The 144,179-nt window shown below is 40.3% G+C and overlaps 1 protein-coding gene across 1 annotated transcript; it reads left to right on the top strand.

Annotated features, from left to right (window-relative positions):
- The first annotated feature begins 59,215 nt into the window (after positions 1-59,215).
- Positions 59,216-111,257, top strand: LOC147444579 (microtubule nucleation factor SSNA1-like). The gene is made up of 4 exons (XM_086528122.1): positions 59,216-59,282; positions 59,364-59,563; positions 111,096-111,187; positions 111,245-111,257. Exons 1-4 carry the CDS (start codon positions 59,216-59,218, stop codon positions 111,255-111,257), a joined length of 372 nt encoding a protein of 123 aa, XP_086384248.1.
- Positions 111,258-144,179: the final 32,922 nt, after the last annotated feature.

Raw genomic sequence — 144,179 nt, 5'->3', positions numbered from 1 at the left:
GTTCATGTGACAATGTGTTCTCCTTTTTCTTTCTCTTGAAGAAAGTTTCCTTTGAGTGGATCGCTATCTAAGCGCCTCTTGTCCCTGCCTCAAAACAAAATAAAAACATGGACATCAAATGAATCATCATAATTAATGAATGGAAGAATGATGGGATTTGGAGATGCCAAGATTTCACCAAGTCTTTCTGCTCCAAACATAAAAACAATGCGTTGTTAGTAAAAGAAAATTCGATCTACACAAATGTTAATTCTGATGCGTTGTGAAAAATGAAAAGCATATGGTGTAACTCTATTGTTCATGAGGAGAATAGAAGGCAATTAGGAAAGTTCCTCCATAGGGGCACCACTTTTATGAGAGCGGATTTTTTGAGATGGGGCTCAACTCAAGGCTCCCACCAGACAACCACTCCGTGAGACCCTACACACGCATATTTCTTAGGGGCACCACCCTCTTTTATGGAGAAAGAAGGAAACCAAAACAAACCATATACAACACACACACACTCACTATGTGCTTCAACACAAAATGCCCTTCAACCATTCAACACACACTCCTTAAGCAATCCCTTTGAATGCTGCACAAACTCACATGCAAAGATTGACCTTCACCATATTAGTGCTCATATACTTCTAAGAAAAGCAATCACAAAACCTCAAAACTCAAAACACCACAATATACAAATACTTGACAACTCCTTTCCTTTCCCAAAAGAAGAGACTACTTACACACATAAGGCGGCATGCATAGAGAGCTCTTCTCCATCTATGCAGCCCCAAGAATTACTTACACACAACATAAGGAGAGAAGCCAAGCAAATAGACACCATGGTGCACAAAAACTTTCTCAACAAACAAGCAACCCAATGAGCACAAAATATGAAAAGCTGCCAAGATAGGCTTACCAATTTTACATGCGTTTAGAGCAAAAGTGTGACGACGACACCCCAATTGCAAGATCAAACCATGAGATAGATCATTGAACTTGATATCCTTGCTCTCATATAGAATCTAAAATCCTTATTTAGGGATGAGTATGATAAGAGAAATGTTTGCAAGAGAATGGTAGCAATAGCATATTGATGCTCTCTCTATGGTGCCGCTTATGATAGCGAGCTTTGGAAATGGATAGGGGGACAAGAGGAGAGAGAGATTAGGGATACCCTAACCTTAGAGGAGCTTATTTGCAGCAATGGAGTAGGTGTGTGTATTTTTGTGCTTACCAAAGGGCCTTTTTATAGCTGTACAAGACCTTGGGTTAGGTTAAACTTGACTAGGGTAGGAATTAACCATAGTTAGGTTCCCTTTTGACCATTCCTTCAATTATGCAAATAAGGGACTTATTTTTTCATTAAAAATAGCCTTTTAGGTCGTGGAGGTTCCATAAGGGTTGATAATGTATGTGGGCCCCACCATGATGTCCCTCCAGTGGCCCCTGTAGAGTGTCCCCATCTTGTTTGTTGTGTCTTTGGAAGCATCTTGAGCCGACCCCTCCACATGCAAGTGGTTTTTAACTCCCCATTGGTATTTTAGAATGTTGAAGAAGTCAAGAAAACTTTTCACCTTTGTGGTTTACCTGATTGTAACTTTGACCTGGAGTAACAGTGTCCGCAGCACCTTGTTTTCACCATAACTTTCAGCCTGTAACTCAGAATTGGGTGTTGTAAAAGGCAAAGTTGACCTTCTCAAAGTGTTTAAGCTGATTTTGGAGTGTTCCTCAAGTATACCCACGAGCTAAGGCATTCAAGATGCATCCAAAACACCTTTTGAACAAAGTCTCCTTGTAGGGGCCCCTTTAGCATGCATCCAAGGTGTAGCATGCTTTTTCAAAAGAGAATCCACCTTAAACAAATGAGGTGGGCTCCAATAAAGTTTGATTTATTGGGGATATACATTATATTTAAGATTTGTTGACCAGCACAAGTAAATGATCCAAGACTTGGGTCACATAGTGGTGGGGAGAGGAAGGACTACAAGGTTAACCGTACCCTTGAGAGAAGATGGGTAAGATAAGTGCCCATAAATTATTTATTTACAAATTATGGGATGTAGATAGATATTTAAATTAGTAAAGGTAAGTAGTTAAAACAATATACAGTAAAAAAAGTAGGAGAGTAGAATTAAGTTTACTATTTACATTTAGCATGAAGAGAGAAATATGATGTAAATGCATAAAGATCTAAGAGGGGTAAGGTGTTTGTATGGAAAAAGGCTATTACGGAAAGAGAGAATGAACACTAGGTTAAAACTTTGATAAAAAATATATACATTTAAGTAGAAATGTAGTGCAAATGCACGGTTACCATTTAACACTACTCACTAGCTTAGCTACTTCCATGTCTGAAGAAGGATAGTTTTTCGAGTTGTTTTCCATGTTTTGGCCTACTTTAAGTCCCGCTTGATAAGCTTTCAAAGCTGCATTAATAGGCTCAAAAATTTTATCAACCAAAATGGATCCTCCATATTTCACGATTGTTTCCTTGATTTCACTTTCAGTTTCTTTCACCTTTTCCTGGAATAGGTTTTTTTGCTTTCTCCTCGATTTCAGCTCGTTGTTTTTGTTTTCTCATCTCATATCTTTTGCTTCTACTTATTTTGATCCTTTGAGAGGAGACTTTCATATTTTTCGAATCATCAGAGGAGTTGTGTTTCTTTTTCTTAGCCTGGGCTCTAGTGATTACCTTGATTGGAACAATTGGTTCACTCTCAGATGAGCTACTAGGTATCACTTGGACTACGTTTACTACTGTTTTACACTTGTTTAAAGGATTTTTAGGACAATCTTCCGGAAAGGGTCCTCCCTTTTTGCAACATTGTATGGAATAGGCTCCAACTCGCTTGAGGTTTTTTTCAAGCTCTGGACATTCATTTTTCCAATGATCATCTGCACCACAGTTGTGACAGTTTCCCATTCTTGGCTTAATCATGGGTCTTACCATGGGAGGTCTAACACCTTGATTAGCTACATAATACATTGTGCGAGCTTTGGTGGAGCATAAGTAACGGTTTCTTCCATTGGTGGTGGATGTGAATTATACCAATCTCCTACCATTATTGTAGATGGACTAGGCTCCACATAGGGTGTAATAGGCACTAATGCTTGTTCATCGATGACTCCTTCGGAGTGCATGTACTGTACATGCACTGCATTGTGTCCTAGATATGAAGGTTGCTAACCCAAAACAGGTTGAGGTATTTCCATACCCATCGGTGGTCTTTGAGCTTGCACCATATTAGGTTGATATCTGTACATGGGTTGTCCTTGTGGCCTCATAGACACGTGGTGAACATTCCCATCATACTTTGGTCGGAAGTAGCACTCGTGGGTCTCATGGTTGGTCCATTTATCCTTGATTGCACACCATTTTTGTGGCCTAATTGGTTGTCCTTGTTGAGGTATTCCTTGTCCTGGTCCCCTCATAGGTGCTTTTTGCATGTTGTTCATCATGTCGTTCATCCCTTTGAGAATATCTTCTATGGCTGAAAGTGGTGCTACAGTAGCCGTTTCCACTTGTGCTGGTTTAGTGGATGTTGTTTTCTCGTTTTGGTTATCCTTAGGGACATCTTCTTCATCGAAAATATCACAATTGTCTCCTAAGTCAATAGCATCTGACACAAACTCTTCTAGGGTTGTATGCTTTTTACTATAGAGTATAGCATGAAGTTCTTTGTTTAACAATCCCTCTAGAAACAAAGATACGAGTCATTCTTCTCTGTAGGTATCTCTATCCCTGGGTATCTGGCCACTTTGTTGTTTCATTCGAGTTGCATAATCCCTAACAGACTCACCATGTTTTTGTTTAAAGCTGTAGATTTGAGCTATTGTATTATGTTTGATCCCTGTTTTGGAACGAGCAGCTAAAAATCCTTGAACTAATGTGTTCAAGTCCATGATTGACCTTGGTGGAATGTTTCGAAACCATGTCAATGCTTTTCCTTCTAATGTCATTCCAAAACCCTCGAACTGAGTATGGAAATCGAATATACTTTCTGCTCTTAGCACTTGCTTAAAGCTTACTCAGTGGTCGTATGAATCCCCTGATCCACTGTATTTTTTGACCTATTTTTGAAAATCAGCTGGTCTGACGCGTCTGTTTGGTTCAACTCCCGATCTTCTAACAGTTGGTCCTGTTACGAGTCCTTCAAACCAGTCTGTTGGAAATAGTGACTCATGTAGCCCTGGACTGGCCTTAATGTCACCCGGTTTTCTTCGTGATGAGGTGGTTTCTGGTTTCTTAATATTACCCTCAGATGATCTCTCACGGTGTTCATCTCTTGGAATTGTTTCAGGTCCTTGTCCCAATATCCAATCCCTTATGGAATACCCTTGGTATTTGGTTTGCTCTACCTCTTCAGGAGTCATCATAACAAAGTTGTTGTTATAAGAATCCCTAAACAAGTAGGTTGGTAGGTATGTTGATCCCTTATCCTTGACCTTGAAGATATAGATGATCTTCATGGCCGTTAGTTGTTCTGATTTGGCATGCGAAGTCCACGGAAGACCTTTTATGTTTCTATCCTTCCAACAATAGACTTCGATCCTACGATTATCCGTACTAAGCCGTTTCAAAGGCTTCAAATCTACTTAATCGTATCCCTCAAATTCTAAAGTTGGTGGTTCTTCTTTTGCTGACATATCTGGGATTATGGTGTTTAGTTCTAACCCCCATTTGTCTATCACATTAGGGTTTTTGACTTGTACATATTGAGTTTCATTTCTGTCCATGTACATTTTTCCTTGTTTGTTTGCCATAATCTCTTCTTCGAACTCAATACCATGGTCATCAATGCTAATAGCATACTCATCGTTAAGATCCAGGTAAACCTGAGCTCCATGGTGATTAGTTTTATAAAAAGAGAGTTATGCTTATAGTGCATTGTCATTTCGATTTCCAAGTGAGACGAGTAAGAAGACATTTCAAATGTTGAATTTGAAAAAGTTTCTGAGACTTCTTTAAGAATAGTGTGTAAGGAATTGCCTTGATTCACGCTTTCTTCGGTGGATACTCTAGATCTAATGGAGGTTTCTCTGAGTATGCCTTGATTTTCTAGTACACGACTAGATCTAAGGTTCATATAGACTTATGAAGCCCTAGATAGAGTACTTACCTTTGGATTCGATTGCAACTTTCTATCAAGCTACCGATTCCTCGTCTGCAACTTGACTCTTGTACAAATTTGATCAGGTTAGCTATTCTTCTATAAAGACAGTAGAGTTTTTGCTAACTATCGTGATTGGTTTATGTGTATCACTTCAAATCTAGCTATGGGAGTCAGCAATTGACTTTCAGATTCGACTTTGGCAATTAATCAAAGGATTAATTTGTAACTTGGAAACTTAGTGAACATGTATCAATTTGGATCCGATTGAACCCAAAACTGCCCGGTGGCTTTGTATTATGCTGGTCTAACACTGTACAAGTTCAAAAGTCAAAACTGGTGTCCCTGGATAGCAGTAGTAAATAATCACGATTATTTACTTTGGCTAGTTTTTTGCACTTTTTGGCTTGGTTTGGCAAGTATACAACCTGTTAAAGTCCCTGGACAAGTTTCAACAAGTTTGGACAAAATCTGATCAAGTTTATCAACTGTTTTTTGTATGCAGAATCTGGCTTAAGTCTCACTTTTGTGATCCAAATTTCACCAAAATTGATTTGTGGGGTCTACTTGATATGCCTGACCTTGTGGTATATTTAAATTTGCAAAATTTTCAAGTTTTGAAGCAGATGTAAATAATTGTGATTATTTACTTCAGTTATATTTTTGAAAATTTTGTCCCAACTTTGACACAGACCTGTTAAGCACCTCAAGTTAAGGTCTCTAGCCAAGTTTCATCAAGTTTGGACAAGTTTTGATCAAATGGTTTCAATTTTCTATCCGCAAACTAACTTTGCAAATTTGGTCACAATTTTCAATTCAATGATCCAAATCTTACCAAATTTGGTTTGTAGGCTTATTACAACATGGTAAAACTAGTGGTATGCCAACTTGGTTAAAAAAGTTGAAAAATGGGTAGTAGTAAATAATCGCGATTATTTACAACTGACAACTTTTTGGTCAGCTGAGCATGTACACATGTTTATCACATCAATATAAGCCTATGAATCAAATTTCAACAAGTTTGGACAAATTTTTGCCCAATTTACACTGAGGATTCAGAAAGTCAGTACAAACTTTAGTTTTTACCCTTTTTGCCAATTTAGTGCTCCAATCTTTTGTACCTTTACAAAAATTGTTTGTACACATGGAATGAGTCAATGGTATGAACCTTGGTCAAATCTGAGCTAAAAGTTAATAATCGTGATTATTAACTTTAGGCTTGAAATGAACCAATTTTTGTAAAATTTTCAAGAACAGTCTCTTTATGGTCTATTTTAAGCCTATAAATTAAGTCAAAACTCAATTTGGCCTAAAATGTCAAGAAAAAGTAAATAATCTAAGTTTTGGCCAATTCTTGAAATTTTTACCTCGAAGTGTCCTTGAGCTTACTCACTAGTTCAGACAAATTTCAAGCTTACTCTCCAGTCGGATTGAGTGGTTTGGAGTCTTTTTGTGCTATTTCTAGCCATAGACCCTGAAATTCTGCAACTTCCAATAACAACTCACAATGAATCTTTCAAAGAGAGAAATGTTCTTAAATCCACCTAGGATCCTACTTACTCTCCTCTTAGATTCTCATGCAATGGGGTTGTGGAAAGTGTTCACAAACACTTGTTTTCTTGTCTTTTATGGTTTTTTGAGCATTGATCTTAAGACTTGTCTCATCTATCAATCATCCTCAAAATCCTAATTTATTTCTACAATCATACAATTTTAAAGGCACTCAGCAAGTACGATTACTTCCAAGATACCTCTGCACAGCAAAAGACAACAATCTTATGCTATGCGGTTTTTAAAAGAAAGTTTTGAACTCTAGGCGATCCTAGAGGAAGTTAGAGGATAACTTCACAACACGCTCATGTTTTTTCCTAGTTTAAGTCTCTTTGATCCCCGAGAGCGGCGCCAAATGTGGGACGCGTGTCTAACCTCACGATCCTATCTTATTGCAGTATTAGCGAGAACCATGATTAAATTGTCAATTAATGGGATGAAGCTGACTTGACTAGTGTATAGATTCTAGAAGAGGGTGTCAATCTCTTGAAAAACAACTAACAACTCGCATTTAACTCGAGCTACACTCAAGTGACAGAAATCACTAAAAACCAATCACTCATCGGCAAACAACTCACATCCGTTGTAGCATCAAATGACATCCAAACGTAACGAAACTTCTAGGAAACGTTTATAAGACCTAAGCACACATGCTTATGGTCTCAAATCCCACTTTAGGTCAAGTGCCAAAATCGTGATTATTAACAGCAGTGGATTTTTGACCTAGTCATTTTCGACCCAAAATGCATCTAAATGCTTAGCAATGATGTCCCAATACCACTATGCTTACTTTTTTATTTGAAAGTATAAATTCTTAGTTATGATGAAATTAGGCCGTGGGTTGGCGATGCCAAAAGCTACTAAATAGCGTGACGTGTTTACCTCAATGCGTGGAGCTCTTACGTGCGGTTGCAATGCAACAAACGCAATTGCAATGTGACAATCGGGGAGGGAGTAGGAAACACAAGAAGGAGAGGAGTGAGCGCCATTAGCTCATGCTATGTATTTCATTATCCAAAAACTTAATAATAACTTACAAAAATTGGCTTTTATACCTTAGCCATGGTTTTTGGTGGTCAAAACTAATAATCTAGGAGTTCTACCAAAGATGGGTTATAACAAGTTCATACAATCTGGAAGCTTGTAGCCCCGGCTCATCAATTACAAAGTTTATCTGAAAAAATAGGAGTTAAAATATTTTTGATTTATCAAAATAATAAGTGTTTTTACAATGAGAACTACCGAAAAATGGTATCCGTGGTATCGGTGTTAGCTTGTTGCTAACAGTTGAGTAACATTGATAGAGTAAAGAAATCTCAACTCCCAATCCACTACTGCTTTTCACTGCTCATCTGCCTCTTGGGTAATATTTTCTTTAAGTGCATCTTCTTTAGCTTTTAATAACGGGACCATGGGTACTTCATCAACTTCTGTTAATGGTACTTGGAAATCTTCTTTGCCACCTAGCCCTTTTCTGGCTGTGTTTCCATCTCAACAAAATAGATTGATTGAATATCAATATGGGGTTGTTGTTAAGTACTTGCTTCTTTATGTGTTTCTTGCTGTCCATCTTGCAGTAGTTGGTTGACTCTTTTCAGCTCGACTATTTCTTTTAGCAGCTCTTCTTCTCGTTGTACCCGCATTAATGCCATTAATGCCAGGTCTATGCGTTGTGATTGCTCCGGCTTTAGTTCTAGTGCGAGATCTATATTCTTTTTCTCTAGTGCTTTGTACACTTTGTCTGTACCTTTGATTGGTGCAACTGCAGGATTTTATCTAATCTATCGCAAAAAGGTTGCCTGATCGTTGATCCTTTGCTCTGAATATTGCAAGGAGGCATTTGCGATATCTAGCTGTACTTGAATCTTCTGAACTGACAAAGTTGTAGTCAAATGTTTTTTAGTAACCTCTGTCAGCTATTCATCTTTGGTTTTGCAAGCATCTGTCAACTTCATGGTGATAAGTTCTCCTAACTCCTCCATTTCCTTTTGCTGTTTGTCTCTTGCTAGCTAGTGTTGTTTGCAGATCAGTGATGACATTCAATCTGTCTTCTAACTCTCCTTGGAGAGTGTCAATCGCCATCTCCAATTCTTCAGCGTTTGTGTTGTGGCTAAATGCTGTTGATCGCAGTTTTTCTGTCATATCCTGCATTTGCTTTGCATATTCATTAACTTGCAGAATCACCTCATCATTGGTCTGCCAGTCTTCATTTCTTGCAAGTTGCCTAGAAGTTTTCGCAGTCTCTTGTGATTCCTAGATCAGTGATGACATTCAATCTGTCTTCTAACTCTCCTTGGAGAGTGTCATTCACCATCTCCAATTCTTTAGCCTTTGTGTTGCGTCTAAATGCTGCTGATCGTAGTTTTTTTGTCATATCCTGCATTTGCTTTGCATATTCATTAACTTGCAGAATCACCTCATCATTGGTCTGCTAGTCTTCATTTCTTGTGAGCTGCGTAGACGTTTTGGCAGTCTCTTGTGATTCCTTTAGTGGGGCTGTGGCGGCTGTTTGTGGTAGCGACCGGGTTGGTTCTTCCCCTGGAGGCTGTGCTTGGGCCTCTTCTGCTTTGTCTGCTTGAGGCTTCATGGATGCCTCATCCGTTTCATGCTCAATGGTGGTAGACGGGGTTTCCTCTATTTCGTTTTTTTTTTTGCTCATACCTGTTGACTCCTCTGGTGCAGGACATGCTACCCTTTCCGGCTCTGGTTCTTTTGCTTGAACTTGGTCAAAAGGAGTTGCTACCTGTTGTGCAGAATCTAATGTCTCTTTCAGTTCAGGCTCTTTTTCTTTAATGGGCTCTCCCTATGTGATTCTATCTGTTGGTGAAGGTGGTGGGCTTGGCATGGGGTGGTCGTGCTGTTCTGTAAATGGTGAGGATGGTCTGGGGGACATCCCACCTTCTTCGTGCTGGGCTTCACCTTGATGTGTTGCTTCATCTTGTCCTTGCTGCTCTTCCGCCTCTTTAGCTTTTTGTTCTACTTCTTGGGATTCTCTCAGCTTTAACGCCTCTTCCTCCTGATACATTGTTTCCAATAGATCCATTTGGATCTTCTGCTTCTCTCCGTGCAGGGTGCTTTGTTCTTAGGACTTTTACTTCTATAGGTACCCACTCAGCAGGTTCCTTTCCTTGAGCTTAGCGGCTTCGTTCATAAGAGTTCTTCTCCATTAGGAGAAATATGAACCTTGCATGGGCCTTGTAAGGAATCCCAATTTTTAGGGATTAAGGATAATGTTGTGTGGGGTTTAGGGGGCAAGGGCATTGAAGAAAGTAGTTTTGAGTAGGCTTTTCTAGACTTTTTTTTAGACAAATGTAGGATGTGGACCTAAAGGGTTACTTTCTCTCTCTATCTTTTTTTAAAGTGAAGGAAGCATAGGGGTGTGTCCACATCAGCAAAAACGTGGGTCACAAAGAGACAAAATTTGACTTTTTTTAAAAAAAAAATTCATTTTTACTTGTTTCTAACTTAAAACTCCCTCCCAACATATATACATATCCAAAAATCATTTTTTGACCCATTTTTTAACCCACAAGCTTAGAAAGTCCATTTTTTCAAAACTCTTTTTCCCCAAAAAGTAATAAACATTTTGTTCTCTCCTCCTCCTCCCTCCTCCCTCCTCTCTCTCTCCCTCTCCTCTCCCTCCCTGCCCCTACCTTCATCCTCCTCCCCAATCTCTCCCTCCCCCCCCTCCCTCCTTCTCTCCTCCCATCTTCCTCAACCTCTCTACCCTTCCCCCTCTATCTTTTCATCATCTGCTTCCTCACGCAACAGCTTCCATGGTGCTCACGGACATCACAAATGGTTTTCTTCCACCACCACGTACTCCGCACACCAAAAGCATACATATTCGCTTACCCACGGCATTTGCACCGAAAACCACTAGTGAAGGTGATCAAAGGTCATCACAGGAACGTCGCACCGCTTGTGAGACCAATGTTGACATTTGGGTGGATGGCCATTTGTACCCTTACGATCCTATAAGCCGCTTCCATCCACCATTCAATAGCCTTTCCACATTTCTTCAATTTCTTGGGAGGGGAGAAGCAGGCTTGTTAGGCTATTGCAAGCGGTTGTGTATGGGTGCAGGTGCTTCTTTGCATATGTGGATGCACGAATGTCAAGCTCTTCACCTCAAGACGACGGCATTACAAGACAGTGTTGCCTCTTTGGAGAGGGTAGTTAAAACTCTTGAACAACAAATGCAAGAAAAGGAGTCCCACATCCAGAATCTTACCAACACCATCACATACTTGAAAGAAACACCCCTTGGTGCAAGGGAACGCAAACACACGTATTCATCCATTGAAACTCTTGCACATTCGGGAGGAGCATGCAAACGACGAGTTACAGCCACAAGGTGATTTGGTCTTTACTTGCATGATGCATTCTTACTTCACACTATTTTCTAACATTTATGTTTATTTGTTGCTAGAAACTTCATCTAAGAGGCATGTGGTGGAACAAGCCAAGATGATCGAGTCAACCTTCTCACTAGTTGTCTCAATACGCAGGACGTGATTTCTATCTTACAATCACCTGGAGGTAAGCACATTAAGGATGCAGTCACCAAGGACCTTATGCGTAAATTGAGAAATGTGGTTAGTGATGATGATGTTCAATAAGCTTGTGATGAGGCTGGAATCAGCACCAAAGCCTATTAGGCTATTTTCCAACTCCTAAAGGATGCCCTCAAAGAACATGGCATTGTGGAAAACCTATTTCCCGTTCCTCACAAGGTCAAGCTCGCAAAGAAGGCCACAAACGAAGATGTGTTCTCCCGCATTGGGACATACCTACACATTGAGGACACAATGCCAACTTCCCTTTATGCTTCGTGCGCAACAAAGACAAGGGGAAAAGGTAAGAAACAATCCATAAGACCTTCGGAGAAGGGCTTTCCTTACACAATGTGGAACAATATTTTCGTGGATCTTAGAAGGCTTCAAGAAGCCATGCTTAGATTTTACGAGTTACCTGAAGAAGGTGACACACTTTAATTTTTTCTTTGGTATTATTCTTATCATAGACTCTGAAGTTTAAGGTCTTAGCACTATTTATTTTGTAGTGCTTGGCACAAAAGTCGCTTTTGTGCTGAAACTCGATGAGTGTCAAATAGTGAAAGGCCGAAGGTTAGAGAGGCTAAGTGTCACTCTAATGAACGAGGCCCTTCTGCAAACCAAGCGAATGGATTCAGTCAACGAGCCATCTCCCACCCCATCTTTTAGCATCCAATCAGAGAAAGACATTTGGTGGTTGGGTGCTATTGAGGTGCCCAAAGAGACCAATGGAGTACTTTCATGGATTTTTGAGAGAACTCCATGGATCACAGAAGTAATACACTCCCAAATTGCAGGTCAAAAGTTGGAGATTGAGGGTTTTGGTAGTTATGATGTGGAGTGGCACTTAGGTGGGGATTTGAAGACCATAAAGTGTTTGCTTGGCTGCAAACAAGGGGCTTCTTCAATCATGCCTTTTCCATTTTGTACTCGAGGGTACAAACCTAATGGGAAAAAATCACATAAGAGCAGTGCAAAGGCCAGTTCCATGCTTCCATGGCAAGGGCATGGAGAACAAGGGTTAGATTGTCGTGATGTCGGAGATAAAGGTAGAGAATGGGAAGCATCTATTCTGAGATGTCCCATGCTCAATGCCCCAGACCGTGATCAAAAGGACCATGCTTGGAATCCAATCTTTCAATTTCCTCTATCGAATGTACATTTTTGTACATTACACGCATTCATGCGCATTTTTGATAGGCTATTAAAGCTTCACATTGACTATGCTTTCACAATGAAACCGTTGGAAAAGTCCCAGGAAGCGATCGAAAGAGTGGAGGTACTCTCCATTGGCTATCACGGTGGAAATGTGTCTATTGTTGCTGCAAAGAACACAGGGCAGGCCCATGAAATTGCTCAACAAGTGTCAATGAGTGGACAAAAAGCTAGACACTTTTTGAAGAAATTTTCCCAAGGAAAGCCAAGTCGATATGATGCTCAAAACAGCTCCAACCAGCAGGCAGGTAACCTTTGGGAGCTTTGGAAGGAGTTATGCAAAGCTACTACTGACAATGATTCAAATGGCGAGCTTGCAAACAAGCACAAGAAAGTTTGGGCACATTTTTATAAAATGGTCAAGCTTATGGGCCTTAAAAGCACAATAGAAGAACAACGCCAATCATTTCAAGAAGCCTTGGCGGATCTTACCAAGGACTTCACCCTTTCTTGGGGTGAAAATAACATCACACATTACATGGTAAGTCATTTTACATGGTGTATTCATTACAAGGGATTGTTTTTATTTAATAATGTGGATCGTTTACTCATGTGAACAACATATCTTGTTTGCGCATAGTGCATTGTATGGATCTCTTGAAATTTTTAGCACTCAAGGCATGGAGAAGTCCCATTATCGAGCAAGGGGAGTGTACTTCAAAAATACTCGACATGGTGGTGGAATGGTGCAATCCAATTATTTGGAGGAGATGTTTTATTGGTTTTTTCGCACAACATTTTCTCGTAAGCTCACAATGGAGCGTGCGCGACAATCCAAGATTGCTATAGAAGTGCGGAAATGGAGTCGTCAAGAGCATAGCAACAAGTGGAAAATGTCGCAAGGTCCCACCAAGCATGCTGCATGGCGGCGATGCAGAGTGCAACAAGGATCAAAGTGGATACTGCGCGAGTCACTAAATGTGAACGCAGGGTCCAACTCTTAGCGACATGTTTATTTAAAAAATAATACTTTTTTTAAAAAATTAGTGTGAACAGGGCCCTTTTTAAATGGGCCCTTATAAATATTGGATGCTCTCATAAACCACTCATTTCTTAAGAACAGGTGAGCTCTTACCAACGAAATGGCCCGCACCAAACAAACCGCGAAAGAGCATCCGCTTGCCAACAAAAACACCCTCCAAGGATGTGAGAAGCCATCATGGCTTAAAGGCACAAGAAAAAGGCCACGAACGCTTGGCCGTTCCAGGAACTCATCTGGTAGTGGGCATGGTGGTAGGGCACGAGAATCATCGAGGACTGTTGAATCTCCACCTCCTCCATATATAACACCTAGAAGGAGAATGAAGCAACGTGCCCAGCACTGGAGAGAAGAAGAGGGCCAGCAACAACAGAGTCCGATAGGGAGCAGCCGTCGCACCACCAATCACAAGCAGGACCATCCAGGACTCGGGTGGTCCATACAGACATTGAATCAGAGAGTGAGCCACCATGGCTGTGACATAAAATACCGCGCACACACCGGCTGGCCGTTGGGGGGAAGACATTGTCTGGAGGCCAGGGAGCTCTCCCCACACGACAAGATCGGCAGCCAAGGGAAGAGGAAGAATCAGAAGAGGCTGCAGAACTACCCCCTAAGCATGTAAACAGGTGCAAGTCTAAGTTTTTCAAGAAGCCTAAACACCGCCCGCCAACAAATGTGCAAGTGCCCCCAAGACAACCGCAGCGGCGCCGAAAAATAGCAAGCGCATTTGCAGAAATCCACCACTACCAGAAGACGACGGAGCTTTTGATTCGATGCACCCCCTTTGCTCACAGTGTGAAGGGGGTGCTTCAAAGCTATGGAAATCAGTATAGAATGCAAGCAATAGCGCTAGAGTCTATTCAAGAAGCTGCAGAGGTCCACATCATTTCGGTGTTGGAAGATACCAACCTATGCGTCATACATGCAAAGCGAGTGACAATACAACCAAAAGATATGTAGCTTGCACGTCGATTGCGATGAGACTTCGAGCATTAGCCGAAGTTACCCCTCTTTTTGTATTTCACACCCTTATCTTTGTAATGATTTGACTTTCCAATGACAATATGATCAACAGTTGTGTCTACTGTGTCTATTATCTTTGTAATGAAATGACTTTGTAATTTCAAGTTCTGTATGTAATTTAAGTCAATTTCAGTAAATTTGTGCTTTTTAAGTACCCTTGGGGGTAGATAAGCCTATAAGGGGCAAAAAAAAGCCTGGCCACAAGGGCGCGCAAATGGCCCATCCATAACTAATGTAAGGGCCATTTGCGCGCCCTTGTGGCCAGGCTTTTTTTTTCCCCTTATAGGCTTATCTACCCCCAAGGGTACTTAAAAAGCACAAATTTACTAAAACCTATTGGTTTTGCAACATTATTTTACATGGATCCTTGTGGACACCCTTTTTTGGCCATTTCAAGCTTTGAATTCCCTATAGGATATCAAAAAAAATAACATATTGTGAAACCAAGTGTCTATGCAACATTAATTTGGATTTTTCATATGTCCAATGTAATTGGACTTTTTGGTGCAGGGGTGTACTAGGTAGAGCTAAAGCAGGTGATAGTGTGCTGGAAACTTCATTTCATAATTGATTGCACCTTTTCTAGTGTCCTTGAGTGTGAACATATGCTGGAATTGCCATAAAAAGAGTGCATCTAAATTAATGATGCAAAACCAATTCATTTCAATAAATTTGTGCTTTGTAAGTATCCTAGGGGGTAGATAAGCCTACCAAGGGCAAAATAAAGCCTGGCCACAAGGGCGCGAAAATGGCCCATCCAAAACTGATGGATGGGCCATTTGCGCGCCCTTGTGGCCCTTGGTAGGCTTATCTACCCCCTAGGGAACATAAAATACCTAAATTTACTGAAATTGACTGAAATTACATACAGAACTTGAAATTACAAAGTCACTAATCAAAACAATTTTCATATCACCAATTGAAACAATTTTCAAGATTGACAAATCACATTCAAAAGAATTTGCAAGATAGAGAGACAATTTAAAATATTTTTTATTACTTTCAAAACGGTGATTTTACATCATGTATCTGAGTTCATAATTTTTTTGACCATTTCCTGGCGCCTATTTTGCGCGTAAAGCAACTCCCCAGTCAAGAGGGACTGCGCTATGGCCTTTGGGTCAGTTGAGCCAATGGAAGCATGTATCCCTATCTGGGCAAGCACTTTACCACGAAAGCCAGTCACTACAACAAAAAAAGGTGTCATCGACGAAGATATCGACGCACTGCGTCGCTATGTGCGTCGATATCCGCGTCCCTGTGAACCTGTCGCTATTTGCGACGCAGATATAGACGCACATAGCGACGACCATAACAGAAAAAAAAATTCTTGGGCAGAGGACAAGTAGCCTGGCCTGTGCCCAATTAAAAGATGGACACAACGTAACCACAACCAGACTTCCTGCCCTTTGCCCAAGAAAGCGAGGAGCACTAAAATCAACCATGCTCCCGCGCGCAAAAATTTCGGCAGAGTTCCCTTTGTTTTTACATAAACTTTAAAAAAAAAACCATATCATGTATACGCCTCCTACATGCTGTCCATGTAGGATCTCACATGAGATTTAAGGCCAATGAAAGACAGGTACCGTACTAACTGAAAAGCATAACCATAACTTAAAAGCATAACCATAACGAACCATAACCATAACTTAGAATCATAACCATAACCATAAACAAAATTAACAATAACCATAAGCATAACCAGAAAGTTAAACATAACCATTAACAAAACCTGAACCATAACTATGTCTATACAAGAATAGGAGAAATAACCATGTCTATACAATGGCAATGGCAATAATCATAACCATAAGGGAAACAATAACTATCTGAACAATAACTGTCTGTACAAAAAAGAGATAGAGAAGCGTGTCTGTTTCTCACAAAGCATATATATGAAATCCGGTCCACTAATGACTGGGCGTCGCAACCTGCACATAGGACAACTCACAAAACTAGTATGGATATTACTTCACATATACTTACTTAATTAAATCAACTCACACATATTAACATCTCACCTTAAGCGATCAGCGAGACTGTAAGGCCTCCCAGTCTACGGGCTCTCCTGAAGCTTCAAGATCATTCAGTACTTCATAGATACCTCTGCGATATCCATCTGACTCCTCCGGGCGTGACGGAGCTCGATGCATCGCAAGATTCTGCGTTTATACAAAAATCAAAGTAATAAGAATACATGATTCATCGCGTTTTAAAAAACGCCATAGTTAAGATTGGATTAGAAACTCACAAACTCATAGCGAAAGGTGTCGAAGTCTCCGCTGCCAAGATGAGATGTCCCTCTGGTCATCTATCGTACCTGCGCGGCCTTACGCTGGTGTCTGAACTGCGTGTCCGCTGTCCGCTCATCCTCCCTGATCTGCAGCCACGTCTCGTGTGGGATGCCCAGAGGCTTCGACGAGCCGGTCCTGAAAGCCTTCCGAGCTGCATCTTGTCGATGTTTCACGGTGTCCTGTACAACACCCTTGATCCACCTCCTCGGAACAACGGAAGAACCCGGAGCAGGCTGGTACTCTCTCAGGATGGTCTCCACTATGTAATTGACTTTGTCCCCATCCTGATCACCCCAAGACGTCAGAAGGCTGGTCGAAAACTATAGCTCCGCGATCTGGCGAATCCGCTGTCGCATCTCAGTCCCGACTCTATCCATGTCAACAGAACCATGTGCCTGTACAGTATAGAGCTTGGAGGCACTAGGATCATGTGCCCCCCAAGGTGTCGGAGGTGTGCCAAGAGGTGTGTCGAGAGGTGTGCCTGGTTAGGATGGGGGTCGTGAGCGAGGAGGAGTCAAAGCATCTGTGGACCCTCCTCCACAGCAACCACCACCTCCACCTGACAATCGCCGAGATAGGCGAGTGCGCCTGTGCTGCGGAGATGAGGACGTACACGCCTCTGTCCCACCCCTAGGTGTCGAAGCGGCCGTGATGGGATAAGCAGGCGTCGTACCCATAGGCGTCCTCCCCCCCGTAGGTGTCCCCCCCCTAGGCGTCAGACCCTTCGGTGTGAAGCCCGGAGGCGTAGTACCCGTGCCTCTAGCTACCCAGTACTGAGAAGCCTCTTCCATCTGAGCAGGCGTCATCCGTGTAACGAAGCCCATGAATGCATCTGCACTCATGGAAGCGGGATCTGGAATCTGGTCTGCCATACTAAAGTCCTGCACAAAGAAAGTAAAATAAAGCGTCAGAACACAATTGTTTAAATTAACTTTAAGCTTAATTTTAAATCAACGTCTTCACACAAACACTTAGAGGCCTAGGCCTCAATGAGTGAGGCATCATTGATAAGATCTTGCACCGTATCATCGTCTATCTCTAATTGCAAACATAACTCTGCCCCAACTCGTTCTGGCAGATTATCTTCATCCATTGCATCTTCATCTACAAGTGTCAATTCTGGATCATCTGCATCATCCCTCGTATATCTGTCAGCTTCCTCTGCCATACCTTAATCCATCTCATCTAATGTCACAGTAGTATGGACGTCGTCTGACTGACTTTCCTCCAAGAGATCTTGCCCTTCAAATACTTGTTTATTTCTTGGAGCAACCTGAACCACAAACCACCATTGTCGCTCTCGAGGGTCCGGTACAAAGACCACTTGCTTGCAATGTTCGGGAAGAGCAAATGTGTCGCTCGCATCTGTCCAAATCTTTGTAGAATCTATTTGCACAAGTTTGTTTCCATCTTTGCGTACCGTTTCATTGCGACCAGAAGTAATCACCTTGAACCACTTCACATCCAACAAAAACATCTCAAATCGCCTGAAGCTTACTTTCAGGATATCTGACACCAGATCACAGTAATCCAGGTTGCTAGTGCTTTCATTCGTGTCTCTAGCACTGGCCCTGCTCTTTTGCATGAAACTAACCATTATCCCACTGTCAAACGTGTTTCTTCTGCTGTCAATTTTTTGTGTTCTGAAATGCTTTCCATGCGACCACAGTGCCATGTATGTATGATACTTCCAGTCACATCCAATAGCCAGCTCTTCCTCTTCTAGAGATATGGGTTCTCCGATCTGTCGAGATGCTCTCACTGTCTTGTCCAACCATGCCATTGTAGGGAATTCAGGTAGAGGAGCGAGATAGTCTGGCAAGGGTAAGCCTCTAGTCGTTCGACTTCGCCTGAAATCCTGTCGCTCCCTATTGCATCTCTCTTTCTCTTCTTCATACCCTTCAAGCCATTTTTGCATTCACGCTAAATTTAGTATACAAAACTTCATGATATTTTCTCGCATGGCCAGGTTCATTTTCTTCGGCACCCCTTGCCCTTGCGGGTCCTCTCCCACCAATCTTGCATCCTCCTGATCGCTCCACAGTCGAGGCATTTCTAGGTCAGAAATGGATAGAAATTTGGTCGTCAATACAAGAGACTCTTGCACCAGCCATCCTTCTACCATGCTCCCCTCTGGACGGGCTTTTTGGCGAACAAAACCCTTAAGTGTTTTCATGAACCGCTCTAGAAAGAACATCCAACGACTTTTGACTGTACCTGCCACTGCAACCTCATCTACTACATGGATGAGCAAGTGCATTTGGATAGTTAGGCAGCTCGTAGGTAGATACTTCTCAATCATGCAAACTGCCTCAATGGAGTTAGCCCTTGTGACTGCAATAGATTCCTCCCGTATCTCATTGGAAGAGATCCACCGCACTAGCTCTGAAATCTTGTATATGTAGGTTCGCACTTCCTCCGTTAAACACCCCTTGATCTCAATTGGAAGAATGAATTTCAAGAACTTATGCCAGTCGTGCGATTTCAATCCTGACAGTTGATCGTCACGGGTGAATGCTGTCTTGAGACATCGCATATATCCTGTTGGCATCCTGAACTCTGAAATCACCCTTTTCACTTGTCGCTCTTCGTTTTTTAGCAATACCCATGGCGCTCTTGGAAGTTTTGTTTGGCGAGCTGCATTGGTGAAAGGCCATAGCTCTGGAATCTTTCCAACTGACTGCAAATCATCTCGTGAAGCTCGATTGTCTTTCATTCCCATGATTGTCTTCCAGAGGAGCTCTCCCACATTCTTGAATATATGCATTGGATCCAGCAAATGGTTAATTAGTAGATCACCCCAGTATGACAACGTATGGAGAATGGACAAACGTTTCATTCCTGGAACACGTTGCCCCTCATGTTGCTCCCATCGCCGACGCCACTCTTGTACATGCATAGGACGACATTCGACGCGACCAAGCTGACTTTCGCGCAAGTGATGGCCATCTGAAGATAACGATGGTGGCCTTGATAAATTGTCTTTCGAAGAGAGGCAGAATAGCGCACATCCAAAGACTGCCCGCAAATTGGACATGCATTGTATCCCGAAGTTGTTAGCCCTTCATATATTAAAGCATGAATCAGGCCAAGGCAAAGAGATTGCAAATAGGGAGAATTTTGTAAATCAATAACCATTACCAGAAGCTTCTCTGTATCCTGGCCAATCATGCATAGTCCACATAAGAAGTCCATGGATCCTTGCATGCTGTTGTCCTACTGGTTCAACCGCATCTGCTATGTTGATCCCATGCCATAACTCCTGGAGCTCGTCAACTAGTGGAGCTCGATAAACATCCATGTTTTTTGCCTTGAACTTACCAAATACAATCAAGCTTAATATCAAATGACCCTTCTTGATGGCAAGCCATGGTGGGAGGTTGTAATTGATAAGGCACACAGGCCAAGTGCTCCATGACGAGCTTCTCAAGCCAAATGGATTGACTCCATCCATTGCCATGCAAACGCAAATTGCGTGGTTCACTCTTAAAATGTGGCCAGGTATCTTCAATGTGCCTCCAAGCCTTTGAATCAGCTGGCACCCTAAATGTTGCGTCAGTGGATCTATTCGTAGAATGCCACCGCATCAACTTTGCAATGGAACCACAACGAAACATGCTTTTTATCCTAGGAATAATAGGGAAATGCCGCAACACTTTAGCTGGCACTGTCTCGATAACTACATCTTGTTTGTAGCGCATTTCTCTGCACTTAGGACACGATAGACAATCTGCAAATTCATTGCGAAAAAGAATGCAATCATTTGGACATGCATGAATCTTGTTGTAGTCCAAGCCAACTGAGGTCAGAAGTTGCTTTGCGTATGGCGTGGAGGGGGGAATTTCATTGCCAGCTGGGAGAAGTTGCTCCCGCAATAACCTGTTTAAGCCACATTAAATTAAAAAGCTCTCCGAGCACATCACCGTTGCAATCGAAAAATCTCTTTTGTAAATTACGTACCTAAAAAAAGCAGTGACGCTTGCATCTGACCACCCGTACACTGACTGAAGATTCAAAAACGCCAGACAAGTACGAAGCACATACATTTTGGCGCCTTCATAGACTGGGTGACGTGCCAAATTCCTCAACATGTCTTCAAGAGATAGGCGCACGGCTTCTGGTCCTGCTTCGTTCGCGTTCTCCTCGCTTGTCTGGAAGAAGGCATCCAGCATCTCCTCCATGCCGTCGTCTTCTGTCTGTAAGCCCTTTTCTGCTTCCATCCGTGGCTCTATATTGGTCAGACCTTCACGCATAATCTTTTCTCTCTCTCTCTCTCTCTCTCTCTCTCTCTCTCTCTCTCTCTCTCTCTCTCTCTCTCTCTCTCAAATGTAGGTGCTATGTCGCAGAAATCAATGCCCGTTCCGTAGGAGTCGTATCGCAGATTCTGTATGGTTTCTCTAGCAAACTCTCCGTACTTGTGCACATGCTCATTACATATCCTACGCTTGCGCAGGATTTGATACTTGCAGAGCGTGCACGAGCATGCAATCTTTTCCTCCATGTTAGTTGATGACGTTGCCATCTACAATGATTATGAATGCTGTTTTAATATATATATATATATATATATATATATATATATATATACTCCTCACAATGTAAACTACCTCGCATTCTCTAGTCTTGCCCAATCTCCGTACACCTCGGTCCAGAGGTGTACGGAAATCAAGACAACCGGGTCAAAATCTCGTCTTTATTGGTTAAATCCTATATGAGTAGACACATACGTGCACTCCCAGGTGTACATGGCAATGCATGTAGCAGGCAAAACCCCTTTGCCTCTTTTAGTTCCATAGTTTATTCTCTGTCTACGTACCCTATCTCTCGTTCTTTCTCTCTCGATCTCGCTCTCGCTATCTCTCTTTCTCTCTCTCTGTGTCGATCTTGCTCTCGCTAGCTATCTCTCTTTCTCTCTCTATTTCCCTATTTTCCTATCTCTCTCTCTGTCTCGCTCTCCACTTCCCTATCTCTCTCTCTCTCTCTCTCTCTCTCTCTCTCTACTTACCTCTCTCTCTCTCACACACTCTCTACTTCCCTATCTCTCTACTGATCGAACGAGAGACTGAGCTAGGGAGATCTAGATGCCCATGACTACGGAGGACTACACAATATCGACAGAGGCTGCATCAGAGGATCTAGCTAGGTCACTTAGGCTCGACATGCAGCCCTTGGCAACAAGCCTTGCTTTGTACTTTGGCTGACTATCATGAGCGGTGATCTTATACCTGTAAACCCATTTACAGGGTAGAGCCTTTTTGCCCCGTGGTAATTTAACTAGCTTCCATGTCTGGTTTTTATGCAGAGCTGTCATCTCTGACTGCATGGCCAATTGCCAATTCCTGGAGTCCTTCATTTGCACTGCTTCCTTGTAACATGAAGGCTCATTGCAATCAGTCAACATGACATAGTTCATAGATGGAACAAACCTATCAAGAGGTCGCGTGACTCGTCCACATCTACGCACAATAGGCGGCTCAGGATCAACCACAACCTGTGGTTCCAATCTAGCCTGTCCTTGCTCCTCTTGAGCCCTGACATTTTGTCTTGCACGTGCAGGTCCATCTTCTTGGAAGACAACTCTTCTAATCTCCTCAACCCTCTCTAGTTTAGAATGATATTTGGATTCATTAAAGTGAACATCATTGCTGCGGACAACCTTTCTGGATTCGGGATCCCAAAGTTTGTACCCCATCTCACCAGAATTACCAGAGCCTAGAAAGATGCACTTTCTACTCTTTGGCTCAAGTTTGTTCCTAAATTCCTTTGGAACGTGAGTATATGCCTCACAGCCAAAGACTCTGAGATTCTTGTATGAGGGAATTTTGCCTGACCATACCATCTCTGGCACTGAATCCTTCTGCAAAACCTTGCTAGGAGATCTATTTACAAGATGAAAAACTGTTGATACAGCTTCAGCCCAAAACCCATTTGGCAGCTGTGCATTAGACAACATACTTCTGACCTTCTCTTGTATGGTCCTATTCATCCTCTCAGCAACACCATTTTGAGGAGGATTGTAAGGAGCAATAAGTTCACGTTTTATACCTTTTGACTCACGAAAGTTCTGAAAGGCCTTTGAAACATACTCTCCACCATTGTCAGTGCGTAAGCATTTAAGCTTCTTGCCACTCTGATTCTCCACAAGTGTCACAAACGTTTTGAAAACACTAAACGCTTCATCCTTGTGCTTGAGAAAGTAAACCCATACTTTCCTCGAGTAATCATCTATAAATGTCATAAAGTAAGAAGCTCCCCCTAGAGATAGGTTAGGCATAGGCCCACACAAATCACTATGAACAAGTGCCAACTGTGTATCTCTTCTACTGCTTCTATGCTTATGTGGCTGCTGTGTTTGCTTACCATACAGACAATGTTCACAGAATTCAAAATCATTAAATGAAAAGCCAGGAAAATAACCAGAATGAGACAAGATTTCCATTCCCTTCTTGGACATATGTCCTAACCGGCTATGCCACAAAGAAACGTTCGGCTGCTCGGTTACATTGATTACATTTTTAGAGACATTGGATACATAAATCATGTAAAGTCCTCCAGACTTTACTCCATGTGCTACTGTCATAGAACCCTTGGATATCTTCCACATGTTTTGTCCAAAAATGGTGACGTAGCCAACATCATCAAGTAAACCTGTGCTGATCAAGCTCTTTGTAATTGCGGGAACATGTCTCACATTCTTCATCGTGAAAGAAGAGCCATTCTGAAACTTCAATTGAACATCTCCAACACCTAAGATCTCACATGTCTGCCCATTGCCTAGCCGAACATGATCTTTAGTGGTCACATAAGAGGTAAACCACTCCTTGTTTGGAGACACATGAAGTGATGCCCCTGAGTCTATAATCCAGTCACTCAGTGCATTTCCATCAGATGCTGTAAGAAGAGCTGAGTCCATTGTATTCTTCAAGAAGTAGATGTCTCCTGACACTAGACTGTCATCCTCTGCAACAGTGTTTGTCACATTTATCTCTTGAATCTTCACTGAGGACTTGTTCTTCTCACCATGGTCTTCAGCTTTCTCTTTGCCTTTTTCTGCTTTCCATTCTTTGCAGTCTCTTTTCATGTGACCCTTCTTGCCACAATGGTAGCATTCTATGTCACTCTTGCCTTTAGCACTGCGGGACTTGCTACGAGACTGATTCCTCTTTCCACCTTTGTGCTTTTCTTTGGTCCTTCCCCTGACAACTAAGTCTGTTCCTTTGCCTTTGTCCATTGTCTTTCTATTGGTTTCTTCAGTAAGCAGACTTCATTCTACACCTGCTATGTTCAAACCATCTGGAGGTGCAGAATTACTCAAAGCTGTGCGAAAAGTGTCCCAACTTTCTGGCAATGTGATCAACAGGAACATAGCTCTAACAGGTTCATCAAACTTGACACCTTGAGCTGACAACTGAGTATAGATTGTGTTGAATTCATTCAGATGATTGGACATAGGTGTCCCTTCTTTCATCTTCAAGTCAACAAGCTTCTTAAGCCAGTATACCTATGAAGCTGCACTCTGCTTCTCATAAAGATCACTCAGCTTTAACCATGCTTGATAAGCCGACATCTCGTCTGCTACATTGAAGTAAACGCTTTCTGCCAAAGTCAGCATAATGGTAGAAAGTGCCAATTCATCCATTTCGCTCCATTCATCTTCGTCCATATCTTCTGGTTTTATCCCCTTGAGCTTTATAGGTTTTATCTGCTTCTTTTGTACCAACACGTGCCAAATCTGCTTCTTCCACAATGGGAAATTGGTTCCATCCAGCTTCTTGATATTGTAAAGAGCAGTGTCATGTGATCCAGCCATAGCTACGCTTCACAATAGTTTACTTTTCTGGGAAAAATTCGGCAGAGTTTCCCCTGTAAACTGACCTCTGAACCAATATCAACCTGTCAAATGAACCAAGAAAGCTTCAGATTCTGCATAAATTTTGGCAGAGTCTCCTTTGTAAAATGGCTCTGGTGTACTAAAAACAGACCAAAAAACAGCTCAAAAAACACTGTCTCTCTGACACATTAAGCTGCGGGTAAACCTGTCCTGCACCTGTACTATCTCTGACTGTCTTGTCACTGTCCTGTAAGCATAGACTACGACAATGCCTCAACGGCAGTAAAGCAAAGATGCAATCCCAACTGTCTAACTCACAGTCAATACATCCTAGCTGCCTATCTAAGGGTGCTCGAGGGATCGCTCCAAGACCTGTATCACCGAAAGGATCTCAAAATTCTAGAATCCCCCAGCTCAATAAAATCTCACTCGACCCTCAACAAAGGCTGCAGTAAATCTGACAGTACATAGACTTCCCACAAAGTCATACATCCACAAATTTCCCACTATATGCTGTAACCGCTGCGGCAGTTGTTTACTGCGTGACTCACAGCCAGCAACCCTCAACAAACATACATCATCTCTAACAATATATCCCATGTGGAAGTACCTGCAATGTCAGGATGAAATCTAGAATATCAAGTAGCAAACACAAGCTACCTGATGAACTAGTGGATGTCGCCTACAGTCTGTGTGTAGATGCGCCTGTGTCGTATGTGACACGCCTCCAAGAACTGTGAGCCATCCTTCGATGTGTAGACAGCCACAAATCAACACTCTGGGAGTGTCGATATCCTCAACACCTGCAGTCGTAGGCCGAAAACCCCAAGTTTGCAGAGTCGGATCTGCACCCGTCGAGACCACGTAGTCGAAAATGGCATGCGCAGACCTTTGTCAAAGCCGAACGGTGGCAGAGATGACCTCAGAATGAAATTCTGAGAACACCTAGCCCTTCGGACTTTCTCACGAGATTTGGGGCCGTGTCTTCGCCTGTTGAATTTCACTCCAATCTGAGTTGGTGACTCTAGCCTCCTGCAGTGCTGCCCCGAGCCTCGATCTGAGCTCTGATACCAGTTGAAGGAGTACGAGCGGAAGTGCGACGCGAGAGAGAGTGCGAGAAGAAGAGCACGATGATATGGTGAACTCGTTCTACTGTGATGTGTAGAGCATAGTGATTTCTTATTAGGTTTTTACAAAAGAATATGTGTACATACCTGGCGGCCCGCCCACTTACCTGGGCGACCACATTGGGCTTTATACCCCAGCATGGATCTATTACAATTGGAACCTTGGGGGCAATGATAAAGTGCTAAATACAGCAAACATAAAAAAATTGGGTTTAGCATTATGACCTCTAGAAACCCATAGAAACTACTCAATATCTAGCCAAGTTTGTAGTCTATGATTAGATATGGTTACTACCTACAAAATACACACAATTGGCCTAAGAAACTAGCAATATTGAGAAAGTTATACTTGCTACTCTAAAATGTATCGTATTCTTCAGTAATCAAAAAACTCAACCATCATCATATACTATGCTATATAGAATATTAGGTCCCCCAAAACTCAAGGAAGATTAGCTTTATGTTATACATTACACTTACACAATCAAAATTGAATTTGGATATCAAGAAAGCCACCAAAAAAATCATAAAAGTGCTAACTTTGGCCAAAAAATAGGATTATGCAATTCTTGTAAATTGGTCATAACTTTCAATTTTAACACTTAGGTCTCCCTACAAGCATCAAAACATGTTGAGAACTATGAAGGCCTAACCTCTAGCCATCTAAACCTCACAAACATGAAGTTTAGAGTGGTATAGTTGCCAAAAATTGAAAAAAAGCCAAAAACAGGACCCGTTTTTTCACACAGTTTAGGTTCAAAAATGTTGTGCAAGAGTAAGGTTAATGGTGAGATCGATACTCAAAAAAAAATGCTAAGTTTTTTTCAGCTCATAAGGCAACTTTGTGGATATATAGCACCTAGAAATTCATTTTCATACTCTTCAAATAATTCAAGCAAAATGGTCACTTAACAGGACACAAAAGTGTCCAAGGACATAAAAGTGTCTTGTTACCATTCTAGTGTTAAGAAGTGTAAGACTACTTTGTCCCCCTACATTTTTGAGGGCATAGAGTGTGTCCACCACCCTCTTCTCATTGGCTAGCCTCTAATTAACCTTAATCCCAAAGGGCCCCTAGAGGGTTTATATTTTTCCTAATGCTCTCTCAAACCTTGCCTGCCTCTGTTGAGGCTCGTCCTAATGTGCTGCCACTTCCTTTCTTTCCATCTCTTTGATGATGCAGTCTCTTCTTTCCTCATTGTCGAAGCTTTCACTGCTATGCCTTTCTGGAGAGCTCTGGGCAGAATCTTCATCAGATTTGTAAGTTCTTTTGGTGGACCTTGTGGCTCAAGGTGATGGTTGTGCAGACACGATCCACGTGTTTTGATCTGGGACAGGTGGCAAATTATCTGCCATGTCGATAGCATGGTAGGCAATTCTTGTAAGTACCTCAGCGGCTCCCAAATATGTTATCTTACCCTCTTTCTTTGTTCCCTTCAATGTGGATAACATGTACTGTGCGTGATCGATTGGTTGCCTGGTTTTTGACTTTAATACTTGTGTAAACTTAGTCACAACTGCATGATTACGTGTTGTGTACCTTGGCGGTCTCTTCGTGAAAAAGTGAAAGTGTTGATGATATAATCTTGCAGGTTCTTCCACGTGTTTTTGGATGAGATCAGCAAATGTTGCACCAATAGTTTCCTTGGTGAAAGTGCCTGCTATTTTTTTCTTGTCCTCATGGTCATTTCTTCTGTCGGCAATTTGAGAGCTTCGACCACTATCTCTTTTGTATTGACCACTTCTACCTTGTTCCCTTGCTGGTCAAAGATCTGGGTTGTTCCATCTTCCTTGATTGTGGATAGGATCTCATAAGCTTTGTGAAAATCTACTCCACATGGATCTTGGTTGTAGAACTCTCTGAGCCCAAGCCTTATGTTAGCTTCTTTTGTCTCGGGCTTTGATGTGACATCATAGACCTTTTTTGGTAGAAGTTGCAGTTCTACCTGATGTCCTTCTTCACTTTTGAATCTACATGTGATTCTCCTCAAGCTGTTCTTTAGACAGATAGATCGCTTTGTCCGTCTTCACTGAACTGGGGTCCAGTTGGTATGGTGGTAGCTCTTGCAGCTTCTCCTTTTGGGAAACCCTCTTCTTGGACTTCTCTACAGCTTGCATGACTCCTGCTAAGTGAATATAGTGTCAAAGATAGAAAATCTAGCAGATTTCGCCCTGAATTGTCCTTCAGTCTAAATTGCTGACAAATTGAGTCCAATTTGCTTCATATCAATTTTTGAACATGTATAGATGCATAAAACATGTAAAGATCAAAATCATGAAGTCAAAACAAAAAATTGCAACAAAAGTAAATAATCGCGATTATTTATAGCTGAGTAGTTTTTTGACTTTTTGCAAATTTGACATTATAGGCTTGAAGTATATACCGAATAGATACTCTGAATGAAGTGTGGGCTCATTTGAGTGCATAAGATGCAAATAGGATCAGATTTAGGCTTTAGGTCTTTGAAACAGTAGATGTAAAGGAATTTTGAGATTTTAAACTTCAAATTTTTTCAAACTTGGTAAGTGGGCTTAGGACATCATGTACTTTGGTCCTATGATGGCAAAGTTGCAAATTTCTCCCATCTTGGCCAAAAAGAAAATAATCGTGATTATCAACTTTTTCATCAAAATGAACAATTTTTGGTGCAACTTGGCTCTACGCATGGTGTAGACCCTGTATCTATGATATGAGGTGATTTGGATCAAAAAATATGACTCATAACTCAGAAACTGGTTTGCAAGGACTTCTTTGCGTTTTTTTTTGGCAATTTTCCAAGTTATAATTGATCATTTTGGCTCATACATGAATGTAATAGGTGTATACAAGTGATAGGTGAGGTGATGATACCATTTTCAAGCCAAACTTTTGCAAAAGTAAATAGTCGCGATCTAAACAATGTTTTCTTGCAAAACTTGAAAATGTTGACCTAAACATATTCTATACACCTAAAACAAGTCCTAAACTGAATTTGGTAGAGTTTTGTGTTGCCGGCATCACTTCGTGCTTTGACGACTCTGAAATCACCGATTTTTGTGACTACATGACCTGTGGAGTGGGTTAGTCACCTCTGAGGCTATGGACTTGTTTGCTACATAGTCCTGAAATAGCTCATCCAATTTTGGCCCATTTGGAGTCAGTTTGACTTCGTATGTCAAATTTGACGCTTTGTGGATTTCAAGCCGCTTTCATCTTTTCGAGGGCTAGGGTTGATTGATTTTATGAAACCAATCATATACATTGTGTATGGACCTCGTATGTAAGCTGTTTGTGGAGTCAGAATCCCATTCTGACATCTGTCAAAAACCTAGCTTTTCTACTTGGGACCCCCTCGACCCTTGCTGAATTGTCAACTATTGATATAGAAGTGTTCTATTATGTTGGGGCATGCTACAGTTCAAGTCTCATCTGATTTGGTTGAGTTGACAGGTCTCTATGGTCAATTTTTGGTCGTAGGTCTTCGTGCATTGCTCAGATTCTAGGGTTTTTTCCAGGAATTTAGACTAGCTACCGGCCTTAAAAAATGGATCATTGATAAGTATAGAACTCACCCCTCATGTCTCGTGTGAGACGAAGTTGAAAATAGGCAATTTGAACTCCAGAAAATGTGCGCGAAGAAGACCGAAAAGCTCTATCTCCAAAGGCAAGTGGAAATGAGGTGATTTTAGCTTACCTTGGGTATATATACTTGGACTTCCAGAATCATTTTCCCAATCGGATTCGTGTAGCTCATTCTGCAAGAATTTTGCAAAAGTAGGTCTCCCCGTCTAATTTAGGCTTCCCGCTTCCATCTGCCGATTTGATTGAAATTTTTTGTGCATGTTTGCCTTGTCTTTCTTATCATCCGCCGCATGTCTTCAATTTTTTCATCTGAGCTTATTTGCTATTTATTATTAATTTGTGACCTGCTTATTAAAAAAATCAAAGAAAATAAAAAAAAATGCGCTAAGTCTCAATATCAAGAAAAATGATGAAAAATAACCAAAAAGGACTATTTTGGAAAGAATCACACGTTAACATCAAACTTTTGCCTCTCTCTTCAAACATTGCCCTTAATTACTTAATGTCGTTCCACCCCTCCTAGATGGCGTACTGCAGGACGAATGTGTGCATGGGTTGAACAATCGTGTCTGCATAGCCTTGGTTGGCTCTACCATGCTTTGAAGATCAATGCAGTTCAAACCATTATGAAGTGAAAGAGTTGGGTCTTGAGTAATTAACTCGAGGGTTTCTGATGTCGAGGCTTGTTGATGCCATCTTCCAAAGAGCAAATCTTGTAGCTTGTGTGCTCTCTGCTTGATTGTACCATCAGGATGCTTTAGCACGCTAATTGCCTGAGCTCCTGGTATCAATAATGATGGTTGCCGAGCTTTTTTCTGCCATTGATACCTTCTTTGTGCAGAATCGTGTGGTTGAGTCTTCTGAGACTTAACTCTCCATTGCGTGATCGGTTTTCCATTTTGCGGAGAAGATAAGTGCTCTTTTTTCTTCCAAATCCATTTCTTGTTGGGTTCCTTGTTCGGAGATTCTCGTCTCCGTGTTTTGATCTTTGGAACCGTTTTTGGTATTGTCGATGATGTTTTTGCACCCAGATTTAAATCGGCTTGTCCTTAAGCTGTGCTTTTGGTACCCAAATTTTCCTGACTCCTTGCATGCTACTTGTAGCATTTGCTTGTCAATATGATGGAGAAGATTGATTGCTTTGTTGTTTTCTCTACTGATTATTCTCCTTTCATTCCTCCTTGCTTGGTGCAATTGGAACAATGAGTTGTCTGCCTCTAGGTGATAGCTTGATCTAATTTGTATCCCAATCTGGTACTGCCTTATACGTTCGCATCCATGAGATTCCAAGAATAATTGTCTCATTCATGTGTTCATCTAGTAAGCATAAAAATAGATGAGGACATGAACATCCATGTACTATCACATTTAAGTTGACTACTCCCAATGTTGGTGTTGGGTTCTTGTTGCATCCTTTGATAGTCGCTATTCCTGCTGTGTCAAAGACTGACTTGTTGCTTTCTTGTGCCTGGAATAACTGATTGCATTTACTCGAGCTCTTGTATCGACCAATGTATTTGTTCTATGATTTTTAAGTTGTACTTTGATGCAAAGGTCCATTCCATCTAGCCATTAATCATCTATTGACACTCCATCTTTCTGCAATTCCCAATGTCAGTCATCTATTTTCAGGGTGTTGATGGGAATAGGTATTTGTTGATTCTTGAGAGCAGCTTATCTTTTGAGTACTCGAAGCCAAGCTTCTTCATGGGCTTCATCATAACCTGTTGTTGTTTTATCTTCCTTTGCTTAGCTGCATGCATCCTTTATAACAATTCATTGCTTAGCTGCATGCATCCTTTATAGCAATTCATTGGTTAGTGGAAAATTGTACTTCTTTGAACGACATCCACTAATCCAATTAGCCATTGGTTCAACATCTAGGGTGGACAACTTAACTGCTCCACTTGGAGATACATCTTCAATGATAAACGGTCCGTTTCCCTTTTTCTTAAACTTGAGAATATGCTGCTTAAGGGAATAGATTAAAACTAAGTCCCCTTTTGGAGATTTTTGTAATTAGATGGGAATCAAAAAATTGTTTTTGTTTCCGCTTTTGTGCATAGATGTGAGTTACAGCAGTTAGCCTTTGCTCATCTAGCTTCTCTAAATCTTCAAGTATCTCTAATAATTCATGTCCAGTCCATTCAAGATGTTTAGCTATCCTTAGTGTGGGCAATAGAAACTCTATTGGCAATATGCCATCAAGACCATAAACAAGGTTAAAGGGTGTCACATTTAAAGCGGTTTTGAATGAAACTCGATAAGCCCATAGAGATGCATGGAGATTCATTTCCCAGTCCGTCCTTCCGGAACTAACCACTTTAGTCAATATCGAGCTAAGAATTTTATTTGTATGCTCAGCTTGTCCGTTTGCTTCGGGGTGATAGGGAGCTGATTTGTTATGGATAACCATAAATTCATTAAGAAGATACTCAATTACCTCATTGAGGAAATGAGTTCCCCTATCACTGAAAATTTCTATTGGCAGTCCATACCTTGTAAACACATACTCATATATAAGAATGCGGTGGTGGTTCTGGCATCATTCTTTTGAGTTTCTTTAGCCTCTGCCCATTTGGTCAAATATTTCGTAGCTACAATGATATATTGAGCTTGGGTTCTATAATCAGGTGGTTGTATTGGCCCAACAAAATCTATACCCCATTTTGTGAAAGCTCTAGCCCTCATCATTGGTGTTAAGGGCATGCTATCTACAAGCATCACACCTTTGAACATATTCTTTGGCATCTGCAAAAAGTGTCGGCCACCATATGCCTGCCATTAAGATTGCTCTTGCAGTGGTCTCACTAGAGAAGTTACCTCCAGCTAATCCAACATGTGCTTGTTCTATATGGTAATATATTTGTCTTTATTTGCACAAAGACATAAATGTTGGTCCTTATCTCTCCGATACAATTGGTTTTCTATAAGAGCATAATCTCTTGCTTCAATTTCAATTTCTCTTTGACGGCGTTTACTCATAACCTCAAGAAATGTTTAGCTTGATAAGTAGATAACTAGATAGTTACTCCACTTAGGAACATGTGATATTTGGAACAATGTTACATGAGGTATGGGTGTTTGTTTTCGACATTGAGGACAATCCTTTACAAAAGAGCGAACATCACTCCTCATAGTTGGCCAAAATACTCCAAGTCTCAAGATTCATCGCATAGTTTGACCTTCTGAAAAGTGAAGTCCTACTATGGTAATATGTGCTTCACTTAGATATTGGGTTTTCTCCTCAGGATTTATGCACAACAGTAATATTCCATCTTGATTTCTTTTGTATAGCCTACCAACTAGTAATTGATACATAGGCAATTGCTCAATTAATCCGGTTGTTATAGGAAGTGGTATTTGCAAACCCACTTGAGCTATTGTCATCAATAATACTATGTTTTTTGACCATCTAGGTATCATTTCCACGGAGAACAGATATGCATCTGGTAGATCATCGTCTACCCCTTTAGGCAATCCTTGACAAATGATATGCTCTTTGATGTGTAGTGCCCTTTTGTAAAACCACAGCGAAATCAAATTCCAGAAGAATGATGAACCATCTTACTATTCTTCCTGTGCTGCATGGCTTGTTGACCAAGTATAATAAGGCTTGGTGGTCCACAAAGAACACAAATTTGTTGGCTAATAGGTATGTTTATACTTTTTTATGGCATAGATCATTCCTAATCCTTCCCTTTCTATGGTGGTATAATTATTTTCCGCCATGTTCAACTATTGGCTAGCATAAGAAATTGGAAAATCAATTTTTCCGTCTCCTGGTTGAGCTAGTATACACCCGATGGCAAAATTGGAAGCATCTACATGTATGTGGAACATCTTATTTCAATCGGGTGCTTTCAATATTGGAGCTGAAGTGAGAGCTTGCTTAAGCTTCATGAAGGATTATTTACTCGCCTCAATCATCATTCAAAGTGTTTAATCAAGCTATACGTGGGTTTTACAATTATAGCATACATTTAAATGAAATTTCTGTAATATTCACAATGTCTCATGAAGGCTTGAACCTCCTTTACTGTTGTCGGTCTAGGCAAATCAAAAATAACATGAATTTTTTCCATATCAGTAGCTATGCCATTTTTAGACAATATATGTCCAAGAAGTTTTCCTTGTCTACCCATGAATGTGCACTTCTCAGGATTTAAGCAAATCCTATAAAGTCTACATTTTTTGAATACCTTTTTGAGGTGTTAAAAATGATCGGCACGGGTTGATGAATGTACGCATAGATCATCCATATATACTTCCAGGAATCTCCTAAGATATTCCTTAAAAGCATGGCTCATCAATCTTTGAAAGGTGATAGGAGCATTAGTTAACCCAAAAGGCATAACCCGATAGGCAAAAATACCCCATTCCGTTGCAAAGGCAGTTTTATGCTGGTCCTTGGGGTCAATCAAAAGTTAATTGTATCCCGTAAATCCATCTAAGAAGCTGTAATCTTCTTTACCTGCGACTCGTTCTAAAACATGCTCACTGTGGAAGAGGAAAGTTGTCTCTAATGGTAGCTGCATTCACTTTCTTGAGGTTGACACACACTCGTAGTTTTACATTTTTCTTGGATACTACCACAATTGGGGACACCCAATTGGTGTGTTCAATTTCATAAATGAATTCAACCTCCCTTAGCTTTTCAATCTCTTCTTTGATCTTCCTAGCAAATGTTTCATTGTATGTGTATGGCCTTTGTCTACTTGGGGACACCCAATCGGTGTGTTCAATTTCATAAATGAATTCAACCTCCCTTAGCTTTTCAATCTCTTCTTTGATCTTCCTAGCAAATGTTTCATTGTATGTGTATGGCCTTTGTCTACTTGGTTTTGCATCATCTCTCATGGGTATGGTATGTTGACTGATTTTTGGATCAACGCCCTTGAGATCCTTGTAGGACTAGGCAAATATATCTCGGTATTCTTTTAGCAAGATTTACAAAAGCTCTTCTTCTTCCTTCGTAAGGTCATTTGCAATGTAGGCTGGTCTAGTCTCTTCTCCTAGTTCGACCAGATCTATCCTTTTTGCGTTTTTAGGCCCTTCGTAGGACTCGCCCTGTTTTTGTAGTTCTCTAACAGGTTGTTCGAATATCATTCTTCGATCTTGGAGAGTATACTTCTTCTAATGGAATGGAACACTCATTATATGTTTACCCTCTTCTTCAGTGGTTTCCATTTCAGTTGTATAAATCTCCTTTAGAGTTTTTTCAACTCTTGATATTTGTTTTTTCAATATTCGACTCTTGTCATGGTGGAATCCTTGTTTTGGTTTTTAGGTTTTGCTTGAGTTTCCATTCTTGTTTTTCTCGACGCTCTTGAGATTTTTCGATTTTAGTTTGAAGGATATATGCTAGTGATTTTGTCCTTAACACAATCACGTGCATCTATCTGCATCAAGAACTGTGTTGTACTGGAGAGTGATGGAATAGGTCTAAGACAGCTTTCAAATTTCTAGTGTCTCTTTTTCGTCTATACCATTTTTTTCTTCTTGGTTTCTGGTTAGGAAAGTCAAAAGAAAATTCCTCCCGTCTTTCATGAGTAGCTTAGCTCTCACATGTTCTTTTTCCGATCACCCCAAATCATCTGAGGTAGCTGAGGGTTCTTTTAACTCATCTGTTGCATCATAGTAGAGGTATGAAAAGACTTTTTGAGCTTTCATCAAGTCCTTGGGTTCGTGAATTTCATCTTCAATGTGGAGGTTGATATCATTTGGATGGGAATTATGTCATAGCCGTCCTCATTGCAAAACTAAGTAGGCGTACGTATTTACACATAGATCCATTGTTGCTAACATTTGAGTCCACTCAAATGGTTCAAACAAATGCTCTGGAAAGGGTTTAGGTATATAAGCTTTATCTGTGCAATCTCGTTTTAAGCTCCCGTTTTCTGAAGCTCCACACATCCAAATAGGAGTGTCTTTTCTCAACCAAGATGGAGTCTTAGTTTTAGCCAAAGAGACTAAATCGAATTCTTGTATGGGTGTTTTCATGACATCTCTATAAGTGTGATCTTTTAGATTAACCCTGGTTATTGATCCCAGCTGCTTTAAGTACAGATAATTGTTTCCCCAATCTTGGATGAGTTGTACTTGTTGCATGAAAAGTCTTCCGAATATGATTTCGTAATTGAGTTTCTTTCCAAAGTCTACTATGGCAAAAGTGTGTTGATATTCAATCCCACAAGAATTAACTATCACTTTTTGAAGCAGTCCTAATGGTCTTTCAATGTGTCCATCAGCCAATTGCAATTTCATTCGAGTTTGTCTAATGGCTGGTTGTCCCCAAGTACTGCTTTTGTGGCTATGGCTATGCCTGCCCCACTATCCAATATTGCCATGGTTTCTATATCATTATATTTCACTAGAAGGGTTGTGTTTCCTTATTCCCCTTTGTAGTCTCCAACTTTGTTCATTGGAACAGATCAAATCTCTTTGTTTTCCATTTCATGTTTCAATATTCCCAATTTTTTTGCAATTAGCCTTGTTATTCCCACCTTCTCTAGGGTTTTCTGTAGATCATTCCATAGGTACGATCTGATTTTCAATAGTTCTCCCAAAGTAAGACTGCGTTCGATGGTGTAAACATGATTGAATGAATGTTGTCTACTTCTAGGATCTGTTCTTCTCTTTTTACTTGAGTGGTTTTACACACTATCTCCCAAGTAAGAGGGTAATGTTTTCAAGGTCAATGGTTTAGACATCCTTAAAGCTTCAAATCCGCAATTCCCATACAAGGATTGTACATGTATTTTCATATCAAGAGGTATCTATAGGAGCTGCTTTAGAGTTAGGCTCCCATCATTGTTCTCTCTAACGTTTTGCCCTAAGTGTCATGGCCAATCTTCTTCTACAAATAGAATTCCGTTTAAGACATCTTCGTTGTCCGACACTATAAGTTCTGGCTCTTTTGTTTCCAGGTGGGGTTTTACCACTACATCAGATTTTTCTTTATTGTCTCTTACCACAAGCTCTTCTGGTTTTGCCATATTCTCGAGCTTGGGTTTTTGTTTTTCCAGCAACTCTTGCGTGATTCTTACCAAATTTTGATAAGCTTTAAGCTTAGCTGCTTCCATGTTTGGAGAAGGATAGTTTTTCCATTTGTTTGTCATGTTTTGGCCTGCTTTAAGTCCCGCTTGGTGGGCTTCCAAGGATGCATTTTTAGGCTCAAAAAATTTTTCAACCAAAATAGATCCTCCAGATTTTATGGTGGTTTCCTTGATTTTGCTTCCAATTTCTTTCACCTTTTCCTGGAATAGCTTCTTTGCTTTCTCCTGAATTTTAGCCCTTTGTTTCTGTTTTCTCATCTCATACCTTTTGTTTCTGCTTCTTTTGGTCTTTTGAGAGGAGATTTTTGTATTTTTTGAATCATCAGAGGAGTTATGTTTCTTTTTCTTAGCCTGGGCTCCAGTGATTACCTTGATTGGAACAGTCGGTTCACACTCAGATGAGATACTAGGTATCACTTGGACTACGTTCACTATTGTTTTACCCTTGTTTAAAGTATTTTTTGGACAATCTTCCGAGAAGTGTCTTCCCTTTTTGCTACATTGTATGCAACAAGCTTCAACTGGCTTGATGTTCTTATCAAGCTCTGGGCATTCATTTTTCCAATGATCATCTGCATTACAGTTATGATAGTTTTCAGTTCTTGGCTTTATCATGGTCTTAACTTAGGAGGTCTGACACCTTGATTATGTACATAGTACATTGGTGCAAGCTCTGGTGTAGCATAAGTCACAGGTTCTTCCATTGGTGGTGGATGTGAGTTATACCAATCTCCTTCTACCATTACTGTAGATGGAGTAGGCTCAGCATAGGGTGTAGCAGGCACTAGTTCTTGTTTATCTATGACTCCCTCTCGATGCATGTATTTACAGGCACTACATTATGTACCATATATGGAGGTTGTTGACCCAACATAGGTTGAGTTCTTTCCATACCCATCAGTGGTCTTTGAGCTAGGGACATATTAGGCTGATATCTGTACATGGGTTGTCCTTGCTGGGTCCAAGCCCTTGTTGGTCAGCCCGTGGGAAAAGCCTCTTATGGGCATGCAGTTAGAACTCAAGTTTTGTATGGTTTTTGTAGCTTTATTTACTTGACTCTCAATCAAAGAATAGCGTGTGTCGTTTTGCAAGACGAGTCTCTTCTCCTCTCTTTCTCTCTCGCTTTCTCTGCTATAGCACACCATGCCATGGCTCCATAGCCCATAGCACTCAACACTGGTATTAGAGCCGTACTGAGCCTCGGTGCTCGACAAGCAACGTGCGGGTACAGCCGCGTACGAAATGAGCAAGCAACATGTTGCCTTGCATCAAATTGCACACAAATTGCATCAACAACTTTGCCCTGGCCTGAGCAACAAATTCCGTCACTTGAATTGCTCCCAGTTCGGCGTGTACAGCACACCCTGAGCGTCTCTATTGCTTCGATTGTCGCCTACGCCATTTCTGTGTTACTTAAGTTTATTTTGTGTGTTGATTTTCACACTTATTTCAAGTGGCCACCCAATTAATCTTTCAAGCAGGGCACTATTCCCATACTTGGGTACCCTTGACCCTACAACATTGTAATGGAATTGGCCTATTTAACTTGAGAGTAGAGGAAATTAATGAAAGTAATTTTGAGAAATGACTTTGTGAGCATAGCGGGTGAACATAGTTGAAGATAGAAACATAATTTAATCAATTAGTTAACTTGGCATGAACAATACTTTTGCAAGAGAGAGAATTTAGAGAACATGACAACAGTTGAGGACCGGATTTATGTGGAGCCGGTTCCCCCTCCAATAGGCATTTGTATTATGATTTCTCCCATTAAGAGAGACTTGTTACAATACAATCTTTGTGTTCCTTGTGACCTAGGTGATGCAATGAAGATGGAAAGCTTCATGCATCACAAACATAACATAAACTTGAAGAAAGCTTTAACTATCCCAAGCCTCAGTCCCAAGACCTCAAACACCTTCGAAGGTGGAGAGAGCTAGCAGGGAATGAGGGTAGGGAAGAGGAAGAAGAAACATTTCGTAGGAGAAAGAATTAGTTCCTCACTTATCATAACTCTTGTTTCTAGCATACATAATAGCATAGTAATGAAGAAGAAGGAGATGGCAATCTTAAGCATTGAAACATGGCTCTTGGTTGGATTTGCACTCTATATCCAAGAGTGTTGGTGTAGGCTCTCAACCTCTTCTTGCTTGGAGAAGGAGAGGGAGCTCTTGCACTTTGCATAGCACACAATGAGAGTGTTTGTGAGTGTGTGTGGGTGAGTATACCCCCTAAGCAACCCCCTAGGTTGCTTGGGTCGACCCCCCCTTGTAGCTCATGTTGAAGCTCATTGGACCCCTCTAGGCCTAGCCAATAACAAGCAGGAGGCATTACAAGCAGCAAGGGTAGCCTTGAGACAAGTGTCCCCCTTTCCCCTTTGAGAGAGAGAGCTAGATAAAAGCTAAATCAATTAATTAAATCTCCTAAATTATTATTGGACCCCTTGGGTGGCCAACCAATAGGCTTCAGGCACACCATGAGGGCAACATGAGGAGGAACTTGACAAGTGTCCCTTTTTCTTTCTTTGTACCATGCATGCCTTGTGTGAGTGTGTGGGTGTTCTCTCTCATCCCCCCTCATGTAGGGCTTTCCCCCTCCTTGTAGGGATTGAATCTTTGACTTTTTGACACCTCAAGCCCCTCATGCATAGGCCCAGTTCCCACCACAAGCTTGGCTCATAAGCACTTTAAGCTTGGGCTGGGTTCTCACCTCAAGTGCAACCCTAGCATCTCAAGCATGTCAAGCACCTCAAGCATCTCAATAATTAAGAACCTCAAGCATCTCAAGCACCTCAATCATCAAGCACCTCAAGCACCTTAGTCATCAAGCATGACAAGTAGGACAAGCACCTCGAGGTGGGTTGGGTTCCCGCACCTGAAGCTCAGCCCTAGCTTACCTAAGGTCAAAGGCCTTCTACACACATTATTATTGGAGTTCTTCAATGAAGCTCACCCTAAGGTCTTATGCTCCATTTGTTAGCCTTGCTCTTTGATAGACCATCTCTCATTTGGGCCCCTTTACCATTGGCCCCGTGTTGAGATAGATCTATAAGCACATGTCTATATCTTAACACTTGTTCCCGTTTATTCTCCCACATTAAGTGATCAATTTAATACGAGAAAATAATTTGGGTTGGTTAGATATTAGATTTTATGACCTCTCTCTTGAAATCATAGTCGTCCTTGACTATAAGGTAGAAGAGATAAAGCGTTAGTCATTAGTCAATTTTACTTAGCGGGTAGAGGATCCCTTTTTACCCTACGACATATTTCCATGATGGATGACTAATCCATTTGGTGCTTGGGAGACATAGCTGCCGCAAGCATGTCTGCTCTTTAGTCCATTTCATTTTCCCAAAGTAGAGTGAGAAATTCTACTTGGTGTTTGAGAGACGTCGTCATCACAAACATGATTCCAAGCATGCATACTAGTTGAATTTGTGCACAATTAAAAAGAGGACTAGTCTTATAAGACAAAAACATGAGTCATTTAAAAGAAATTTTTACATTTGCTTACTCTAATGTAGCATTGTAAGCATTGACAAGGTTCATACTATCCTTAAGCTGTATTCCTTGCATCCATCTAGCATCTTCAAAAGGATAATTTTTGAACTTAATAAGATACCGTAAGATAATCTTACCATGTCGTAGTACCTTGTCTTCATGCCGAAGAACAGCTTCGGGTTGTAGCACCTCTTCTTGGTCTTCAACTTCGAGAGGGTCTTCAATAATTGGTTTAGTTGGTGGCTCTCCTTTGTAGGGCTTAAGTAGGCTTACATGAAAGGCATTGTGTATGAGCCAATGGTTGGGCAACTTGAGTTGATAAGCCGTCTCATTGATGGGCTTCAAGATTTGGAAAGGACCATAGTATCTTTTTGCTAGTTTAGCATAATACTTTTGATGGCCGGTAGGATTTTGCCTGTCGTTTGCCTTAATCAAGCCTTAGGAAACTTGAGTAAGACCCAATCATGTTCTTTGAACATTAAGGCTCTTTTGTGCTTATCAGCAGCAGCTTTTTGCCTTTATTGAGAGATGGATATAGCCTCCTTAATCTTTTGAAAAGATTCTTGTAGGTCACAGCTATACTCATCGGCGGCAAAGATCTTCCCATGTACTTTGAGTAGCAAGGGACTTTTAGGTCTTCCCTCAATGATCTCAAAAGGTTCTTATCCCGTAGAAGTATGTACAGTATTATTGTAGGCATACTCTACAAGAGGTAAGTACTTTTCCCATTGTGAGCGTTGATTTACTTCGGTAACATAAGTCTTGAGTAGATCGAGTATCGTAAGATTGGCTATCTCACTTTGGCCATCCGTTTGTGGGTGATAGGCCGAAGAGAAATTCAATCTTGTTCCTAGATTTTCAAAGAGACCTTTCCAGAAATTACCGGTCATTCTTGGATCTCTATCTGACACGATGGATGTGGGTAATCCATGGTGTTTGAAAATCTGAGATATGAAGAGAGTTGCCATTTGATGTGCCTTAATAGTCTTTTTGACAAGAATAAAATATGCTTGCTTGCTAAACATGTCAACTATTGTCCATATTCCTGTATTCCCATGGATAGACTTGGGTAATCCAAAGATGAAATCCATGGATATACTCTCCCATGGTGAATTTGGGATAGGCAATGGCTGGAGTAATCCAGGTTGCTTCCCTCTATCATACTTGGTCTTTTGGCATACTACACATTTTGAAACATACTCTTGTATGTCCACTTTCATGGTAGGCCAATAGAAGTACGTCTCTATTCCTCGGAGAGTAGGCTGAATACCTCTATGCCCCGCATATGGAGGAGCATGGGATTCATACATAACTTTCTCACGAAGGGAATGGGTAACACATAGACTATTGCCATGGAGAAGATAACCATCCTGCAAGGTGAATGGTTCCTCTTTCTTCCCCAAAGAAAGGGCTGACATTATGTCTCTAAAGTCAGGGTCAGTAGCATACTCATCTATCATAGAGGATAGATCATTGTGAGTAGCTATAGACACCGCATTAACTTTGGGTCGTCGTGAAAGTGCATTGGCCACTTGATTGTACTTACCAGCTATGTGAGAAATATGGAAATTAAATTGCGAAAGAAAATTTGCCCACCTCATTTGTTTGTCAGAAAGCTTGGTTTGCGTCATGAAATACTTGGTTTGCGTCATGAAATACTTGAGACTTTGGTGATCGGTTCGTAGGATAAACGGAGTCCCCAATAGGTAGTGCTTCCATGTGTCTAGGGCATGTAGAACAGCTAAAAGCTCTTTCTCATAAATGCCCAAGACTCGTTCATCAATATTGAGCCTTCGACTCTCATATGCTATGGCATGCCCTTCTTGAAGCAAAACTGCTCCAAGGCAATCACCACAAGCGTCACATTGGACCTCAAATGGCTTTGAGAGATTCGGAAGCACGAGGACTGGTTGGGAAGTAAGCTTCTCTTTGAGCTTTTCAAAAGAATTTTTCTCCTTAGCAGTCCATACAAACTTAGCGTTCTTCTTAGTTAAGTAGTGTAGTGGTCCTGCTACTTGAGAGAATTTTGTTATGAAGCGTCTGTAGTATGCGCACATACCAACAAAGCTTCTTAGCTCATGTAGATTTCTTGGGTTAGGCCATGCTTTTATTACCTCTAACTTTGATGGATCCATTTGGATACCATCTTTAGAGATAATATGACCTATGTATTGAATCTCTTGAAGGAATAATTCGCTTTTCTTTTGGTTGAGAAAAAGATTGTTCTCCCTCAATGCTTGAAAAATCACTTGGATATGTTGCTTATGTTTCTCCAAAGACTTGGAGTAGATGATGATATCATCAAAGAACACTCTAGTGAATTTGCGGTATGGTCTAAAACTTTTCTCCATCAAACGATTGAACGTAGCTGGTGCATTAGTCAAGCCAAAAGGCATGACTAGATATTCATAAAGACCAAACTTTGTGCGACACGTGGTCTTTAAGATATCTTCATCCACTATCCTTATTTGATGATAGCCACTCTTAAGGTCAATCCTACTGAAGTGGGTCGAGCCTTGTAGCTTATCAAACAGATCTTCTACCCGAGGTACGGGAAATCTGTTTTTGATAGTGATATGGTTTAGTGCTCGATAGTCCACACACATACGGTATGTACCATCTTTCTTTTGCACTAAAAGGACTGGAGAACAAAAGGGAGATGAACTAGGCCTCACCATCCCTTTGTCTACCAGTTCTTGTACTTGCCTCATGATCTCCTCTTGTTGAGCTTGTGAGACTCGATAAGGAGGCTTGTTAGGTGGTGAGCTTCCAGGAAGGAGCTCAATGCGATGGTCATCATCCCCTCGTTTTGGAGGTAAGTCCATAGGGATATCATTGATGAACACATCTTGTAGAAAATTAGACAAGTCTAACTCTTCTTGATTCCTACCATTTACATTTGATGAAACATTAGTATCTTTTAAAAACTCTTTGACAAAAATCATGTACGCAGAAACTGAGCTCTTCATTGACTTATCAAAAGCAAGAGGATTTACAAGTGGAATAGTGCGACCACGCTCACTAGCATCTATATACATGTTCTTTCCCCTGTAGGTGAAGTAGATTCTCCTTTCAGGGAACTTCATGTTGGCAGCCATGCGATCAAACCATGGTGCCCCTAGGATAACATCCTCATGTTGGAGAGGAGAGATGAAGAAGTCTTCTTTGTCGACATAGCTTTGGACATGAAGCCTCAACTTCCCAATCAAGGGAGTAACGGAGGCTTGTTGTCCCTTGAAATCTGCATTAGCCACTACTATATCTCCCATCTCAAAAGCTTGAATGCCCAACTTGGTGGCCAAATCCATTGATATGAAGTTAAGAGTAGAGCCAGGGTCAAACAAGATGAAGGAATTATGCTCTCTTACCTTTCCCCAAGCATAGGAAAGTGATGATCCTTTGCAATGAGCATCCTCTTTTGAAGCTTCAACGGTGGAAGCCCTAGGAGTCTCATTGCGAGTATTCTTCTTGGGGCAACAACGATAGCCATGTCCTTGCTCCCCACACTTGAAACACTTATGGTCCTTGCGAAAAGCTTCAAGCTCTTCAGGAGAGAGTTTGTTTTTACCTTGGTAAACTCCCTTCTCCTTGGACCGATTGTTGTTGTTGTTGAAATTGACTTGGGAAGCATTCCCATTTGCATCATTTTTGTCTTTGTTTTCCATCGGCTTGACATTACGTCTAGCCCCTTGATGGAAATTGATGCGTGAAGCAACCATGGTGTGATGGATTACTTCACTAATTGTACTAGGCCGTTGAGAGTTGATGTATTCGGCCATCTCTTCAGGTAATCCCGCACAGAATTGCTGCCTTTTCTCGACAAAGTCTATCTTTTGAAAGACAATAGCCTTGAGATGTAAATCCCAAAACTTGTCTACATATTTGTGGATAGACTCGTGGGAGAGGAGCTTCAAGCTGCGCCATTCGGTAAGCACTTTGTCCTTTGTATCGCTTGCAAGGAATTGCTGCATGATGGAAACTCGTAGAGTTTTCCATGTCTTTGGGGCTTCACCATTTCCACGAAGGCTAGCCCACCATTGACGAGCTGATTTTTGGAAGTGCATAGCTACATGGAGTAGCTTAGAGGACTCTGTGAAGCCCTCATCTCCAAAGGACACATCAAATTGCTGGATGAAGGCCAACACTTTGTCGGTAGCACTGAAGGTGCCATCATAGGTAAGAAAAGAGATACTCTTTCCTCCCTCCTTGAGCTTCTTTAGCTTTTGTGACCTTCGCCATGCAGGAAATGATTTGAAATGTCCTCCCCTCTTGTATTCTCTAGGAGAATAACCATAACTTTCGTCAGAAGAGGAGGAAGGTGAAGAAGAAGGAGAAGAGGGTGACCTCTTCATAGCCCTTTTCTTCCTTTGTTTCCTCTCTTTCCTTTCAGAGTGATGAGGAGAAGGACTATGTGTTGATCTTTTCCTCTTGAGAGGAGTGGGTGATCATCTAGACTGCCGTCTTCGTGGAGCCACATCTTCAGAGAAACTTAAACTTTCATTGCTTTCTTGCTCTTTGGATTCCTCCTCTCGAATGGGAGAGAGTCTTCTTTTGGGGGTCTCTTCAAGAGGCCTCCTAAGCTCTCTCTCATCTTGGAGAGGAAGGGAAATTCCATAAGCACGAAGTTGTTGAGTAACTTCGGCTTGCAAAGCAGGGTTGCCCATAGCTTGCTGCAACCTAGTAACGAGATAATTCACAAACATGGGAGCATCATCATTAGCACCTTCATGTGAAAAATCAAAGCTATCAATGTTCATTCTACTCTCTTGATTATTGTCATCCATGTTAAACAAATTTATGTATGTACCTAGTGTATGCTTTGGCAATTCAAAACCTTAGTTGCCACTCCTCTTAGCCTTTGAAAATCGGCTCTTAAGTATCTACACCCACGGCTCGAAGTGGTTAATTATAGAGAGTAGAGAAGTAGGTCTAACATAGCAGAGTTTCCAAGGGCTAGCTCCTTTCGGACTTCTTATGGCTCAATAATGGTAAAGCCGTAGGCAAGTCTAAAAAGACTCCATTATTAAGTCCAAAGCTCCCGAGGTGTGCACCATCCCCCACATAGTGGGCTCAACAAAACCGATAATAGATCCCAGTTCCACTTACCCTAATATAATTAACAACATCAACCATTTATAGGCTACTTAAGGACCTCTCTTCTTAAGCAAGAAAAGAGAAACCAAATGCTCTGATACCAATGTAATGGAATTGGCCTATTTAACTTCAGAGTAGTGGAAATTAATGAAAGTACTTTGTGAGCATAGTGGGTGAACATAGTTGAAGATAGCAACATAATCATAGCAATTAGTTAACTTGACATGAACAATAATTTTGCAAGAGAGAGAATTTAGAGAACATGACAACAGTTGACGACCGGATTTATGTGGAGCTGGTCCCCCCTCCAATAGGCATTTGTATTATGATTTCTCCCATTAAGAGAGACTTGTTACAATACAATCTTTGTGTTCCTTGTGACCTAGGTGATGCAATGAAGATGGAAATCTTCATGCATCACAAACATAACATAAACTTGAAGAAAGCTTTAACTATCCCAAGCCTCAGTCCCAAGACCTCAAACACCTTCGAAGGTGGAGAGAGCTAGCAGGGAATGAGGGTAGGGAAGAGGAAGAAGAAACATTTCGTAGGAGAAAGAATTAGTTCCTCACTTATCATAACTCTTGTTGCTAGCATACATAATAGCATAGTAATGAAGAAGAAGGAGATGGAAAGCTTAAGCATTGAAGCATGGCTCTTGTTTGGATTTGCACTCCATATCCAAGAGTGTTGGTGTAGGCTCTCAACCTCTTCTTGCTTGGAGAAGGAGAGGGAGATCTTGCACTTTGCATAGCACACAATGAGAGTGTTTGTGAGTGTGTGTGGGTGAGTATACCCCCTAAGCAACCCCCTAGCTTGCTTGGGTCGACCCCCCCTTGTAGCTCATGCTTGAAGCTCAATGGACCCCTCTAGGCCCAGCGAATCACAAGCAGGAGGCATTACAAGCAGCAAGGGTAGCCTTGAGACTAGCCTTGAGACAAGTGTCCCCCTTTCCCCTTTGAGAGAGAGGGCTGATAAATGCTAAATCAATTAATTAAATCTCCTAAATTATTATTGGACCCCTTTGGTGGCCAACCAATAGGCTTCAGGCACACCATGAGGGCAACATGAGGAGGAACTTGACAAGTGTCCCTTTTGCTTTCTTTGTACCATGCATGCCTTGTGTGAGTGTGTGGGTGTTCTCTCTCATCCCCCCTCATGTAGGGCTTGCCCCCTCCTTGTAGGGATTGAATCTTTGACTTTTTGACACCTCAAGCCCCTCATGCATAGTCCTAGTTCCCACCACAAGCTTGGCTCATAAGCACTTTAAGCTTGGGATGGGTTCTCACCTCAAGTGCAACCCTAGCATGTCAAGCACCTCAAGAATCTCAATAATTAAGCACCTTAATCATCTCAAGCACCTCAATCATCAAGCACCTCAAGCACCTTAGTCATCAAGAATGACAAGCAGGACAAGCACCTCGAGTTGGATCGGGTTCCCGTGCCTCAAGCTCAGCCCTAGCTTACCTAAGGTCAAAGTCCTTTTACAGACATTATTGGAGGTCTTCAATGAAGCTATCCCTAAGGTCTTATGATCCATTTTTTAGCCTTTCTCTTTGATAGACCATCTTGCATTTGGGCCCCTTTACCATTGGCCCCGTGTTGAGATAGATCTATAAGAACATATCTATATCTTAACACTTGTTCCCGTTTATTCTCCCACATTAATTGATCAATTTAATATGAGAAAATCATTTGGGTTGGTTAGATATTAGATATTAGATTTTATGACAAGCATGGTGCTCGTCAGCGCTATAGTCGAACAGTCGATTAGCAGATCAAGCAGAATAATCGAACAGTCGATTAGCAGATCAAGCATTTGTGAATTTCTAGATTGCAGGTGTTGAATTTTCAAGGCGTGTTTGAGACTTATCAAAATGCTGCTATCCTTTGCATATTGAATATGGCATCAAAAGTCGACAAGTTCAATGGATCCGGCTTCAATACTTGGCAGATCAAAGTTAAAGGCTATTTGATGCGCAAAAACCTATGGAACGTGGTCAAGCCTCTCGCAGCCAATGAATCTGGCACATCCGCTACAGTTACAAGGGCATTATCTGGGCTGCTGAGCTACAAAGGAGAGACGAACAAGCTTTTGGTATCATTCTAACCTCCTTAGAAGACAATTTTATTCATTATTTGGACGATGTTGATTCTTCAAGTGCTGCCTGGATAAAGTTAGAGAAGCTTTTCGGTGCCAAAGCTAAATATTCAAAAATGAGTTTAAAAATGGAATTATATTCCATCCGCATGCGTGAAGATGAAAACATTGCAGCTTTAGCTAATAGACTGAAGAGTATTAAAACTCAACTTGTTTATGTCGAAGCTCCAGTACCAGAAGAAGATCTCATAGCCATTTTGTTAAAAAGTTTGACTGACAAATTTCATCAGATTGTTACTGTTTTAAAAGAGAAAGATCCGCTGCCCTCCTTGGATGGTATCATCAATTCATTGCAGGAAGAAGAACGCAGGGTACCTAGTACCCAATTCCACTATTTTTTCCAATGCTGCATACATAGTCTCGAATGCTGTATCCCCCACCAGTTCTTCTGATACTTCTAGCGCATATGCAGTCACTAAATGTGCTGCTACAGTAGCTTCATCTCGACCATTCAATGGAACCAGATCTTGTGCCATTTGTGGGCGCAACAATCATCAGACAAAAGACTGTTTCAAGAAGAATCATTGTGTTCACTGTGGTAAAACAAATCATCCGTCAAATAGGTGCTTTCAAAAGGATAAAAATCAAATTCATGTGGTTGAGGGAGAGAGTGAATCTCCAATATATTCTATTGACGAGGAAGCTTTTTAGATCAACTCTTCTCATGTTGTTTAGTCAAAATAAACTGTACGGGCTATAGACACTGCAACACATAAGTGGTAAGACCTCCCAAAACATATGTTCTCAAGTCCTGTTTTGTTACCACTTCTCATGAGGTTACTGGATACACCTTAAACCCAGGGTTTGGCAGTGAACCAGAAACTCCATTTTTGGTAGCTAATTTTTTGACCTACACCCTATCTGTTCAAGGGGGGGTTTATCATAGCACCAGGTTATGGATACACGAGAAATCCTTAGTTGTGAGAAAACCTAAAACTCACGGTTGACGAGTACACCAAAAACTCCAGATATCATGAGTTGCTTGTCTAGTTCGGGCTTGAGGGGGGGGATTGTTGGGTCCAAGCCCTTGTCGATCAGCCCGTGGGAAAAGCCTCTTATGGGCATGCAGTTAGAACTCAAGTTTTGCATGGTTTTTGTAGCTTTATTTATTTGACTCTCAATCAAGGAATAGCGTGTGTTGTTTTGCAAGACGAGTCTCTTCTCCTCTCTTTCTCTCTCGCTTTCTCTGTTGTAGCACACCATGTCATGGCTCCATAGACCATAGCACTCAACAGTCCTTGTGGCCTCATAGGCACATATTGAACATTCCCACCATACTTTGGTCAGTAATAGCACTCATTGTCTCATGGTTGGTTCATTTACCCTCAATTGCACACCATTTCTACGGTCTAATTGGTTGTCTATGTTGAGGTATCCCTTGCCTTGGTCCTCTCATAGGTGCTTTTTGCATGTTATTCATCATGTCATTCATCCTTTTGAGAATGTCTTCTATGGATGAAAGTGGTGCTGCAGCAGCCGTTCCCACTTGAGCTAGTTTGGTGGTGGACACTGTTTTCTCATTTTGGTTATCTTTAGGGACATCTTCTTCGTTGAAAATATCACAATTGTCTCCTAAATCAATAGCATCTGACACACACTCTTCTATGGTTGTATGCTTATTGCTATACAGTATAGCTGAAGTTATTTGTTTAGCAGTCCCTCTAGAAACAATGATACTAGCTGTTCCTCTGCAGGTATCTCTAGCTCTGGGCATCTGGCAATGTATTTCTTCATTCGAGTTGCACAATCCCTAACAGACTCACCTTTTTTTGTTTGAAGCTGTAGATTTGAGCTACCATATTTTATTTGATCCCCGTTTTGGAACAAGCAGCTACAAATCCTTGAGCTAATGTATTTTAATCCATAATCGACCTTGGTGGAATGTTTTCGAACCATGTTAATTCTTTTCCTTCTAATGTCATTCCAAACCCCTCGAATTGAGTACAAAAATCGAATATGCGTTCTGCTCTTAGCACTTGCTTAAAGCTTGCTAAGTGGTCATATGGATCCCCAGATCCATTGTATTTTTTGACCCATTTCTCAAAATCAACTGGTTTTTGAAACGTCTATTTGGTTCAACTCCCGTTGTCCTGGCAGTTGGTCATGTTGCGAGTCCTTCAAACCAGTCTGTTGGAAATAGTGACTCGTGTAGCCTTGGATTGGTTTTAGTGTCACCCGGTTTTCTTCGTGATGACTGGTTTCTTGTTTCTTAACATTACTCTTAGAAGATCCCTCACGGTGCTCATCTCTTAGAATATTTTTTGGTCCTTGGCCCAATATATCCAATCCCTTATGGAATACCCTTGATATTTGGTTTGTTCTACCTCCTCAGGAGTCATCATAACGAAGCTATTGTTATAACAATCCCTAAACAGGTAGGTTGGTAGATCTGCTGATCCCTTATCTTTGATCTTGAAGATATAGATAATCTTCATGGGAGTTAGTTGTCCTGATTTGGCATGCAAAGTCCACAAAAGATCTTTGATGTTTCTATCCTCCCAACAATAGACTCCGATCTTAGGATTGTCTGTACTAAGCCATTTCAAAGGCTTTAAATCAACTTGATCGTATTCCTTGAGTTCTAAAGTTGGTGGTCCGTCCTTTGCTGCCATATCTAGAATTATGATGTTTACTTCTAACCCCCATTTTTCTATCAAGTCAAGGTTTTCAACTTGTAAATACTAAGTTTCGTTTCTACCCATGTACATTTTTCCTTGTTTGTTTGTCCTGATCTCCTCTTCAAACTGAATACCATGGTCATCAATGCAAATAGCATACTTTTCGTTAGGATCCAAGTAAATTTGAGCTCCATGGCGATTAGTCTTATAAAATAAGAGTATATGCTTGTAGCGCACTGTCGTTTCGTTTTCTGAATGAGTCGAATAGGAAGACATTTCAGATGTTGAATCTGAAAAAGTGTCTGAGACTTTGTCAAGGACAGTGTACAAGGGGTTGCCTTGATTCACACTCTCTTCGGTGGATACTCTACTGGAGGTTTCTCCAAATATGCCTTGGTTTCCTAGTATGACCAGATCTAAGATTCATATAAACTTGTGAAGCCCTGGATAGAGTACTTACCTTTGGATTCACTTCTTATCAACTTTTTCCACTTGACTTGATTGCAACTTTTGTCAAGCCGCCGATTCCTTGTCTGGAACCTGATTCCTCTATCAATTTTGATCAAGTCAGCTATTTTTTCACAAAGACTGTGTAGTTTTTGCTAACTTTTGTGATTGGTCTATGTGGATTACTTCAACTCGAGCTCTTGGAGTCAACAATTGAGACCTTCAAATTCCCCTTTTGTAAAAAATCAAAGGACTAATTTGCAACTTGAAATCTAAGTGAACATGTACCATTTTGGATCCAATTGAACCCAAATTTTCCCGGTGGCTTTGTATTATGTTGGTCTAACACTGTACAAGTTCAAAGTCAAAATTGGTGTCTCTGTGGAGTAGTAGTAAATAATTGTGATTATTTACTTTTCTCAAATTTTTACACTTTTTGGCTTGATTTGCCAAGTGTACAACCTGTTAACGTTTCTTGCCAAGTTTCATCAAGTTTGGACAATTTTTGGTCAAATGGTTATCAGTTTTCTGTCCGTAGACTACTGACTTTGCAAATTTGGTCACAATTTTCAATCCAATGATCCAAATCTTATCAAATTTGGTTTGTGGGCTAGTGGTATCCTAACTTGGTCAAAAAAGTTAAAAAATAGGATAGATGTAAATAATCACGATTTTTTACTTCTGGCAAATTTTTGCATTTTTTTGGTCAACTGAGCATGTTCACATGTCTATCACATCAATATAAGCCTATGGATCAAGTTTCATTGATTTTGAACAATTTTTTTTTCAATTTACACTCAGGTTCCTGAAAGTCAGTACAGACTTTAGTTTTATCGAGTTTTTAATCAATTTGGTGATCCAAATTTTATGTGCCTTTACAAAAGTTGTTTGTACACATGCTATGAGTCATTGGTATCAACCTTGGTCAAACTTGAGCTAAAAGTAAATAATAGCATTTATTTACTTCAGGCTTAAAATGAACTTTTTTTTTTGCACTTTTTCAATGGACGGTCTTTTCAGGAGCTATTTTAAGCCTATGAATCAAGTCAAAACTTAATTTAGCCTAAAATGTCAAGAAAAAGTAAATAATCTGAGTTTTTGCAAACTCTTGAAATTTCTACCTCAATGTGTCCTTGAGGTTACCCACTGGTTCATACAACTTTTAAAACATACCCTCCAGTCGGATTGAGTGGTTGGCAGTCTTTTCATGTTGTTTCTGGTCGTAGAGCTGAAATTCTGTAACCTCAAAAACAACTCACAATTGATTCTTTCACAGAGAGCAATGTTTTGAAATCCACCTCGGATTCTACTTACCCTACTCCTAAGTTCTGATGCAATGGGGTTGTGAAAAGTGTCCACAAACACTCGTTTTCTTGTTTTTTATGGTTTTCTGAGCCTAGATCTTAAGACTTGTCTCATCTATCAATCATTCATAAAATCCTAATCTGGTTTTACAATTCTACAATCCTAAAGGCACTCGGCAAGTACAACTTACCTCCAAGCTACCTCTACATAGCAAAAGACGACAATCTTAAGCTATGCGGTTTCTAAACAGATAGTTTCTACTCTAGGAGATCCTAGAGGAAGTTAAAGAATAACTTCACAAAGCGCTCTTGTTTTTTCCTAGTTTAGGTCTCTTCGATCCCCGACAACGACGCCAAACGTAGAACGGGTGTCTAACCTCACTCCTATCTTATTATAGATTTAGAGAACCACGATTAAATTGTCAATCCATAGGATGAAGCTGATTCAAGTAGTGCATAGATGCTACAAAAGGTTGTCAATCTCTGGAAAAACAACAAAGAACTCGCATCTAACTCAAGGTACACTCAAGTGACTGAAATCACCAAAAGCCATTCGCTCATCCGCAAACAAATCACATCCGTTACAGCATCAAATGACATCCAAATATAACGAAACTTTTAGGACAATTTTATAAGACCTAAGCACACATGCTTATAGTTTGAAATCCCACTTTAGGTCAAGTGCAAAAATCGCGATTATTAACAATAGTGGATTTTTGACCTAGTCGTTTTCGACCCAAAACGCATCTAAATGCTTAGCAATAATGCCACAATACCCCACATATACTTAGCTTTTTATTTTCAAGTTTAAATTTCTACTTATGATGAAATTAGGCCGCTGGTCGACGACGCCAAAAGCTACGAAATACTGTGAAATGCTTACGTCAATGCATAGAGCTCTTACCTACGTTTGCAATGCAACAGACGGGACTGCAATGTGACAACCGGAGAGGGAGTAGGAAGCGCGAGAAGGAGAGAAGTGATCACCATTAGCTCACACTGTGTATTTCATTATCCAAAACTTGAAAATAACTTACAAAAATTGGCTTTTATACCTTAGCCAATGTTTTTAGTGGTCAAAACTAATAAACTAAGAGCTCTAACTAAAGATGGGTAATGACAGGTTGATACAACCCGGAAGGTTGTAGCCCCGACTCATCAATTACAAAGATTTATCCGAAAAATAGGCGTCACAATATTTTCGATTTATCAAAATAATAAGTGTTTTTACAGTAAGAGCTCCAAAAAATGATATCCAAGTTAGCTTGTTGCTAATAATGAGACCCATCCATTCAAACTAAGATTATCTCACCACTCATGAACAATGAAGGGAATGTGGCCTTTATTTTCTTCATTTTTGCCACTAGCAAGAAGCAAGTAGCCTTTCTATGCCAACATCTAACTAGCAGAAGTGACTACAGAAATGAGCATTCAATTCATATTTCAAAACTCAAGACATGTTCATCATTACTTCGTTAGCGTAGAAGTAAAAATCAAAACTCTTGCTTCTCATTAATCCACGTGTCCAACTTTCAAATGGCAATGTCGCTTGTTATGTCGTTTAATATGGCTCGTACGCTTTTTGATAGCGCTACGCCATATCCTCTGGGTCTATGCATGCGCCTACGTCCAGAGTCAGAGTCCACCCTATGTAGTCTCTTGTCCAACCTCAGCCTGCATCACCTTTCCTCATCATGATGGCGTGTTGCACGAAAAAGACAACAAGAAAGTGCACATACAGCTACTAAATGTTCACGAATCACTTGCGATGGTCCTCGTGCTTCTAAGCAGCTCCTTGAATGTATTCAGCTCTCTGTTGCAGGGTGCAACTCTTGAATTGAGGCACCTCTCCTAGGACAACTCAACAGAGAATTCATGATGAGATCATGAATTCCACCACGCTACTTTGAGCAAATATATATGTCAAATTTGGCACCCTCACCAAAGCACAAAAAGTTATTGATGGGTATCCTTTTCGAAATTATCTTTGCGGGGTGGATGAAATATCTTGTAAGCGTCACCGGTTATGAGTCCACATAGCTCTTCACCGAATGCGAAGGCAAGTCTCCAGATGTATCTTGCACCTTGAAGGCCTATACCCTTTCACAAGATGTTGACATGGATGAGAGTATGTATGCTCGATATGTATGTCAAATGTGATGCCCTCACCAAAGCACATAATTTCTTGATGGGCATCCTTTCTGGGATGTCTCTTGTAGTGCTTTGATTGCAGGGTATACTCAACATGGCTATGACAAGGAAGCTTTGGGTTCTTTTCACCAGATTCAAAGAAAAGACCTGCAATCACTTTGAAAGCCTCCCCCTAGATGAGATAATTCATGATGAGAGTGCTATAGTCAGGGGTTGTTCAAAAAGTTTAAGATGCAATGCCTGGAATTGTCTTGGTCAATATGTATGCCAACTGGGATGTGCTTGAGAAAGCACCATAAGGGCTTGAGGAGCTTCCTATCCGGAATGTCGTCTCTTGGAATGCACTGATTGCGGGATACATGCAACAAGAGCAGGGCCAGAAATCTCTTGGTTGTTTTCAACGGATGCAAAGTGAGGGCCTCTCTCCATATGCAACCACATAAGCGTGCATCTTGAAATCATGTGGTTGTACGCAAGATGCCGACATGGGCTTATAAATTCACTATGATATTGTTAGTCAGGGGCTGTTGTAAAAAAATTGCCATGCTTGACACTGCCTTCGAGCGAGACATATGCTAAATGTGGTCCACTTCAAAAAGCACAAAACATGTCTGTGGAGCTTCTTGTCCTGAATTGTTAGTTAGGGGCTGTGGAGATTCTTGTCCAGAATTGTTAGTTAGGGACTGTTAAATTCACTCTGATATTATTAGTCAGGGGTTGTTGCAAAAAATTGGCATGCGTGGCAATGACTTGATTGAGATGTATGCTAAATGTGGTGCACTTCAGAAAGCACAAAGCGTGTTTGTGGAGCTTCATGTCCCAAATGTTGTCCCTTAGAGTGCATTGTTTATAGGATACTCGCAAACTGGATCAGGGTCGGAAAGCTCTTAGATGTTTTTAGCGGGTGCAGAGCAAGGGCCTCTCTCTTGATGCAATCACATATGCGTGCATCTTGAAAGCACACAAGACGATGGTTTGGACTTAAAAATTCACTCTGATATTGTTAGTAAGGGGTTGTTGCAAAAAACTGCCATGCTTGGCAATGCCTTGGTCAATATGTATGCCATATGTGGTGCTCCTATGCGGGATGTCATCTTTTGGAACGCACTGATTGCAGAATATGCCCAACAACAGTAGGGCCAGCAAGCTCTAGATTGTTTTCAGCAGGTGCAAAGTGAAGGCCTTTCTCCAAACGCTGTCACCTACGTGTGCATCTTGCAAGCATGTCGCTCTATGCAAATTCCCTCTCAAAAAGAGATGGTGTGCTTTGGCACTGCCTTGATCAATATGTATGACAAATGTGGAACACTTCAGCAAGGGTTGTTTATAAAACTTGTCGTGTTTGGGAATTCCTTGGTCAATACATATGCTGAATGTGGTGCACTTTAGAAAGCACAAAATGAGCTTGAGGAGCTTCTTGATCCAGTGCATTGATTGAGGGATAAGCGCATTAGGAGCTGGTCTAGAAATCTCTCGGCTGTTTTCAGAGGATCTAAAGCGAGGGCCTCTCTCCAAAAGCAATCACATACGTGTGTATCTTGAAGCCATGTGTGTACGCAAGATGCCAATATGGGCTTAAACTTTCGCTCTGATATTGTTAGTCAAGGGTTGCGGTAGAAACCTGTCCGGCCTGTCAATGCCTTGCTTGATATGTATGCCAAATGTGGTGCTCGTGTGCGGGATGTCGTCTTTTGGAATGCATTGATTGCAAGATATGCTCGACAATGGCCGGGCCAAGAAGCTATGGGTTGATTTGAACATGTGTGAAGCGAGGGCCTCTCTCCAGATGCTATCACCTACATACGCATCTTGCAAGCATGGTACTCGATGCAAGATGCTCTATAAAAGAGATGGCGTGCTTGGCACTGCCTTCATCGATACGTACACCAAATGTGGGACACTTCAGCTGGGGATTTTTCAAAAAGTTGTCATGCTTGGCAATGCCTTGGTCGATACATATGCTAAATGTGGTGCACTTCAGAAAGCACAAAACGTGCTTGCGGAGCTTCTACTCCCGAATGTCGTCTCCTGCAGTGCATTGATTGCAGGAATGAACACCAACTGTGGGGCACTTCCGATATGGTTGTTTCAAAAAATTGTTGTGCTTGGCTTGTGTTCTTACACAAGACTGTCATATGGGTAAGAGAATTCACAATCAACTGGCGCTGCTTAGCAACGCGTTGGTCCATATGTAGAGTCAAATGTGGTGCCATCATGGAAACATGAAATGTCTTTATAGGCATGCTCTTTGCTTGGAATGCGTTGTCTACAGAATATGCCCGAGGGCCATCTCTTGGAGTTCATTGATTGCTAGATACGATCAACAAGAGCAAGGTCGAAAAGCTCTGAGCTATTTTCAATGGATGTAGAGCGAGGGCCTCTCTCTAGATGCAATCACATAAGAGTGCATCTTGAAGGCACACAAGACGTTGTTGTGGGCTTAAAAATTCACTCCGATATTGGTAGTAAGGGGATGTTGAAAAAAATTGTCATGCTTGGAAATGCCTTGGTCGATATCTATGCTAGATGTGGTGCTCCTGTGCGGGATGCCGTCTTTTGGAACGTACAAATTGTAGGATATGCCCAACAATAGCGGGCCGACAAGCTCTGGGCTTTTTTCAACAGGTGCAAAGCGAGGGCATTTCTCTAGACGCTATCACCTACGTGTGCATCTTGCAAGCATGTGGCTCTATGCAAATTTCTCTCAAAAAGAGATGGTGTGCTTGGCAATGCCTCAGTCGATACGTGTGCCTGAGGATCTTTCTATCTTGATGGTCGGCAGGTCTTTCCAGATGCAATCACCTACACCTACGCCTACGCAGGCATCTCGAAGGCATGCAAGTCAACAGATGCAATCGCAGGCAAGGTCTCTCTCTCTCGAATGCCAAGCGGGGGCCTCTCTCCATATGCAATCACACACGCATGAATCTTGAAGGCATGTGCCTATACGCAAGATGCCGATATGGGCTTGAAAATTCTCTTTAATAGTGGCTGTCGCAAAAAATTGCCGTGCTTGGCAATGCCTTGGTTGATAGGTATGCCAAAATGTGGTGCAGGATGTTGTCTCTTCGAACATATGCCCGACATGGGCCGTGCCGAAAGCTGTGAGCTATTCATATGGGCTTAAAAATTCACTCTCATATTGTTAGCCAAGTGCCGTTGCAAGAAGTTGTCGTGCTTGGCAATTACTTGGTCGATACGTACACTAAATGGAGACTAAATGTGGTGCACTTCAGAAAGCACAAAACGTGCCTGAGGAGCTTCTTGTCCCGAATGGTGTCCCTTGCAGTGCATTGATTGCGAGATACACACAACAAGAGCAGGGGTAGAAAGCTCTCGACTGTTTTCAGCAGATGCAAAGTGAGGACCTCTGTCCAGATACAGTCACCTACGCGTGCATCTTGAAGCCATGTGGCTCTATGCAAGATGCTGATACGGGCTTAGAAATTTTCTCTGATATTGTTAGTCAAGGGTTGTTGCAAAAAATTCTCGTGCTTGGAAATGCCTTGGTCGATACGTGTGCTAAATGTGGTGCACTTCAGAAAACATGAAACATGCCTGAGAAGCTTCCTGTCTCGATGGCAGGCAGGGTCTCTCCAAATGCAATCACCTATGCCTACACAAGCATCTCGAAGGCATGTGGGACAGCAGATGCAACTGCAAGCAGGGTCTCTCTCCAGATGCAATCAACTACCCCTACACAAGAATCTGGAAGGCATGCGAGTTAGCATATGCAATCATGTACGTAGATATAGATGCAATCACCTACGCAGACATCTTGAAGGCGTGCGGGTTAGCAGATGCAATCACCTTCGTAGCCATAGATGCAATCACCTATGCACGCATCTTAAAGGCATGTGGCTCTACGCATGATGTTGATGTAAGGAAGTGCATTGGCGATAGACATTCAATCGCACGGTGAGTAAGCATTATCATTTTTTGATTTTTGACACTGAGAATGCAGTTAATGAACACACTGAAAATTGCACGTTGCCGTGGGAATGGCACGTTCCCTCGTATTATAAAAATTGGGGAGGACTGAGCAAACTCCCCCATGCAAAGAGACTTGCATGTTTTCTTTTTTTTTTTTACATAAAAATGGAACAACAAACAATTAATAACATTGTCAATGACATCTTGTATGATCATGAACATTGAGCTTGACAAAACTCTAACACTTCTTGTGGATTTTGGCAAGGTACCCCTCTGAAGCACTACAATCGGTATCCAATTTTTGTGGAGGTACACCTGTGAACCACGACGAACAGTATCCCAAACACTCTTAGGTAGAAAAATCTAACACGCTTTCATGAAAAATCTATATCTCGCTCTCTCTCTCTCTCTCTCTCTCTCTCTCTCTCTCACTCAATTTCCAATATTTTGTTCGATCTCAATTCAATACAAATGCAGCTAAGGAAGCACTCTAGTTAGATTTACACACTCTTCATTTAAATGAGTGCCCACTATCTTATTTCAACCAATCAACATTTTTGACCTATCAAAAAATGCTTGAATATACAACTCAATTTTTTTTCTATTTTAGTCAGCAAAAAGAGAAGGCATCTCTATAGCCTTTGCCCTTTGGGCATGCCAAAAAGCCAAAAAGTCTTTTTGATTTTCTAGATACTGAAAGCAATGGTCGAGAAAAATCATTTTCAAAACCTTATACAATTGGCTTTGGTGAGTTTTACAAAAGAAAATTTTAAAAGTTGAGTTAATTTTAATACTTTTATACTATTCCCCTGGATGGTTATTTCGTTTCCTCTTGCTCATTTTTAAATTTCAAAGCAGCACTATTGTAAGTTGAGACACACTTTTCTTGAACAGCTACCAAAAAGCTTTTCATTTCGACACCACGGTCCACGAGACCACGACCTTACACTTTTGCATTTTGAATGTTTCGTTACTTTCTAAAACTGGTGGGGACCTAGTGACCTAACTCCTCCGTCAAGGTCGGCTGTCAGCGGTAGCTCATCTGCATTGTTAAATCCCTTGACATTCTTGACCTTAATTCAAAGGCACAGTCATTTGACTATTGACACGTGAGCCCCTATGATCCACACTTTTAGCAATTGGTAACACTCTTCCAAATGAGCATTCAGAATGTGCTAAGCTGCTGACACGCCAGTCCTTGCAATTTCTGCTACAAATGCATGGCTCTATGTATCGGTTCAGTGGTGCAATGCCCTTTGGCTCCCCATATGCCCGACTCTTGACGGGCAAGAATGGTCATTTAATGACTATAAATGACCATTCTCATAATATTGATTCACACCATGGCTCCTGGCTCGCACCGACTGGTAGTCATTATTAATATGGCAAATGTAAATGACGATTCCCTACCCCATAGTTTACTACACCTTGATACCATTGTACTCCTACAATGTGGCACCCGTTGGCGATTGCCACTGCAGTCACAAAGAAGGCCATCCACCACAAAGTGAACTTGAGCTTGTGGGCTAGAGTCTGGTCGTTATCTCTCCTGGGTTTTCTTCTGTTTCGTGTACTCTACTCTCACATAACCGCATCTAGGACTAGCGCTTTCGCGCCAAGATTTTCAAGGGCTTGTTCTCGTGATGGACATCTGCAGCAGAAAACTATGATGGTTTGGGTAAGAGCCGATGATGGTCGCGTGAGGAATGGAGTGCTCGTGCAGACGACTAAAAGGCATGGCTGTCAACACTGTTAGCGCAGAGCTTCCTCAACGTGAGCCCTCTCTCTCTCTCTCTCTCTCTCTCTCTCTCTCTCTCTCTATGTGTACATCGAAAATAAGAGGGCACACTGCAGGAATCGACGAGCTTAGAGAGAAGAGAGATGAGGTGCGGAAGGTTGTGCAGAAGCAGGAGGAGGAGAAGCTGGGTTTGCAGAAGGAGATGGTGGCTCTGACAAAGCGGCTGGCAGAGATCGACGATAGCCTGTCGCGCAAGTACGCCTACTCTCACGAGTACGACAAAACCATCGAGGAAGTTGAAGCCGCCTACTCCAAGGTAGCCTCGCCCCCTCAGAGCTCTCTCTCTCTCTCTCTCTCTCACACACACACACAAATTGTACATACACACACACAAACACACGCGCGCAACGCCTGCCGCTCAAAACCTATTCTATTAGTCTTGTTGTGTGGAGAGAGAGAGAGAGAGAGAGAGAGAGAGAGAGAAGAAGAAGAAGAAGAAGCCGTAACCCCATCCCAAGAGAATACTCAGCAATAGAGAAGTCATTCCAGTTTTCTCATCGTATTCACGTACACATAGACAGGCACACCAACGAAATTGTGTGTGTGTGTTTTGGGGGGGGGGGGGGGATAATAGATACCTTAAAGAATCTATTTTACAAGTCTTTTGAGAGAGAGAGAGAGAGAGAGAGAGAGAGAGAGTGTAGAAGCAATCAAAACCGATTTCAAAGACCTACCTCTTAAGAGGAGATATGTGTGTGCGTGTGTGTGTGTGTGAGAGAGAGAGAGAGAGAGAGAGAGAGAGAGAGAGAGAAGAGACAATAGAAGCAATCCAAAGTGCTTTTGAATCTCTATTAGACGACTTTGAACTCAAGATATGGCTCGTAGAGAGAAGAAGACAATTTTCTTATTGTATAAACGTTTACAAATGACTAGCTTACGAATCTTGAAAGTTTTCATGTGGACTATTGCTGTTTGTCGATGACTTTGTGTCACATTACATTTAATCTTTGTCCACCTCTGTGTGACATGTATACTGTCGAGCTCTACATCTATTGGCATGTCTTCCACCTCATGTGAGACACAAGCCTTAGTCTCCTCAAAAACTTGTGCTTGTGTAAAAGACCCTTGATTTTCTTTAAAAAATCTTGAAAACTATATTGTGAACCCAAACATACAAAATCTGTGTACTTTTGGATATGTTAAAACCTCGGGTGGTGTGCTATGTAATCATGTTATTATATAACGTGAGTTCGAAATGAGAGGTTTTAAAATGTAAAAATTTTAGGCAATTTAACACTAGAATGGTAAGCTAACATGACATAAAAGTGTCTTTTCAAGGTTTTGGAAAAAAATTCCAAAACCATAGTAGATCCACTCATTCTTAAAAATCTTTTCATGACCTTATAGTTCAAGAACTATTACATATGGAAAAAATGAGAAACTTGTAAGTTTTCTCATTCCTTGGTCACTACAAGCCGCCAAAGTTGATGGACCACTGCATTTTACCGAGAACAACAATTTCTTATGATTGATTGTATATAAGTAAGAGTGGGGATTTTTGTAGGACATGAGATAAAATACCCCGTTAACTTCAATGGGTTGGTGATCAAAACATATGGTTACTTTTACTTCACTAATGTTTTTTTGGGCAAAAAAAATAGGTACAAAAAAGCTGCATTTTTGCCATTCTATGGACCTATCATCAAAGTTTCTATAGTCACGCTCAATACAGATACTATATACATGTTTTCTTAGTTCCCTTTGGGCCTTTGGATTCAAAATGAGCCATGGCGCATGTCAAAAGGATACTGGATCTCTTACTAAGTGGAACCTTAGGGGCAATGATAAAGTGGTAAATACAGCAAACATGAAAAAATTGGGTTTAGCATTATGACCTCTAGAAACCCATAGAAACTACTCAATATCTAGCCAAGTTTGTAGTCTATGATTAAATAGAGTTACTACCTACAAAATACACACAATTGGTCTAAGAAGCTAGCAATATTGAGAAAGTTATACTTGCTACTCTAAAATGTATCGTATTCTTCAACAATAAAAAAACTCAACCATCATCGTATACTATGCTATATAGCATATTAGGTCTCCCAAAACTCAAGGAAGATTAGCTTTATGTTATACATTACACTTACACAATCAAAATTGAATTTGGATATCAAGAAAGCCACCAAAAAAATCATAAAAGTATTAAATTTGCCCAAAATACAGCATTATGCAATTCTTGTAAGTTGGTCATAACTTTCAATTTTAGCACTTAGCTCTCCCCACAAGCATCAAAACATGTTGACAACTATGAAGGCCTAGCCTCTAGCAATCTAAACCTCACAAACATGAAGTTTAGAGTGGTATAGTTGCCAAAAATTGAAAAAAAACCAAAAACAGGACCCGTTCTTTCGCATAGTTTAGGTTCAAAAATGTTGTGCAAGAGTAAGGTTAATGGTGGTGAGATCGATACTCCAAAAAAAAGTGTTAAGTTTTTTTCAGCTCATGAGGCAACTTTGTGGATATATAGCACCTAGAAAATCATTTTCATACTCTTCAAATAATTCAAGCAAAATGGTCACTTAACAGGACACAAAAGTGTCCAAGGACATAAAAGTGTCCTGTTACCATTCTAGTGTTAACAGACATACATTAAAAATAAGAGGTTTTTATATTCAATTTTGGGGAAAAAAATCCTAAGATAAGAGTCATTTTATTCATTCAGCCATGTTAAAAGAGGATTTTTCTCAATACCCATTGAATGCACGTCATATAGGGGGGTACTGAACGATGAACCCCAAGAGGTTAAAACATGCCTTAGAGCACAAGGGCTCCAGGCTGTCCACTAGGAAATATGTAAGATAGCACGTGCGAACAAATAAAGGGATTTATAATTAGATACATTTACAAAAAAATTGTACGATCGGTCATAATACTTGCTCTGGTTGCATAGCAGTGTTAAAGGATTCTCTCTATCTCTTTAAAAACTACCCTATAATAAGGGGTCTGATCGCAAAAATCTACAAATACGTGAGAAAGACCTAAAAGGTTCTCTTTTATACAAACGATCTTATCTTGGAAGAAAGTAGATCCCAGGCATCCCATCTCGGGGGGAGGTCACTATCTATGTCATAATAACTAATATCTAATTCTCCTAAATGATTTTCTCATGTTAAACTGATCATTCAGTATGGGAAAGTGTCAGGGAAGAGAAAGCTAGAATATTGGTTAAGCTGGCAAACCGGCCAAAGTAGGGATCCAAAGGAGGTAAAATAGGGATCCAAAGGGGGGGCCATCTACAAAAGAGAAATGTGCAACAATGGGCTTAAAAGACCCTAAGGTTCATCCCATTAAGACCTACAAAATGCTAAGGTTTCAAAATTCAATGGTTGTGTCCAAAGGTCAAACTCTTGGGAAACTGGATGCTTTATGCGTGTCCCAAAAAGTCTTCTCAAGTCCTACACAAGAGGGGGTACGTGAGCCCAAGAAGTAGGGGATGAGAGAGAAACTCTCCCACACATGCACACACAAGCTACCTTTACACAAAGGGAATGAGGGACACATGTTAGCTCCCTAGCCCAGATGTCCACAAGGTGTACTCAATCCCTATTGGATGGCCATGGAGGTGGACCAATGAGAATTAGTCTAGAGTAAATCTAGTTTAATTAACTTAAAAACACTTAATAAAAGAACCAGTAGGAATTAAGCTCTCTAGAAGACTATTAGACAGTCTCCCAAGGGGTTCAATGAGCATTGAGTAGCCCAATGGATTGCCTGATTCCTATTGACCAGGAGGCAAAGGGGTCGACCAAGACAGAGAGGGGGATTAATTTTCTCAAGGCATTATCCACACACTCACATAAACTTATGCGTGAAGCAAGAAGACTCTCTCTCTCCTTCTCAAGCTTTAATGGAAAGCTTATCACCTACTCCAAGCTTGTGAGAAGGGAGGCCTACACCAACAACTCTTGGCTTTAAGATGCAAATCGAACCAAGAGACAATCTTCAATGCATGCTCATCTCCTCTACCATGATAATTACTAAGCTAAGCTATGCTAACATGAGTGATTATGTGAGGAGATGTACATCTTTCTCGTAAGACTACTCCTTCCTCTCATTCTACTCTCATATCTCGCTAGCTCTCACTATCTTCGAAGGTGTGTGAGGTCTTGGGTCTGAGACCGTGAGGGAATTGATATTGTATTTGACAAGTGTTTTTCTTACTGCTTGAAGTTTCCATCTTCATTGCACTAGCTAGTATGGAAGGAACACAAAGAATTGTATTGTAAAATGTCTCTCTTGATGGGAGAAACCATAATACAAAGCCTTTTGGAGGGGGGACAGGCTCCATGCAAATCCAGTCCTCAACTGTTGTCAAATGTTTAATTTCTCTCTCTTTTGAAGTATTGTTGACGCTATCCAACTAGGTGTTATACTTTTTGTTGCTCTCTCCAACCAAGCACTCTTGTTATTCTCATTAGGAATCTATTCTAATGAAAGGCTCACTATGTTCATGCTATTTCCGCTACACACAAGTTACTAGAGCATTAAATGCTAGATTGGTATCAGAGCATAAGGTTTCTCTTTTCTTGCTCAAGAAGGGAGGTCCTCAAGCTACCTATAAATGGTTGGTATTATTAAATGCATGTGAGTTAGTAGAATAGGGAATTTTCAGCCTTGCAGTGCGCCTGCCTTCGTGCAGATAACGGGGTATCACCGTCGAGAGCTATGGTCTTAATAGTGGAGTCCTACGGGGCTTGCCTTTGGCTTAACCACTATTGAGCTATTAGAACCTTGACAGGAGCCGCTGTTGTTTTGGTGTTGAACGACCCGCTCTTCTATTCCTTGCAATTAATGGTATTCGAGCCATGGGTACAATAGCTTGAGTGCTTTTTCTAAAGGGGTAAAGAGGAGTAGCAACTAGGGCTTGAAGTGCAAAGTACACGTAAAAAGTTTAGACCTAAAAGTTGTTAGAATGGCTGACAATAGTAAAGAGAGTGAAATTAATGTTGGTAACCTTGACTTTCCTAATGAGCAGGCTACTAATGATGCCCTGATGCTTGTTAACTATCTTGTTTCTAAGCTTCAACAAGCCATGGGCAATCCATCCCTCCAAAGTGAAGTGCAACGGCAGCTTCATGCTCATGGGATTCTCCAAGCTCCCCACCATGACGAGAGAGCACCTAGGAAGCCTCCTTGCAAGACTTCCAAAAGAGGCCTCTCTCCGATTCGGGAAGAAGAAGATGATCCATACGAAGGGCTCAAAAATTTGCTTCTTGATGATGCATCTCCTTCCAAAAGGAGAATTCAAGATCCTCCACCGAAGGAACGAGAAAGAAGTAAGTCTCCTGCCACCTCGACGGAGATGGCTCCACGAAGACGGCGGGCTAAACGCTCTCCATCACCTCCAAAACGGAAAAGACCATCGCATGTTTTTCCACACCATAATTCAAAGAGGGATGACAAAAAGCAAGAGAAGAAAAAGGCGAGAAAGAGGACACCGTCTTCTCCATCTTCTTCATCCTCTTCCTCTTATGAAAGTGATGGTGAAGTCAAAGAAGATCAAGGCAAGAAAAAGGCGAGAAAGAGGTCACCCTCTTCTCCATCTTCCTCAAATTCTTCATCTTCTGAAGAAAGTGATGGTACAACTTTTAAACCATAAAAAAGAAGAGGCCATACGAAATCCTATGCCGCGTAGAAGAGGTCGTCCAAGCTCAAGAAGTTCAAAAAGGGAGGAAAGAGCATCTCTTTGCTTACCTACGATGGCACCTTTGGTGCTACGGACAAAGTCTTGGCCTTTATCTAACAATTCGGAGATGAGGGCTTCACGGAGTCCTCTAAGCTACGCCATGTAGCTATGCACTTTTAAAAGTCCGCCAAGCAATGGTGGTCTAGCCTACGGGCCAAGGTGAAGCTCCACGAACATGGAAAGCTTTAAGAGCTTCCATTATGAAGCAATTTTTGGCCACCGATGCCAAAGACAAAGTACTCACTGAATGGCGAAGCTTGAAGCTCTCTCCCTACAAATCCATTCACAAATATATAGACAAGTTTTGGGAGAGCAAAAGCAATAATTTTCTGCAGGCTTAATTGAAGAAATGGCGGAGTATGTCAACTCCCAAAGGCCCCGCACCATATCCGCAGTTATACACCGTACTATGGTGTCTTCTCGAATCAACTTCCAAACAGGGGTATTAGGGCTTACTTCCCTAACAGTAACGCAGATAAAATACACAACGAATTGCATACAACATAGCTTTACTGCACAACTGAAAACTGTAGAACATCATTGACAAAAGGAAACTGTACTGTATTACTACATCATCTGCATCATGAGTACACATGCTACAACACTCTGCTAAATACAACTCGACACCCATGCTAGGGAGAAGCCAATGACTCCCTCCTCTCAACTGCCATGATGCGCTAAGAACTCTATTGCACGGCTAAAGCCATCCAGCTTAAACTAACCATCATAGGTGTAAAAACACCCTTAGAGTTCAAAGGTCTCAACCTTGGTTACAAATAAAAGTAAATAAACCACTAATGAAGCATCAGGACCTAACACCTCGCACACTCGATGGGCAATGTTTGCAAAACATTGTAAGAACCCACAACATCCCTTGACAAAACAAGCTTGAAACTCAAAACAAAATTCTTCTTGCTATTGCTCTTGAAGATCAAAATCTTCAGTGTCAACAGGATCTCTTGACTTTTTCTCCATATCCTAAGCAACTTCAAGTAATGTAGGGTCAATACCTGGATCTTCAGACATTGCCTCAACACTTTTCAGCAAAAGTTCCTCCATGTTCTCCTGATCCTCTGTGTCATCAACCTGTATAACTGAAACTGAAACTGTAGTGTAACCTGCTTTCTAAATTGATCCCTGAACTGTTTCCTGAACTGACAGCTGAACTGTATACTTAGGTTCCACTTCAACTATAGTCTGAGCTGGCTCAGCTTCTATAGTATTCATTTCCATCTGAACTTGCATCTTTTGTTGCAATTCTGTATTCTGTTTCTTCAAATCAGCTAATTTTCTTTGAAAAAGAAAAATTTACTCCTTGAATTCCTCCTCTACAAAATCTTGGTATGGTTTACTAACCACATTATACATTTTAATTTTAATCTACTCCCACACTCCTTTCATGTACTCCATCATTTCAATCTTCATTTTCTCCACATCTCTTGAATTGAGATACCTTCTACAAAGTAGGAAACTCTCCTCTTCTTCAAGTGATTTCAGGTCTTTAGGCCCATTTTCATATTCAAGTACATATCCAAATTCAGTAGTAGGTTTAGGATGAGGTTCTAGTTCAAGTTCAGGTTTCTCTTCAAAAACATTGAAGAAAGATTCAAGGTAGGATGAAAACTTTGCAACCATTAGACATTGCTTCTTGAACATTTCCAATGTCTCTGTATGTAGATGCAACACTCGAAGACCTTATTTGGACTCCGCATGCCAAAACAATTGATTTACTTGAAAATATTGATTCAGAAAAAACCAAAACTGATTTGCTTCTGCATCAAACTGATTTGATTCAAAGCCTTCTACTATCCATTGAAAACCTCGAGAGAACCGCTTTTCATAGAGATTAGATAACTCCACTTGGCAAATATGAAAAGACTGAACTAAATTGACTTCAAGTGACTGAACTTGAAATCTTTTGAATTGTGCTCCCTGAATTTCCTTCCACTTCTTCTCTTCTTGCATGTATTTCAATGCATCATTTAGATTCAAGTCAGGCTGCTCATCTAGTTGTTGAAGAGGATTCAAAACATTCCATTATGAAAATCCAAAGCTACTGTCAAGAATGAATTGAATATATAAAGCATCTTCCCACATGGAAAACAAATAAAATCAGCAAACCCATCATCGATGTCGTTCAACATGAACACATAGAAGCAATTGAGATATAATAAGATCATCTGTATCTCCTTCATTTGCAACATCACAAAGAAAGATAGAACAATCTCCAAGAAAATCCACTTCATCATCATCAAGAACTTGCAAAATACTTGCATAATCATCGGTCAAAATCATCTCCTTAGCATCAACAACACCATTCCCAACATTGATATCAGGACATTGACCACAAGAAGAATACAAACCTTCAATAATACCATCAAGAAACTGAACTTCCCTGGAAAAAGGTTGACTTCCAATCTCCTTGACTGAATTTGCAACAGCATCGATATCATAAAGATCATTGATGACAACATCATCATTCAAGAAACCTTCTGTAACATCAAGATTTGAAGAAGACTCCATATTCTTGATTTGAGTAAGTTAAATATTCAAATCCGCAATTTGATTATCCTTATCCAAAACAACCTGCTTAAGAGCATCATGAACTTCATAACAGTAAGAAATATGTGAGTCGGCTTGAACCTGAGAAATCTCCACCATCAATGATGCCTTCTCTTCTTGAAGTTGATTGATTTTGGAAAGCGCTTCATTTGCTGCAACCATACTTGAATGCCACTCATTCTCTAGCTCTAATGAGAGATTATTGATCATCTTATCTTGAGAAAGAACAAGACTTTGAGATTCAGTAAGTTCAGGTACATAACTTCTTTGCAAATCAGTAATCTGCGGATCAGGGACCTGAATTTTGAAACTTTTCAAATTAGGAACCTTTGATTTCAAAACTTGTAACTCAAGGACCTGAAATTCAATATCCTTGTCTTGACAACCTGAATAACTCATATCCACTCCTGGAAATTGACTGTCAATCTTCAAAACACCAAAAAACTCTTCTCCATCAGCACAAACACCTCCCGAACTGTCGCCTATCGAATACTCCTCATCAAGATTTATCAAAAACTGATTCATCACATCATCCTCATCAATAGCACACACATGTCCTTATCTATTTTTAGCTCTTCCACTTCATTACACTGAAATCTGATGTCTCCCTAAATTTCAACCTCTTCAAGATTGATGTCAGATGTTGGTATATGGGTTTGTATGGGATATTGGTGGCTTCTCTCGCTCACTCCCACTTGTATTCCCTTCTTCCCAATCAGTAATTATTCTTTTGGACAACTCACCTTGTCTTCCCGCAAAGAGGCGAGTCTCTTCGATGTGAGGTTTGGGGATAGTTGGCAATCCTCTTGGCTCCTTTGGCTCATGAGTTGCTCTTGGCTTTCTCCTTCTTCCTTCATCATCTTTTGGACTTCATCTTCCTTGCATTGAACAAACTCTCCTTCTTGAATCAACTTCTTCTCTTCAAAAATCTGATTATCAACAACTTTGATCCCATATTCAAGAACATCAAAATCAGGTTGAAAAACTTCAGGTGCTAAAAAATCAGATTCAGTCTTTGAAATTTCGGGTTTTGAAATTGCAGGTGCCTGAAAAATTGTTGGTACTTCAGCATTCTGCAAACCCTTGAGTCTATTTAGAGTGTGGTTTTGTGCTTGAACTTCTTTCATCGATTTGGGACTTACAACAAGTGCATTTGGAGAAGTTAAACATGATTGTACGTGACTTTTCCCAACCAAGGGAAACATTGGTGTTGTAACTCCCCACTCATCATCACTTTCGTCTTCCGCTTGAAACTGATCTTCATACTTCTCTGTCAAGACTTCAATTGATTCTTGCAACATCTGTATCCTGTGCATACTAGAGCACAACTTTCTTATTTTTCTTTCATGACCTTCATGCCAGTCTTCCACCTTGTCAAGAAGATTAAAAAAATAATTTAAATCCTCTTGTACATCACATAGTTCCTCATGATCTGATGCGTCTCGAAAAGATCTGACAATCCGATACAACTTCTTGCACAGCTTATGCATACAGTATTTGACAGATACATCTTCCTTTTGACAGGCCTTGCACTGTAAGGTCATTCCTTTGTGCGGTGCTCATACTTTTGACATTTTGCACATTTTTTCTTCTTCTTTTTTGCCATTAATCACACATCAAAAGAATAGAGAGCATATGTACCTCTTTAAACCCTGAAACTGTTTAAACTGCATTGCAAACTGAAATACTCGAAACTTCATTTTGCAAACTGGAATACCTAAAACTGCATTCGACAAACTGAAATACTATAATCTGCAACATGTAAATAGTTGAGCTGCAAATTGCAAAATGAAAATTGTAGACTGCACATTGCCTAAAACTGCAGACTGTAAACATAAAATTGTGTGCACAGAAACTGTCAAGAACCCCTATAAACACCTGCAACTTGTCAACAATTGTAATTTTGATTTCGCCTGGCAGATTCGAGAAGAAATACTTTAGAAAATTTGATGTATATTCCTTAAACTCTTCCTATAGGGTTACCCAATTCAAGAATTCCTGCAGGTGGTCAAGGTTGACTAACATGTCAAGAACCTCTTGAATTCTTGAATTCCATATGGTTGAGGCTGAATTCAAACCAGTTGCAAGAACCGCTTCAGAGAGAAGGTGGTGGTTAGAGCACGAGAAAGAAACTTGGCATCATAACTCACTCATCGTTTGCTTTGAGATTACTGTAATTCACTCCCATGTCCATTAGGACACGCATAGCAAGATCACCAACGTGTTAGGGATTACTTCCCTAACAGTAATGCACAGTAAAATACACAGCAAACTGCATACAACATAGCTTTGATGCACAACAAAAAAGTGCAGAACATCATTGACAAAAGGAAACTGTACTGTATTACTTCATCATCTGCATCATGAGTACACATGCTACAACACTATGTTGAATACATTTCGACACCCATGCTAGGAAGAAGCCAACGACTCCCTCCTCTCAACCACCATGATGCGCCAAGAACTCTATTGCACGGCTAAAGCCATCCCACTTAAACTAACCATCATAGGTGTAAAAACACCCTTAGAGTTCAAAGGTCTCAACTTTGGTTACAAATAAAAGTAAATAAACCACTACTGAAGCATTAGAGCCTAACAAGGGGCTAAGAGAAATTCTAAGCCCACGAAAAACAAGGGTTCCAATGAGCCTAAGGGGAAGGACAATTTCCAAAAGTCTCCTAAGGGAAATTCCAATAAAGCTAAGGAGAAGGGAGTTTACAAAGGCAAAAACAAACTCTCTCCTGAAGAGCTGGAGCGTTATCGTAAGGATAACCGTTGTTTCAAGTGCGGTGAGCAAGGGCATGCGCACCGTGCTTGTCCCCAAAAGAACACCCGCCTTGATCCTCCTAGATCTACCTTGGTCGAAATCCAAGAGGAGGAAACTCACCACAAAGGATATCCTCTATGCCATGCTTGGGGAAAGGTAAGAGAACATGATACTTTTATTCTCTTTGACCCTGGCTCTACTCACACTTTCATATCCACAGAGTTGGTCACCAAGCTAGGCATACAAGCTTACAAGATGGGAGATGTCCTACCCGCAGACGGCGCTTTCAAGGGGCAAGAAACTTCAGTCACTCCTTTAATCAGGAAATTGAGGCTCCATGTCCAAAGCTATGTAGACAAAGAGGACTTCTTTATCTCTCCTCTCAAGCATGAGGATGTAATCTGAGGGGCACCATGGTTTGATCGCATGGCTTCCAATGTTAAATTCTCTAAAAGAAGAATCTATTTTAGGTTCAGAGAAAAAGATATCTACATAGATACCAAGCAAATGGGTAACACCATACCCATTGTACATACACAAGCTTTCAATAAGTCAATAAAGAGCTCTATTTTTGTGTACATGATTTTTGTTAAAGATTCTCAAAATGAACCTAATGTTTTAACAAAAGAAAATAAACACACTCATAAGGAATTAGAGTTATCCAATTTTCTGAAGGGGTTTCAAGATGTCTTTATTGACGACATCCCTTGTGAGCTACCTCCTAAACGAAGCAATGATGACCATGCAATTGAACTTCTTCCAAGAAGTTCACCGCCTAATAAACCTTTTTATAGAATTTCTCAATCTCAACAAGAGGAGGTTATGTGGCAAGTGCATGAGTTAGTTGAGAAGGGCATGGTTAGGCCTAGCTCATCTCCATTTTGTTCTCCTGTACTATCAGTGCAAAAGAAAGATGGCACATATTGTATGTGTGTCAACTATAGAGCACTAAATAGGATCACTATTAAGAATAGGTTTCCCGTTCCACCGGTAGAAGACCTATTTGATAAGCTACAAGGGTCCACCTACTTCAGTAGGTTTGCATCCATCTATCATCTTCAAAAGGATAATTCTTAAACTTAATAAGATATCGTCGGATAGCCTTACCGCCTCTTAGTACCTTGTCTTCATGTCTGAGAATAGACTCGAGCTGTAGCACCTCTTCTTGGTTCTCGATCTCCGGTGGGTCTTCAATAGTTGGTTCTTGAGGTGGCTCTCCTTTGAAGGCTTTAGTAGGCTCACATAGAAAGCATTGTGTATGAGCCAATGGCTAGGCAACTTGAGTTGATAGGCCATTTCATCTATTGGCCTAAGAATCTAGAAGGGACCATAGTACCTTTTTGCTAACTTAGCATGGTACTTTTGGTGTCACGTAAGATTCTTGCCCGTTGTGTGCCTTAATCGAGCCATAAGAAATTTGAGTAAGACCCAATAATTTTCTTTAAAGGCTTGGCCTCTTTTGTGCTTGTCAGCAGCAACCTTTTGCCTCTGCTGTGAGATAGAGATAGCATCCTTGATCTTTTGGAAAGATTCTTGTAGGTCTCGGCTATACTCATCTGCAGCAAAGATCTTCTAATGTACCTTAAGTAGCAGGGGACTTTTTGATCTTCCCTCATTTACCTCAAAAGGTACTTTTCCTGTGGAAGTATGTACAATATTATTGTAGGCATACTCCACTAAGGGTAAGTACTTCTCCCATAGGGATTTTTGATCTACTTCCGTTACATAGGCTTTTAGTAGGTCAAGAATTGTTAGGTTAGCTATTTCACTTTGGCCATCCGTTTGCGGGTGATAGGACGAAGAGAAGTTTAGCCTTGTTCCTAAATTCTCAAAGAGACCCTTCCAAAAATTATTGGTCGTTCTAGGATCTCTATCCGACACTATGGACATTGACAAGCCATGGTACTTAAAGATTTGTGAAATGAAGAGAATTGCCATTTGATGGGCTTTGATAGTCTTTTTAATAGGTATAAAATGAGCTTGTTTACTAAACCTGTCTACTATCGTCCATATTCCTGTATTCCCATGGATAGACTTAGGCAATCCAAAGATAAAATCCATGGATATGCTCTCCCATGGTGAATTAGGGATTGGCAAAGGTTGAAGCAATCCAAGTTGCTTCCCTCAATCAAACTTCATCTTTTGGCATACCACACATTTAGAGACATACTCTTGTATGTTTTCTTTCATGGTAGGCCAATAAAAATATGTTTCAATCCCCTTTAGGGTAGACTGAATCCCTCTATGCCCTGCATAAGGAGGAGCATGAGATTCATACATTACTTTCTCACGGAGCAAGTAAGTAATGAATAGTCTATTGCCATAGAGAATATAACCATTTTGTAAAGTAAATGGTTCCTCTTTCTTCCCTAGTGCAAGGCCTGCAATCACATCTCTAGAATTGAGATCAATAGCATACTCATCTATCATAGAAGATAGATCATTGTGAGTTACTATAGAAACCGCATTCACTCTCGGCTATCTTGAGAGTGCATTAGCTACTTGATTATGCTTGCCAGAAATGTGAGCAATATGAAAATGAAATTGCGGAAGGAAATTTGACCACCTCATTTGTTTGTCGGAGAGCTTGGTCTGTATCATGAAGTCCTTAAGACTTTGGTGATCCGTTCGCAAAATGAAAGGAGTCCCCAATAAATAGTGCTTCCATGAGTCTAAGGCATGTAGAAATGCGAGGAGTTCATATATGCCTAGAGCTTGCTCAACAAGGTCGAGCCTTCGACTTTCATAAGCTATGGCGTGCCCTTCTTGGAGCAAAATAGCTCCAAGGCAATCACCACAAGCATCACATTGGACCTCAAATGGCTTTGAGAGATCCGGTAGTGTAAGCACATGTTGAGAGATAAGCTTTTCTTTAAGATTTTCAAAAGCATTGTTCTCATTGGTAGACCATATGTACCTTAATGTTTTTCTTTGTTAGGTCATGTAATGGTCCTGCTATTAGTGAGAACTTTTCTATGAAGCGTCTATAGTATGCACACATACCTATAAAGATTCTTAGTTCATGAAGATTCCTTGGTTTAGGCCATCCTTTTATTACCTCTAATTTTGATAAATCCATTTGGATGCCATCTTGAGAGATAATGTGACCTAAATACTAAATCTCTTGTAAGAAAAATTCACTTCTCTTTCGATTAACATAAAGTTTATTCTCTCTTAGAACTTGAAATATTATCTGGAGGTGTTTCTTGTGTTCGTCTTATGAATTAGAGTAGATGATGATATCATCAAAGAACACTCCAGTAAAGGTTTAGTGAGGCCTAAATAGCTTCTCCATCAAGCGGTTGAATGTGGTTGGTGCATTGGTCAAGCCAAAAGGCATGACAATGTATTCGTAAAGACCAAACGTAGTGCAAAATGCGGTCTTTACAATGTCTTGATCAACTATCCTTTTTGAGACTGCCCGCTTCGGATGCCCATAACTCATGATGAACAAGTTCAATTCACGAGCTATAAAGCACAGCTGAAAATACTTATTAAAAACCATGTTTTGGAGTCTCAAACAACCAAAAACATCAGCATTCAAGCTTGGCAAAATCACACCTTTGTATACGGATTTTTACATGGTCACTTACAAGACTTGCAGGGCTATGTACACATATATACATGAGGCTAGTGGGCAAGCTTTTGGGCATGACATAGTGACTTTATGCTCATCCAAAAAATGTCTGACAACGTCAAATTTTTGGCGCGCTCTCTTTGAAAAAAGTTAAATTTTTCATCTGCTTTTCATCCACAGTCATATGGTCAAACATAAAATCATTTGACTTTTAATGTTTTGAAGTCTTATGTGCATGCTCAACAATCTCATTGGTAGCTCTATCTCCCTTTGGTCCAAGTAATTTTGAATGACTTTTATTCATGTGCCATTGGTAGAACTGCATGAGAGGCTTTGGCCGTCCATTCCAGTCTCTTTTGACTCGATCGATCACTCCATTGCCTGATGCCAATGCTGAAAGTCAGTCATTGGGTGAGATTACTGAGAGTGTGAAGCTTCAACTAACCAAGGCTCAGAAGTCTTATTCACGGTAGGCTAGCAAGCATCGTCAGGATGTTACTATCAAAGAAGGGAATTGGGTCTATTTGAGAATCATGAAGCAACATCTTAAACAAGTCCGAAAGAAGTGTCCTAAGTTTTCTTTCAGAATGTATGGTCCATTTCCTCTCATTAAAAATATCAATAAAGTTTCTATGAAATTTGTCACGTGACACATCCAACCCTATGTGTTTGTGGACAAGCTACAGCATGTTCATGGTTCAGTCAGTCCAGTTAGTCTAGATTTAGAAGTGATCTGGCACTTTTGTGAGTCTATTCGTAGATCGTGCATGCCCAGTCACTTGGTATAGATGCATATCCTCTGGTTGCACACAGCATGATCATCAGTATTCCCATCAGAATCCATTAGAATCAGTTACGGGAATTTTCCAGTGCATTTAGCCTACTTTCCCTATTTTTGATATTTTTCACTTATTATTTTTAAGTGACTTCCCAACAAAAGTAGGTAGGGCAATTTTACTAAGTTTGTATATAAGCAAACCCAAGTTAGCACTAAATGGCAGAAGAGGCAGCAGGAGCACCTTGCTCAACAGACAACTTCTCAGCAGAACCTTGGTGGATTCCCTCCAAGCAAGACCCCAAGCCTTGGCGTTTTCTCCAAGCAGCAGATTCATATCCCTAGCGTTTTCAACAACCTTCATCGCCAGAAAGCCAAGCCCTTGGCATTTTTGCATCAGATCGTCGCTGGAAAGACCACCACATGCCTGGCGTTTTTCACATGCCCAGCGTTTTTGGAAATGCAAGATCAGCTAGCGTTTTTGGTCAACCTCAGTCTCTAGCGTTTTGGATTTCAGCAATAGAAGACTTGCAGATTTAGCCCACAAGAAGTAGAAGATTCAGCCCGTAAAGAACCTCAGTTTTCAGCCCTAAACCTGCAGATTTTCAGTGTCAAAGAACCATAGAAACAACCCCCCAAATCAACGTTTTTGGACTAGTTGCAGATTTCAGCCCATAGCATTTTTGGACAGCAGTAGAAAGATTGCAGATTTCAGCCCTTAGGTCGACTTCGTAATCACTGTCCTCATTGTCGACATAGCCTAGACTTGCATCAATCACTTGCATTCATTTGTACCAGATTGTGTAATCAATAGTAGACCACTCTTGCCAATGAGAGTGGGGCCTTCAGAGGAGGGTTTTACGTCTCTGGTGTTGTATCTCTCTTCTCTCTCTATCTCTCAGTCTCATACACTTGCACGCATAGTATCCATTCACTTTGTTTGTGATCATAGCACTTTCCATTAAGAACGGAAGGCTCTCCCTTCCATAAGAACTAAAAGGAACCTTGAGCACAGTTCGGAGCACTCATCTTGAGCAAAGCGCAAACAATCATTCCGATGCACCTATGGTCAATGCACAATGTTTTCCATGTTTGTTGGTTGAAAGTGTTTCGAGGTACACCTCCAAAGGACATATCCAAAGAGGAAGAACTAGAGATTATCCACAAAGACAAAGTCATGAGGCCAGATAAAGTCTTGTTGCATCGGTTGCGCCATGGCTCAAAGAAGCAAGTGTGACAGTACTTTTTGAAGTTTAAGGATGAAGGAACCCACAAGGCACTTTGGATCGATGAAGAAATTTTAAAAGATTATCCAAAGTTGTTAGCAGACTACAAGGAGGCCATGCAACTCTATACCAATACCTCACTTTAAAAAGGAGGTGATTTCACGTGTACATCTAATCCTATGTGAGTGTGGACAAGCTATCTCAGGTCTAGGGTTCAGGTTAGCTTAGGAAGTGTTCTAGCACTTTTGTGAGCCTGTGCGTGGGCCGTGCATGTCCATGCACTTAGATTAGTTTCATACCCTCTGATTGCACACAACATGATCATTAGCATGACATTCAATACCCATCATGAGCATTTCCTAGAGCATAGAACCCTTTTTTCCAAAATACACATTTTTCACTTATTTATTAATAAGTGACTTTTGTTGAAAAAGTAGGTAGGAAAAATTGCTAAGAAACTATGAAAGAAAACCTTTGGGCACTCAGTACAAGCAGCAGAAGGAGATCAAGCAATGTGCAATGCATCTTCTCAACAAGACCGACAGGAAACCATCAACGTTTTTAGCCTTCAGTACCAAGCGTTTTGCACTCGCAGATCAGTCTCACATTTTTCAAACTTGTAGATCAATTGGCGTTTTTGCAAGTAAAGATCATCCCTAACGTTTTTCAACTTAGCATATTAGACCTAGCATTTTCAGTTTTCAGCCCTCTTCACTGCAGATCAACCCTTAGCCTCAAAGATCTCAACCTCTCAGCAGATCCTCTCCGCGTCACCGAATTCAGCCAGCATTTTCTAAATCAGGTAGCGTTTCAAAATTCAGAAGATCAATCCTTTCATTTCAGATTTCAGCCCACCGTCATCATAGTCGTTGACATCATCGGCAAGTCCATTGCATCTAGACCATTGTACCAGATTTGTGCAATCTATAGCACATACCCCTCTTGCCATAGAGAGGGGGGCCCTTGGAGGAGGGTTTGAGAATTGTCAAGTGTCGTCTCTCTCTCTCTCTCTCTCTCTCTCTCTCTCTCTCTCTCTCTCTCTCTCTCTCTCTCTCTCTCTCTCTCTCTCGTGCTTTCTCACCTGGGTCTACACACTTCCGCATCGCCGACTTGGACATGGTATCAGAGCAGTTGGACGAGTGAAGGACCTTGGCGGCGGAGCACAGCAAGGCTGCCCCGAGAAGGAGCTAAAGGTGAGGTGGCTCCATGCGTTTTGCAGTCAAATCTGAACTGTCATGATGATCACTTGCTTGCATTAACATCAAAGCCAGAGTTGGAGTTTTGGCTGCGTTTTCGATGAAGGAAAGGTGATCAAGGGTGCATTTTCAGCCGCAAGGGAAGCCTTTAGATCTGCGCTGACAGCCACAAGAGGAGCGTCACTTGGTAGACTTGGTCCAGCTTGGGGAAAACAACATTTTTGGTTGCATTTTTCAGCCCTAAGCATCAGTGTTTCCTACATGGACAACAGCCTCTTTGGAGGCGTTTCTCGAGCAAGGGGGAGTTCCTACATTGGCTAGATCATCGTCTAGTGTTTTCGGACTCGGTTGGAGCGGGTTTGGAGTGTTTTTTGCAGGCTGCAGAGCAACCTATTGAAGCGGTCGAGGAACAACAAAAGAGGCAAGACCAAAACCAACTAAAAGCTATGGAGAGCAGATCAACCTTCGAGTTAGAGGCCTATGGGAGAGCAGATCAACCTTCGAGTTAGCGGCCTATGCATCAGCATAGTTCTCAAGGAGACCATCCAACTGTTTGACTCAACATTCTGAAGTGAAAGGAAAATGGATGAATTTGATTGACAAACGGCATCGACAAGCTTGACACGGATGGCAGTACCAGTACTGAGTTAGTTGCCTCGGTACTCGAGAGGTACAACCAGAGTTATGAATGTGATTCCATGCTTTGTTTGGCTTGGGAGTTGGAAGCCAAAGGCAAAATCAAGAATTCACTTGAAGACAAATTCAAAGGCAAACTGGAGAGAGGTTATGGTAATAAAGATTTGAAACTGGAGATCGGCATGGCACACCTGGCAGTGGCAATGACGTCAGATTTCTAGTCAAAGTGAAGGTTTCACCACTGGCTTCAGCCGGAGAGAGGCTTGTGAGTGGCAGAGTGGGGCATACAATGCTCCCTATGATTGATTTGGACCCTTGTGTAAGAGTTCAAGTTATTGGTGTTTGGACTTGTAGTTCGAAGTTCAAGTGGCATTCATCTAGCAGGGAACCAATCAGGTGTATCAAAGGCACTATGGAAGGGCATGCCAATTCATAGTTGTTGCTGATCAAATCATGGACAGGATGTGCTCCAGAGTTCATTATCTTGGAGTGTCATATTTTGCACGTGATATGTTCACAGTTCACGAATGGGGATTATTAGGAGTAGTCTTGTCTACATTTCAGATTTTCTACAGAGGCAACCGATGCTCAAGATGGCATTTCTTTCAGGTACAAAGCTGAGGAGAGAAACACCGAGGTGTATCCAGTAGTGTGCAGCAGCTGTTGGGGTGTCCATGATAGCTTCTTCATCGACTTGGTTTCACTATTGATGTCCACTATGAGCTACAGAGAGGGTGTTAAGGTTTAGGCATCTCAAGTGAATTGCCTAGTGTGAACCCAATATTTATTTTGGCTTTTAAGGGTTTATTTCACTTATTTGTCAAAGTCTGGGTAGGACAATTTACTGAGATTTCTATACAAGAAACTCTCAGCCCCCATAGTATTATCATCTATTATCTCATTGCCTTGTTTGATTGGTTTAGTGCATCTCTCTCTCTCTCTCTCTCTCTCTCTCTCTCTCTCTCTCTCTCTCTCTCTCTCTCTCTCTCTCTCTCTCTCTCTCTCTCTCTCTCTCTCAGTGCAGCCGTTTTTTGACCTAGTAGACAGCAGTCCACTCTTTTGATCATAACTTCTTCATCCGAACTCCGATTTGGGTGATCTATAGCCTCAATCGAAGAGCACGAAGTCCTCTTTGCATTAATGTAAAGACAAAAATTTTCAGAGTTATGAAAGGCGTTTTTGTAGCAGCATTTCCGAAGTGAACAGGTTCAACAATATTGATTCTCATCTCCTATTTTACATACAATGTCTTCCGGCACTCGCAAGGGTTCTTCTTCTTCAACAAGGTCCACAACCATTGTGGAAAATGATCCAAAATCTCCTAAGTGTGGAGATAGCAACACAACCACCCAACCAACGACATCGGAAACCATGATCATGGCGTACTTGGTATCATTGCAAGAGACCGTAAACAAACAAGGCGAAGACTTACGAGCACTTGCAATGGAGAATGGCACACTAAGGGTACTTGTGGTTGAGAATGAGAATCTCAAGAGGACACTTGAGATGCAAACAACATGTTTGATGCAACTTGAAGAGGAAGTCAAGGAATGTAAACACTCTCTTGTGGACTTGAATGCTTTGAAGGAGCGGATGAGCAAAGTAGAGCATGACCATGTATTGAAAGAGGAGAAATTTGACACTATGAGCCGGGATGTATGCGACATGAAAAATGTATGCACAAACAAGTCTTGGGCTGATGTATGTGGTAGCAATGTGGTTTCTAATTCCTCACTCATACAAGCTATGGTTCAAACAAAGAATGTTGAGAATGTACATGTGGAGGAGTTGAAGGAACGGGAGCGACGTTCCAAGAACATTGTTATTCGTGGAATTCCCGAAGAGAAGTTAGAGACACCTCCTTCTCTTGCCATTGTTATTGAAGATTTCTTCAAAACCCACTTTGGCATGTCCGGAGTTATGGTCTATGGAGCACATAGAGTGGGGAAGCAAGGAGCTCCTCGCTCGGGAATGCGGGGGGTTGGCATTGATGAACTAACAAGCAAAGCCGATGTTGTACTTCTTGTTGAAACTTGGGAGCATGATACACAAAGGATTAATGGCTTGGAGGATTACAATGTACATTCATTGATGTGGTCAAAGAATCTCAAGCAACGAAGAGGACAAGGAGGGTTAGCATGTATGGTTAAGAAAGGATTGGAAGATTTTGTATCAATTGTGAAAGATGACAAGTACAAACGTTATGTATGGCTGAAAATTATGACACCAAAAAGAGCACCCATTTTTGTAGCCGGTTGCTACATTCCTCATCATGATTCTCCCTTTTATGCTTGCATGGATAGAGATCAACCATTTTCTGATTTGGAAGAGGACATTGCTTATTTCAAAGGTGAAGGTGATGTTATTGTATTTGGGGATATGAATGCTCGCACAAAAACATTGCAACATGATACTCAACAATTTGATATGCCATACATTTCAAGGGAGTTGGAGGAAGTTCACTTGTATGATCGTACTTCAATGGATGAGAAAGAGCCGGATCACTATGGAAAGTTACTTTTACACATGTGTAATAGCATGGGTATGCTCATTGCCAATGGTGTATCTTTGTGGAGTGGAACCAATGGATTTACATGTAGAAGACATAATGGGGATAGTGTGATTGACTATATGCTACTCTCTAAAGCCATCATGTATCGCATAAAGAGTTTTATGTTTGGTCAATGGACCCCGGAATCCGACCATCGCACCTTATGTATTGACTTTTCATGTGGAGAAGCAACTAAGCATGATAATCTCAGCTAAAGGAAAGAGAAGTTATCACTATGTATGGATTTCAAACGGGCACCAATGTACATTGAAATGGTTGAGCAAAAATTACGGATGACAAAGCTTCAATGTGATGCACCATTGGAAACTAAATGGGAAGCTTTCAAGAAAGCTATTTGTTCTTGTGCGGAAGAATGCTTTGCCATAAAGCATCTCCATGGTATCAACAAAGATAGATCACACAAAAGGTGGTTTGATAAAGAATGTCAAGATGCTCGAAAGTCCTTGATAAAGCTTGATGCAACTATGGACAAAGACAACTATCAAAGTCATTTTCATACATACAAGGCATTGATTCAAAAGAAGAGAAGAAGATGGGAAGTAAAGCAACAAGAATTTCAAGTCCAAGAAAAGGCACATGCATGTGGAAGATTTTGGGGAAACTTGAGAGGCAAGCGGGTTGAGAATTTTGGTAACTTGAGTCTAGTGGATATGTACACACATTGTAGGAAATTATATGAGCAAGAAAATACTGAAAAAATGCCATTTTATGGTTCACTCCCATGTATGCCGTCTTTTTTTACTATTGAGGATGTATGCGGTGGGCTTGAAAAGTTGGCCACTCGCAAAGCGGGAGATCTTCAAGGTATCAAGCCGGAGATGATCAAATGGACGGGAGATTTTACCCATGAGTGGATGTGTGATATGTTCAACCTTGCACTTCAACATGGTATGCCTTATGATTGGAGTACTAATTGGGTTAAGCCTTTGCATAAAGGAGGGGATGTAAAGAATGTAAGCAACTACCGGACTATAATGATTGGGTCTCTTATGGCAAAGTTATTTGGGTGCATAATGGAGATGAAATTGAGTGATTGGGCTGAAGAGAATGACAAGCATGCAAAGGGACAAGCGGGTTTTCGTCGATGCCATAGCACCATTGATCATCTTGTCACTCTTCGTGTTCTCATGGAGGAAAGTCGGTTGAAAGGCAAGCGATTGTATTGTTGTTTTGTGGACTTTAAGAAAGCCTTTGATATGATTCCACGTAACAATTTGTGGAGAAGGATGGAAGAACTCCAAGTGCCAAGTGAGTTTATGCTTGCGGTTTCTCGAATCTATGAGAAGGTGATTTGTCAATTGCGCATGGGAAGAGAAATTTCAGAAATTTTTGTAAGCACTATTGGGGTTAAACAAGGATGTCCATTGTCACCAACTCTCTTTGGTCTATGCATCGATCAATTGGAACAAATGGTACTTGACTTTATGCAAGAAGAAGGCATTGAAGAGGTCACTATTTGCAATGCGGTAATCATGCTTTTGTTGTATGCGGATGATGTAGTGCTTCTAGCACACACTTTAGAAGATGCACAAAAGCTTATGGTTGTCCTTGAGAACTTTTGCTTGCATAGTGGGCTGATTGTAAATGAATCCAAAACAAAGGTTATGCTTGTGAAAACCAACCATAAGGAGAAGCCATGCATTGTGTACAACAACGAGACACTTGAAGTTGTTGAGAGCTTTAAGTACCTTGGCCTTGCGGTTCCATCCAATCACAAGTGGCATGAATGTGCTATGCGTCATTTGGAAGCGGGAAAGAGTGCATATTATGCATTTGAGAACATGTGTAATGCGGGAAACATCAAGTGTTGGGTTCTCAAGAAGTATCTTTTTGATGCATTGGTGACACCGGTTCTTCTTTATGGAGTTGAAGTGTGGGGTGGGAGCATCTCAAAGTCTACTTGGAAAGAGTTTGAGAATGTCCAAAAGCGTTTTCTTACAAACTTTCTCCAAGTTAAGACACAAACACCATATATGCTCCTACTTCTTGAGTCGGGATCTCTTCCAATTGAGGTTATGGGCATGGAAAGGGTTTTGGAGTACATGATAAAGATGCGTCAAAACCCCTCACATTGACTTCCTACAATTGCATGGGAAGCAAGCAAAAAAGTTCAAAAGACGCATAAAAGCAAGATCTTGAGCACGGGATGGATGCAAGACATAAAGAAGTGGTTTGGGAGATGGGATGCATTACACTTGCTACATGATGCTTCAATTGACTCTCAAGTGAATGAAGCTTTTCTACAACGCCAATGTATTACGGCTTGGGAGAAATCCGGTGGGTCACGCTTCATACATTACACCACCTATATTGCCCCCAACTACAAAACCATGTTCTTCGCTGAGAGAGGAAACCGTACTCACACTTACATGCTTGAGCCTATTCCCTTGTTTGCGATACGCACTATCGCAGCAATTCGGCTTAGCTCCCATTTCCTTCGATGCGAGATAGGGCGTTGGGGCAATGGAGAAGAGTCAAATCGATTGTGCACATTATGCTCACTGCAAGTTCGAGAGTCTGAGTACCACACACTACTAGAGTGCTCAGTTTTTGATCACATCTGAACTTGCTTCTCTCACATTTTCAGCCATAACTTAGACCTACACACTTTCCTCTCCCAACCAAAGTGTGGGCTCTTCATTGCGACTCTCATCACTACAATTTTGGAGCATCGAGAGTCACTCATCAGCCGTACACATACTACATCACATGTAACTTTGGTCCCATAGGTCATATTTGACCTCCGAGGACGATAATAAAATCTATCTCTCTCTCTCTCTCTCTCTCTCTCTCTCTCTCTCTCTCTCTCTCTCTCTCTCTCTCTCTCTCTCTCTCGTGCTTTCTCACCTTGGTCTACATGCTTCCGCAACGCCGACTTTGACAATAACAACATTCACATTTGATGCACCTTACATGTCTAAAGTAGTAGAAGCGGACAACTTGCATGTTGATTAATAGAGCTTGGTTCTTTTTAATCTTTCCTCCAAGGAGTAGATCATTCTTGAAGAACACAATTTTCTAGGTCTTCTGTATCCATTTATGTTTTTTCCCCGCAAGTCCTCTTATAGTCCTTGAACAAGTGATGTGGATCCTCACTTACTGCTTTGCACCTTGAGAACCTATTTGAGCCTATCCCTTTGGCTAGAATCTTAACCATGGTTGGAATAGCCCCCCATGGTACCTTCCATAGAAATATCTTCATTCCATGTGGCCATTGTCCCATATAATGCTTTCTACTAACTGCCACTTAGATTCTGGTCATTGCTTTCAACATTGTTTATTAAGGGAGATGTAACTTGTAATAGAAAATCACAAGGCTCGTATCATAACACTTCATAAGTTCAATGTCTTAATGTACTTGTGAAAAAAGAACAATAGGAAACAGCGACCAAAATGTGCATTTTTCACTCAATTCATAAGAATCATAATGAGATAGGATATCTTGTTATTCCCAGGTCCTACCATATAACCCATCATAAAGTTTTCATACTTCTTATATTTCCACTTTTGCAACCATAACCATCATAATATCCAAATAGAAAACCTTGACTACATAATTGTCTAAACTGAGAGTGCCGTAATGATCCTCATAGAACAAGAAAGATCCGCATCATAGGACCCATCATGAATGGCACCATTATGCTTAAAATGAGTGCTCAGTGCTTTGTGTGTACTCAAGGTTCCTTCTACTAGCATAAGAGGGTTCCGCTTACTTCATGTGAAAGATATGCAATAGACTAGAGAGAGAAGAGATAATGGTATTGTGAGTAAAATAAAGGTATTTTCTTTAAATTGCACAAATGTTGAGACAATGGTCCTAGATACCAAGGTGCTAATGGGATCTTGTTGGAGGTCTTGGATTTGTAATGCTAAGTGCATGAATGTCTACCCAATGTCGAGGTAACTTGTAAAAAATATTGGATGCAAAAAGAATTAAAATGGGAAAACGGGTTTGGAATAAATCACTAGCACTCTCGCTTGTCCTTTTGTCCACATGGCACAACAGCCGCTTTAGCATATATCACAATATGTACATTATTGTTTTTATTACCATGCATAGAAAAGTATCAAAAGTGAGGTGAATGTTTTTATTTCACATTGTGCACATGCCATGACACGACATCCATCCTCTATAATCCTATATGTCCTTCAGTATGTGCAGCAATAGTATTTGTTAAGCATCGAAACTCGTGGTCAGACACCATATCTTCAATTTCATACCAAGTTTCCATGTATTTGGATCCATCATGATTTTCACTTGGTTGTGAATAAATTGGATTACCACCCCTTGTTCTTTTGAACAATTTTATCATTTTTCTTGCAATGAGAATTTTCATTTCTATCCCATCTAGTTCATGCAAGGTGTAAGCTGTATTTCCATGCACATGCTTAACAACATAAGGTCCAAACCATATCTTTGCAAGCTTCTTTATTGTAGAGTGCTGGTTTTCAAGGCTACTATCATATACCGACATCCAATTACCTTCTTCAATAGCTTTTGGTATGAGCGTATGCCTCTTTTCAAATTTGTCTTTGTTTCTCAGCCTTGTATTCTTTAGTCGATCTTTTGCAAGCTCAATGTCTACAGGTCTTCTTTCCAATTATTGTATGTGCGATGCAAGAAGGTCTTCTCTACTCATTTCATCTTCCCATGGAAATACATTCTATGCAAGAACTATATTTTCGATTTGCATGGCACAATTTTGACCATACATTGCTTCAATAGGCATATAGCCAGTGAGGATTAAACTATATGTTGTTCGATGAGCACATAATGCAAAGGGTAGTAGCCTTGGCCACTCTCCAAGATTATCTTCACAAGGCTTAGCCAAAGCTTTAATTATTGGATAATTCCCTTTTCAATTTCCCTCTGAGTTATAAACAAAAGTTAAGGCTAGTTTGATGTGCATCCTAGAGAAGAATTTCCTTGCTTCTTCAACATTTGATTCTCCTCTTTTTGCAAGTATCTACCTCCACACATCCATAGCAATATATCACATCTTCAAGAAGGAATTTACGTACAGCTTCTGTATTCTTTTTCCTCAATGCACGCCTTTCAACTTGACTAGATGAATCTTCTCTTGCAAGCACCAAATACCTCATTTGCCAAAGTCCCAAAGATATTGTGACTAAATCCACAACCCACTTGTAATGTATGGTGAATGGATAAGTAGGATGTAGTCCATCATGATGTTGTCACACAAGACTCCGCAAACTTAACCACATCCTTATATATCCTTTCCACCAATATCTTTCTTTTACTTTGGCAAATGTTACCCATACACTTTGATGTGTAGCCCATAAACTTCCATGGAACTCCTTGATAATCTCTTGTTAATTAGGCTTATTGCACCCTACTCACAATGGTAGACCAAGAAATCTTTGAGCTTTAGTGACATTTATATATGTTTCCTATATGTTTTTTATTGCATCTACCTTTTTTGTGGACAAGTCCTTCTACCATAAGGACCACACATATGCTCTACAATCAATACATCATTAACTCCAAATATAGACTTTTTTCCAAACGGTAAGATTAACTTCTTCTAACCTTGAAAAAATATTCTCACAGTCTTCAGTACAGTCTGCAACAAACTTACGGGCCCTCTCAAGCCCATAGCTTCATCTTTGTCTTTGTCTTCACATCCTTTGATTGGCATATTATCAAGAAATGGCATTGTGATTTAAGGTATGAAGTCACATAGAATCTTGTTCATCCCATTCATCATATATGTAACTAAATATTTTGCTCCTTGAGGTAAGATATACACCCTTACCAATCCCAAAGGTGTCTTCATGGTTAAAAATGTATACTCTTAACATCTAGTTGACACTTATTGTACTCTAAATAGATATCTCTCACTGAGTAAATTAACCTTTTTGCAAACACCTCTGTAAATTCATGTACTATTGGTCCTACACCCACATTCTAATGGTAACCTTAGTTATAAGATGCATGTCTTGTATGAAATGCAAAGCTTCATTCTACTTAGGCACATTGAAGCACCTATTTGAATATGGCACACAAGAAGGCTTCAAAATACCCATGTCAATCTTCTCATTGAGAAGCTCTATTAACTTTGCCAAATGTTCTTTTGGAATCAGGACTGAATGCAAATTTCAAGGTATTTACGAGATAGTGAAGATCATCATGTGTAAAAAACTTGGACACTCCAAGTCAAGATTCTACCACGACACAGTAGAGATTCACTTCAAAATAGTTCACAATTCACAATTGATTCGACACAGTCCGGCATAGTTCCGTGCCTAGAGATGTTGGGCTCAAAGACTGACGCCCCTTTTAGTATTTGTTTTTATATTAATCTATGTTCAAAGTACAAGAGAGTGGGAGGGTTCTCACTCAGAATCTACATCCAGATGCTTTGAGTTGTGAGGGCTCTGCCCACTTATTTATAAGCTACAAGGGATGCCCAAAAGAAGAGCCCCAAAAGCTTCCAATTTTCAAAGCTCTTAAAAATAAAGCAATGTTTCAAAAGCTTCTCAATTTAGCTAGTAAAAATCAGCCAGTGTAAAAGCAAGTTTTTGTATGCTTTGCCACGTCAATAGGCAGCACAAAAAGAAAAATTACCGTACAGTTTTGCCACATCAGCAATGCAACGGCAAAAAGTGCACTTGCTGCATAGCTGTCATGCGTCACTGTCTGCGGGTTTTCCAGGTAGGATGTCAGCTAGGGGGTGTGTGTGCTCTATTGCCCCATGTCTAGGTCCATGCCACGTCACCCATTGGTGACATACCCCTCTCTTGAAAGCATTGTAATCATCCTCGATTATGCCGGCAAAACAAATAGAAGTCATAAATTGTCTCAGGCAGACACTAACTGTTAGTACAGACGCACTAGGAACAACACGTCTAGCACATGTACCAATCGACAGTCACATCACAGGACATCACTTGACATCACATGACAAATCACATTCAACAATCACTCCAATCTCAGACCATGATTAATCGGCAACCTATTTAGCAACCGCATCTAGATCTAGTCAGGACGTCACAGATACCCAATTAACTAATCCTTATTGCAATCATGTCTATAGAGATCTATCAGACCAAAATGTTGCAGTCATTTCGTCTATTATTTCCTGCACTTAAACAAATCAAGTACAAATCAATATCATATTATCAAAAATTCCAAGTCTTAAAGTCATTACAACAGAATACTGTCAGTCCACAGTATCCCTGAAACACAATAGGGATATGAGTGAGTCTATTATTAGAAATCGGAGAAATCTGTTGACTAAGGAGCGGAGTGACTCCCCTCTTGTGTAAGCCCGCTGCACCAAATTTTGCCCAAGATGAAGTTGGGGTTCTATCGGAGTAGACTATGCTAAACCAAATGCTTCAAGGTAAAGATTCACAATCTGAGGAGTATCGGAGTAGACTATGCTAAACCAAATGCTTCAAGGTAAAGATTCACAATATTCTGAGGAGTATCTGCCAGGTCATCCTCCTCCATCCACTTTCCATCCAATGTGGGATAGTTCTTGAATTTAACCAAGAACCGCCTTATCGGTTTACCTTTTATCCTTCTATCTTTATGTGCCAATATATGTTCTGGAATGAGTATCTCCTCGTTTTCCTCCACTTCGGGCTGCTCATCTGGCTCCCCATCATCGAGCACATCGCCTTTAAAAGGCTTCAAGAGACTCACATGAAAAGCATTGTGAATCCTCCAAGTATCGCGCAGCTTCAATCTAAAGGAGACATCATTTATCTTTTCTTTTATCTGGAAAGGTCCATAGTATCTCATGCTAAGCTTTGGAAAAATCCACTCCTTTGTCTTTTTCTTTCTCATGCGTGCTTTCTCAAAATGTAAGAGCACCCAATCATTCTCCTTTAATTTCAAATCGCGACGATGTTGATCTGCTGCCTTTTCGTGTTTTTATTGAGATTTCTGTAAAGCCTCTTGGACCTTGGAAAAAGCTGTGTCCAAGTCCCTCCTGTACTAGCTGGCTTCAAAAATCTTATCTTTCGTGATTAAGAAGGGTGGAACCTTCGGAGAACCTTCAATAATCTCAAATGGCACCTTCCCCGTCGAAAAGTGAATCGTGATATTGTAGGAAAATTCCACCGAGGGAAAATACTTTTCCCATTGAGTCTTCTGATCCGAGATGTAAGACTTCAATAAATCCAATATGAATGAATTTGCAATCTCCAACTACCCATCTGTCTGTGGGTGTAAAGATGACAAGAACTGCAACCATGTGCCAATGTTCTCCCAAATAGCCTTCCGAAACAAACCCGTGAATTGGAAATATTTGTCAGAGAGAATTGTCTCAGGCATGCCATGTAATCTGAATATCTGGGCAATGAACAGTCTCACTAAGTGATCCAGCTTGACTGTCTTCTTCATTGGAATGAAATGAGCTTGCTTGCTAAATCTATCAATAACAGTCCAGATACTATCGTGCCCGCTCTATGTCTTCGGGAGATAAAAAATGAAATCCATAGCAATACTTTCCCAACGGCGGGTGGGAATGGGTAAAGGTTTTGTTGTGGTTCATCAACACAGAGAAAACTAACCAAAGTACTACCCTTAAGCTCACATAACTTGAGATTTCATTCAGATACAGCCAGTAATACACAGAAAAAATGTGATAGGGCAAGAATGTAACTCAGATAAAAACTCAGAATTTCTCTATTCATCAAGAAGAAAACTACAGCCACAACTCATTACAGTTGTCTCCATACAAGCGCAGAGTGAGCTTATAAGCCTGCTTGACATGAATGTGGTTATAACAACTTCAATCTTGGAATACAACTAGCTATTAAATATCCGATTCACCACAGTCCGCCGACTGGGCTGACCATAATCCAACTTACTACAACCGAACAAAGTATATCCGACTGACCAACAAACTACATCCGATTGACCAAATAACTACATGCTAATGTGCCTGTCAACACATGGCACGTCTCGGTGGTGGATTTCTGAGAAATCCGACTTGAATTTATATATCCCTTGATCAAAAAGACATAGACAAAAATAAATTAAGCTTGGACCACCCTAGACTATATAAACTGCTTTAACAACATCTCCAGATAGAACTTCAGGTATTGGTTCCAACATAGCATGATCTTTCAACACATCAGTCATATCTTGTACTCCAACATTCTCAAAAACTTCAAACAACTACTCAGGTTTAGCCTCCACTGAATGCTCATCAACACCTGACTTTTGAACTTTATTATTTGTTTCCAAAGTTTGGACAGATACATCAACCAATTCCTTTTGCTCAGAATCTGATTTCAATAGTTGTGCTTCATCCCTTGTAGCTCCTGTATTTTGTATTCCTCAAGTTGTTTTAAACAAAGGTCCTTCTTCTTCTTAAATTTCTCTACCTCCTGTAACAAATCAGCCTCATAAGTACTTACAAAACCAGTTTTCACAACTTCATAGGGATATTTGACTATAGAAGTCAATCTCTCCTGCATAGCTTTCTAGACATCCTGCATCCCTTCCACCAATTGTGGTCTTACCACATTCAAATCCCCTTCATCCATAAGAACCCAGTGACACTAATCTCTTCATGAGATAAAACCTGTTTCTTAAATTCCTCCAAAGGCTTTAACCTCTACTGCAACATCTCATTCTCAACTTGTAATTATGTATTTATCAGAGTAATTTGATCTGAATTCACCCTTCCTTCCAAATCTTTTATCCAATCCTAAAACATACCCAAGCTTTACCACTTCATGCTGATGTAGCTGTAATTGACTCTACAAATATTTTTGATGTTTCCCCTTCACCTCCTCCAATTCTAGTTTCAACGCCTTTGCTAAATCCGCTACATTCTACAACTACTCTTCCATTTGATGTTGTTGATGAGTAGCAAAGCCATGCAAAGCTTGACAGATGTAGATGCATCAAAAATACTTACTTCAGGTTTACTTGAAGTGCTTGGCCCAACTTCTACAAAATCTAAAGATTTAGCTACATTATGAACAATAGCATCCAACTTCCTTTTCTTAGGGATAGTGAAACTTTTCCCAATCAGGTTAACAGGTTTCTGAGCATCCACAAATAATTTTTGGTTGAACATTGGCAAATCTTCCAATATTGGCCTATACTCAGGACTAGCTAAATCCTTCTAAGCCTCTAGTTTAGAATAACCACCTGCAATCGAGTCCTAAAAAGCCTTTACTTTCTTCAAATCACATGTAATTTCTGAGATTTTTTCCCTTGATCATGCACTTCTTCTAATTCAATGATTGGAGTCTTGTTAGGCACAGACACTTCACCTGCATCCACCCTCATAGAAAAAGAAAATAATGCTGACAAAAACGTAGAGAATCTACTGCTAGTTTGAGCTTTCCTTTTGTCAGTACTAAAAATCCCAGCATGAACTCTGGCATAGAACAAATGGGCCAACTCACCTCTCCACAACTTTTCACAAAACATAAAGGAGCATAATTATCTTTTGACATATAATCATAATTTGCCAAAAAAACACACTCTTAAACCACTTAAGTTGTTCCCATCTGCAGTAATCAACATTCTTAAGCATGTAATATTGCTTTCCTTCCTCTCTAGGACCAAATTCCTTCTTTACATCATCATCCGAACATTTAGGCACTACAATAACATAAGTAAAAGGTAGCTGAAATACCTCAGAGATTACCCCTGGACTTAAAATTCAACTTTTTTGAAATTGCTCCCCTTGTTTTCCTCAATAAGTCCATCTGTGCTTTTGCATATATGGTGTCTTTCGACTGAGCCCAAGGTAAAGTAGCAAAATCATACAACCCAATAGTCTTCAACCATTGTACATTCTTGTCAGCATGGCAATTTATCTCCACCTTGAAATTTGTAAAAGACTCCATCAAACTCTACATCATCTTGATGGAGGACAAAGGAGTTGCATCCTCCTGAGGCAACAACTCGGCTCATGCTCAAGGTCTGAAGTGTCGACCCACATAGTGACTCCCTTTCTTCGCGGTCATAGCTTTGAGAACTCCCCTTGATCATCATCAGGTGGAGACTTCATGGCGGGAATAGCCTTGGCTTTCGGCATGGTGCAAGGTGTGGAGGGCAAAGCGATTTTGAATGCCTGTGGGATATACATGTAGGACAGTTTTATGTGAGAGTTTCTAAGTATTTGAAGTGAGTAATCCTTCCCTCACTTTAATCATAGCCCTTAGTGGAGAATAACTTGCACACAGATCAAGGCCATATTTCAAATCGATACGATTAAAATATCCGATGAAAGGATATCCGATGTAGAAAAATCCAATATAGTAAAATCCAAGATAACAAATCCGGGACCAAATAAAGTTCGAGCCAACGAAATCTGACCCAGTACCTAAATGGATTCCCAATACTTTTAAAAGAAGTTTCAACAATGACCTGCTCTCTTGGATTATGAAAAAACCCAGAAACTTCACACAAATCAGAATCTACAACAGTAGATTTAAGCCAATCTAGATGAGGTGGCTTTCCTTGAAATTTCTTTCACTTGAAACCATTTACAAGCTTGTATACTCTAGTTCCAAAGACATCAGCCACAATAAATGTACCTTGACCCAAATCCTGAATAATCTGATAAGGTCCTTTCTATCTCAAATTCAACTTACTAGGATGAGGACCCAACCTAAAATTGTAAAGCATAGCCCAATATCCAACCTAAAAAACTTTGAACTTTACATTCATACTAACCCAAGCTTTCCTTCTTCTCTAAATTACCTCTATGATGTAAGAACTGACCAACCTGTCTTCCTCCGATTGCATCAAATACTTACTTCTGTGCTGAACTGATAATTTAGGAGTCATTTTCTCAGCAGTAACTCTGAGACTAGGGACCATAAATTCCATAGGTACTACATCTTCAAGACCTTTGACCAATCTAAAAGGATTCATACCTACTGTCACCTTAAAGGCTATTCTGAAAGACCATAAAGCATAATCCAACTTTTCATCCCAGTCCTTCTTATTCTCCTGAACAATCTTCTTCAAAATTTTAGTAAGTGTTTTGTTGGTACTCCCAACTTGTCCATTTGCCTGAGGATGATAAGTTGTAGATTTTTTTTGCATAATCATGTGAGTTTTGGTAAGCTCAGAGATAACTTCATTCAGAAAATGTGTCCCCTTGTCACTTACCAACTCAACAGGACATCCAAACCTGGTCATAATGTTGTGATAGAACAGATTAGCTACACTCTGAGCCTTATTGTCTTTCAAAGAAATAGCTTCCACCCACTTAGTACAATAATTAGTAGCAACCAAAAATATACTTGCACCCTTTACTAGTAGTAGGTTTTATAGGCCCTACAAAATCCATACCCCACTTTTGAAATGGTTCCAATGGTAAAATAGGATGGTCAGCCATCTTATCCCTAGAATCAGGCCAACCAAATTGCTGACATACCACACAACTCTTAGCATAAGCATGAGCATCCTTTAGCACAGTAGGCCACCATAAACCAGCCTGTAAAATCTTTTTACCTGTAATGTCTCCTAAAAAATGACCTCTTGCTGCCCCAAAATGAGCTTCTTGCAACACATTTGACTGCTCAAAACCAGGTACACATCTCCTAATTACCTGATCAATTCCTTTCCGATATAAGGCTCCAACAATAACCTGAAAAGGTTTGCTAGTAAGAGAAAATTTCCTCCTTTGATCTATAGAAAACTCAGTGGGCAATGATGCCATCAGTTAAGAAAATCATCAATCAGCACCTGATCATACCAAGAATTAGAAATAGAACTTTGTACTTCAAATAATTTTGCAACTGTTAAATCATCCTGAACTCCTATAGGTTCTTCTCCTCTCTCAATCCGACTTAAATAATCAGCTATGGCATGCTCTTTTTTAGGTGTATGTACAATCACAAAGTCAAACTCCTGTAACAGCAACATCCCCCTTTCCAACCTTCATCTAAGTAAAGGCTTCTTGATAAGATTTAACAAAGCTTGGTGGTCAACATGGCATATAACCCTATTTCATAGGAGATAGTGCATGAATTTAGTGAGGGCATAAACCATTCCTAAGGCTTCTCTTTCAGTAACTACATAGTTCCTTTTAGCAGGAGTTAACACCTTGCTTGCATAATAGACAGGTTGGAACCATCTTGTGATCTTTTCCTGCATCAAAACAGCTCCAATAGCCACATCGGAGGCATAAAAAAAACATGAAATGGCATACTCCAATCAGGAGGTTATAGAATAGGAGCAACTGAAAACATCTTCTTCAGCATTTGGGATGATTTTTTTTTAGGTTCAGACCATACAAAAGCTACATTCTTTTTGGTCAAGTGAGTAAGAGGCATGCAAACATTGGCCAAATATTTGATGTATCTGCTATGCCATTTGATCTGACCCACAAACCTGCTCAATTCTTTTAACATTGATAGGTGTGTAAGTTGATTGAATTACCTCAATCTTCTTTGCATCAATGGACATCCCCTCCTGAGATACCACATGGCCTAACAAAACACCACTTCTGACAGCCATTACACTTTTGTAAGGATTCAAAGAGAGTCTGAACATCCGACATCTTTCATAGCACAACTTCAGATGAGAAAGATGCAAATCCCTTTTAACAAATAGTGAGAAGTCATCCACAAAAACTCTCATAAAATCCTGCAAATAAGGCTCAAACGTTTTATAAGTTGCAATATTAAATGATGGTGGTCCATTCTTGAGACCAAACAGTGTAGATGCAAAATCTCCCCAATCTTTTATGAAGGTTGTTTTGTGTTGATCCTCCTCACCCACTTTAATCTGATTATACCCTGAAAAACCATCCAAAAACCTATGCATTTCCTTCCCTGCTACTACTGCATCCAATATGGCATCACAAAAGGGCATTGGAAAAGGATCTGTAATAGTAGCTGCATTCAACTTTCTATAGTCAACACAAACTCTGATTTTTCCATTTTTCTAGGGTACCACAATGATTGGTGACAACCATTTAACTTCATGAATTGGTTTGATAAACCCAATTTCTAGCAACTTGTCAATCTCTTGCTTGACCTGTTGTGAAAAATTAGGATTCATCCTATATCTTTGTTGCATAATTGGAACTTCATCTTCTCTCAAGTTAATATGATATTGATGCAACATTGGATCAATCCCTTTAACATCTAAGTAATCCCAAGAAAATACATCCTTATATTCCAACAACAATTGTAACAAATCCTGTAGAAATTCTCCATCCACACAAATACTGATATTGACCATTTTAGGATCATCCTCATTTCCCAAATTCAATTCCTTTAATTCATCTTGATGAACTCTTTTAGAGCCACCAATCCTTTTGTTATAGATATTCTCCACCATGTCTCTAGCATCCTTTTCTTCCTATTGAATAACCTCTTTTGAACTAGAAGCTACACTCTGATCCATTAACTTGAGTATGTCGAATCTTGGAATTTCCTGACCCAAGATAGGTTCATCAGCAATCTCTTCAGGTTCCTGTTCCTTTTGCAAGATACCTTCAATATCCACCTCAAAAACTAGAACAACAGTCGGATTAGCCTGCAAAAAGGCTTCCTCCTCATCATCCTCCACTTCTGTAGCCAAATTAATAGATTGGGAAAACAATGGCCTTTCTTTGCCAGGAATATGCTTTCTCCCCAACATAGGAATAGTAATTACCTGTTTTCCCTTGGTAAGAACCACCTGAATCTCACCCCAATCTTGTTTTACCTTGTCTAACCTCAACCAAGGCCTTCCCAAAAACATTCCATAAGAAGCATCTCCTTCCTTCATCCTTAGTACTAGAAAATTTACTTGAAATTGCATACCTGCGATCTGAATGGAAGAGTTCCTCAAAATACCCACAGGCTAGACCCTTCTCTGATTTGCCACTTTGACTTGAAAAGGTGCTGGTTCCAACTTCCCTAAGCCCGTTGTAAGATACACTGACTTGGGTAGAATATTGACTCCAGATCCTCCATCCAATAGTACCTCATCAAATATCTTGTCTTGTAAGCTAACTTAAATAACATGAACTAGAAAATCCACATTAGAAGGATGAATTGTGTTCACACCAGGTTCCCCCACTTGCTGAGTCGGAACTTCATAGTGCTTACCCAACAATTTCTGCAACAACCTTTCTTTAAAGGCTGTAATTATAGAAATCATATGATCCAAAGATAAATTTAAAGGAGAATTAATGAGTACCTCAAACCAATTAGGTTCAGATACTTCAACCCTCTGCTAATGCTGTCGTGGTTCATTGGAAGAATAAGAATTATCCTCCAGAATCTGATGCTGCTTCTCCTTTTGAACATTCTTATGCACCCGATCTTGTACTCCTTTTTGCTGCTCTCAGTCAATAGGACCCATTGGCCTTAGACCTTGGTACAGCCACTACCTCAATCTCCTGCTTTAGGTGCTCTCGATTATTGCAACCAATTTCCTACTCTTCATAATCCTCAATCTTGAATCTAGAACAATTTTTGGTCCCTGATAAATCAGAATATCAATAATAATGACATTAGCTTGTGCTTGAGGTTGATTTTGGGGAGGTTGTGGAGGACCTGCTTAATGGTTCTTCTGATTAAAAGGAAAAACTGGAATACCTCTTTCTTCTCTATGTTTTACCCATAACGCTTAACAGACACCAACCCAATGATTAGGATCACCACAGTAAACACAAGGCATCACCCCTTTGGGTCTTCTCTGATTGTCTTGGTTTCTCCCAGGTGCTCTCTGATTTCCTTCACAAGGTGGTCTTCCTCTAAATGGAGCCACTTGATTAGCCTCAGCTCAAGCACTACCTCACCCAGTCTTAGAAGGTGGTTTATTCCTCTGCTTTGGATTATATCAACAATAAGCAGTTGTATGACCATCCTTCTCACAAATTTCACAAAACCTTTTCTCTTTAGGAGCAATTACCAAATATCTAATACTCTTTAATTGTTCAATGAAATCAACTTTAGCACCTATCTTATCTTTTTTTTTATCAAGAGTCTTTTTCTTCTTCTTCTGATCCTCGTCATTAGATGAATTCTTTGAATCAGATTCGGAAGAAGAAGTTGTACTTGAACCAGAACCAGAACCAGATTCAGAATCCTTGCTTCCTCTTTTGCTAGACTTGGTCATGCCAAGCCTTTTCTCAACTCTAGATGCAGCCTGTACCAAGTTATTAAAACCACTTGCAATATCAATATTGGCCACAACATTCTTAATACCACTCCTTAAACCTTTCAAAAGATATCCAACTAACATCTCATGAGGGGGTCTTTCATTACCCTATAATCTTTCAACAAAAATCATGAATTTTTGAGCAAAATCCTCTACAAGTACCTTGTTTGATACGACGCACCTTTTTAAAATGTCTCGAGGAGTTTTCTCCTTTTTGAACCTTTGTAAAAAGGATTCTCTAAGTTCATTGTAAGTAGCAAAGTGAGCCATAACGTATTGGCTAAACAAACTGGTGGCCTTACCTTCCAATGTAGCTGCAAATTTTTGTAATTTGATAGGATCCGTGTATATCACCTGATATCCACTAGCTTGCCATCTCGTTTCAAATTGCACCACATGACAATTTGCATCTTCCTTAGACTTTCCTCTGAACTTTGATGATTTAATCTGCGGATTAGGAGGTGATTGGGCCATGGGGATAGGATTTGGGATTCTTGTAGATCTTTGTCTATTAGAAACCCTTATTGGATCAAAGTGGAGTCGTCTTTTACTTCTTGCAGGTCCTCCTGTCAAGAGTAATGCCCCAATAAATTGCCTCACTGCCTTCCCTCTGCTACGCTAGAACTCTCCGCACCAGAATTTAACAGCGGTTCTTCAAGTGGTGGATCGATTCCATCATCATCAGGAATAGCATCATAATGAAATGGATCTATATTGTCTGCTCTGGCTTGAGCCCTTGTATAATATATGCGAGAGATTCTCCTACCCCTCTCGGACATGCATCATCCCAGAAAAACATCCATAAGCGCGATACCAAACAATTGCTTAGGACCTCAGAAAAGAGGACATAACCCGCAAGATTTCCAAATGTGTTTTGGTTCATCAACATAGAGAAAACTAACCAAAATACTACCCTTAACCTCACATAAATCGAAATTTCATTCAGATACAGCAAGTAATACACAGAAGAAATGTGATAGGGCAAGAATGTAGCTTAGAATAGAACTCAAAATCACGTTATTCTCATCAAGAAGAAAACTACAACCACAACTCATTACAGTCGTCTCCATACAAGCACAAGTGAGCTTATAAGCCTGCTTCACTTGAATGTGGTTATAACAACTTCAATCTTGGAATACAACTAGCTATTAAATATCCGATTCACCACAGTCCGCTGACTGGGCTGACCATAATCCAACTTACTACAACCCAACAAAGTATATCCGACTGACCAACAAACTACAACCGATTGACCAAATAACTACATCCTAATGTGCCTTTCAACAGGCTGTAACAATCTCTGTACTTTATGCCTGTCAAACTTGACCTTCTAGCATACCAAGCAATTGCGTCCACATCCTTCTTGAGTCTCGACCTAAAGAAATATTTCTTCACACCGAATGGAATATCCCGCTACTACCTCCCCATTTTGTATTCGACTGACTATATCTGCAAAATCTGTATCTATGGCATACTGATCGACCATATCCTCAAAGTTTCGATGGTGTATCGCGGAAATAGCTAGAACCAACGGCTTCCAAGACAAAGCATTTTCCACCAAGTTCTTATGTCCGTGCACATGGACAATTTGGAAATGAAACTGTGACAAGATGTTTGCCCACCGCATCTGCTTTTCCGAAAGCTTCTTTTGTGACAAGTAGCATAAATTCTGATGTTTTGTGAAGATCGTAAAGCTGGCTCCAAGTAGGTAATGTCACCACTAAATAAGAGCATGAATAACCGCCAAAAGCTCTTTCTCATATATCTGTGCTATCAATGCTGGCCTTGAAAAAAATCGGCTCTCATAGGCAATGACATGGCCTTCTTGCATTAAGATTGCAACCAGACTACAACCACAAGCATCACAATATACTTTGAATGACTTTTGCAAATTCGGCAAAGTCAAAACTGGTCCTATAGTCAATTTCTCTTTCAATGTATGAAAGGCAGTCACCTTTGTGGGTCCCCATGAGAAAGGGACTCCAATCTGTGTCAAGATATGCAAAGGGAAAGCAATCTCTGCAAACTTTCTAATGAAACACCAGTAGTAAGAACATAAGCCCAAGAAGCTTCTAACTTCATGGACATTCTTCAAATTGGGCCAATCACGTTTTGTCTCAATCTTGGTCGGGTCCATCTACACTCCTGCTGAGACAATGTGTCCCAAAAAGTGTATCTCTGGTAGGAAAAATTCACTCTTCTTTGAATTAATCACCAACTTGTGATCTCGCAATGCCTGAAAGACCTATAGCAGATGTTCTCTATGCTCTGCCAGACTACTTCATCCTTGGAGAAGACAATAATGTCATCAAAGAAAGTTCCCACAAAAGATCTGTACTATCTGAAAATCATGTACATCATTTGGTTAAAGGTCGCTAGAGCATTGGTAAGGCCAAAAGGCATCACCAAAAATTCAAATAAACCGAAGGTCGTCCAAAAAGTTGTCTTATAGACATCTCCTAACACGATTCGAATCTTGTGGTATTCGCTCTTTAAATCGATCATGTTGAAATAAGAGGATACCTAGTCGGTCAAGAATATCATCGATCCTAGGAATTGGAGATCTACTCTTGATGGTGATTTTGTTGAGAGCTCTATAGTCAATGCACATTCTCCAAGATCCATCTTTGTTCAAAACCAACAACATCGGAGAGAAGTAAGGTAAAGTACTCGACCGGATAAGACCCTTTTCCATGAGGTCTTTCACTTGGTTCATAATCTCTTCATTCTGGGGTCAGCTCACATGGTAAGGCGGTCGGTTTGGTGGAGTGCTTCTAGGTATCAGATCAATGGTATGATCCTCAGAAAGCAATTGGCATGAGTGTGGAAAAAATATTGGCGTTCTTTATCAAGTTCAAACATATTTGTCCTATGTTCATCATTCAACTCTTTCAAAAAGATTGAGTAAACAAACAAACTGGATTTCATTAATTTTGAAACAACCAAAGCCGATACAATAGGGACAAACTTGCCCTTAAGTTTCACATCAAGTACAATGGTTCGGCCTTTTTTAGAAGTCAATGATGCTTTCTTTGCCCGATAATCAACCACGACGTTCTTCTTACGATACCAAGGGACTCCCAGGATAACATCATAACCTTCCAAGGGTATTATAAAGAAGTCCTTGTGCCCTAAATATGCTTGACAATGCAACTGGAGTTTGCCAATGACAGGTGTAATGGCCACATCCTTGTTGGGTGCCGCTAGAACTGCCTCTACTTGTGGTCCCATCTGATTGAGTGTAATCTCAAGCCGCGTTTCCAATTCAGGTGAAATGAAGCTGGCCTTGGCTCCTCCATCAAAGAAAATCAGGGCTTCTTGATCTTTCACTTTGCCCCAAGCTCGACAAAGTTCTATACTTTCATCAGTTGTGCTTCGGTCAGTACCCATGCAATCGGGAGCCAGTCCTGCTTTCATCTTGCTATTTTGTTTGTGTTCCTCATCTGCTTTTGAACTCTCTGGCCTTTCTTTATCTTGTTCTTTCAGTGCCTTTTTAGGACACTTCGCAGAGATGTGCCCATGTTCCCTACATCCAAAACACTTTCCCTCTTTGATGTAGTTGGCTCTCTCCTAAAGAGTGAGCCGGGGTCGTGCATCCTTATCTTTCTTTTCTTGGGGGCTCTTCTTCTTTCTACTTTCATGATTAGAAGTCTGTTCGGTTCTCTGAGTCATGATCGCATCGGTGGGGTAAGTCAAACTCCCTGAATGTATGGAAAAACACTGTTTCGCATGACCCATCAATTCTTGAATAGAATCTGACTTTTGTTCTAAGCAATAATCTTGGATCTCTATAGGAAGTCCACAGCAAACCACTCAATGTGTTCTTTAAACAAGATCTTCTTAAATGAAGAAGCAGGTAGAAAAGAGCTCCAAAATCTCTCGCATTATGCATCCAAAGAAACTCTCTTTGTCATCCGAAGATGATTCCAAGCAGCCCGTATATCTCGTTTGTAATTTCGAGTCAGCCACCCAAGAAGAAATAAAAAGCCTTTTAAATTTCAGCCATTTAATTGGCACTTTCTTGCTCAATAGAAGGGTGCAACACCATGTTTGAGCATTTCCCTTGAAGAAAGAGGTAGCCCTATGAATCTTGGAGTGCTATGAGTAATGCCCTCCAAAGAAATCTATATCAAACTGTTGTATGAAGGCCAAAGACCTCGAAGCATCTCGAAATCCAGAAAAAGTGTCAAACTTAATGACTGTCCACCTTCTTTAAATTCTTGAATTTTCTTGCTTTTATCCTTGAGGATGTCATACTGGTTCTCTTTATAGAAATGCTTCTTCTTTGCGTAAAAATTTTGATCATCGGAGTCCGAACTATCTAAAGATGAGTCCTTTGTAGGACTGTCAAAAACTGGGCGAAACTTAGGCTTCTTTGCCTTTTTCTTGCCCTTTTTGAAGCTTTTCTTTTTGCGTTGGTTTTCCCTTTTCTGTCTTCTTCTCTCAAGTCAGAAGATCTAGAAGAACTTTCAGAAGAAGAAGAAGAACTAGATACTCCTTTAAATCGCACACACTTCTTCTCCTTTCTTGCTGAGGCAAAGGTAGATTGGGAGTCCAAATAACCCGGGAAGTTAGTTCCTTTCTTCTCCTTGTTGTTGTTTTTTTTTTCTATTTGTTGTTCGCATCAAAAAGCTGAGTAATCCGTGTATCAACCACCTCTTCCAATTATTTCTCTGTAAACATCCTCAGAGTAGAAGGTTTCTTGAGTGCCGGTTTGAAGGGTGACTCTGTGGCTTTCTGCCACTGGGTGTGCGCTTTGTCAAAGGATGTCAGAGTCAAAAATTTAGCTAGTTTCGGATCCTTCACAAGGTTGATCATCATCTTTGTCGCGTCGTCAACCAATTGTCAACGCTCCATCTCTTCAATCTCCACATGAGTAGGCCAAGGCGGGTTGTACTCTTCGTGAGAATCTTCTTCGTGATCTCTTCCCGCATCCCTAGATGTAGAGGAAGATGACTGTTTGTTTTTATAAGAGAGATTGGTCGCGCACTGATACCACCATAACAAACTTGGACACTCCAAGTCAAGATTCTATCGCGACACATCAGAGATTCACTTCAAAACAATTCACAATTCACAATTGATTCGACATGGCCCGACAGTGTTCTGTGCATAGAGATGTTGGCCTGAAATACTGGTGCCCCTTTTGGTATTTCTTTTTGTATTGCTCTGTATTCAAAGTACAAGAGAGTGCGAGGGTTCTCACTCTCAGACTCTACGTCCAGATGCTCTGAGTTACAAGGAATGCCCAAAAGCAGAGCCCTAAAAGCTTCCAATTTGAAAAGCTCTTAAAGATAAAGCAATGTTCCAAAAGCTTCTCAATTCAGCCAGTAAAAATCAGCCAACATTAAATCAAGTTTCCGTATGCTTTGCTACGTCAGGCAACACAAAAAGAAAGACTGCCATAAAGTTTTGTCACGTCATCAATGCAACGCAAAAAGCGGGCCTGCCGTACAACTGACATGTGCCACTTTCTACGGGTTTTTCGAGCAGGCCATCAGCCGGGGTGTGTGTGTGGTCTACTACCCCATGTCTTGGGCCATGCCACACCACCCATTTGTGACATCATGCATAGGTGCAACAGCACTAGGATAAACACACCCTATCTCATGTAGGTGGAAAGCAAGAAGCCATACCATGTGTTGAAAGCATTTCTTTAAAACACGTCTTCTCTTCTTCTACTAAAAACTCCTCACAACCAACATTTAGTTCTTTTAAAGATTCCATTGTGACCTTATGTACATTCCTTTTTGGATTTGTCAGTTTTTTGCAAAGAAGCTTGTTCTAATTTTCTCATGTAATCTGATGGTAAAGGTAAGGTCACGAGTCTCACTTTCTTTGCCATAGTTTTGTACTTGGTCTCTATCCACACTTCCGGTCCTTCATTGACATTTAAATCCTTATGATCTTCAAAAGATTCGGTCACTTCATACATTTTCATAGAGCATACTTTCATAAGTTGTATTTCATATTCATGCTAGAATCCATTATAGCCTTGAGCTCAAACATAGTATCTACATGAAAAACTTATTCAAAGAAACCTAAAATGCATTCACTTTCCTCTATGAAACCTTTTCCTTCATGTCTTTCTGTACATTATATACATATTGTTGTGTCCTTATTTTCATATCTTCAAGCTTTATAGAGCATAATGATCTATGCTCTGGTAACCCCTAAAAAGCTATATAAAAGGCTTCTTCTTGCTTTGGAATAGGTGAGAACCTTTTTCTTCTTGTACCATTGCAATCCCGCTTTACAATGGTACAGGGCTAAAACGCTTCTTCTTGCTTTGGGTCAAGCAAGTACCTTTTTTCTTCTTGTACATTTGCAATCCCGCTTTACAATGGTACGTGACCAAAACCCATCGTATCCCTATAGTCTTTGAACTCTTTGTTTGCCTTTGGTAGAGGATACTCACAAAGCCTATCACAGTTCCTCTCATGATTCACATACATAGTCAAGAACTACATAGCTCTATTTCCATCACTTCACTTTATCTTAGCATAAGCAAAATCATATGTTAGCAGGTCGTCATGACGGACATCTATTTCATAGATATCTACACTAACATAAAATGTTAATAGTCACGGAAGTGACTTGGATGGGATAGGGAGACTCTTTGAGGTTTTCAATCTCAAGAAGTGAACCTAACAAGCAAACACATCAACTCAACAAGCAAACCACCACTCAATTGAAAAATTTACCTATGTCCTTTCTCAACGCTCTAGGTCATCACGTCATTTTGACACTCTAACAAAGTTGAAATGCAACGAAACTTTAAGAGGAGGTCTAAGACACCTAGAGGCACTATCTTATCAAGTCTGGTCGCAATCTGACAAGGTACCAAAATCACGATCCATCATGAAAAAGATCCTGAAAATTGTAACATAACTATCTAGAAAGGTCGCCATATGGTCTAGGAATACTCTCCTATGGTTAAAATGTCAAAAAATAGTTATTTAAGAATGAAAATTTGAAGATTAGGCTAGCTAACACGTAGTTGTGAACCTCAACAAAACTGACAATGGTTACACTTGAATGAAAGGGCATGGAAAGAGGAACACAATGCAAATTTTAAAACTAAAAATGGATTACCCAATTATCAATTGGCAATGATTACAAGTTCGAGGTTCGTAGTCACTTGAATGTACATACAATAGATCTCTCTCTCCTTCAAAGATAAGCATTTCCTTCACATTAAATTTATTGACCTTAATACCTAGGGATTTCTAAATGGCAAGTGGCCAGCTCACATGGGCTTTTATTAATATCACTTGAAGCTTTGTGACTAACACCTCACTCATTTAGTGGCTTAGATGTTCGATTTTAACTTTTATGCAATCTTTTTTTAATGGCGACCTGGACGTACTTGTTCAAAGCCAAAAATCCAATTTTATAAGTTCTTGAAGATTTAGGACTCTTTCATTATGTTGGTCTATGGATGCCACCATTTTTTCTACTAGGCTAGCATACTTTGGCTCCTCTTGACTTGATTGCCGTAAGTTGATATTGCTTTGTGAAACCGGTTATGTGGTTGTAGTAGGGAATGATGGATCCTTTGCTTTATCTCCCATGAGAAGCAGTTATCGATGTGCAGGGGTTCGCTCTTATTGAGTTTCCACTAGCGATTTTGGAACCCACCTTTTCTTTGGTACGTGTGTGACCGTCTTTTACATTTGCTCCTTTTTCTTGATGACATGATGGACACTAGGCTTTGTTAGCCATATGTGGAGCCTTGTTTTTGTGATTGAAGATGAGGTATCCATCTAGAGGTTGTATCATCATTAATTTTGACTAGATTTTGTTGGCTCTTGATTGTCATTGCTTGCCTTTGGGTAGAGCCATATACTACATGACTACTGATCTTTGTTGTTCCAGGTTGAGCTACAACTTTTGTTAACCATATTCAAGTGTTACCTTCGTAAAATCCTTGTGTCTTCAGTAGCTTGATTGGAACCATCCGTTGTTGCACTTGTTTGTGTTGGGTAGCTTGGCTGAGGTCTAACTTCGGCACCCATACTTGTCACATTGCTTGTTGCTTTAAAGGTCCTTTATTTTTTCTTTTGTTGTTGTTCTTTCTCCAGCTTGAGTTGTTTGTCTTCTGTTGATAGCTCAGCTTGATCTTCCTAGAACTTTTCTCTTGAGATGAGTAGATCTAAGCTGTTACTTTAGTCTTGACCCATACATTAGTGTTTACTTGGAAGTAGCCTTGTGCAATGATTGACTCATTTGATACGATCCACCCAATGACCTTTAATTGTTCAAGTTGAACCTGTGCTTAATCTATCCAAACTGGGTCTTTGACTTTGATGTGCTCCTTGGATACCAACACTTGGTTGATACTCTTTGGATTTTTTGGAGGCTTTGTTGGGATGGAAACTTTGGTTGATAGAATTTTTGCTTCAGTTTCCATTGCATTATCGATGGTATAGCTCTTGATGTAGAGGTTGGGTGGGAATTTTGATGGAGAATTGTTGAAGGTAAAGTTGACTTGCGAGGTTGATCTACTTCAGTGGTTGCTTTAGCTTTACCTTTCTCCACGATGGTTGGTTGTTTCTTTGCTATGCATGAACTTGAGGTGCTATTGGGGCTTCTGGTTGTGTTATTGTTGAATCTTTTTCTTGTTTCCAAAAGAAGACATTCATCCAGATTTTAGTCAGAACTAGAGTCTCGTTGATATCATGGGAGTCGATTATGTAGAAAGTGTCCTTGAATTCCCCAACACTCAACTTGAGTAGAGCTTCTGCCACTCCAAAGCTAGAAGTTTTTGTTTTAGATCTTGTGTACATTCTTTCTTCTAGCTCGGTAATTGTTGGTTGTCCCATCATTATCCATGTGCCATAAGACATTAGATTCTTTGTCGCATAAGGATCTATCTGACTTGAACATGTGATTTTGAGTCGTGTTTTTCCACATATGCTAAATTTGATCTTCATAGGAGACAATCAATCTTCTTCCTTATCCTTGTTCTTCTCCTGATCTTGCATTTGCTAAACATTTGAAGTTGAACCTGGAAACTTTTCTCCTTCATGTGTTTTGCTGTTTCCTTTTCTTGAGTCGCCTTCTTTGAAACAACTTTTGTTGATTCTTCAGGTATGTTGATGAGGACATATTCTTCAGGTATGTCGATGAGGACATATTCTTGTGGTTGCTTTGCTTCCTCCGTTTGTGCTTTCACATCACAATCCATAATGTAACTATCTGTCTCACCTATTGTGCTTTCATACTCACAAGATTGTTAGCTTTCTTCATTACCTTTATCGTAAAACAAAGAGTTATGTCATAACATTCTCATTACAAAATTTTGTAATGATTATTTTGTTTACGCACACGTCTAGAGTGGTCAGTATTTTCTTACATCCATAGGGTTCATACAACTCCTCTGGAAATGGCTATTTAATGTAATAGTTATCTTCAACAAAGCGCTCTAGGATGTAATACTCCTTTCTCAAGTTCTTGCATTCTGACACGTCGCACATCCAAATATACACATCCTTCACTAACCAAGCATGCAATTGTGTTCATGAATAGATAGTTATAGCAAATTCTTTCACTAGGGTTTGATTTACGTCTCTGTAAATATGGTTCTTTGTGCTTACCCTTGTTGTGACACCCTTATGCCACATGTAGAGGTAGTCATAGACCCAATCTTGACTATTTTGAGTTGACACATGAATGGTTGTCCCAAAATAACCTCAAAGTTATTTCCTTTTCCATAGTCAGCTTCAATAAAAGTGTGCTCGTACTCTATCTCGCAAGAGTACAATAATTTGTTCCAACATCCCTAAGGGTCTCTCCACATATCCATCTGCTACTTGCAACTTCATGCACGTTTTTTGAGAGCTGGTCTTCTCTATTTTTTTCAAATTCCCTTCGTAGCAATGGTTATTCCAGCCTTGCTATCAAGCATGGCTATCTTTTTTACTCCTTTTTACTGTAGTGGTAAGGTGGTTCCCTGCTTCTCCTTTGCAATAGTCACCCACCCTATTAAGTGATACATGCTCCAAATTTGGTCTCTCGGATTGAGTTTTACACATGATGCCCATTTGGCCCCATAGATGTGGTCTAATTTTCAGTAACTTTGAGAGAGAAGTGTGCATAGATCTCGTGTTCCATGTTGATCTTGGGGATAGCTGCTTACTATAAAGTAGCACTACCCTCTTTTTGGTTTTTGATCATCTCCCACAAGAATTGTGGCCATGGTTCTTCCACTTCAGGTATTGGTTACATCTCATGAGACTCTACCTCGTCTCTAGTATTTGCTACTACCCTCGTATCCAATGGCTTTTATTCCCTAGTTTAGTTGGCTCTACTGATCTGTTTTCTTTTTGTGTGCTTGCATCCTCCTTTTCTAGTATCAACCCTACTTGTTTAGGAATCTTCAATATTTCTGGCTCCATTAGAAATTGAGTTGTCTCTATGAGTTGTTTGTACATTTCCATTTAGTTGGTTTCATTTCTAGATATGGATATGCTAGCAACCTTTGTTCGAATTTCTGATAGGATTTTAGTCTCCCCTCATAAGCTTGCAATATTGCATATAAGTACTCATTTACTTTTTCAACCAAGATTGATCCACCCGATGATATTTTGGATGATTTTTCTTTCTCCATTCGTTCCCTGTTTTCCTTTTGTTGTTTCAGCTGCTCTTTGATTTATTCTGGCTCAGTTTCTAGAGTCGCTTTCTCTTTCAGTCTCATTTTGTCTCGTTTAGCTTTTCACTCTTTTTTGCTAGTCCTCACAAATAAGTTCTCAATTAATTATGGTCTTTTTTGCCAAAATATAGTTTTCACCCCTTTTTTCCTTGATCTTTTAGCCCAAATTTGATGGTTGTAGTTTCTACTTACGCTACATCTAAAACTAAAATGAATCTAGAAACAAAAACAAAAAAAACGTTACAAATCAAAGTTGAAACAAGAAATGGTACAACAATCTAAAAGCATACAAAAATCAAAGGATGAAATGCTTATGGCTATCTCACTCACAATCCTCTTTACCTCTCGAGAATAGATCTAGCAAGTCCTCGACTTCTAGACTCTACCAATCACTAAACCTTGTGTCTAGCTCCTCCATTGCCTAAGTGTAAATGGAATGGAAAGACAAATCTTGAGAAAAAAAATTCTCTAAATACACACTTAGTCACTCACCATTTAAGGATCATTCCACAAGAGTGGGCAGGTCGCCCTGACGGACGTTTGTAGCATAGCTATTTGACACTCACATAATATGTCAATACTCTGGGAAGTGACTCCAATGGGACACAAAGACTCTTTGAGGTTTTCAATCTCAAGAAGTGAACCTAACAAGCAAACACATCAACTCAACAAAAAAACCACCATTTATGTCCTTATTATAAGTGGTGAATCCCCCGGGGATTTCGGAGCCATGTTCTATCAATGCAACACATGGATCCTCAAGATCACCCACCTTGACCAAAGCTTCTATTATAGCTCTTGCCCAATGACTTTTAGAGTAGTAGCTTTATAGGAAGCTTCATCTTCATCATCATCATCCACAAATATAGCATGATATCTTTGTCAAAATATTGGTAGCATCTTACCACACTATCATCACATTCACTTTCTTGTACATGTATCCCTTGTGCCTTCAATGACTCTTTTTCACCTTGCAATTGTGAAGGAATAGACTCAATGAGAGTTTACCACTTTCATTATTTGATATCTATAATTTCCTCCTTAAACGTGTGCTTAGCTATGCCAAGAACTTTACCCAAAGGTGTTTAAACTCGGCTTTACTATTTAAAATCCTTTCCTCCAATACCTGCTATAAGTTTGTGGTAGCTTCAATGTTAGATTGTAGTTTGTACATATGGACTTTTGCTTTTGTTTTTTCTTGCTCTTTCTTTTGTCCTGTAGATACTTCCTCCATCGAAACCTTAGGAGGAGGAGGCACCTTCAGGAAAGCCTCATAAGAAGGTGTTGAATCTTTCTTTCCTCTAGATTATGTAACCCTCTTTGAAATAGAGGGTCCTACATTCCCTTTCTTAAGTCTACGCATCTCTTTCACAATTTCTTCATTGTTATGGCATTTTTCAAGACAAGCATGCACTAATAAGCAGTCCACAGGATCATTCCAACCTGTTGTATGGAATATGTAATCACCAACTTTGTACAATGTCTATTTAATTACCTTTCCCTTTTTGGCTTACACCACTATGTATGGCCGCAAGCAATCGACCTCCTCAAAAACATCTTAAGTAGGATTTGACTCTTTCTTTAGAATTATCTCTATCTTGCTAACATTTGCAACAGCCTCCACTGCAGAGATGGCATATTTAGTCGCCATAACCTCTCCATACCCCCTTTCCAAAGTTATTTTTTAATGGCATACTTGTCTCTCACAGATGGATCTTCCCACCCTTTAAAAACACGATATCTCTTTTCAAAGCGTCACCAAAGCTATCATAATCCTTTCTACCATGGTTTGTGCTATCATACCATATGTATTTGTGCACAATTCCTTCTTTTCTTTGTGATCTCTGTCCAGAAGGTTTCCCTTTCTCTTCAAGCCTTGTTAGCTTTAACTTCATTTTGCACATGCCCTTAGCAAGGTCAATAAGCATAGAATTTCCACCTTTTGGATACACAATAGTAGGATTTGTTGGAATCTCTGACATGCTAGAGGTAGAAGTAGCACCATTCACCACCATCTCGTCTCTACGGTGTTGCCTCTTGGCAAGCAATGAGACCGCATACTCAACCCCTTTCCACGCGGCCTTTAGATCGTGTCCCGTATTCTTTTTTCAAGAACTAGCTCTAAATTTTCTTGGATTTTAAGACTTGAAACTTGAAGGAACAATTCAATATTTTTGCTATCCACAATATCTCGCTCTATTCCTGATAGTTGAACATAGCATTGCTCAAACTCTCTCAACAATTCAGTGATGGAAAATCCTTGTTTTGGCTTTGCAACCCATTCTAAGAAATTTCTTTTTGTAACCCTTTAGAGTCCTCCATGAAGTATTCCTCCTTCAGGATAATTTGGATTTTTCTCAATCTCTTCTATGCTCCTCCCTGATTCCCCATACATGGTCTCTAATCTCAAGACCACAACAGGCTCGAAGCTGCAAATCATGTTTACCTTTGGTACCCATTGTAACTCCGTCTCATTCACCTAACCATGAAGATACTTTGTAACATATTTCCCTTCAAACTAGTCCATTTTTTTCACAATATCTTGAAGGGCTTTGGTTGTTGACACCTCCCTTCTTTGTGTAGCTTATTGTTGTTGCATAAAAATAGAAAATGCTTGAAACATTTGCATTGTACCTAGATCAAAACACATATCTTGTTGCTCTTGTTATTCCATAGCATTAATTATTTGTATTCAAACCTTTGAAAACATGTTTTTGAATCCTTACTCAAGCTTCCTCATGTCGGATTCACCAAAAGTGTGTGATCTAGCTAGGAAGGTGCAAAACCATTGGTTGTAAGAGTTCGTTGTGAGATTCACAGACACTTTGTGAAAAAGTGTTTATGGAATTCACCAAACCTCTTCCTAAAGATGGCTTAAATTATAAGAGAGTTTGTAACAAAGAAGTCATGAACTATCTTTCCTGTTGTGCTTGGAATTTGCTTGCTTTTGTAAGCGACTTTGTGACAAAAGGATCACAAATTCACAATCAATTCTACTTATCAAGGTTAATTAAAAAAACTTAAGTTTCAGCCATGAAACCTCAACTCTCATACAAGCACAAATCCTATTCAAAACCCAAACCTCTTTCTTTGAATCTTGTGGCCTCACACCCAATTACATAATTGTAACTTCAAACTATTGAAATCAAATCATGAGCTTGTACCTTCATGACAACTATTTTTTGATTTTGTAGAGCTTCGGTATTGAAGCCCACACACCATTATGATGAAGGGCACTATACATTCTTAATTGATTGAAGCCATTCACTCTTTTTATAGCAAAGCCTTTCAATATTATGAACAAAAACCTTTCATTATGGCTATTTGTTAGGGACTTGGGCTTCACCAACTCATTGTGAAAGGACATTGTGCATCAGCATTGGTGTGCTTGGGATGTTTTTCAATTCTCCACATGCTTTCCAGTAACATGATGAAATGTTCAACATAATGCCTCAAAGGAGCACATTTGATGTTATGGAGTAGGGAAAGGACACATGGTATCCTTTTCCCCTAATCAAATCGACCCCTGATGGCAATCGACGGATGCTAGACTCCATAGGTGATCCTTGATTACGTGGGAAAGGACACCATGCGTCCTTTCCCAATTGCCAAGGGTCTAGGTAAAAGGGGGCAGAAGCATGAAAATAGCTAATAAGGTGGCACTATGTGACACAGGTCTACAGACGGTGACAGGAATTCACAAGGTCTTGTTTTATTATGAGTGTTGAGTTATCAACCATCTAGCAGTGCTTTTTCAGGATTCCTACCAAGAAACAACAGTGGTTGAGATTAGTAGTCCCCTTTGACCTAGATTGTGACGGACCATAGTAATGCACATTCAAGATGAAAACTATGGCTCCTATTCTAAGCATATGATATACCAATAGAGATCTCTAAGAGGCTAGCATCAATTGTTTCTTTAATTATCGCATCAAGAATGAGGAACTACTAATTCCTCATAAATCTTGAACATTTTGAACAAGATCACATTCTTGACTCTAGTTTGTTGGCAAACATATGTAGATTCTTGAAAGCTCCCAAGCTCTTCTTCATGTTCTCAAGAGCGAAGCATCTCAAATGGCACAAAAGAGGTATTATTTCATGATCATTCTTTCGTATAGCTATAAGTTTTTCTCATCATTGCACATCTCACCATTGTTTTTTTGTTTCAGGGTCGATTTGTAGAGCTTTTGAAATGGTTTTTTAGAGATGCAAACGATCCTTGTATCACTAGCTAGGTGATTTGAATGCATCTTAATGTGAAAATTAATCTTAAGTAGCTCTTTTTTTTTCTAAGCCTAGGAGCACTATTGGTAAAGAACACATCAAGTGCCTAGAAAGGACACCAAATTTTGTGGCGATTCTGGAGCTACAATTTCTCTATGTAGCATGACATTTTGTTATTGGTCCACATAAATTTAGGATCACATTAAGATCAAGCTGTACATAGAAATTTTATAGAATTTTATTCAACTCAAACAAAATTAGGGTTTCAATTTTCATGCATCATTGTCCTTGTGTTATTGACTTTTGTAGCTTGTTTTTTTCTTGAAACTCGTTCAGAAAGATAAAGAAATACGTGCATGACCATGGAGAGCCTTTAATTAGTATGTCTATGCTAACTTGACCTTCATGCAATGGCAATTTATATTAATCTTCACAACAACAATGATAAAGTGAAGTAGTTTTTTGTGTTTGAATATTTAACAGATACACACTTTTGAATTTATTTTTTTAAAATCCATACTCACAACATGTGCCTTGAGCCAACATCCTTCCCAAAGAGGGGTTATGGGTTATTAAGCAAGAGAGTTGCTAAGATAGTTACATTAGAGGGTTCTAAGACCCGAGATAGCTTTGAGAGCTTGAATCCATTCTTCAAAGTTTTTATGTTTTCCAATGGAGATGATTGCTTCCTTGCTTTCTTGTACTATCTCTTGATGGAAAGTCAATCATACCTGATGGAAATTATTGACTTATGAAAAAACTTTTTTTTCTACCAAACTCACAATTGTGAGTGGGCATATGTATTAACATCTTGAAATGTACAAAGAAGAATCAAGCTCATATCGAGTTTGAGGTGCTATTGAGATCTCAATATATTACAAAGGGCCAGCTCTAGGCTAGTTAATGTCCATGATCACTTACCCATCGGGGCAGAGAGAATGGTCCAATTCCAATCGTCCGAGTTTCTCCCCTTTCCAAGGGCAAATTTTTTTTTTGTGATTTCTTGAATGATCTTTTGTAAAGTTGGTTATTAAGCAGTTATTTTTTAATACCTAATGCTTCTTGACCTTCCAAACATGCTGAAGGTAGCAACACCTAACAGTTTGGATGCAATGTAAAAGCACTTGACTTTTTATTGCCATCACTCTGACAAACAAGGATTTCTTGTAGAACCCGATTTTCTAGGTCCTTTGAGCCCATTTGCATAGCTTTCTTGCTAGGCCACTAATTGTCGGCACTATTTGAACAAGTGAGAGAGGTCCCCACTAGCCTGTTTGCAACCCCGAACATGTCTCTAAGCCAATATCTTTGGCCATAATCTTCATGTTTGTCAACAGAGCACCCCATAGCACATTCCACAAAAATAACTTCATCGATGACAGCCATTGTGGATTCCATATGTTATTGTCTACCATTGCCCATCTTACTTCCGACCATTGTAAATCCCATTGTTTGTTGAGGAGGTAGAACAAATCAATCTTGAACATTAGAGTGTGATATATACTCCTTATTTGTGGACTATTAAAATGCCTATGCTTAGGCCATCTCCAAGGTTCCACTCAAGGTTCAGCTCATATATAGGCATCACACACTTTTCTAGCCCTTGAATAGTCCTGTTCACCAACACTCTTTTGATGCTACTCACATGAAACTAGGTGATGTAATGATAATACAAACACATCAATGGAGCTACTTGGAAAAGTGAGAGAATTTGCATCAGCCAATGGAAGTGCATCAAAAGGGATAGCATACTACTTTGCAAAAGCATTGGGTGTGTGCTTGTCTGGTAGAGGTTAGAAAATTTATTTATCTTTGAGTAGAGGGATCCCAAAATAGATTGGAGATATACTCAATAGATGGCACAAGCTTTACACAATTGCAAAAGACCTTATGTATCTTTTGATGGGGTGGAAGGGATGCATTCTACATGTACTCTCTCTATGGACAATTGAGCCTCATGAGCTAGATATTCGAAGAAGAGATCGTCACTTATGAGGCTTGTGCATTTTTCAATATTCTTTGTCTAAAACTTGTTGTGATCTCCAGCTCATAAGGCTTGAAAATTGAGTCTCTAGGTCATAGAGGCTCAAACTTAAGTTCGAGCCTCATGAGCTAGATGTGAGATTGTCAATTATGAGGCTTTAAGCTTGTGAGTTTTTCTAGGTGGAAAGAATCCTCATGACCTAGAGAATCAATTTTCTATGAAAAATGTTTCTAGGTGTGAAAGACCCTTTTTCTGATTGGGAAATATTTTTAGGTGTGATCAAAGAGGCCTCTTTTCTCACCAAAGAGTAATTGTTTTTCTCAATGATGAGTCATGACAACCATGACTGCTCCTTTTTTTCAATGGGCACAAAACAAACTCTAAAAAATTGAACGCATGGAGATTATTTGCAAGTTTGAGTGAGAAAACATCTAAAGCATATAGTGATATTTAGCTCATAAGGTTTGTAATTGAGTCTCTATGTTATAGAGGCTCAAACTTAAGTTCGATCCTCATGAGCTAGATATTCGAAGAAGAGATCGTCACTTATGAGGCTTTTGCGTTTTTCAACATTCTTTGTCTAAAACTTGTAGTGATCTCCAGCTCATAAGGCTTGAAAATTGAGTCTCTAGGTCATAGAGGCTCGAACTTAAGTTCGAGCCTCATGAGCTAGATGTGCGATTGTCAATTATGAGGCTTTAAGCTTGTGAGTTTTTCAACAATCTTCCTCGAAAACTTGCAGTGATCTCTAGCTCATAAAGCTTGAAAATTGAGTCGCTAGGTCATAGAGGCTCGAACTTAGGTTCGAGTCTCATGAGCTAGATGTTCAAAGAAGAGACTATCACTTATGAGGCTTTAAGTTGGTGATCTTTTTAGGATCTTAATCTTAAGCTCAAGTCTCATGATCTATAGATGTTTGCAAATGCTTTCTAGCTAGAAAGAATCTTACTACCATGTCTAGGTCACATGAGGCTTGAAATTTGAGTCTCCAGGTCATTAGGCTCGAACTTAAGTTCGAGCCTCATAAGATAGAGACTCCAAGAGCAAAGACTGTAATTTATGAGGTTTCAAGCCTCTCACAAGCTAGAGACTCTAGGATCAAAGATTGTAGTTTACGAGGTTTCAAGCCTCTCATAAGCTTGAGACACATGGGGGGAGAGAGAGAGAGAGAGAGAGAGAGAGAGAGAGAGAGAGAGAGAGAGAGAGAGAGAGAGAGAGAGAGAGATCTTGAAGACATTTATATAAAATTTAGCAACATCCTAGTTCTTGGTCAGATCATGCTTTTCTACATCTTTAGTTAACCATGATATATGACCATGACCTGGACGAGCTTTGCTCTTGGCTAAGCTTTGCTAGGCTCTTTGAGAAAGTGTAACAAAAGAGCAGCAAAATATAGTGTGGCATCTTGAGTAAAGAGAGTGGCAAGTGCAAATACCTTTGTAGGACATGGTGATTTTGGATGGCAGTTGCAAGGGAGGTGTTTGTGGGTAGCAGCATGGTATGCACAAGATCCATGGGCATTTCGAGCAGTGTGAGGATTGTTTATTCAAACCTTCAAATTTTGAGTGCGTAGGCCACGGGGTTGGCCTTGGCGAGGGCAGCACCATCACCTTGAAGTTCAAGCAGCAGGCGTGCTGGTCTAAGAAGCGATGGAGGGAGCAAAAGATGCTATCATAGCGACAACATAAGCCTCTAAGCTGGCGGCTTCACCCTCGCCTTCTAATCCTCATGATCTTGCATGATCAAATCCTTCGAGGCAAGTCGAGGCCCATCCACATTATGTCAAGGTTCCTATGAGGTGGAAGAGTGTAGCTGATCAGGCCCATCTAGTTGAGCTACCACATCATGCCTTGATGAGCAACTAGCTACCTGCAGATATTCGTGTAGCTGATCAAGCCCATCCAGGAGAGCTACCACATCATTCCTTGATGAGCAACTAGCTACCTGCAGATATTCGTGCAAGGCTCACAAGCAACTAGAGTGTTATGGCATCAACAACATCCCGGGAGGCAAGGCAACCTCTAGTTCCTGTTGTAGTTCAGGACTGAGGCAAGGTGACCTTTGGTTTCTGCTCCGATTCATGATTCCATTTATGCAACCACAGCTCATGGCAGAAGCGACATTCGGTAAGAAACTATGGGCTCATCGGACAACAAGCAACAAGGTGCAAGGGGCCATGGCTTGAAAACCCACAGACCGTTGGCGAGATTTTTCCGTCTTCTCGATCGTTTGTCGCCACCGTCAGTTTTGAATTTCAAAGTTAACGTTGTTTTATAATTTGTTGACAGAGGTTCTAAATAACGCCGATTTCAAGTTTGACGACGTTGGTTTTGAATTTTAAAACTGACTGATAACGGCATGTTCAAACGAGAGCCCAGTGGAATCATGTAACCTCCCACCATGCTCTACGTTCACCAGGTTCACCAGATGCGTTAGCAAACATTAATCTAGCTTTCATGCTACTCTCGCCATCCATGTTCAACTACGGTATTAGCCCGATAATGCATCTTTACCGAGGGGAGCGGTGTCCTCTAGCTCTTGGTGGGTCCAAAAATGTGCGCCTTGCTTTTGGCAAAACGAATGCACCACCATTATTCTATAAGATCTTCCACCGTCTCATCTAAACCTGGGCTAAGTTTGATGAGGTTTCTAATGTTGCTATTGACTTTGATGAAAATGATTCATGTATAACCTAAATACTTGTGTAGTTCTTGGCTCTAGGTGAGGCTTGAACTAGAGCTCAAGCCTTCCAGGCTCTAGGTGGTTCCTTAAGAATCGAATTGGAGCTCCAACCTTGTAGGCTCTAGGTGTTTCTTGATGGCTTGAATTGTAGAGTGAGCTTTGTTTCCTGTGAGAATTTCCCAACAAAACTATTAGATCAATGTGAATTTAAGTTCTTTTAGGGTTCATCACTAGAGAAAGAAGCATCGAGTGCCCTGCAATATACAAGGCCAAGGACCGCCGGTGAGGTTCAAAGTTGGTGCTGCTAGCGACAGGATGGATTTAAATATTTCTTGTTGAAGAAGGTAGATGGGGGGGCTCTTGAAGGCACCCGTCTTGACGGTGAGAGAGGTCCAGCGGATCCACACTCTCTATCTGCTTTCTTCCTTTATCGGCTTCTTGTGTTTGTAGAACGGGTGGAGGCGCTCCTCCTTGCGATGCAAAGAGCATCAATGATAGATGTGTTCATTGCTAATTCTTGCCTAGGGAGACATTTGGTAATATTGGATGGGTTGGTTTTTGCCATGGAAACCCCTAGCAAGGTGTATGGTGCTTGGCCCACCTTTAATGATCTCGTCTCTTCGTCGAATGTGGTGAGCATTGTGGTTGTCATCGGCTCTATTGCAGCATGTTGATAAAGGGTGGCATCCCTTTAGCAACATGCTGATTCATGCCTAGGAGATAGTTGATAACATTGGGAGGTTTGGTTTCTATCGTGGCAGTCCCACTCGAGGTGTATGGTGCATGTCCCACCTTTAGCAGTCTGGTGAGATAGTTGCTAATGGTGTCAGGGTTGATTTCTATCATGACAGCCCCTAGTGAGGTGTATGGTGCGTGCCCCACCTTTAGGGGTCTGGTCTCTTTGTCGGATGTGGTGAGCATTGTGTTCGGTGTCGGCTTGTTGCTAAAGCGTGGAAGTCTTTGACTGCATGGTGGCTTCATGCAAGTCCGTCATCACCATGCTTGGTGGTTCTATGATGCGGTGGTTCATGTGCCTTTTTTTGGTTTCGTGCTTGCTTTTCTTTGGATTACTACAGCAAGATAATGGAGGCAATGGACTCTACCCTGTTGTTATGGATTTTTCTCTTCTCTTGGTACGGATTTTGGTATTGTCAGTATCTATTTTATCTATTGGTGTTTTCATCTTGAGGCTACCCTTGCATCGAGATGGCAGTCCGCGTGGAGTCGGTGGCATTCTCTTGGTGATATTTGGTCTTTTTTTGTGTTTCTTGGTTCTATTTGGGATCTTATATGTCATTGTTGGTTGTAATTGAAGTTTGTGGCTCATTGTGAGCACGCGAAAAAATTCTTGTTTATAGAAATTAAGTAGGTGATATTGGGGTGCATAGCCTCGGAGATCATGGGGGGTCAGTTTCCAATATGTGGCCTCTCACAAGAAGTTATTAATGTGGAAAAAGCATGAGAGAGAGTATCATCTTTCCTACATACAAATGTTTGCAACCTCTTGTCAATTTGTACATGCAACTTGCCTTTTGTTTTTGGGTTGTTTATTGTTGTAGTGAGTGTTCTAGCTAGCTCAAGTTTCAACATTTTAGCTTGAGCAAAATCAAGTTTTGACGTTTGTGCTTGTAAAAAAATAATGCCTTTTGGGACCTCAAAATTAAAAAAATCCCTCTTCTTTCACTCTAAAATAGAAATGCTTTCTGTATCACAAACTACCACATTCCAAACTTGAGTTTTGTAAGACAACTAACCCAAGCTTTGAAAGAAGTGGCATTGAGCATGGTAGGCCCCACACTTAACCATCCAAGGCCCTCAAAGTTTCTTCAAGCTCTGCTTCTACTTCTAGAGCAAGGCAAAGCTACGATCTCTTTACACTTTAGGCATCACTATTTCCCAAGTTCTTTGTATACTTTTGATCCCAATTTAAACATGAAGTTTTAATTAAATTTGTACAAGTTCTTTTTACACTCTTCGTCCCTACCACAATGCAACTTCTCCAAGTCTCAGTAGAACTTGACACCCAATCTTTGACGACAATGCAACATATGCTCTAGAAGTCGACACCAATGTGTTACAACAAGGCATCCTAACACGATCCAAATTGCACTCTAGCAATTGACACCAATGGTTCATAATAGTTCAGCCTAGTACATTACAACCATCACTCAAGAGCTTGGTTAACAAAGATTTGTCCCAAAATTGTGCATTTTTCCCAAAATTACTAAATATGTGTTACTTCTCACATGATGGACCTTGTCTCTACTATAGAGATAGGTTATGTGTACCAAAGGACCCTAACTTAAAGAAGGCTATCTTATTTGAGGCCCATGATAGCCCTACTTCAGGACACCCAAGATATGTGAAGAGTCTCAATGCCGTACGAAAAAGTTTCTATTGAACTGGGCAAAGGGAGATGTTTTACGTTACGTTCGTCAATGTTTGACATGCCAAAGGATTAAAGTTGAGAGAGTTAAACTTCCTGGTAAACTTCAACCATTGGACATTCCGCAAAGGAAATGGGAATGCATATGTATGGACTTCGTCATTGGATTACCTACGATACAAGGAGGTTATAATTCACTCATGGTAGTTGTTGACCTACTCACGAAGGTTGCGCATCTCATACCAGTCAAAACAACCTTTACCACCTCTGATATTGCATGACTATTTGTTAAAGAGATTTTCAAATTGCATGGATTGCCCAAACGGATTGTAAGTGATCGAGATGTGAAGTTCACTTCAAACTTTTGGATCTCACTCTTCAAGGCAACTGGAATAGAATTAAACTTTAGTACTGCATACCATCCTCAATCAGATGGTCAAATAGAACAAGTTAACCAAGTCATTGAAGATATTCTTAGATCTTATTGTAGTAGAGAACCTAAGCGATGGATTCAATTTTTACCTCTAGTGGAGTATGCTTACAATGCTTCTCATCATCAAAACATTGGTATGACCCCATTTTGTGCCTTGTATGGTCAATAATGTGTCTCTCCACTCAACTTTTCTGACCCTACCATCAGATTGAAGTGTCTAAGAAGATGCTAGAAGAAATGGAAAATCAAACAAAAGCCATCTGAAAGGATATTCAGACAGCTCAGGATTGTCAAAAGCAGTATGTAGATAGTAAGAGATCCGAAAGAAGATTTAAAGAAGGTGGCAAGGTTTTTCTTCGAATTCATCCAAAGAGAAGTACCTTATCACTTAATAAGTACAAGAAGCTTAGTCCACGTTATTGTGGCCCTTATGAAGTGACCAAGTTTATACGAACCCAGGCTTACAAGTTGAAGTTGCTAGCTCACATCAAAGTCCACGATGTATTTCATGTAAGCTTATTAAAACCCTATATTCCCAGTGATGGTCAACTCCTCAACAATGAAGAAATTTTCATGCCTACTCAGAACATCTTGGAACTCCAACCTTCTAGAATTTTAGAGTCTCAAGAGAAGATTCTTCGAAATAGAGTTCTCAGAGAACACCTTGTACAGTGGCAAGACTATCCTGAAGAAGATGCAACATGGGAAGATGAAGCCACCCTAAAGAAGGTCTATCCTCAATTTTTCTCGAGATGAGGACATCTCGAAGCCCTAAGTTGGGGATATTGTAATGTACCCAATATTTTTCAATAAAAGTATTTCATTTACTTTGCAAATATTTGAGATTTGCATTTTATTAAGTCAAAGATCATTCTAATGGAAACGATCGGATCAAAAATCGGACTCTAGAACTATTAATTATGACCCTTATTCACTTGAAAACAATAAGGTTGACAGGAAACTTAGGCCTCAAGATTGTATCTAAAGATAAGAGTTGACTCTTTTGGAAAGAAAGAGTAATTTTAGGAAAGGGAGAGCAGTTTTAGGAAAGGAGGAGTAATTTTCGAAGAGAAGGAGTAGGAAGAGGTACTTTTAGGAAATAAAGAGAGGAGGAGCTTAGTATAAAGCTCTTTTCTTGGAATCCAAGCTTCATCTAAGAGGTTCAAATCCTGCATCGGAATCTGTGTCCACAAACGTGAGCGAGCTTATCTCTCCTTGCTTCCCTCTATTCTTAGCTGACCTTGAGAGCTTATATAAAGACCCCTCTCCCTTCACTTTGAAGACACACACTCTCAGAAGAGGAATCTCTCTTGCCTCGACGTCGGAGTTACCTTCTCTTCCTCAACCTCTCTCCCTCAAGCCATCTCCATCTCCAACTTCTTTCTCTACCATCATCGTGTTGCCCCTCAATCCTTGAGTTCTCTTTCTCACCTTCTCTCTTATCTTTTTTGATACGATGGCCCCGAAGGGAGTGACTTGAAGCTCAAAGGACGTTCATACCGCTCCACCTCCAATAAGGTGCAAAGGAATGCATCAATCACTCTAAACGTTGCTCATGCGGAGGTATTGATTGCGGAATAAGTCGAAGCCGTCCAACCTCAACTACGAGAGGTATTCAAACGTGTTGCTAATCCAGTAAGATGAATTTATAATTCTGCATCGTTATACATGATGATCAATAAGTCAAGCTTAGGAATTCCCTTAAACTGTCCAAAAAACGTGATTATATCACAAGAAACAAGCATATTATTTCATAGAGTAGAGAAGGAATTGTTTGATTTATAATTACTTTTTGATAAACTGTCTTTGTTTGAGAAATCACATAAAGAAAACAATTGTTGAAAGAATATCTTGTTTCCAGATGGAACTCGCGGTTAGCGAGGTGATTCTGTGGTTAGCAGAGATTAAGCTGAGGTTATTAAGCTGAGGCTATCAGCTCTCTTTTTGTATCTTACGATTAGCAAGATACCTCGCGATTACCAGGATGCCTTGCACTTAGCGAGATGTTTCCACGCGGTTAGCGACTGGGAAAGTGTATGCGCATTTTGCGGTTAGCGTATAAGTAAATCCTTTCCAAAAGCTCTGTTGGTTAAACAGAGAAAGTCCGCGGGTAGAGGCAAACTTTTAAGAATAATTGAAAGCTTCATTTTTTGTTGAATTATAGCACTATATTCATTAGACCATGTTTGAGAAAGAAATGTTTTGATGATGTTTGAAGGGTTGGATGAAAGAACCTGTGCCTGGAATTAAGAAAAGAATATTGTTTGTGTATATGAAACAGTGTGGTAGTAATTAGTAAACAAGCAAAAAGGTGTGAGTGGGGTGGAAAGTGGGATCTGGCTTAGGTTGCCAGTCAAGGATGGGTGGTTTTGATTAGCCAAGAAACTCTCCACTCTCTCTTGTTAAGAGAAGTGAAATTAGAGACTCATTGTGTCAAGAGTTGAGATGTCCCAAATCTACGTGCCCCTGAAAGCTATGGACCCAAGTAGTCGGGTACTTTTCACAAGATTAGTAGTTAGTTTAGACTAAGTCTCATATCATATTTATGGTTTATGGATGGCGGTTGTGCCTCTTAAACGTGGGGAAAAAGGCGTTGTTTATGGATTCTAAATATGTCAATGGGATCTCATCTTTATGTTAGGAAACAACTTTCATTAGAATCCTAGATTTATTGACCTGGCTTGTGGCGTATGACCCTTGTAACCACGTAAACGATGGATAGAGGACTTCCTCTCTTCTTTTACTCGTATCTCTACTTTGTGGAAACGGAGTAGGGTGTCGTCAATAGAAAAGGACAATAAAGGAAGGACATCTATCAAGTTGCCCCACTCTTCTCGAGGTTGGGGACCTCACAATTACCCCCACTATGAAGAGGTTCATGGATTGTGATCCTTGTTCCTCTGTCCAAATTTTGGCAGTAGCTAGACAAGGTCATGTGCATGCTCTGTACCAATTTTCACCAATTTTTGAGGTAAGGAGGGTACATGGATCACAATCGATGTTCCACCACACATGGACATGATCTTTGAAGGGCTTGTTGTATTCTCTGTCCACAAGCTATATCTCATATCTTTTTGAATTTGGAGTATTTTTGATAGGTCAAAAGCATAGCCCTAGGTGTGCATTATAATTTTCAATTTGTCTTCTATTTTGATTCCTTTTGACCCAAATTTGCTCATTTTTTTCCAAAACTAGACTTGGGAATATGTTTCCTATGTATGCACTACATTGTCTAAAAACATTTTAGGTCAAGCTGTCACCATGGGTACATGGATTGTGATCCATGTTTGTAGGCGAAATTGAGTTTTCTTCGTACCAATAGGATCAGCATGATTACTAGATGCTACGATATCAAAAAAAATTTGGGTTTGGACCTCTAGATTGGAAATTAGGTCAATTATTGCACTTTCTCAAAGTACTTGGACAATTTTGGGATTTGGGTTTCGATATCCAAATGAGATGAAACTTTGAGATTCGGCTAGAAATAGCATGCATATCAAAAGGGGTAGGTTTTTGATCAGAAATTTGGGAAAGGAACATGGATTGTGATCCTTGTTTTGAGAGCTTTGACCCTAAATTTGAAACACTTATAGTAGCTGAAGGTATTTCTATGCTACCCCAAAAATATTTTTGGATTTGGATAAGTTTTGGTCAATTAAAAGTGAAACCCTAGATTTGTCTCAACGGATTTTAGCCTAGAAGTGCTTTTGGCCCTTTTGACCCACTTTTTGAACTTTTTTGGCTATCTTGCTTTGGGAAGTATTGCTCACAATGGCCTCTGCTACAAACTGGTATAGTTTATGTACAAAAACACAGATGGAATACATGGATAGAGATCCACTTCTGGACTTTAAATTTGGTGAGTTGATAGCTTATGATGTTGTAGCCTACTCCCAAGATTGTTTTGAACTTTGACTAGTTTTGGTCAACCAAAAGTGAGATCTTGGGTCTATCTGTCTTTATTTGACTTTTTTTTTCTCTTTTGTCCAACTTTTTCAACTTTTTTTTCAATGTGCATTTTGGAAAAAGTGTTTCAAATATTCTCAATTACCTACTGCTCAAATCTCAACCAAAAATCATGATGAGGTACATGGATCGCAATCCATGTTTGACCTCAAAGTTTAAAAAACCCAAATTTTGGTCGGTCCCTTAATGTGAGTGTCTTTTTTAGCTCAATTTGATCCGAAACTTTGGTATCAGTTGTTTGAAGTCAATGTCTTATCAATTGGTCTCAGCTATGTCCACTTTTGTCTCAGTGGTACATGGATCACGATTCATATTCCACCATAAATTAATGTGCACTTTTCACAATTGCTAAACAATGATTTTCTCTAACTAGTATACTTGGTCTTTTGTGGTTTGGATCTCTAAATCTCAAGATATGCCCAATTTTGTGTATAAAACTCTTATTTTTTATCGAGGTTTTTGCCATATCATCCAATTTTGATGTGATTTTTGAAATTTTCTTGCAGCCAGACTTTATCAAAGCAATGCTCTACTGATACAAGAGGGTCACTAACAACGTTCTTGCAAAAAAGGCCTCTGAGATACATGGATCGCGATCCATGTTCCTCCACACAATCTACCTAGACTTATCCATTTGCTATTGATGAGTATTCTAAAGCCCTTGATCACCAAATTTTTGTTTTTGGATCACCTTTTAGGTCTTCATCATAAAATTTTAAGAATTCCAGAGTTATGGTCGTTTTTGCCCAAACATGGTTTTCCACCATTTTTTTCCTTGATATTTTTTAGCTTTAATTAGATGGTTTTGGTTTCTACTTATCCTACTCCTATGTGTTGGAAAGAAACTAGAAACAATAATCAACAAGGTAATGAAAATAAAATTCATAACAAAAAATGATGCAACACTCTGAAAGTAATGAGAAAATTAAAGAATGAAATTCTTTGGCCTATCTCGCAACTCTCTTTACCTTTTGAGAACAAATCTAGCAAGTCCCCACTTCTAAACTCTATCAAGCAATAACCCATGTCTAGCTACTTTACTAGTAGTGTAAATGGAATGGAAAGCCAACTATTTAGAAAAGAACGCTCTAAACACCCACTAGGTCACTCAAAACCTAAGGATCTTTCCCTATCAATGGCACCAATGTTAGCAGCCTGCCATGATCGGACGTTTGCAACATAGTTGTCTGGCACTAACATAATGTCAATACTCAAGGAAGTGACTCAGTTAGGACATGGAGACTCTTTGAGGTTGTCACTCCTAGAAGTGAACCTAATAAGAAAATGCATCGACTCAAGAAGCAAATCATCACTCAATGGTCGAAAAATCTATCTATGTTCTTTCTCACCGCTCTCACTTATGCCACCATTTCATTGACTAAACAAAATCAGATCGTCATGAAATTTTAAAGGAATTTATGGTAGGTCTAATGGAACACGCCTACAAAGTCTTGTTGCAATCGGACAAGGTATATGGATTGTGATCCATCATGATTCAAGTCACAAAAGCTACAAAAAATAGCCCAAACAGGTCACCCTACGGTCTAATAACACTCTCCTACGGTCAAAACATCAAAACGCAGTAATTTAAGTACTCTAAAGAATAGATTTGTAGATGTTGATAGCCGTTTTTTGGCTCTCCGTAATCGCCACAGTAAGTTACCTCACCCTACCAAAATCACCTAAACACTGTGGCTATTCTTACCTTTTCACTGTACATAGGCCTGTGTGAGTTAGGGATTTTTTCACATATCTTCTTAAAACCCTCAGCTAGCTAGTCATTGGGCTAGTTGAGCCAAAAAATAAACAAAATCAAAAAAATAAAATATATAATGGCTCATTTGTGTGTATATATTTCATTGTACATAGGGCCTAAATATAGGGAATTTTCATAATTATTTTGGTATTTATTTAAATATTTCTACATAGGTGTGCGTTATTTTCCTATGTATGCTATGTACATTGACTCACCATTACCACAATTTTTCTTACCATTTTGCATACTCTTTATTCCATATAGAAATATATTCATGCAAGCTTCTCTTAGTTTTGGTGAGAATCCACTCCAAGGAAAAACCTCAAAAATACCTTTTACCATCAATCATTGCCTTTCACTAAATTCCTATTTCCTAGAGGTATTTTTTCTTATCTCTTGTAAATAAATATACTTCAATAAAAACAAATGAGGGTCCCCTCATTTGATTCCTTATATTTTCATATATCTCTTTTTTCCATTTTATATTTATATATAGATGACACTATTCTAGATTCCATGAATAGTTTATATATACTAGCCTGTTTTTCCCATCATATTCATGTATTATATTTATGCATAATCCACAACTCTACATATTTTAATACCCCTAAGAATCAATTGGGTCATGTTCTCATGCAAGGAGGGTCTCACCTTTGGAACCATATGCAAATTCAACAAAAGGGGGGCCACTAAAGACTTTGTTATGAAGAAAAACAGGCACTTTTGTGGGATTTTTTATATCCATCTCCACTTAGAATTTGAAGCAGTGGTCAAAAGAGAAAATGTGTACCAAGAGCTGAATGATCACCTCCAAAATTTTGGTGATTTTTGGAGCAACCACTGATAAGCTAAGATTTTTTTAGTGGCCCACTTTTCTCACAAGTAGCCCATAGTCTTCTCTCACCTCTTTCCACACTTCTACACACACACACACACACACACACTCATTCCTCTCAATCCCTCACTCAAACGTGCACCGTCCATGGTTTCCCTCACCTTCTTCACCATTAACCTCCCCTCTTACTTCCATAGCTCTCATATGAGCTCTACATGTACATACACCATCTCTAAACCTCTCTCTATTACTTCCAAAGTACAATTCCATCTTACCCCTTCTCTATATACATAAAAGTCAGCATGTAAACCATGCTTAACCTCTACAAATTGAGAAATCTCATCAAATGAATTGTCATTTTCATCACTGTAATCAACTTTGACGGCGATGGGATAAAGAAGAGAAGAAGAAGATGATGATCGATAGTCATTTTGGGAACCTACACAAGTAAGTACTTCTTCAAGCTTCACCAGGATTTCCTTACTTCATTCAACCATACACCTCATTCTACTCATTGTAAATATATCATTAACTTTTTAGTGATTACTAACACTAACCACTAAGATACTAACACAAAATAGCCATTGACCTAACCATAAAAGACACCTCACCTCAAGGCATGTGCATAGTCTCTCTCTCCCTCTCTCTCTCTCTCTCTCTCTCTCTCTCCCTCTCTCTCCCTCTCCTTCCTTAAAACTCTACTTTCACCTTATCTACCATCAATAATGCTCTCTTTTGAGCCCACATCCATGACTGAAGCAGACAAAGAAGTCCCGCAATGTTTTGATATTCAGAAAAAATCATAATACTGATTTGTTAGCTTGTAAATTAGGATTTCCAATAATCTTAATGAGGAGTCTCCAACCTATAAATAGGCCCCTCTCCTTCTTGTAAAACAACTTGCATTATCTCACACGACACCCCAACACTCTATGTGAGGAGAGACTTAGGCGTAGCAACCACTTTGTGAGCTTCACTTTTGGTGTGAGAGAATTTTTCAAGCTACACATTGCAAGTGAGAGAGTGTGAGTTCAAAATCTCAAAACCACTATTGTATATGTTCCTCCATCATCAATAAATTGAGGTTTGGTGCATCAAAGGTGTGATTCGACGTTCAAATCTTCGTTCTTGCACTTGTGCGATACAGTTTGGTGAATTCAAGGTGACCTGTGAATTTTGATGTTTCTCTCATTTGATCTTGGTTTAGAAAGTGTTTTAGTGTGTTTTCATTGCCAATTTTGTGTCCATTGTAAGAGGGTATTGTGGTGAGAGGTCTCCCACACCCTAAGACAGTGTATGTGTGGTATTATGCAAGATCCATTCCTCTCTCTCTTCCCCTTGCTCTAGCTCTCTCTAGTCCATTTTGTGTGTGTTTTGTTGTGAGGTTGCTTGTGTGTGTTTTGTGGTGCATCTTCTTTGTTGTGAAAAAATCTCTTTTGCATCCTAGTTCGCATATCATAACTAGGTGGTGCCCCTATCTTGTTTGGGTTTGGCTGTGGATTTGTTGTTGTGTTTGTGCTTGTGGTTGCCCCAACCCCAATTGAGCAGCACGGGGGCCTTGATGGGTGTTTAGAGGTCGCCTCTCTTGTTGCCCACCCCGGACGACCTCAATTTTGGTGCCCCCACTGAGGAGGGCTTTTGTATTTTTGTGTAGGACCAACCTTTAGCACATTCAAGTAGTTCTCATGAATCACAAAAATTTGTATGATCCTTTCATTCCCATTTGCAAGACAAAAGGTATGCATAATTTCTAGTACTAAGTTGCAATTTCAACGTGTAATTTGTAGAGTTTTAGGTCCTCTTAGGTTGGCCAAGATAAATGCTTCAGTAAATCCTTTCATTTTGCCTCTCATTAGGTACGACCTTAGTTTGGACGTCCATATTTTTATTTTGTTTTAAGTATTAGGTCATGCATAGACAATGGATAATGGCCCAGGAGTAGAGGTTTTCCCCTTCCATTTCACTCCACACATTAGAATAAAGATTGCAATTAGTAGAAAAATATATTTTCAACAACGTATGGTGTTCATGTTTGGTGTCCAAAGAGTAGGAAAAATTCTCGCATCACCAAACCCTGTCATCTTGCCTCTTATTGATTATCATAGGTCATTTGATGTGAATATTTTTATTTTTTTATAGAATAGATTGCAATTTAGAAAATATTATTGTGTAAATCTTTTTAAGAAAGAAAAACAAAAAACATGTTGTCACTTTGAAACTGATTCAATAGAGGCCCAACGCCAAATGTCCGGATATCCTCTTTTCTTTGGAGAGCCTGGAGAGGATGCAGAATTATTTTTAGCAAATTTCAAGATGTCTTGCCGTATCAAGAGGATAGTAACTGATCAAGAACGTATAGAAATGTTTGAGGTGGTCCTTAGGAAAGATGCTAGCACTTAGTTTGACTCTTTACCTCGGGAAGTTAAATGAAATTACACGGAAGTTATGAATCATTTCAAGAGATACTTCTTTGATCCCCAAAACACTCAAAAGCTATGGCAAGACATTGTTTCTCACAAACAAAAAGACTTAGATGACTACTACATGTATAAACAAGAGTTTCTACATCTTTGGGATGTATGGTTGAGAAATGTTGCTAACCCTGGTGATGGTGCAGAGTTCCTAAAGAAGGAGAGATTCATAGCCGGTCTCTTTCCCACACTCAAGATAAAAGTTGAGGCGGGGCTCCTGCTACCTTTGATGTAGCTGAAACTAGGGTTGTTGAGAGGTATAGAAAACTCAAGTGCCCAAGGGGAAAGGTTCCAATAGAGGGTCCTATACCTAAGGGAAATTTGCAAGCATCAACATCTAGAGAGATTCATGAGGTAGCAACGGAGGTAATTGAAAAGTTAAATGAATCCTTAAGTAACTTGTCAATTTACCTTGCACAAATTGTAGGTCCCAAGGGACAAGCAAAGAAGTCAAAAGAGAGAGAGCCACCACTGCGATGTTGGAATTGCGGAGAGTCTGGACATGGGATCTATAATTGTCCTTGGCCCCGTGGGGATCCAAGGAGACCTAACTTGAACTACCCAGTGATGAATGCACATGAAGGAACTAGTCAACAACCACGACTTCTACAAAGGCCAAATGGAGCAAGACCACCTCCACGAGGAGTGGAAGGAGTTCTACCTTTGCCAGACCCAAATGTGCATGTGGTAGAGGTAACAAATTCCAATGAGGTTGACCTGGAAGCAAATGGCATTAAGTGTGGCCAAGGAAAAGTTAAGGAGAAAGAAGGATTTACGTCACAAAGTGACCATGGACAAGAAAAGAAGGCAAAGAAGACCAAGGAAACCAAAAAGGACGCGACGTCTTATTAACCTCCAAGACTTTCCTCTTGGACATGGTATGGCTCCGTACAACTTGTTGGAAGACATGAGAGGTAAGGGTCCTGATATCTCATGGCCTCAATTTCTTGCATTATGTCCACAAGTTCGGAGGGATTTAACAAGGGCAGTTAGCACTAGGAGAAGGTAAAAGAGAGTGTGCCTATTGTAAAAATTGCACAAGCTGAAATGAATGAGGACATTACACCTGTGCTAGATTGTTACATCAAAGGAAGATTGGTTAGGAAAGGTTTAGTGGATGGGGGTGCACAAATTTGCATCATGACAGAGGGACACATGCAAAGACTAGGTATGCACATCCATGAGACACCTGAAATCAAAGTCAAGATGGCAAACAATAGCAAGGCGATATGTGTAGGCATTTGTAAAAATGTCTTTGTAGAGGCCTTTTGCATTAAGAAGGCGGTGGATTTTTATGTTATGTCGAACAAGGGAAGTGGCTATCCATTTATCCTAGGAAGACCATGGCTACTGAAAATGGGAGCTTTGCAGGATTGGGAGAGTGGAAAATTAATTTGCAGGAATGACAATCATAAGAAGTTTGTCTTTGACATGAAGGAGCAACACCAAGAGGAGCTCTATGAAGAATCATCTCAAAGTGAGACGGAAGAAGATTGGACCGATAACACTTCAGAAGAAGAAAGTAGCGACAGCATTACTGAAGAGGAGTCTTCCATTGAAGTCATGGGGGTAAGGTTTAAGCCAACCAATCAAGAGACCTCTTGTCAAGTTTTGGAGGAGGTAGGTTCCCAAGAGAACCGAAATGTGGAAGATGAAGGAATGTTAGAAGGTATGTTGTCTACAACACTTACAAAGGATGAAAGAGAGGAGTTCAAAGGTGTGTTAAGAAAATTTCATAAACTTTTTGCTAAAGACTACACTGACATGCGTGGAGTAGGTGATGTTCAACACAAGATTGAGCTAAATCCAGAGGCCAAACCTAAAGCTCAAAAGCTACGAAGTCTAGGAGTCATCAAGGAGCATGCTCTACTCATGGAGGTAAGAAAGCTTCTAGCAACAGGTTTTATTTATCCAGTGGAGAATTCAGAGTGGGTCTCTCCCATTGTTGTCACTCCCAAGAAAAACAGGAAGTGGAGGGTGTGTGTGGATTACCCTTCGCTCAATGAGGCAACAAAAAGAGATCACTTTCCCCTCCCATTTCAGGATGAGCTACTAAATGAGGTAGTTGGTCATGAGAATTACACTATGTGTGATGGCTACTCAGGTTACTTTCAAATAGGGATTGCATTGGAGGACCAATTGAAAATAACCTTCATGACTCCTTGGGGTTGTTATGCTTTTAGAGTCATGCCGTTTGGCCTAACAAATGCTCCTGCAACTTTTCATGAACATGGTGTTTCAAGCATTCTTTGGAAAGTCAATTAGGGTGTTCATCGATGATATCTACATTTATAGCTCAAAATCATTGCATCTACAAAAGGTAGAAGAAGGTTTAAAAAAGCTCTACGACATGGGAGGTCAACTCAACCCCCACAAGTGCCACATAGGTGAGGATGAAGTGATCTTACTTGGTCACAAGGTTTCCTATAAAGGTATTGAAGTGGATCCTTCAAAGGAAAAGGCTCTTATTGAGCTACCGTCACCGAAGAGTCTTAAATAGGTCATTTCATTCATTCAAAAGGTGAAGTATATGTCACGCTTCATTCACTTAGCCTCGGAGTTACTTCACCCTTTGCAAAAGTTGACACAACAAGTCGAGTTTGTTTGGTCTGATGAGCTTGAAGAATATTTTTGTAACATCAAAATCATTCTGTCATAGCTACCAACACTTATGCCTCCTTGTTGGGAGTACACATTCTTTGTTAGCTCTAGTGTTGGGAAAGAAACAATTGGTTTTGTTTTGCTACAACAAGATCCCCACAGTACCAGGATGCGACCCATCTACTTTGCTAGTAGGGTCATGAATGCTTTGGAGAGAGGCTACACGGAGGCAGACCTCATGATGCTTTCTCTCATGTTTTCGGTGAGAAAGTTTATATCCTACTTGCTACCAAAATCTTTTGTAATTCTCACTTGTTCCCTTGGGTGTCATCTCAAATGAATCTTAGTACTAGGATCTCAAAGTGGATTATGGAGCTGCAAGAGTTTCAATACTCTTTCAAGGTAGAAGATAGTGTGCGTGTACAATTGGCAGGGATTCTCACTTATAGGGTGCATGAAAAGGAGATTAAGGTTCCTGAAGTAAAGACCCTACCATTGCCACCACCAAAAATTATTCTTAATTCTTTTACCTTGTTCTTTGATGGAGCTTTTCGACGAGTGATAGGAAAAACTAGGGGAGAGCTAGTGTTGTTCAACCCAAGTGGAGAGGTGGTCATGAAAGAGAAGGTCAATCTACCAGGAGTCAACTAGCAACAATGAAGCAAAATATGACACACTACATGGTTTGAAGACAGTGTATTAGTCAAGGTATACAACGTCTCATGGTAAAGGGGGATGCACTTCTCATTGTGAAGCAAATCTTAGGCATTTGGGCATGCAAGAATGAAAGCCTCAAGACAAAGATTCATGCCATTTGTAGGTTGTTTAATCAGTTTGAAGAAGTTTAACTATATCATATTCTTAGGAAACAAAATGAAGATGCTGATTTACTTGCACAACAAGTAGTTACACGTGTTGAGAAAGAAGTGCAGGTCATCATGGTGGCAACAGTTGTCAAGCAACCGAGATACCAGGGGTTGGAGTCATTGACTCCCATTATTGGCTACATTTTGGAGGGCGAGTTTCCACAAGACATCACTAAAGCTCAAAAGAGGAGACTCATGAAGAAGGCAAGTTTCTATCTGTTCCTAGAAGGCTCCCTCTATCAAAGAGGGAAGGATCAAGTGTGCAGAAAAGTACTAACTATCGAGGAAATTCCAGCCATTCCAAAAGGTTTGCATGAAGAGGCATGTGGCGGTCATTTTGCCCAAGAATTAACCGTGAAGAAGATTTTTCTTGCGGGATATGTTTGGCCAAGCTTACATGGGGATGTCCAAGTGAAATGGTGTGAACTCCGTGGCTTCCCTATATTGAGCTCGATAGGTCAAGAGGCTTTACAACCTATCAAGCTCAACATTCCAATAATGTGGCTTCATGGCAAAGGTGCACAAGATGATCAAGAGGTATGGATGGATCGACTTCTTACGTTAGTGGAGCTTGAGTGGAAAAGATAAGCAGCTTACGAGTGCTACAAGAGGAAAGCCGCACAAGCGAAAGAAAAGCTCGACAAGAAACTGGAGGACAAAGGCATCAAGGAAGGAGAGCTTGTGCTAAGGTATGACAATCGACTTGACAATTGTTTTGATGCCAAGTTTGAAACTAGATGGCAAGGGCCATACATAGTCAAGAAGGCTTTCAATTCAAGCTACTATCAGCTTATGGACTTGAATGGTAAAGAGCACTCCAGGAAGGTAAACGGGTATCGCTTGAAGCCCTATTTCAGTCGCCTTCTACCAAAGGATCTACCGAAGGACTGTCAAAAAGCGACTATCTCATGTAAGTTTTGCTGCATGAAGCATGAGTGTGACAAGAAGCTACACAATGAAAATCTTGTCAAGGGATCAGATATCATAGAGGACTGAAAAGCACTCTCTTTGCAAAAGATGCTCTATGATGGTACATGAATATACCATCATCATGGGGGAGGGCTAATGATAGCCGCTTTTCGGCTCTCCGTAATCGCCATAGTGAGTTACCTCACCCTACCAAAATCACCTAAACACTGTGGCTATTCTTACCTTTTCACTGTACATAGGCGTGTGTGAGTTAGGGAGTTTTTCCCATATCTTCTTAAAACCCTCAGCTAGCTAATCATTGGGCTAGTTGAACAAAAAAAAATAAACCAAATCAAAAAAATAAAATATATTATGGCTCATTTGTGTGTATATATTTCATTGTACATAGGGCCTAAATATAGGGAATTTTCATAATTATTTTGGTATTTATTTAAATATTTCTACCTAGGTGTGCCCTAGTTTCCTATATATGCTATGTACATTGACTCACCATTACCACAATTTTTCTTTCATTTTGCATACTCTTTATTCCATATAGAAATATATTCATGCAAGCTTCTCTTATTTTTGGTGAGAATCCACTCCAAGAAAAAACCTCAAAAATGTCTTTCATCAGTCATTGCCTTTCACTAAATTCCTATTTCCTAGAGGTATTTTTTCTTATCTCTTGTAAATAAATATACTTCAATAAAAACAAATGAAGGTCCCCTCATTTGACTCCTTATATTTTTATATATCTCTTTTTTCCATTTTATATTTATATATAGCTGACACTATTTTAGATTCCATCACTCCAACATAACATGAAGATCTCTAGAATAGCTGACACTATTCTAGATTCCATCACTACAACATAACATGAAGATATCGATGCATCATATATCGAGAGCCATGCCTTTCCACGCATATATCGACGGAATTAGAGCACGTCGATATAGGCGTCGATATCTGCGTCGCAAAGAACGTTGCTATACGCGTGGGAAGGATTTATTTGCCACATTTATATCGACGCAGTCACCCACGGGTATATGGATGCTCATTGCGACGCCAAAAAATTTGGGGGAAAAAAGGGAAACCCGCGCGCGCAGGGGCCATTTTCGCCTGCTCAAATCGTGGCCGAAACCTGCTGCGCAAGTATTATGTCACTCTCCCCCCCAACCCCTCTCTCTCTCTCTCTCTCTCTCTCTCTCTACATCGTGTGTGTGTGTGTGTAGGAAAGAGAGAGAGAGAGAGAGAGAGAGAGAGAGTGAGAGCGGTGTGTGTGTGTATAGAAAAGAGAGAGAGCAGTGTGTGTGTGTGTAGGAAAGAGAGAGAGAGCGAGAGAGCGGTGTGTGTGTGTGTGTGTAGGAAAGAGAGAGAGAGAGAGAGAGAGAGAGAGAGAGAGAGAGAGAGAGAGAGAGAGAGCGGTGTGTGTGTGTGTAGGAAAGAGAGAGAGAGAGAGAGAGAGAGAGAGAGAGAGAGAGAGAGAGCAGTGTGTGTGTGTGTAGGAAAGAAAGAGAGAGAGAGAGAGAGAGAGAGAGAGAGAAAGAGAGAGAGAGAGAGAGAGAGAGAGAGAGAGAGAGAGAGAGAAAGAAATGTGTGTGTGTAGGTAATCAAAGAGAGAGAGAGAGAGAGAGAGAATTAATGTATACGCGTAGGAAATTAAAATTAAAGACAGAAAAATTAAAGAGAGAAATGAAATGAAATGTTATATTAACGTCTTCGAAAGGCCAAAGTGACCTATGAGACAAGAAAGTTACAATGTGGTGGATCTGATACAAAGTCAGAGTAAAAAGATGACAAAATGAAAAAATAAAATATTATGAAATCCTAAACTGTTGGGCGTGGACTAAACGGCTAAAACTGCTAGCTGGGATAGGTAGATCATAGGAGATCCAGCATCTGTTGTTGGCGGATCTCATCAATCGAGCCAAAGTAACCTAGATCGTCTGATGCAGTCTATGACTTCATTTGACCAGCTCAAAATACATTCGAAGCTCAACTCTCACCTTTACACATGAAAGTCCTCTAGGGAGCAACAACAACGCCGTCGTTGCTCTTAGAGACAAGCTTCCTCCTCAAAAAAGGTTGAGTGGGGGCATATAACAAGCCATAGGTCAAACAGATAGAAAAAACGCCAAAAATAAAATCCGTTTTTGAAGTCCAATTGGGTTTTTCTACGGAAAAACGCAAACGGACTTTATAAACGGCTTCTACGTCGTAGGTCAAATCCGGTTGTGTTTTTCTATAGTAAAACGCAAACGGACTTCGAAAATAGCTTCTATGCCTACCAAAACCATCCGTAGTCCATTAGGTAGTCTTAAGGCAATGTCAAGAGCGTGTATGGCAAGCCGTAGGTCAAACGGACAGAAGAAACTTCAAATACACAAGCCGTAGGTCAAATCCGGTTGCGTTTTTTCTACAGAAAAACGCAAACGATCTTCGAAAACTAATTCTATGCCTATCGAAACCATCCGTATTCCATTAGGTAGTCTTTAGGAAATGTCAACAGCGCGTATGGCAAGCCGTAGGTCAAACGGATAGAAGAAACGCCAAATACACAAGCCATAACTCAAATCCGATTGCGTTTTTCTACGGGAAAACGCGAGCGGACTTCGGAAACTGATTCTACGCCTACCAAAACCATCCGTAGTCCATTAAGTAGTCGTAAGGCAATGTGAAGATCATGTATGGCAAGCTGTAGGTTAAACCGACAGAAGAAACGTCAAATACACAAGCCATAGGTCAAATCCGGTTGCGTTTTTCTACGAAAAAACGCAAACGGACTTTGAAAATGGCTTCTATGCCTACTGAAACTATCCGTAGACGATTAGGTAGTCTTTAGACAATATCAAGAGCGTGTATGGCAAGCCGTAGGTCAAACGGATAGAAGAAACGCCAAATACACAAGCCGTGTGTCAAATCCAGTTGCGTTTTTCTACGAAAAAACGCAAATGGACATCGGAAATGGCTTCTATGCCTACCAAAACCATCCGTACTTCATTAAGTAGTCTTAAAGAAATGTCAAGAGTGCGTATGGAAATCCGTAGGTCAAACGGATAGAAGAAACGCCAAATACACAAGCTGTAGGTCAAATCCGATTGCGTTTTTCTACGGAAAAATGCAAACGAACTTCGGAAATGGCTTCTATGCCTACCGAAACCATCCGTAGTTCATTTAGTAGTCTTAAAGCAATATCAAGAGCGCATATGGAAAGCCGTAGGTCAAACGGATAGAAGAAACGCCAAATACACAAGCCGTAGGTCAAATCCGGTTGCGTTTTTCTACGGAAAAATGCAAACGGACTTCGGAAATGGCTTCTATGTCTACCGAAACCATTCGTAGTTCATTTAGTAGTCTTAAAGCAATGTCAAGAGTGCGTATGGCAAGCCGTAGATCAAACGGATAGAAGAAACGCCAAATACACAAGCCGTAGGTCAAATCCGGTTGCGTTTTTCTACAGAAAAACGCAACGGACTTCGGAAATGGCTTCTATGCCTACCCAAACCATCCGTAGTTCATTTAGTAGTCTTAAATCAATGTCAAGAGCGTGTATGGCAAGCCGTAGATCAATGGGTTTGAATTAACGCCCAATACACAAATCGTAGGTCAAATCCAGTTGCGTTTTTCTACGAAAAAACGCAAATTTCGGAAATGACTTCTATGCCCACTGAAACCATCCGTATTCCATTAGGTAGTCTTAAAGCAATGTTAAGAGTGCGTATGGCAAACCGTAGGTCAAACGGATAGAAGAAACACCAAATATACAAGCCGTAGGTCAAATCCGATTGCGTTTTTCTACGAAAAAACGCATACAGACTTCGAAAACTGATTCTATGCCTACCGAAACCATCTGTAGTCCATTAGGTAGTCTTAAAGAAATTTCAAGAGCGCGTATGGCAAGCCGTAGGTCAAACGGATAGAAAAAACATGCCGTAGGTCAAATCCGGTTGCGTTTTTCTACCAAAAAACGCAAACGACGGACTTCGAAAATGGCTTCTATGTCTACTGAAACCATCCGTAGACGATTAAATAGTCTTTAGGCAAGTTCAAGAGCGCGTATGGCAAGCCGTAGGTCAAGCGGATAGAAGAAACGCCAAATACACAAGCCGTAGGTCAAATCCGGTTGCGTTTTTCTACGGAAAAACGCAAACGGACTTCGGAAATGGCTTCTATGCCTACCAAAACCATCCGTAGTGCTTATGGGTAGTCTTAAAGCAATGTCAAGAGCGCGTATGGCAAGCCGTAGGTCAAACGGATAGAAGAAACGGATAGCCGTTGGATGTTGAAGAAACTATGGAACTAAAAGAGGCAAAGGGGTTTTGCCCGCGACATGCATTGCCATGTATATCTGGGAGTGCACGTATGTGTCTACCCATATAGGATTTGACCAATAAAGACGAGATTTTGACCCGGTGGTCCTGATCTCCATACACCTCTGGATCGAGGTGTACGGAGATTGGGCAAGACTAGAGAATGCGAGGTAGTTTACATTGTGAGGAGTATATATATTAAAACAACATTCATACTCACTGTAGATGGCAACCTCATCAACTAACATGGAGGAAAAGATTGCATGCTCGTGCACGCTCTGCAAGTATCAAATCTTGCGCAAGCATAGGATATGTAATGAGCATGTGCACAAGTACGGAGAGTTTGCTAAAGAAACCGTACAGAATCTACGATTCGACTCCTACGGAACAGGCATTGATTTTCGCGACATAGCACCTACATCTGAGAGAGAGAGAGAGGAGGAAAAAGGATTATACGTGAAGGTCCGACCAATATAGAGCCAAGGATGGAAGCAGAAAAGGACTTACAGACAGAAGACGACAGCATGGAGGAGATGTTGGATGCCTTCTTCCAGACAAGTGAGGAGAACGCTAATGAAGCAGCACTAGAAGCCGTGCTCCTATCTCCTGAAGACATGTTGAGGAAGTTGGCACATCAACCAATTTATGAAGGCGCCAAAATATCGATGCTTTGTACTTGTCTGGCATTTTTGAATCTTCAGTCAATGTACGGGTGGCCAGACGCAAGCGTCACTGCTTTGTTTAGGTACGTAATTTACAAAAGAGATTTTTCGATTGCAACGGTGACGTGCTTGGAGACCTTTTTAATTTAATGTGGCTTAAACAGGTTGTTGCGGGAGCAACTTCTCCCGGTTGGCAATGGAATGCCCCCCTCCAGGCCAGACGCAAAGCAACTATTGACCTCAGTTGGCTTGGACACGAATGAGAGCACTAGCAACCTAGATTACTGTGGTCTGGTGTCAGATATCCTGAAAGTAAGCTTCAGGCAGTTTGAGATGTTTTTGTTGGATGTGAAGTGGTTCAAGGTGATTACTTCTGGTCGCAATGCAACGGTACGCAGAGATGGAAACAAACTTGTGCAAATAGATTCTACAAAGGTTTGGACAGATGCAACGACACATTTGCTTTCCCCGAACATTGCGAGCAAGTGGTCTTTGTACCGGACCCTCGAGAGTGACAATGGTGGTTTGTGGTTCAGGTTGCTCCAAGAAATAAACAAGTATTTGAAGGGCAAGATCTCCTGGAGGAAAGTCAGTCAGACGACGACCATACTACTGTGACATTAGATGAGATGGACGAAGGTATGACAGAGCAAGCTGACAGATATATGAGGGATGACGCAGACGAGCCATAATTGACACTTGTAGATGACGATGCAATGGATGAAGACAATCTGCCTGAACGAGTTGGGACAGAGTTATGTTTGCAATTAGAGATAGACGATGAAACGTTGCAAGATCTTATTGATGATGCCTCACTCGTCGAGGCGTAGGCCTGTAAGTGTTTGTGTGAAGACGTTGATTTAAAATTAAGCTTAAAGTTAATTTAAACAACTTTTTTTGATGCTTTATTTTACTTTCTTTGTGCAGGACTTTAGTATGGCAGACCAGTTTCCAGATCCCGCTTCTATGAGTGCAAATGCATTCATGGGCTTCGTTACATGGATGACGCCTGCTCAGATGGCAAAGGCTTCTCAGTACTGGGTAGCTAGAGGCACGGGTACTACGCCTCCGGGCTTCACACCCGAGGGTCCGACTCTTGGGGGGGGGACACCTATGGGGGGGGGGACACCTATGGGGGGGGGGGACGCCTATGGGTACGACGTTTGCTTCTCCCATCACGGCCGCTTTGACACCTAGGGGTGGGGTAGAGGCGGATACGTCCTCATCTCCACAGCACAGGCGCACTCGCCGATCTCGGCGATCGTCAGGTGGAGGTGGTGGTTGCTGTGGAGGAGGGTCCACAGATGCTTTGACCCCTCCTCGCTCACGACCCCCATCCTACCCAGGCACACCTCTTGACACACCTCAGACACCTTGGGGGACATACGATCCTAGTGCCTCCAAGCTCTATACTATATGGACAAGTGGTTCTGTTGACATGGATAGAGTCGGGACTAAGATGAGACAGCGGATTCGCCAGCTCGCGGAGGTACAGTTTTCGACCAACATTCTGACGTCTTGGGATCAGCAGGAAAAGGACAAAGTCACTTACATAGTGGAGACCATCCTGACAGAGTACCAGCCTGCTCTGGGTTCTAACGTTGTTCCGAGGAGGTGGATCAAGGGTGTTGCACGGGACACCGTGAAACATCGACGAGATGCAGCTCGGAAGGCTTTTAGGATCGGCTCGCCGAAGCCTTCGGGCATCCCACACGAGACGTGGCTACAGATCAGGGAGAATGAGCGGACAGCGGCCACGCGGTTCAGACAGTAGCGTGAGGCCGCGCAGATACGACAGACGACCAGGAGAACATCTCATCTTGGCAGCGGAGGCTTCGACACCTTTCACTATGAGTTTGTAAGTTTCTAATCCAATGTTAACTATGGAATTTTTTAAAACGCGATGAATCATGTATTCTTATTACTCTGATTTTTGTATAAACGCAGAATCTTGCGATGCATCGAGCCCCGACACGTCAGGAGGAGTCAGATGGATATCGCAGAGGTATCTACGAAGTATTGAATGATCTTGATGCTTTAGGAGAGCCCGTAGACTGGGCATCCTTACAGTCTCGCTGATCGCTTGAGGTGAGACATTAATATGTGTGAATTGATTTAATTAAGTAAGTATATGTGAAGTAATATCAATACTAATTTTGTGAGTTGTCCTATGTGCAAGTTGTGACGCCTAGTCATCAGTGGGCCGGATTTCATATATATGCTTTGTGAGACACAGACATGCTTCTGTGTCTCCTTTTGTATAGACATATATATATGGTTATGATTATTTTTTAGACAGTTATTGTTTTCCTGGCCCTCATGGTTATTGTCATTGTCATTGTATAGACATGGTTATTTCACCTATTCTTGTATAGACATATATAGTTATGGTTCAGGTTTTGTTTATGGTTATATTTAACTTTTTGGTTATGCTTATGGTTATTGTTAATTTTATTTCTCGTTATGATCAAAGTGGTTATATTGGTCTGTTATGGTTTTAAGTTATGGTTATGGTTCGTTATGGTTATGCTTTTAAGTTATGATTATGGTTCGTTATGGTTATGTTTTTAAGTTATGGTTATGGTTCGTTGTGGTCATTGGCCTTAAATCTCATGTGAGATCCTACATGGATAGCATGTAGGAGGCGTATACATGATTTTTTTTTTTGAAAAGTTTATGTAAAACTGAAGGGAACTCTGTCGAAATTTCTGCGGGAGCACGGTTGATTTTGGTGCTGCTCGCTTTCTTGGGCAGAGGGCAGGAAGTCTAACTGTGGTGGTTGTGTCCATCTTTTCACTGGGCACAGGCCAGGCTACCTGTCCTCTGCCCAAGAAAAAAAAATTATGTTATGGTCGTCAATATCTGCGTCGCTATATACGTCGATATCTACGTCGCAAATGAAGCCTTTCCACGCAAATATCGACGCAAATAGCGACAGGTTCACAGGGATGTCTCGACACAGATATCAACGCGGTGCGTTGATATCTGCGTCGATGACAGCTTGTTTTGTTGTAGTGCATGAATAGTTTATATATACTAGCCTGTTTTTCCCATCATATCCATGTATTATATTTATGCATAATCCACAACCATGCATATTTTAATACCCCTAAGAATCAATAAGATCATGCTCTCATGCAAGGAGGGGCTCACCTTTGGAGCCATATGCAAATTTAACAAAAGGGGGGCCACTGAAGACTTTGTTGTGAAGAAAAAAAGGTATTTTTGTAAGATGTTTTATATCCATCTCCACTCCAAATTTGAAGCGGTGGTCAAAATAGAAAATATGTACCAAGAGCTGAATGATCACCTCAAAAATTTTGGTGATTTTGGAGAAACCACCGGTAAGCTAGGATTTTTGAGTGGACCCCAGTCTGCCCACTTTTCTCACAAGTAGCCCATAGTCTTCTCTCACCTCTTTTCACACTTCTACACACACACACACACTCATTCCTCTCAATCCCTCACTCAAACCTGCACCTTCCATCGTTTCCCTCACCTTCTTCACCATTAACCTCCCCTCTTACTTCCATAGCTCTTATATGAGTTGTACATGTGCAGACACCATCTCTATGCCTCTCTCTATTACTTCCAAAGTATAATTCCATTTTACCCCTTCTCTATATACATAAAAGTCAGCATGTAAACCATGCTTAACCTCTACAAATTGAGAAATCTCATCAACCGAATTGCCATTTTCATCACGGTAATCAACTTTGACGGCAATTGCATAAAGAAGAGAAGAAGAAGATGATGATTGATAGTCATTTTGGGAACCTACACAAGATTTCCTCACTTCATTTAAACATATTACTTCAGCCATCCACCTCATTCTACTCATTGTAAATATATCATTAACTTTCTAGTGATTACTAACACTAACCACTAAGATACTAACACAAAATAGCCATTGACCTAACCATAAAAGACACCTCACTTCAAGACATGTGCATAGTCTCTCTCTCTCTCTCTCTCTCTCTCTCTCTCTCTCTCTCTCTCTCTCTCTCCCCTTCCTTAAAACTCTACTTTCACCTTATCTACCATCAATAATGCTCTCTTTTGAGCCCACATCCATGACTGAAGCAGACAAAGAAGGCCCGCAATGTTTTGATAGTAAAAAAAATGCATAATCCTAATTTGTTATCGTGTAAATTAGGATTTTCGATAATCTTAATGAGGGGTCTCCAACCTATAAATAGGCCCCTCTCCTTCTTGTAAAACAACCTGCAATATCTCACACAAAACCCCAACACTCTATGCGTAAGGAGAGACTTAGGCATAGCAACCACTTTGTGAGCTTCACTTTTGGTGTGAGAGAAGTTTTCAAGCTACACATTGCAAGTGAGAGAGAGTGAGTTCAAAATCTCAAAACCACTATTGTATATGTTCCTCCATCATCAATAAATTGAGGTTTGGTGCATCAAAGGCGTGATTCGACGTTCAAATCTTCATCCTTCCACATGTGCGATACGGTTTGGTGAATTCAAGGTGACTTCTGTATTTTGATGTTTCTATTGTTTGATCTTGGTTTAGAAAGTGTTTTAGTGTGTTTTCATTGCCAATTTTGTGTCCATTGTAAGAGGGTATTGTGGTGAGAGGTCTCCCACACCCTAAGACATTGTGTGTGTGTTGGAAATATTTAGCATTCACTAAGCATTGAGTTAGTTTTGTACAGGCTCTACGATAGCATCATAGCGAGCCATCTCCATTTGAGTTAGTTTTGTACAGGCTCTACGATAGCATCATAGCGAGCCATCTCCATTTGCAAGTCACAAATAAGGTATTACGCAAGATTCATTCCTCTCTCTCTTCCCCTTGCTCTAGCTCTCTCTGGTCCATTTTGTGTGTGTCTTGGTGTGAGGTTGCTTGTGTATGTTTTGTGGCGCATCTTCTTTGTTGTGAAAAATCTCTTTTGCGTCCTAGTTCGCATACCATAACTAGGTGGTGCCCCTATCTTGTTTGGGTTTGGCTGTGGGTTTGTTGTTGTGTTTGTGCTTGTGGTTGCCCTAGCCCCAATTGAGCAGCACGGGAGCCTTGAGAGGTCTTTATAGGTCGCCTCTCTTGTTGCCCGCCCTAGACGGCCTCAATGCATAGTTGCAAACCACAAAAAAAAAATCCAACGCTTATACTTAATTGAAAGAGCGTGGAAAGAGGAACACAATGCAAGTTTTGGAATTGAAATTGGATTACCCAATCACGAGATATGTTGTTTACAATTTGGAACTGCTTAGACGCTTGAGCGTACATACACAAAGTTGTTTTCTCTCCAAAAGATAAGCTTCCTCTTCACATCAATCATTGGCTCACATGGTTCTTTACACATATCATGACAAAATTACAACTCAGGGAATAGATTTTCTAATCTAGAATTGGGATTTACACATGGTATAGCTACACCAGATTAGAAAAATAATAGAGTACAAATATATAAAAAATGTGGTGTTCAGCTACATGCCCGCCTGTATGTTGAATCCTCCAAACACCATGCATGATCGAATACCTTTGATAGCCTACTACCTGATTCAAAATCTCATCTTGAAACTCAAAATTCCCAAAATGGGATTAGTGGGTCATATTTAAAGGTATCAACACTAGGGTCTGATTGGTCGCATAGTCATGTCACAACATCGGGTAATTGTTGGTAACTCTGCTAGGTAACTTGCCTAGGTAAACCTTAATGCAAGGCGTTTTCAGACTCAATTCCCATCTTTTGCATTACTAACAAAACTTCCATACTAGGAAAAATTGCACCATTCTATTGGTCTAAATTTTCAAGGTATTTTGAGCTCACAATCACAGTGTGCCAAGGTGACTCTCACTATATAAGCATTTTGACCAAAATACACACAAACAAGAAAACAATTGAAGACATAGAGTACTTAACACAGCAAGTATCACCATCCAATACCAACCAATCATTTAATTTCTCACTTGTTCTACTCAAACAAAATTAAAGATATCCGCAATCTTAGAATTTCCATATTGAAATGAAAGGAGATGCACAAAATCTCAACACAATAGACACAAAAAACTCATCATGGAGTAGGAAAACACAAATATCAACTGATCTCAAAATAATTCATGCAAAACCTAGCCTCAAAACCAATATTGTTGTAAAGATTTTTGTTGGTAACCTAAACATTCTTGATGGACTAGTCAATGGGGCTGACAAGATTTTCATGCATGCTTCCAATACATCAACCCACCAAGTGCTTTAGGTGGGCTTCAACAGCCTTGATACAAGGAAAAGAAAACATTATGAAAATAAGAGTCTACTCATTTACCATTTCAATAAATTAGATGTCAATTGAGAGAATAATAGGAGAATTCTAAATTTGAAAAAAACCTAAGTAACATTGTATCAAGGAATCAATTTCCACTTCAACCGGCCTCTACATGCACTATACATGGGTCACAAAGCTTAACACTCAATACACTTGTTTTTAGCTCATCAAAGTTAAAACATATGGTTTAACCTACATAGCAGTTTCATGTATAAAAGACTAAAACAACATGTATCTCGTAGAAAGATTGTTCCCTAATCACAAAAATGGACAATATTATCTTACAGAAATTACTCACCTATAAGGAGCACAATGGGTTTGCTTGCAAAAAAGGTTCAACCAAATTAACCAATCTCTCAATGTAATTTCCTTTTATAAACATTATAATCAGCTTGCTCGTAAGTCAAAGTTATTTCTTGTAGAAAGATTGTGCCCTAATCACATAAAAGTGGGCAATATTATCTTCTACAAATTACTCGCCTATAAGGAGCACAATGGGTTTGCTTGCAGCAAAGGTTCAACCAAATTCACCAATTTCTCAACGTAATTTCCTTTTATAAACATTATTATCAGCTTTCTCATAAGTCAAAGTTATTATCATGCACCGTCTTTTGCTTGTAAGTAAGAAACAAAGTTACAAAGAAAAACGATTGTGACCCTGAAAAACTTTCAACATTTGCAATCAAATGGACTCAAAGGAATCATTCTTCTATAAAAAAATAATATCACACT

Source organism: Adiantum capillus-veneris, chromosome 13 (assembly GCF_014529385.1).
Source record: "Adiantum capillus-veneris isolate H3 chromosome 13, ASM1452938v2, whole genome shotgun sequence".
Classification (NCBI taxonomy): Eukaryota; Viridiplantae; Streptophyta; class Polypodiopsida; order Polypodiales; family Pteridaceae; genus Adiantum; species Adiantum capillus-veneris.
The sequence above is the reverse complement of the archived record's forward strand: the minus strand, read 5'-3'. Positions and strand labels throughout refer to the sequence as shown.

Bases quoted from the DNA above. Each gene is read 5' to 3' on its own strand.
- LOC147444579 (XM_086528122.1), top strand. From the start codon at position 59,216: ATGGAGTGCTCGTGCAGACGACTAAAAGGCATGGCTGTCAACACTGTT. The intron at 59,283-59,363 runs GTGAGCCCTCTC...GGCACACTGCAG, and splicing joins TAGCGCAGAGCTTCCTCAAC to GAATCGACGAGCTTAGAGAG. The intron at 59,564-111,095 runs GTAGCCTCGCCC...AAACATATGTAG, and splicing joins TTGAAGCCGCCTACTCCAAG to ATTCTTGAAAGCTCCCAAGC.